This window comes from Mytilus edulis, chromosome 6 (genome assembly GCF_963676685.1).
Source record: "Mytilus edulis chromosome 6, xbMytEdul2.2, whole genome shotgun sequence".
NCBI lineage: Eukaryota > Metazoa > Mollusca > Bivalvia > Mytilida > Mytilidae > Mytilus > Mytilus edulis.
The window spans coordinates 46,733,897-46,878,075 of NC_092349.1; the positions used below are offsets into that span (position 1 = coordinate 46,733,897).

The 144,179-nt window shown below is 32.1% G+C and overlaps 7 protein-coding genes across 8 annotated transcripts in view; 3 read left to right on the plus strand and 4 right to left on the minus strand.

Moving 5' to 3' along the window:
- The window catches only part of LOC139527775 (myosin-2 heavy chain-like), a 5,022-nt gene extending 1,933 nt beyond the window's left edge, over window positions 1-3,089 (minus strand). The window contains exons 1-3 of one of the 2 annotated variants that reach the window (XM_071323442.1): window positions 2,989-3,089; window positions 2,006-2,112; window positions 1-440 (exon numbers count right to left, since the gene is read on the minus strand). The exon at window positions 1-440 is cut by the window's left edge and continues 1,933 nt beyond it. In XM_071323442.1, coding sequence (XP_071179543.1) covers window positions 1-440; window positions 2,006-2,094 — 529 coding nt within the window. In that variant the 5' untranslated portion in view covers window positions 2,095-2,112; window positions 2,989-3,089. Of the gene's footprint in view, window positions 441-2,005; window positions 2,116-2,988 lie in introns of those variants that run through there. The other variant, XM_071323441.1, reaches the window with a different exon arrangement.
- A 14,789-nt stretch (window positions 3,090-17,878) lies between these two features.
- Window positions 17,879-19,465, minus strand: LOC139526424 (toll-like receptor 3). The gene has a single exon (XM_071321572.1). It carries the CDS (start codon window positions 19,463-19,465, stop codon window positions 17,879-17,881), a length of 1,587 nt encoding a protein of 528 aa, XP_071177673.1.
- A 5,418-nt stretch (window positions 19,466-24,883) lies between these two features.
- Window positions 24,884-27,678, plus strand: LOC139527780 (uncharacterized). The gene is made up of 2 exons (XM_071323452.1): window positions 24,884-25,864; window positions 26,598-27,678. The coding sequence occupies exons 1-2, from the start codon at window positions 24,886-24,888 to the stop codon at window positions 27,395-27,397; spliced, it is 1,779 nt and encodes a 592-aa protein (XP_071179553.1). The 5' UTR covers window positions 24,884-24,885; the 3' UTR covers window positions 27,398-27,678.
- Window positions 27,679-30,877: 3,199 nt separating this feature from the next.
- Window positions 30,878-34,395, plus strand: LOC139527786 (uncharacterized). The gene is made up of 3 exons (XM_071323460.1): window positions 30,878-30,957; window positions 31,337-31,822; window positions 33,928-34,395. The coding sequence occupies exons 1-3, from the start codon at window positions 30,909-30,911 to the stop codon at window positions 34,239-34,241; spliced, it is 849 nt and encodes a 282-aa protein (XP_071179561.1). The 5' UTR covers window positions 30,878-30,908; the 3' UTR covers window positions 34,242-34,395.
- A 14,485-nt stretch (window positions 34,396-48,880) lies between these two features.
- Window positions 48,881-49,264, minus strand: LOC139526425 (ankyrin repeat domain-containing protein 23-like). The gene has a single exon (XM_071321573.1). The coding sequence runs from the start codon at window positions 49,262-49,264 to the stop codon at window positions 48,881-48,883; it is 384 nt and encodes a 127-aa protein (XP_071177674.1).
- A 61-nt stretch (window positions 49,265-49,325) lies between these two features.
- Window positions 49,326-67,885, minus strand: LOC139527782 (uncharacterized). The gene is made up of 5 exons (XM_071323454.1): window positions 67,682-67,885; window positions 60,991-61,350; window positions 60,062-60,291; window positions 57,734-57,965; window positions 49,326-51,044 (listed from the first exon to the last, which is right to left on the minus strand). The coding sequence occupies exons 2-5, from the start codon at window positions 61,205-61,207 to the stop codon at window positions 50,092-50,094; spliced, it is 1,632 nt and encodes a 543-aa protein (XP_071179555.1). The 5' UTR covers window positions 61,208-61,350; window positions 67,682-67,885; the 3' UTR covers window positions 49,326-50,091.
- A 9,094-nt stretch (window positions 67,886-76,979) lies between these two features.
- LOC139527773 (nibrin-like) lies at window positions 76,980-107,060 on the plus strand. Its single transcript, XM_071323439.1, has 17 exons — window positions 76,980-77,161; window positions 83,397-83,530; window positions 85,875-86,011; window positions 88,189-88,348; window positions 88,917-89,020; window positions 90,135-90,252; window positions 91,003-91,193; window positions 92,300-92,391; window positions 93,012-93,096; window positions 96,747-96,813; window positions 97,495-97,604; window positions 99,066-99,960; window positions 101,270-101,323; window positions 102,406-102,588; window positions 103,791-103,904; window positions 104,889-104,938; window positions 106,866-107,060. Exons 1-17 carry the CDS (start codon window positions 77,131-77,133, stop codon window positions 106,894-106,896), a joined length of 2,556 nt encoding a protein of 851 aa, XP_071179540.1. The 5' UTR covers window positions 76,980-77,130; the 3' UTR covers window positions 106,897-107,060.
- Window positions 107,061-144,179: the final 37,119 nt, after the last annotated feature.

The following is a 144,179-nucleotide window of genomic DNA, read 5'->3' on the forward strand; positions in this document are numbered from 1 at the left end:
TGACGTTTGGTATCAGATTGACGATTTTTCTTTTTTCCGAGGATAGTTTGGGTTTAGAAGTATGTTTCTTTGGTTTTTCAAAAATTATGTCAAAACAAGTATTAACTCTCTTTTCATAACCGACTTTATCTGTACAGTCTTCACCATCATAAGAACTTCCGGTTTGGTCTGATGGCAGAACTGTCTTTTCCTCCTTGGCTCTTATTTTTTCATTATTGGTAACATCTATTGCCTCATCATCAGTAACAAGCTCTGAGTGGCGTGCATGCACATGATTTAACTCTCCCTCATGCTTCTTTACCATATGGGATTTCAGATTGAACCAATCTTCTTTTTCTTCTAGCATTAATTCCAATTCGATGATTCTTTCATTCTTTCTTTTAATTTCTTCTTCAATCATATCAATGTCTGACTCAAGATCTTGCTCTTTCTGTGCCGACCTGAAAGAAAATAAAGTAAGTTGTTGTATGTAGTATTTAAATACATCTATACTATTTTAAAATGATAGCTCTGACAAATACTTTAAAATTTTCTTCAATATTGTGTAACCCCTCTGATTATTTTATCAGACTCTATATTGCAATTTTTAAACAGCAATTTCTTTATGTATCAATTTTTGTTGGAAAACATATTTATGGTTAACTAGTCCAAATGTTAATCCCTTTGAATGTAATTTTTATACAACTCTTTTTTTGATTTACTAAATAGTCCATACTTTTTCTACGGAAATTTCAGAGACATCTATTTTTGGTTAAAATCACAAAAAAAAACCAACAAGACTTGAACCCGGGACCTCGGACAATGTAAGCGCATGTATAGGACTACCAAGACAGTGAAAGATGTTTCACAATCATATCTAATGGCTGGGGGTCGAAATAAATCTACTAGATCAAAGGGGTTTTAACGCGAAGCTAAACTCTCAAATCGTAAGGTGATCTCTTTAGGTCTGTGTCGTTAACTCTGTCTAAAAGACGTATATATCTCATCTCTCCTTATGATCTTATATTTGCACACCAGATCGCATGATTGGAAACGTAGAGCAATATTTTCCTATTCTCTACTTTGATATACGGGAAATAGGAACTCCGACGCAGAGGGCCATCGATTTATACATTTGACACAGAGAGCCATCTTTGTATACCCTTTTCATACCATTGACGCAGAAAGCCACCACTTTATACCTCTGACACAGAAAGCAACCGATTTATCCAATTGACACAAAGATCCCCACTTTATCCAATTGACACTTAGAGTCCCACTTTATCCAATTGACACAAAGAGCCCCACTTTATCCAATTGACACAAAGAGCCCCACTTTATCCAATTGACACAAAGAGTCCCACTTTATAACCCTGGCGCAGAAAGCACCACTCTACATTTGACACAGACCGCCATCGCTTAATACCTTTGATCTATAGGGCCACCGATTTAAACCCTTCACACATAGAGCCACCAATTTATACCCCTGACACAAAAAGCCATCTCTTTATACCCTTGATACAGAGAGCAACCGCTTAATACTCCATACACATAGAACCATCGCGTTATACCCCTGACACAGAAAGCAACCGCTTTATCCTGTTGACACAAAGAGTCATCGATTTTTACTCCTGACACAGAGGGCCACCGCTTTATACCCCTGACACAGAAAGACACCACTCTATACATTTGACGCAGAAAGTATCGTTTTATACTCTTGGATGACACAGAGAGCCACACTTTACGCAGAAAACCACCGCTTTGTATCAACAGATATCCAGTTTTATACGTACCTAATCTTCGAGGGCGGTACCAAACAGCAAGCAATAAATGCCCCCAAAATGACTAGTGTAAAACCATTTAAACGAGAAAACCAACGGTATAATCTATACTAGTACAAAAACGTAAAACGAGAAACACTTATGAACCACATCAACAAACGACAACCACTGAACCATATTCCTGACTTAGGACAGGTGCAAAAACAATGTTGTTTGCGTGATAAATAATAAAAGAATATACTTACTGAGAAAACATTGCTTCGTCCTTATATTTTTGGTCCACTTCCATATCGTCAAGGTCCACATCAAACTTGTGGTCTGACATTTCAGACATTTCTTGTACACTATCACACTGATTTTTAAGAAAGAAAAGGGGTTACTTTAAACATGCATAAGAACATGTTGTTAACGAATAAATAAGTATGTTACAAGTCAACAACTAAACATCTGACGCATGTACAAGCAACATATAAGACCATGACCCATGATATTCCAAATAACATTACCATGTGATCTTAAGTTTAGCAAGACGGAAACCAGAAAAAGGGAACAAAACAGAAACATTGCCTTTCTCGCGAGTATTTAGTACGTGAATAATATACCTGGATTTTGTAGGTTTTTTCTATCGTCTTTTTTCTTACTTTTTTTTAATTAATGTTCAGAATTAAGTCATTTGTAGATTTTCCGTCTTATCAGTAGTGGAAGAATATTATCAACTTAGATTCTGGCTGTCACTCCCAAGATTAACATTTTTGCAATATATAGCAACAACTAAGCCATAATTACTTCAATAACATTACTTCCTTTTATTTTACTATGCTCTTATACAGTTCCAACTAATTGCTAGCTTTAATGTAGAATTCGATTAATTTATTGTTGACCTCATTTGTACATTTATCTAAAATAGGCCAATAGATATTCTTTGACATCGATACCAAATATAATGCCTACCTCGTTTATTAAGATTCAAAAATGTTTTGAAAAACAATGACCAAACAGAACAGCTAACAATCTATGTCAGGACTATAATTACTCTAATCGAGCAGACCTTTATCGAATTATATATATAAATGATTTTAAAAGAGCACATTTTGGATGACACAACTTTAATTTTAATACATTCGTGTGATGAGTCAACCGACTCTTTACGGATTACCCATGTAGATGTAGATGTAGATATATATTTTTTTATCTTTTAGTATGAATATAACTTTAATAAGCAACTTACCTGCGTCCTTGATAAAAAGTCTTCTTAAAATCAAATCTCAATATCTTCAAAGCTTGTTCAGTTTTATCATATACGCTAATGTTTGCGGTCGTGAAGTAAAAGCTCCCGATAGCAGAGAAGTATAGGTTTCTTCTGGGCGCTATTGTGACGTTACAAACAAAAAAAATCATAGACGTTACCAATAGATCTGTGCATGTTCTGATGACGTTGTCTGGAAGATGTGCACACACTGAGTTTCGATAATGCGTTGAATGCACGAACGTACGGAAGCGTATTAGCGCCACACATTTTTTTTTTATTTTTCTTCTTATGTTTGCGTTGTAACGCAAACCTTTGCGATATAACGCAAAGGTGTTATAACGCAAACCTTTGCGTTATAACGCAAACATCTTTATTTCAATTATTCATTAAGTTTTGTATATATGTCCGTCTGTCATTCATTTCGGATGTGATTTACTAGTAGATAAAAAAAAAAGAAACATACATACAAGGCCAAATCATTATAATAAATATGCATAGGAATAATGGAATAATTGAAGTGCAATTATACATAAATTAAGACTGATTTGTGCATCAGAAAAGTATATAATTCAACAAGAAAATAGATATAGTAAATAGTCATATTAAAATTGAAAGATAAAAAATAATGTCATACAATTGTGAAACCTCCAAGTCAAATAGACAAAATGATCTTTCTGCTTTAAAATGAATTATTAATAAGGAAACATTTTTTTTAAATCTCAGAATATGATCAAGATTCTTTGATAGAAAGTCATTGAATTTTCATTTCAATATAATGAAGTATTTTTAAGATGCTTGGGTAGCAATTTGGATAGAGAGAACATAATTTTATTAATAAAACATCTTCATTCTATACATTTATTGCCAAAGGGTAGCTTGTTTGAATGTAACCTACTTTACACAGTTCTCAAACGAGAGCTTACTTTGGAAGTATATTTATATTCGGTTATAGCTATATTAGCAGGGTTGATTTTTTTCTTAGGTATAACCTCAATTTACTCAATTTTCTTTGTAATATATATACTAGTAGTAACTTGGATATCGTTTTTGGGGACCTTTATAGTTTGTTGTTTAGTGTGAGCCAATGCTCCGTGTTGAAGACCGTAATTCGGCCTATGATGGTTTACTTTTACGAATAGTGACTTAGATGGAGAGTTTTCTTATTGGCACTCATACCACATCTTCTTATATTATTCTGCTCATTATTAGTCATTGATATGATCTAATTATTCAAGCAGTTTACTTTGCAATTACTACAAAGGTGATCAATTTTATTATATCCAGCCTCCTCCATTAAAAACTACTGTTTCCTTTGAATCTTAAATAAGAAATAAGATAAAACAAATGTTTGCGTTATAACGCAAAGGTTTGCGTTATAACGCAAACATAGGAAGAAAAATAAAAAAAAAAATGTGTGGCGCTAATACGCTTCCGTACGAACGTTTGGTACAATTGGCTTTGTTCACACTTTAGTACACAAATTTGCATATCAGCATTATGATTTTGGAATTTAAAAAAATGATGATAATTTGCTTATATACGATCATAATAAATTAATTCAGATATTATGTTAGATTCGACCAAATTTAATATCAAACCCTTCAACCAGTCGAATCATAGAGGATTAGCATAACTATGACGCAGGGCTGCAAACTGAAAAGTTAACGGACAGTAGCAATATTCATACCAAGAACATTTAATATGTTGGTAGTAACTTAAATCTGCAGTTATTAGCCCGCGTTTTCTTTTTTTATTCTTGATCAAAGTTTTAAAACATCGACATTCCATTTTTTTTAATTTAAAGAGGTAGGGCCAATTTGTCGTGAATTTTTTTCACAGAAGGGCCAATTTCAAAAAAGTACCGACAGAATAGAATTTACTATAAAAACAAAAAATAAAAATGCTTTTTGATCAATATCTCGATTTACATATATTATGATAGGTGTGATATATAGTTAATTTAACACTCAAAAAGGATGAAAGTCCAATATGCAGAATTTAGGGTGTTTTTAGGTGGGAAAAACAAGGAATCCCCCCAGAAGGACATTTCAAACCAAAAGTTATGTTTATTGTGACTGTTGTAGTTCATACTACTTTTCCCCTCAAAAATGAAATTGGTTTGGCCTTATTACATAAAAAACAACTTTTTAATGAAAAAATTGTAACATCGTTAATTGTACTGAATAACAGATATAGCTCCTTTAATAATAAAACATTAAAGTCAAGCGTCGCCGTGGATCCATCCATAGAGCATAGAACTACTATTCTAATAAAGATTTAAGAAAAACGAGCATAGAACTACTAATCAAAGATTGTTTTGAAGATAAGGTTCGAATCTCGCTAAGACTTTTTGCATTTTTTGTGTTGTTATATCAAATTTTAATGTTTCTATCATATTTTTTCGGGTGTTGGCTTAATTCATAAAGTCATTCTGGTTCATTTTGACTATATAGTATACTAGTATATCATTTTATTAAAGAAAAAATAATGTATCGCTTATTGTGTGCATTCCAATGACTGTCCATACTCTTGAATTACTTTCTATTCATGTGTTTACATTTATAACATTTATTACATATATACAAGGAACAACTGCCGTCAAAGTGATGTAGGTGCCTGTACATAACCAATAACACGAGAATTTATCATATAGCAAAGAAGCCCAAATGCTGCGTGTGTAATAAACACATAACTTAATATGAGGCCTTTGTATACAAGTTTCAAAACAACAATTTTTCGAAACCTTTTTTGAACGTGATATAAGTAACAAATGCAGTCAACAGCAATTTTGTCGCAAATTCACTAACTGTGTAGATACTAGACTAAGTACTGACATTTTACCACCGTCCCTGCACCGGTACCTAAGTCATCAGAAAATAAAACAACACCACAGAACAAATCAATTACACTACAAATCGAAAAGCTATTGCATCTGTGTCACAACGAAGGGCCGATTTATTAAAATGCCAGAAAAGGCCACATAACATGTGTTAGTAACACAAGGTGTTCTATGACCAACTGATGTAAGATGTTCTCCGGTTAAAACATATATTATCTTATCTTATAGACGATAAAACCTTAAAAGACCAGGACAAATACAGAAATACATATATTCAAATGTGAAAAACAGCATCTCATTTGAATTTGTTCGATATTATTTGGCTTGTTGACAAGTTACGTGGTATGGTAACTTATGCGCATAAAGGGTGTTAGCAATTAAACAAAGTCAATATAAAAAAGTCAATAGTCTTGGCTTTTTTTTGTGTAGGAATACCAGTTCAAGGTATAAAAAAAATTAATGTGACGAATGTTCATGTACTATAATAAGCATCTATCTGGCGATTTAAAATATGATTTACCTATCTTATCGAATGAAAGGAATTCACGGGAAAATGGCTCTAGCTCTTTCGAAAATTTTATCAGATAATTAGCTCACAACGAACAGCAAGCTTCATGTATAAAATGCTCTAAATTACTAATGTGAAACAACTAACAATTCAAACGGGAAAACCAACGGTCTATTTTATATACTAAACGAGAAACGAGAAACACCAATGAACCAAAACAAACAAAATAAAGCCAGATAAAAAATATATTGGACATAAAAAAAAAGAAAACCACTGAATTATACGCTCCTGACTTTTGACATATAAATACAGAATGTGGCGGTGTTAAACTTATGTTATGCGGTATGGGTTTTGCTCATTTTTGAAGGCCGTACGGTGACCTATAGTTGTTAATGTCTGTGTCATTTTGGGTTCTTGTTAACAGTTGCCTCATTGGCAATCATACCACATCTTCTTTTTTTATATTGTCTAGCCTGGGACAGTGGTAGCATTACAACATAAGAACATACTATAAAATTGAATTGAAAATGGCTTAACTTAATAGATATATATACATACAAAATAAAAATACATCTAATAACCGAGTGGACGTGGACGGGTACTTATGCACATCAACACAACAGAAAAAAGACACTACGCCGACAATATAGCCACTTCCAAATACCAAATAACCAAATTCATATACATATACATATATCTCATTTTGAAGACTTTATGCTAAGGATGATTGCTACTCTTGGTTTTTTTTTTTAATATTTGCCTGATATTCAGAATTTCCATGTACTGCGGTTTATTTTTGTTGTTCACTAATCTCTCCTTTTCTTTTCATAATCTTATTACAGATAGTTTCTACAGTGATACTAGTATTTGAAAATCTGAACAAACATTGTAGCAAACTCATAAGAAAACATGTTGACCGATTTGTACGCACAGATTATGGATAAATGTTATCTATACTCTTCGTTTAAATTAATCATGTTAATATGTATAAAAAAAGTCTTACAGGCATATTTTGTTCTTTGATTCTCATGAGAAGGTCTCTAGCTAGTACCCGTAGTATTGTACACACTCAGCGGACTCATTTCTAAAAGTATTAATTTAAACCAAAACTCCAAGCTTTTAAACATTATTTCTTTGTATTAAAAAAGGTTCCCGAGGCAAGTTTACAGTCCTGTTGGTTTTTTTGTTAGCTTGCTAGTAATTAATTATTCTTAATGAACACTATACACACACATTATATCAACATTAATCCCTTTGGCATTTTTTAACCATAATTCTACAAGTCACTTCATCAGTTTCATGCTCTACCAACTCTGACATATATTTTCAAATCCCCAAAATCAATGCTGAAGTTTGATGTTGTATTCAGCGGCTTTGTTTTAGATGTTCAGATGTAAGTCGGTTCTGTTAGCTTTATACTGTGAGGTTTTAACATTTTGGAGGTAAAGATGATCATAACCACGATATCTTTTGCAGTTTTCACTACAATTGGACTTGGTAAGAATGCAATTATATTGGAAAATCTTTCATTATACTATTTTTCTCAAATATTTATTTCTAATTTTCGTGCGTTCATTTGAAAATATTTACATTACATAGAAGTTCTATCCGGCTCCTTAATTTTGATTGGCCATGCAAGGCATTAAGGACTATAATTAAAAAAAATCTGTCTATGCCAAAATGACATAATAAATGTGGTGAACACGGAGAAATTTTCATAACGGGTTATTTATAAAGTAAAATAAGGAAAATACTGAACTCTGAGGAAAATTCAAAACCGAAAGTCCCTAATCAAATGGCAAAATCAAAATCTCAACACATCAAACGAAAGGACAACAACTGTCACATTCCTGACTTGGTACAGGCATTTTCGTAAGTAGAAAATGGTGGATTAAAACTGGGTTTATAGCTAGCTAAACCTCTCACTTGTATGACAGTCGCATTACATTTCATTATATTGACAGCGATGTTTGAACAAAACAAACAGATATAATAGGAAAAAATGTTAAAAATAGGGATACAGCAGTCATCATTGTGTTATTATCTTAATCACTATATAACAAACAAATGTATAAACAAACATTTACTATGGCACCATAACACAATGACGGGATGCATAAGTACAGAGCCACGTCATATGTAACAAAGAAACAGAAAAGGGCATATAGACAAATCATATTTAATTAAGCAAAAATGAAGATAAGAATACAAAAATTATCTTAGAATAATAACACAATGACGGGATATATAAGTACAGAGTCACGTTATACGTAACAAAGAAACACAGAAAAGCATATAGATAAAGCATATTAGTTCGCGAAATTAAAAGTGTGCACAAAATTGTTTAGGTAATTTCGAATAAAGAGAAACAAATATTTCAATCATTCCTTAAAAACTTATTCAAAGTTCCATTTTTAAGGACACAATCATGTAAAAACGTTGACGCCGTCATGGTCACGTGTCAAAATTGTGTCTTCGATCTGATAGACAAAAGTATTTCACCCAATCAGAAGACGTTTTTCATTTAAAATTAAAATATACAGATATGAAAATAAGGAGATGTGCTATGCTTATCAATAATACAACTATCCACCAAAGTATAAATTAAGTTAATGTAAGCAATTATAGGCAACCGTACGGCCTTTAACAGTAAAACAAAACAACCATACAATATAGTCGGCTATGGAATGCACCGACACGAAAAATATGAAAGAATCCAATTGAGAAAACTAACGGTCTATTTCATAACAAAACAATTGATTAAAAACAAATATGACAGGCATGAACGAAAGACACCACTGAACTACAGGTTCCTGACTTGGGACATTCACATACAGAATGTAGTGGGGTTAAACATGTTTTATGAGCTGAATCCTCCCTTAACCTTGGACAGTGGTTTAACAGCACTACAATAGAACATATTATACAAATCAGTTGAAAAGGGCTTAACTAATATGATAGATTCAAACAGAAAACCACAGACGACCGGACGTGACAGGGTACTTAAAAATCCATGACAACTCAATGAACACACAGTACAGATATAAGATATTTTCAGGAATATTTTCAGAGGCATATTAAATGACAATTAACCACAAGCATTTGAAACAAAATTTATTTCTTTACTAGTATGAGTAATCAGTGATAACTATCTAATTTTCTCTAGAGATCAATTTCATATAAAGAAGCCAGCAGTATTATAACAGTAAAACGATTAGTCGAATATTGTTTTGGTATTCGATACTCGGTTCTACCAAGCGATACTCGAAAACTCGAGTACTGTAAATTAAGAAATTATTGCGAGGTTTTTATTATTGCGAATAATGCGACTGGGTAACAAGAACTCATATGTTGATATTTGAAACAAATAAGTGTACGCAGATTTACCTGAAATCGCAATATAGACCAGCGGATATAAGAATAATTGATAACTTTGTGGTAAAAGCATGAAACTTGGCATAGTGAAAGATTAAGGGGTATAAACAAAATTAAGATATGCATGGAGCCACGAAAAAAAATCCAATATGGCAGCCAAATTCAAAATGGCCGACACAAGGCACTGGGAACACACCATCATACTCTGAATGAAGTCTAGTAATATGCATGAGTTCAATAGATATCACAAATTGTGTTTTCAAAATGGCGACAAAATAACAAATATTTAAATTTGAACTTTTCTTGTGATAATGTGGTATAAAATGATACAAAATAATGAAACATTTATTTGGATACAAATGCAAGCCAACATATCATTTCTTTGTAAGAGGTGGCATAGACTATGAAAAAAAAATGACCGATACAATTCAAAATGGCGTATTTGACAAGGGCTTACGTTTTACAGTTATAGTAAATATATTCGTGACTTCAGAAAATCTTTCAATTCACTATCATCAAAAGTAATTCTGTGCAAAGACTCATGCTTTTTCCATAAAGGGATCAATCATATCAATATATAGGACTTAGCCTCTTGACTATTGGCGGCCATATTGAATTTGGCTGCCATTATGGATTTTTTTTAGATGGCTCCATATCCAAAAACGTTTATAAGCATCAAAACTAACGCAGTGCAAAGTTTCATGCTTTTACCATAAAGTGATCAATTGTGTCAATATATTGGACTTAGCCGCGGGACTAATAATAAATCTTTCATTTTCGTCCTTTCTTAAAAAATCGCAAAAATAAATGCACGCACTAATTTCTGAATTTACAGTATAGTTTGACATCCGTACTTGTTTCAGTTGACTAAATTTGCAGTTTCAGGTGTCAAATGGTGATTATTTTCCTGCCTCCTTCATACTTGTAGCCTCTTGACTGGTTATAGTTTCTAGAATATTTGATTCTAGTAAACCTTTTATTTGTTCTGCCTGACTGGTTCTAACATGTTCGAAACCTAAACTAGTTTTAGATTAATTTCTAGAAAACTGGAACCAGTTTCATACCTTGTTTGGTTCAATCAGTGTAACAAACCAATATAAGAATTTTATTTTTTGTTTTAAAACTATAAAATCGAATTTAATTTTAAACAAACAATAAACCGTCAAAAACTGAGTCCTAAACTGAAGCAAATTTGTCAATAACTTATTTGTGCAAATATTGTTATGGATTTGATGGACTCATTTCCTGTCAATATCTGCATGGTAAACATGTCAAACGCAAATATTGGAAGGTCGTATTAGGTCGTATTATGGAAGGTATAATAGCTGGTCACACTTTATTTATATAAAGCTCAGGTATGAGACTAAATAAGGAAAGAAATATTTTATGTAATATCTTAACTGCAGGTTATCGTGTGGATCAAATGTGGATTAAAACTGAAGACAGTGGACACATTACTGTGGCGACTCCAAATTTTGCCAATTATTACACCAGTTTGGCAACTTTCAAAATCTTTCCTGCCACCAGCAGATCATTTAAATTCCACGTTAAAACATGTTCAGATGCATTTGTTTTACTTTCTGCTGCAATCAATATAGACTCCCATGACGTTTATGACGTATGTATCGGGGGAGGTGTCAATACATTTATTTTTCTACGTATACTTCGAAAGGGTTTTAATGAAGTGGAGATTATCAGTTTGATGCACCTGGCATTTTAAACTGTACACAATATAAGACGTTTGTCCTTGATTGGGGAAAATCAGGTAGAATAACTCTAACGGCAGAAACAGGAATTGTCATGGATTGGACGGACACATCTCCAATACCTATAAATAGTGTAGGGCTCATGACAGGATGGGGATCTGATGGAATGTGGATTGTAGAGTATTTTTGTAAGTCATAAAGTTTAGTTTTCATACATGAAAATGCAAAAAATATTTCAGTAAAATATTGTAAGAGTTGTGGTATAAATCTTTTTATGAATGTTTCAATTATAACCACACTGATTAACATAGAAGAAGAAAAAGAAAGAAAACAATAATTCAGCATGCCAAGACATTCTTAAAAAGGTATAAGCTGTCAAATTCATGTTCAGCTATTTGACCCAAATTCTACAATAGGATTTATAACACACAAGAACGTATATCCAAATTATAATGAGTCAAAAGTAACAAAACAATGCATGAACTCATTATTGTCAGTATCAGCATTTCGTGTGTATTTGAAACTAGATAGATATAAGAAGATGTAGTATGAGTGTCAATTAGAACTCTCCATCGAGGTCGCAATTTGTAAAAGTAAACCATTAAACTTCAAAGTAAGATCTTCAACACGGAGACTTGGCTCACACCGAACAACAAGCTATATTGGGCTCCGAAATGACTAAAGTAAAACCAATCAAACAGGAAAACCAACGATCTAATCTATATCAAAAATGAAAAACGAGTAACACTTATGAACCACATCAACAAACGACAACCACTGAACATCAGTTTAGGACAACTGCAACCATATACAGCGGGTTTTAACTTTATAATTGGTACCAACCTTCACCCTTACAGGCAACAATAGTGTAACATTACAACATAGAATTCTACGACACACTATAAAATATAAATGTTAACTATTTAGTGCACCGCCGACCTCACCTCCGAAGAATGGCTATGGTCATATGACCCGATATAGATATAACCCAAACTACAGAAATAAGCTGAAATTGTTTCATTTTTCAATGTTCATTCTTTTCATTTTAATATCTGAATATGATTAGTACACACGTAACCCACATTTGTTTAAATATCACATGTACATTGAAGATCGCTTGAGTATGGATACAGATAAGGCTGAATGAATGATTTGAAAGCCAATAATACACCAGCGATGTATTTGATCATATATTGACAAAATTAAACCAAACTGACTGCTAATAGTTTTTTCTTCAATATTTCGCTTTTATTAATGTTTGAGATTAAAATAAAATCATTTTTTAAATCTCTTGTTTAAATCGTACCAATGATGGCCATGTAGACACATACATTTATGTAATGCTTCACGTTTCAATATAAAGAATAAGATGATGCGATTTAATTTCAAATGAGACAACTCTCCACCGGAGACCAAAAGACACAGAAGTTAAAAACTATAGGTCACCGTATATGTTCGGCCTTCAACATTTAGAAAAGTCCATATCACATAGTCAGCTAATAGAGGCTCGGAAACGACAATTGTATACAATTCAAACGAGAGAAAAGTAACGGCCTGATTTATGTACAAAATAAGGAATGATAAAACAAATATGATATCAAGCAACACACAACAACCACTGAATTACAGACTCCCGATTTGGGACAGGCACTTGCAGAATACCGCCAAACACCGCCCACTTACAAGGGACAGTGGTGTTATTGTCGAATGAGAATGGCTCAATTACTCATCCGATAGATACAAAGCAGAAAAAAATATTTCACCAAAAAAAATACCAGATCGGTCATGGCAGCGTTTATATACATTCCCACAACAAAAGAGGACACTAAGTACATATCTGAGAGTACTCCCAGCTACTGACAACTTCTTTAAAATCAGTAATAACTAAGAATAAATGATGAATCTAAAACTAAAATATCAATCAGTACACATCTAACCTCCTACGGATTTAGTGAAAAGACCTCATTAACAGCCATAGACAAACTTGACCTTCTTTAATGTCAAGTACATTTTTTATTGGTAGAAATTAAATGTTATACATGTTATATATAGATCTATAGACTAAGCAAATCAAAAGTTGTAACGTATGTACAATAGACCAAACTCTAGACCTGAGTCACACCAAATGACCGAGGTCTTTCCGTCAAATGACTTTTAAAACTAAAGACTAACGACCGACCTATGATATGTCGTTTTAGTGTTCTTAATCATTATTTATACAAAAATCTAGTATATCTAGATAGGATATATATAGTACATTCTATATGTTTTATAAGCTTGATTTCCAAGATAGGTTCATTTTTGCTCCTAGTCATTCGATTTTGTTGGAAAAACCGTCTGGTCATCTGTCGTCTTTATTTGTACCTACACATATTGTTGAACAGTATCTGTTATTTTTAAGGAAGCTGGCTTTTCAAGTTTTGGATATTTTGTCAGATTTTCAGAATCCTCTGGTTTTAACCATTTGAATGCCTTGCAAAAATTTGCCCGGTGACCCCCATTTTTCTTTTTGTAAATCTTTAACATGTATATTAATAAGCCATCTGTAAAAGTCTAAAATTTTAATTACTTTTTAACAGTTTTTGAGAACTTCACTTTGTCAATACTAAAGCTACGAAAAGTCAAGAGAGAATATTTTCCCGCATAAATTTCAATGGCTTATATCTCGAAAACAAGCACGGTGACCTATATATTGTTTTTGCTCTATTGATTCCTTTATTAATCCCCTATCAATATAAACTAGTGTTTTAAAAAGTTAATTACTTTGAAACTGAGAAGCGAACTACCTTAATGTAAGTCAAACTATTATTTTATTATTCTATAAGGTACTTAACATCTTCTTTATAACATGGCAACATTTACAGACGCAAAAAAGTTACTGTGTTCAGAACAAAAAGGATAATATAGTCACAGCTGTGTTTACTCCCTAGTATATCAATGGTGTGTTTATTGACTTATATTTTAAATTTTAATAAAACAATTATTACTATTTACCACATAATGTTCATATTGAATCTTATATTGATGGCGTTCCCTCTTTAAATACAAACTTTGCAAAACCCTAGACTTGGGTTTTTATTAAAACCTTTCTGATACATTTAAAAAAAAAATGATTATGAGCTTTAACTTAGATGTTCAAAACACACAGCCTTCCGATATATGTTTTGAAAGTTTTAAATAAATTAGCCTACTTTTTTCAGCTCAGTTTAATGGCTTTTACTGTAGTGAACCTGGGACATATGGCAATATGATCATCCTATCTTCCATAAAGAAACGCAACATAGTTACATGTGTATTTGCCTGTTCATTTAGAGATGGTTGCCTAGGAGTCAATTTCAATCTCAAAACTGAAGAATGTCAGATCATTGCTGGAGGTCAACAGATCATGAAGGCCTATGTTCCAGAATGGCAGTTTTATATCAAATGCTAACAAGAGAAAATGATGTGCTTACCACGCTTGTGCAGGATTCTGGCACATAAGATGATTCAGGTTTATACATCACTTAGGAGACATATAATACAACATAATGTGTGATTAATCTGTGATAAAGTAACATTAGTTTACTTCTTACTGTGTTTTGTTTTATTGTATGTAATACTAATTTTTGTTCATTGTTCTGACCTTAACTGTTTTATTATATAGTCAACCAATTTTGTTTTTCTTCTACATTGACCGAATTATGAAATTGAGATGATGAATATTAAAAACACTTTTTGTTTCATCCGGTCAAATGTGGTCAAACCTAGAGCCTGGAACCACATCCATAATTGCCTTTCCTTTTTATTAGTATCCTGTTTGATACATAATATTGTAATCTTATCAAGCGCGGTTCGTCTAATTCAGAAACATTTCTATAATTACATTTGATGTTATGTGTCCCGATTTCATTTCCTATTTGCTAATAACATCCCTAAGAGAGGGAATTCAACTATCAACGAAACATTACTTTTGGCCACTGTTGATATTGATGATGATTAGGAGGGGAAGGTGGAGGAGGAGAAGTAGGAGGAAACAAGAGAAAAATGTCTATTTAAAAGATAAATGCTTATTCAGGACCTGAACATATGAACATAAAACCTGCATTGTAATATAAAAACACACTGAGCCCTAATGCTCAACATGCTCGAATTGAGACCGAAAATTGGAAGGTGTCAAAGAGACAACAACCCGACCAGAGAGCAGACAACAGCGGAAGGCCACCAATGGGTCTTCAAAACAGCGAGAAATTTCTGCACCCGGAGGCGTGCTTCAGTTTACCCCTTAAAACAAATATATACTATTTAAGGGAAAATTGACGTCATACAAATCACCAAAATATAAAATTGATCTAAAATTAAAAATCATACAAGACTAACAAAGGCCAGAGGATCCTGACTTGAGACAGGAGCAAACATGCGGCGGGGTTAAAAATTTTGTAAAACAAGTGTTGTGTCATGTGTACTATTGTTTGTCTGTTTGTCTTTTTCGATTTGATTTTTGAGTTTGACTGCATGTCCCTCGTTTTTGTGATATGGCAACCCTCTCCCTAAACTTCTAGCCAAAGAAAAAAACACAACAATACACACAGTAAAAAGAGGGACGAAAGACTCAGTTAAAAATAGGTTAAGGCCGATGTCAGAATAGGTAACAAAAGACACTAAACAAAATGACAATGATACATACATGTATATTAAAAAGGACTAATAGCAGTTACTGACATGCCAGCTCCAGACCTCCATTTAAATGATCGAAGGATCATGTTCTCACCATATGAATATCAAGCACAATACCTCCCGTTAGGGCTTGAGTATCATACCATCATAAAATATGTTAGAAGAACATAACCTGTTTCATGGTTTGAAAATAAATATGATTATTTCCGATGCAAACACCCAATAAGTGAATCAATATTAAAGCCAACATATGCCACCCTTAATGACTTGACAACAGTATCGTAACTATATCCCTTCGTAAAATTAATAAGTCTGTTTAAAGATTTTGTGAGGTCAATGTCGACATTTTTGTGATATGTAGAGAAAATAACCATACACAATTAGATGTGAAATATCTAAACGTATAATATGTTAGCAAGTTGATTTATATTCACGAATGATGTCCAATCATACAATTTAGTAACTGTTATCAAAAACATTGATAAGTCAAGTTGTAGTATCAAACTTACAATTTTGGTAATGTGCTTTGTATGCATGCCTTTTTGTGACGTGGCTCTGTACTTTCAAATCTCGTTATTGTGTTAGTGCTTTGGTAAATTATTGTATTCTTGTTTTTCCATTTTACTAACTCACATTGTGTATATGCATTTTTTGTGCTTCTTTATTACAGATATGTTTATTTTTTATAGTGATTGAGATTATAACACAATGTCGGATGCTGTACCCCGATGTTTGGCATTTTTACCAATTATTTATGTTTTTTTGTTCACACATTGATGTCAATATGATGGAATTTTATGCGAATGCATACAAGCGAGAGGTTTAGCTAGCTATAAAACCAGGTTATATCCAACATTTTCTACATAAGAAAATACCTGAACCAAGTCGGTGATATGATAGTGTTTATAATCCATTAGTTTAATGTGTTTCAGCTTTTGATTTTTTACATTAGATTATGAACTTTCCGTTTTGAATTTTCCTCGGCGTTCAGTATTTTTGTGATTTTACTTTTTATTTTCAAGTGATTATGTTTTAACTGATACATAATCACTAATGTAAAACAATAACATACTATAAACTATTTAACCTTAAATGTAGTTATCAAGATAAAAAAAAAATGATGTCACATGAATTGATATAAACCCTCTTTATTGATGAATTAAAATATATTTATTAATGTGTGTTGATTATAATTATATATCAAACTATTAGCAAAACAACGAATAAAAATTGGTTGAAAGCAGACCGACAGGACTTTAATTCCTTCTACTGTTTTAAAATTTGAAAAAAATTGCTCATCGCGAAAAGTTACTTTAAATTAATCCATACATAGTTATCAAAGGTACATGGATTATAATTTAGTACATTAGACGCGCGTTTCGTCTACATAGACTCGCCATTGACGTTCATATCAAAATATTTATAAAGCCAAACAAGTACAAAGTTAAAGATCATTGAGGAACCAAAATTCCAAGAAGATTTGCCAAATACGGCTAAGGTAATCTATACCTGGGATAAGAAAATCCTTAGTTTTTCGAAAAATTCAAAGTTTTGTAAACAGGAAATTTATAAAAATGACCACATTATTGATATTCATGTCAACACCGGAGTGTTGACTACTGGGTTGAAATGTTCCTTCCGTAAACTGTTTGTGTTCTGACAGGAAACTTCACTTTCGTTTTGCGAATGAAATAAAAGAACATTTTCGTCCAAATCACCAACAAATGCTAGGAGCACTGACACAATCATTTACAAATCACTTTTATTCAGGATTTAGTATTGACAATTCTATCTTTTGTTCCGAAGTACTTTTGTTAAGTTTAACCAGAACTGTTCCTCCTCATATTCTTTTGTTGGAAATTTACTAAATGATGCTGAATTAACAAAAGCTCGCAAACTTGATGACATATTTTTTTCAGACACATCCTCTACCATAAGACTAATTAAAGCCTCAGATTCCATGTTCAGGCATTTTTCCTGTGCTATTCTTGATTCAAACAGACACCAGCTGCTTTTTACCATATCATGAGATATTACAATAATTATTCTTCTGCTTACGTTCATTTTTTCAATTATGTTTTCGACATACACTTTACCAACATCAAAATCTCGATCTCTTATACATAAAGAAATCCCGGACTCATTTTCTACTTTTTTTAAAAGTTTTTTTCGAATCCATTGTAGGTCATCGTCGCAGTAAATAACATATGCTTCAAATTTGTAATCTGTTTCTTCATTTGATATAAGGGAAAATCCTTTCTTTTTCACTCGGTAGAGATATAACCAATATCTTATATGCCATCGCAATCTGTAGATTAAACTGAAGATGATAATAAACACAATACCTGATAATGATAGTGATGTGACAATGGCTGTTAATAATTCATTATCTGTATTGGAACATTCGGAATGAGTTGGTATTGCATCTTTAAGCAATTCGCCGTCGTTTTCAGGAGGCGTTTTACAATGGAAAAATTCTGGATAATTTTCAAAAATATTTTTTTCCGTTTGTATCCAGTTGTGAAACCATAGATTAGAACATGTACATGCAAAGGGATTGTTTCCTAATGACAATGTAGATAACTGTTTGAATACATTTCGAGGAAACAGTGTATTGTTTATAGTTGATAAAGCATTTCCAGTTAGTATTATCGTTCTGACAGATGATTGGTTTCCAAATACGCTATTCCCATTCCATGATGATATTCTATTGTTTTTAAATGAAACACTTGATAAATTAGTCAATTTTAAAAACAAGTTTTCAGGGAGTGTGATAAGTTGACAATTGTTAATTCTTAGTTGTCTTAGAGATTGTAATGGTGATAACATTTTCTCTACAACGTTTATAGAGGGGAATTCATTGCCACTTAAATCAAGATATTCTATTTTAGGGCTATATCTGAAAATTTCGGTTTCATTAAAATGGTACAATATGTTATTTTTGAAAACAAAATGATTGTCAGTAAATATCAACTGTTTCAAAGTAATGCTTTGAAATGCCCTTTCATCTATTCTGTTAAATCGGAATCCTAAATTACTCATGAAAAGGCATTCAAGCGACGGGAGTTTATTAAACGTGTAATTTGATACAACCAAAATAGGATTTGCAGTGAGACGTAAAGTGTTTAATTTATCTAAACACCAGAACAGGTTATCTATGTTAATGATATAATTAGCCTTCAAATTAAGTTTAACAAGTTCAGGGTAAAAACAGGTTGTTTCATTTCCAAAAAAGTCCTTTGTTAGTTGTATACGATTATAATGGAGATCTAGTATTTTTATTTTTTTGAAAAATCCTGGTTGGATAATGGATATAATGCCATATCCAATACGCAACTCTTCAAGCTGCACCAAGTGTTTGCTTAGAAGTGTCATATTTAAGTTTTGAAAATTGCTATCCAATATTTCCAGCATTGTAATATTAAAGCGTGATAACGCAATGTATAAAACGGTCGGTTCATTACTCCATTTCATTCTTTTTAATATAATTTGTTTAAAATCTGAACAATTGATCTGTGCTAATGCATTTGCTACTATCATCGAAGTCAGGTTAGGATTCCTACTGAGATCCAATCTAAGAAGAAAACGAAAATGCATGAAGGCATCAACTGTGATATTTGTTAAGCCGTTCCGTGCGAGAGAAACACTTACAAGTTTCAATCCTTCCAAATTTCGAAACGTTGAAGCTTTAATGATTTGTAGTCGATTTCCAGAAAAGTCAAGTTCTGTTATATAGCTCGGAAACACAGGGACGAACCGCAACAAGGCACCCCGACATGACGCAGATCCATCTTTCTTTGAGCATACACATGATTTGGGACAACTACTGCTTCGTGCAACACAAACATAGACTGTCAGCACAAGAAGTAAAATAATTGAAACCGACATAATTAGCATATTCCTAAAAAAATATATAAAAAGTGTAATTTTAAGGTAGTTTGATTGACGTATTTTTATATCATAGATTATACAAGAGAGTAGATTGCTACACGTACCAAATTTTTGGGCCGGACATATGGAGGTTTTTAGTGTAAAAAAAAGTGCAAAGTATTTTATAACTATCTGTATATTGAGATGACTTTAATAATAAACTGCCAGAACCAGTCCAATCAAATTAGATATTAGAGTGCTATAAATGATGAAAGTGATGAAATCGAATATCTTTTAATGCAGGTGATGAAATGGAATATCATCTAATTTATTTTCAAGACTTAATTATGAAACTTGTGACTATCATCTACTGACAAAATATTCCAGTGTTTTCCTCATATCAGATATGGACTTTCGTCTTATTTACTCATTAATGAGTTTTATGTCAAGATAGTATATTTTTTAGGACCCTCGATTCTGCGTATTACAGACGCATTTACTAACAAAAATATTATTTCTCTACGAGTTGTATCTCAGATATGGACTAGCGCAAACTTTTATCAGTCACTCATTTGTGAATTGTAGGGTAATATTATCTTTTTTTAACGGGAGCCCTTGGTTATTCAAGACGCATCTACGAACAAAATCTCGTGAAATATGACTTATACTTCAACAGAAAGATGTACTTTAACTTTTTTACGGACAAATGAAACACTATATCCCTTCCCTAACTTCGTTTGACAAAAAATGTAAATATCGTAAAGTAAACAAATGTCAAAGTGTTCCTCTAAATAAAGGTTGAGAAATCCTAAACATAATGTTTTCATTTAATTCGTTTTTTTGGTGAAATTTTAAAATTATCAACACACAGTCATAAAAAAAGTAATGTAGCTTTGTATGATATTTAACCATGTGTTCTGCTCTAACCGACGCGAAGGATCTTCTTGAACTTACTACCAGTTATAAGAAATATTGATCATTGTTGAATGCCCAATGGTGACTTGAAGATGGAGAACAACAATAAAAACGTTCCATATTTCAGTTTTATTATCAATATTGTCGTGTGTACATTTAACCAATATTCATTCACATTTTCATTACGTATACGACAGACTAAAAATTGCTACATACTACGTCAACTAAAATTCAGAAAGCTTCAGACAGTACAGCAAATTATTCTCTTCGTAACAACTGACAAATCATTGACAAAATATTTTTTATTTAAATTTGTTTGGATGCAGTAAAACTGCATAGTATTAAAGGGGCACTAGCTACGAGATATATAAAAATCTAAAGTTTGATTTTTTTTCTGTTCAATCAATAATGAAAGTGAAATAGTGAAATAACAATTCGCTTTTTGCAGCCAAAAAGTTTCAATTTTGTCAAATTACGCTAAGAAACACTGATAATTAGTTATTCACTTGCAAGTGAATGAGTCGACCTCTTTAAATCTGTGTTCATGTGAACTTCAATTTAACCCCTAGCTAGAGATTGACAACGCATGCATTGTACGTGTACTGGTTATTTTAAGAAAAAGAATGTCAACAATAAAAGTGAAACTACGGTAAATCATTTGATTACTAATTCGATGCACATAAAATCATTCTTATACGGTTAAAAACAATGAAAAACATCTATTTTTAATCTATAAAATAAAATCAAACAGACTTATAAAAATCCAACTGCACGTGTTGGTTTAATCTATTCATATCTTTATTTATGTTTACATCGCTTCTATGGTAATCTGAGGTCAAATCGATAGTTAATTAGATGGTGTATGGACTAGAATACACACGAAACAAACCTATATATTATCTACCCCATGCTCTGTAAACTGTTTATTTTAGACTTTTGATAGTTTGGATAAATGTTTTACATTGTTATAAATCAAATATGAGTCAAATCGGTGACCATGAATTTGACAGCTAGTGCCCCTTTAACAAACATCAAATGGATATTCGAGAGGTTTGAAAATCACTTTCAATTACTGAAGCATGTATTTATATGTTACCTTTAAAAACTCCCGATATCGTTTGAGTTTTTTCCCCTGAAGGTATCACCAGCCCAGTAGTCAGCACTTCTGTGTTGAAATGACTATTATTGATATGGTCATAACTATAAGCTGTATTTGGTCATCAATGCTCTTCAACTTCTTACATTATTATTATTTTTTTAACTTTTTTATTCGAGCGTCACTGATGAGGGTTTTTTTTTTAAACGAATTGCGCGTCTGACAAAATTTCAATCCTAGTATCTATGATGATTTTGTTGACTTTTTTTTCGATTTTTTGCATTATACTTCCACATAATTATATCACAACTGAGGATAACTTACACAGTCTTTCATTTGATAAATGTTAAATTCGATAAGAAAAACCTCAATATATGTGTTCCAGACCGTATAAGTATTTGGATCGTACGCGTACTGTCCAGACCGTATACGTATACTGGTACGGTCCGACCATACGCGTAGTGTTGGACCGTATGAGTATACGTGTATGGTCCAGTACGAGCTGATCATACATGTTATTGGATCATATGGGTTAAGGTTAAACAAACATTCATCACAATCTTTTTGTTTTTAGTTTAAAAACTTGTAATTATCACAATTAGATAGATAAAAGGAACAAATGACCAATTGAATTATATATTTGTTTAATTGAATATCTGGATCCTATTTTTGTACTCTCGCCCAAGGAGAGACTTGCTACGACACGTAACGTATTATTTTTAACATTTACATGTTTGCATGCAGTTCATACATGTTCCTTTGCATTTGCATGTTTTGCTTTATATTCCAAAGCAATATTTCTCCCACATTATGTTAACTTCCGATATCTTCAGTGATCATATTTCAATTAATGTATTACTGATCGACATGCTAAGAAATTACTGGTAACAGATTGAATTGGTGGAATTTATTCAATAGTTAAAATATAATTTTTTTATTTCAATTACAGTTGAACTCTTTTATTTTAAATTTAGAGTTAAATTATGTTGATCTGTTAAATTAATTTGTATCGGATAAATTGACCAACATCTTAATATAATTTAGACCGTACGCGTGCGGTTCGACCGTATGAGTATTTTAAAAAAAAGTACGCATACGGTCCAAATACTCATACGGTCTGGAACACATGCATTATATGTAATAAGTTATGATGTAAAATTTATTAAATCAAAAATTTTAAAAAAGTAATCATATCTCTCATTTAAAAAGAGATATAAATTATCTTGTACATGACATACTAACCAACACTTTCCTCTTCTAGCGTGAATATTATGAATACCTGAGTGCGAAATTGTTTAAACCATAATTATATGTATTTTCTCATGAGAAAAAAATTAGCTTTTACATATAATGATATGTTCTTATGTCACCTTTGAGCCTTGTACTTCCTATTTCACTTAATGAACTATTTTGAAATATATTAGGCCTAGGTTTTTGATATTTGCTCAATTAGTAAGGAAATATTATAAAAACATATAGAATCATACTGTTTTGGATCATCAAGAGTGTTTAGCTTATTGGAAATTACCTATTCTTTTCATAAAAAAAAAAACCTTTAAAAAAAACTACTGTTCCAAACTAATTTGAGGTCCAATAAGCACTTCCGTTTTGATTTATAAGAACTGTCATTGATTTTGATACGGTCATACTCACAAATCAGCTGTAATATGCTCTTTAAAGAGGGACGAAAGATACAAGAGGGACAGTCAAACTCATAAAACGACAATAAACTGACAACGCCATGGCTAAAAAGAAAAGGACAAACAGACTAACAATAGTTCACATAGCACAACATAGAACACTAAAGAATAAACAACACGAACCCCACCAAAATCTAGGGGGAATCGCGGGTGCTCCGGAAGGGTAAGCAGATCTTGCTCCACATGTGGAACCCGTCGTGTTGCTTATGAGATAAAAAAAAATCCGGTAAATAGTCTAATAAAGTATGTCACATTTATGAAAGGGAAAGGGACTGTCGTTACGACGTAAGGAACATATATCAGATATCGTTTGTGAAACAGTTATTCCATAACGGTCAACCAACTCGTGATGGCGTCCGTAAAATTTACGAAGAGATGATTTTAACTTTGTACTTTACTTGGCTTTTTTTAACATTTTTAATTCGAGCGTTACGGTGAATCTTTTGTAAACGAAACGCGTTTCTGGCGCAAATATTAAATTTCAATCTTAATATCAATGATGAGTTTATTATTAACTTTAAAATTTTCGAAATCCCAACGCTTTCATTTTTACAAGGTAAGATTCACTGGGGTAAAGCTGATGACCGTAACTGCATTCACGGTCATCCCAAGATGTCGGATGAAAAATTAGGTCAGTATTTGTATTGTCTGTTTAAGTGTTTCTATATCATTTTCATTACAAAGCATACACTGGTACGATGTAAATGTATAAAAGAATCACACGGAAATCACATATTACAACCGAGAAATGTGTATGAAACAGGAAATTGGAATTGAAAAAATCGCTAAGATAACCGTAAATCGTCAGTAAAATATTTTCAATTATACGACAAAAAGATGAAACTAACTTTTAATAAAGGTAATAATGATAATAATGATAATGTTTTTTTTTTATTAAGTTGCACAGATATGTTGAAACTCTACTCAGAAATTTTTCGTCCATTTCTTCATATATTTTTTAGAGGGTGGTGTATTTCTTTGACCTTTATTAAGGTGTGTATATTTCTAAACTCGTTCGATATACTCGTGTCTGTATTGTCGTGTTTTTGTTGCAATTTTCGTAATCCTAAGAAGTTTAAAACCGTTACTAAAGCAAATATTTATGTCGGAATATTTGACCGTACCTGTAGAATCTTAATAACCAACGAGATATCACATTCTAACTATTACGGGGTGTTGTGTAAAGACTTTTTATTATAAATACGACAAAGTCGATGGAGCCAAACTTAGCCGTTGAAATGGTGCAGGACCTGCAATGCAAAGGATGCACAGTTTCATGTATAATAATGGATGACGATACCACTACTCTAGCTAGACTTAAACAAAACATTAATTCTGATATTGTTAAAAGGTCAGACAAAAACCACCAAAGAAAAAATATTGTTAGTGACTTATACCGCTTACATGAAAAACACAAAGGTAAATTGTCAACAAGTACTATAAGCTACTTGACAAAAGATTTAGATTATGCGATAGCCCAAAACCAGAATCATGCAGAACAATTAAGCCAGAATATTTATTCCATCATTCCCCATTCTTTTGGTGATCATTCTAAATGTGACTTATCATGGTGTAACTACCATAAAGATCCAGAAAATTACAAACACAAAAGTCTTCCGTATGGCAAAGATTTAAACGGAGAGGAAATGTTTGCTGATCTATCAAAATTGTTTGATTCTTATGCAAAGAACTCACATAAATTAGCTAATTGTGGCAGCTCACAAGGAAACGAATCCTTAAATCAAATTATCGCGTTAAAGGCACCAAAAGCTAAGCATTTTGGGAGTAGTCAATCCCTTCCTTTCCGAGTATGCGTGGGTGTTATTCAGAAAAACGAAGGTCGTTCTTATATACCACAAGTATACGAAGCTCATAAATTGTCACCGGGAAAATTTACAGTAATGCATACGGCAAAAATAGACAAAAAGCGCAAGCATGACAAAGTGAATGCAAGTACCCGGGAGGCAAAGAGAAAAAGACTAGTCAAAAAAGGAAAATTTAACTTAAATCTAAAGGCCAAAGAAATACGAGAAGGCATCACATATGCAACCTCTATATCTGCACCAGCAAATTCGAGAGAGAAAGCTGATGATATTTCACCCATTCCTGATCCTGAACCAGAAGTGACGGAAGATCCTCTGTCTTTGAAAGACGAAACATTTGTTTACTTTGACCTTGAAACTACAGGATTCGGTAAGAAATTAATTGTTTTTGTTGTTGGTTTTCTTTTATTACATAGCCAATATAATCGTTATCTTTTTTCGGCTACAGATTATTTTCTTATTTATGAACAATTTAAACAGACAGATCTTCTTTGATTTAAATCTACACTGAGTAATTGGAAATTTATAAACAAAAAACAAAAACAACAAATAAAAAAAAACACGATCAGGCGACACCAGTATGTAAATGTTATATGTATGCCTAATACATGTATTTATATTTCTTATTGTCATTCAAAAAGGGACAAAAGACAACTTGGAATATAATGTGTTGCGTTTCTATAGGACCTGAGTATATTATTAGAAATCTTTGTAGTATCACAGTATATAAAATGTCTTAGCGTTTTTACCAATACTTAGGAGTTTGAATAATAATATCAAATGTGTTTAACATTATGCATACATAATAAATAGGCTAAATAATTATGAATAAAGAGAGAAATTAACTGGAATACAGAAATTCAGAGGACACTACAAGAAGAAAAAATCCCCTTCACATCCGCAATCGCTACATATAATGTTTAACATGAAACAACAAACTTTTTTCTGCATTGGATTGTATGCGTTTCCGTTTGTGTTGCTAAGTAACATAAACGGTAATCATTGTAGTTTGTTACTGTGTGCATGTATCGTAAGATGAATGATAGGACGGCATTTTTTAAGTATTAATAACAAAGACTTATTTTGAATTGTTTCTTTTTCAGGTACTGATTGTGATATCATTCAATTAGCTGCAGCATATGCCAACCAAAATTATAATCGGTATATGGTACCCAGTCAGCGTATCTCGCCATCTGCCTCTAAAGTAACTGGGTTTTCAAAAAGTGGTTTAATTTTGTATAAAAACGGGGAAATTATGCAGACAGACGAAGAAACTGAAATTTTAAAGCATTTTATTTCTTGGCTTCCGAAAAAATGCATTCTGATTGGTCACAATTCAAAAATTTTTGATTCCAGGATTCTGACTAAGGCTTTACAAAATAATAATATCATGAAAGATTTTGAATTAAAATGCGTTGGATTTATTGACACTTTATCATTGACGAAAGAACTATTACCAGACAGAAAGACAAGTAAGCAGTCATACAAACAGGAATCACTCGTAAAAGATATTGTTGGAATAAGTTATGATGCACACAATGCCATTGGTGATGTGCAATCCCTGCAACAGCTGATCAACACGTTAAAAGTTTCTCCAAGAATGCTAGAAAAACACAGCTTCTCTGTTCGCTACACAGTAAACATGATCAGTAAGCTGCAGCTAACTAAATCTAGACTGGAGTCATTTAACAACATACCACCTACTTTTTGTTCAAAAACAATGCTGAACAAAATTGCCAAATCCGGTTTACGGTTAAACCATCTCATCCTTGCAGGAAATAGAGGAGGTGTTGATGGTATACGCGAATTGCTTACAGAACAGATCGACGGGAAGCCCCGAGTTACCAAAGACAAGAAGATACTGGACTCGATTTCAAAACATATTATGTCATTGCAAAGCTAGAAAAAAAAACCATTGTCTGAACGTTTATATATTAATTTTGTTATTTTGTATTACACGTTTAGTTTCTAGACAAAACACATTACGATTTTATAATATTGGCATCAATTCACAATCATTGAACAAAACAAAAAATAGGAGAAAAGAGTAATGAAGATTTGCATCAAACTTTGATATATTGTGTAGGCTTTATCTATAAATTACGTGTATCCCATTTGCTTTTATAATATTAAACACAGTCACCATCTAATTTCAGGATTGAAAAATAAATCAGTACTGTTGGACTCGAAGTATTTGTCTATTTTTTGTGTTGTGTTCATGTGCCATTTAAACATAATTATCAATATATATATATATATATATATATATGTATTATATGACCTACATCTACGTCGTACGACGATTCATCGGCACATTGATGACTCGATTAGGTAAAAGAAATGTTGTGTTTCTCAGTACAGTTTGACTTTTTCTACAGTTTTTCTGCGGCATTGTGAATTTGTTTTCATCCTTGGTACATTCCGTTTCCCTTACTGATTGCGCAGCAGCAAATATTTCATGTATTTTCGGGTCGAAAATGTATTCAATGAATGTATATCGTCATTCTGTGAATTTCAATGATAGTTTCCGTTTACTTTGTTTAAACTTTTACAGACTCTAAACTACAAGTCCATTGTTTAAAGATTTCCTTTTTATCATTAAATCAGTGCCTTAATTGTTGTTCATTGACATAAACCCCACACTGATAGAAGAATCAAGTTATACATGACTAGGGTCTCATATACTCCGTAAACAAACGAATATCCGTAATAACTAGTGATACTTTTTCAGACAGGATAATTATTTCATAAGCGCTATAGCGCATAATTAGTTTAAAAACACATTATAATCAAAGAGACGCCTTGAGGTAGCGGTCGTTGTCTTTATTTGACAAGATTTTTATGTTGGTGACTATTCTGCTGATGGAGACTTGACGTTGCGTAATCCTCTTCGGCGACGTCATGCAATTTCTATCTTTTCCCGTCAGCAATGCCCTTTCAACGGCTGATATATAAAAAAGGAGTCCGGTAACCATAGGAAAATTATATATCAATAGAAAGGAAAAATCTATCATAAAAACATTTAATTTTTATAGAAAAATCGTAGAAATGGTTTTAACTGCAGATTAAAATAAGCTGGAAATTTCATACTTTTTGCGTAAATTTGACGTTATGTCTATGTACTTCATGGTGTTTTTCTAACAATTTCAAATGACTGTAACTTTGAAAGTAGATCGGTTACCCACTCAAAATTTTCAATTTTTCTGTTTATTTTTAAAAGTTCTACGTGAATACAATTTCTTAAAAAATTCGGTGGACAAGCCATTTACGTACCTGTTACCTTAAGTAAACTTATTAAAAGTTTAATAATGTAATACTGTTTTAAATAAAGGCAACAGTAGTATACCACTTTTCAAAAGTTATAAATTCATTGAGCGATAACAAATCCGTATAACAAACTTAAACCGAGGGAAACACATCATTTATAAGAGGAAAACAACGAAACAATAGAAACACAGGAATGCAACTAAAACAAGTTAGATTATTGAATATTGTCTCCTTCGGTATATCCATTGATTTGTATTGTGGTAATTTAAAACATTACTAAATAAGTGTGGCTGTAAGCACGTTTCAGTTATGAATATTTTTGATTTATGAACTGTCAATACTTACATGTTGGCAACTGCACGAGGGCATGCTTTTTCTCAGATTTTGAAATCAAGTACAAACTACATTAACGATATTTTGCAGAATTTTAACTGACTTTTTGGAGAAAATACTCATACATATAATTTGATTGCTTTTATTCTTGTATATATGATGAATTAAAATCAAATACAAATCATAATAGATGTCCTCCTTCCTTGTGTTTAATCTTATCGCTGTTGTCTATACACATTGCCACAAGGATGATATGGATCAAACGAATAAGACCATCCCGAAATGGAGATTAACATCGGCCTACATCGATTCATCACTCGGGTTAGTAAAGTTTACCGTTTGAAACAACCCAAATTATAATGGAATCAACTCCGAGAAGAAAATGGTTATTTGGACTGGTTTCATAGCTAGCTAAACCTCTCACTTGTATGACAGTGGCATACGTTCCATTATATTAAAAATTATGTGTGAACAAAGCAAACAGAAACCATGGGTAAAAAGGTAAAAAATAAGGGTACATCAGTCAATATTGTGTAACAATTTATCAAAACAAATTATAAAAAAATGATATCATATACTCTAGATTCATTTATTTTCATGGGTACCAATTTTCGTGTGGATTGATGAAAACTTGCATGTTCGTGCATATCTAAATTAGCTGATTTGGCAAATTTTGCATACATTCCTTTAGGAAATGTGTATTTTGTTGGACATTAAAATTCGTAGTACACCTGTACCCACGAAATCCACGAAAATTGGTATCCAACGAATAATAATGAATCCACAGTACAAAGCACATATCGAAACCTGGAAGACTAGAATGATGGATTTCATAATTACCGAGCCACGCCTAAAAATTTACAAAAAAATGGATTAAACAGTAAAGGTTGACAACTTACAATAAACAATAAAAGAAAAATATAACACGTTATCAAAATGAAAAACAACGTCAGTACCTAGAATCATTATCATGTTTTGTTGAGGTTGATACGGAATATTTATCAACAAGGTCTTGGTATCTTCCTATGAACCTTTTTATAAAATGGACTCTGTCCAATTGCATCGTTGTCTCCTGGAACACGAATTTCGACCAGACCGTTGTACTTACCTATCGAAGATACCAATAATAATATACAATTTATAAAGAAATTGTTATGATATACGGATGGTACCGGGATATCCAGTAACCAGAAACAGACTTTAAAAAATATTTCAAATTTTACTTTGATTACTTCAAATGTTACTCTTAATGGATGTTTAATATTCCAACATTTATTTTCATTTTGTCATTTGTGATCATATAAAACCGTTACTCTATAATTCCTATCTCGGAATCTTTATTTATCAAATGGGGACAGTTTTTAGCGATTATATAGTCAAGGTATGTTTAATATGAGTATCGTAATGTAAGAATATTACTTTGATTACAACATGTACAAAACCTGCAGAGAACAATCATTTAAAAACATTACGAAAACATCATTTGAAACTACTTTAGGCGGTTTTGTGCTTTAAATGATGAAACAATGATTTATTTTCTATAAATTTCAACAGACTTAAAGGCATACCTGATATAGATGTCTATTTCTCATGAGAACGTGGTTAGAATATACAATAGTACACATCAAACAGAGTAATTAACAAAAGTATCTATCTAGATTGAAATTCCTCAGGCAACAGTGTTAACTGCCAGATTTCATTTTCTTTTTGATAAAAATTAATTATTCCTAGTGGGTATTGTTTATGCATGAAAAAAAAATTTACGAAATGATTTTCATGCTTTCAACATTATTGTTAAAATTTTGCAAGTGAAAATGATGATAACTGTGATATTTTGTGCTGTTTTCACTACAGTTAGTCTTGGTAAGAAAACAATCGTAGACAAATTATTATGTCTTACTTGTTACATTTAAAAATGTAGATATAAAAATGTTATTAGTATTGTAGTTAAAGGAAGGTTTCAAATGTTCAGGTGCCTGTTCTAAGTTAGGAATCTCTTGATCGAGAGGTTATCACATCATAATAAATTTTTATTATTATAAGAATGTGAATGTAATGTTTCTATAGGTTTTTTCCACAACTTTTATTGTCGATAAATGTTTGTTAAAAAAGCAAAATTTAATACCGACATGTATGAAAATGTGCAGAAATATAGGTATATTTATTTTTAAGTTGATTATTTATACTGATGCAAACTGAGGAATTACTATTATATTTTGATGTTTTAACTATTACATTGTAGGAAACCTTCTTGATCAAGTGTGGATAAAAACAAAGAACAGTGGTTTCGTCAATGCTTCTACACCAAATGTGGATTACATCAGTCTCTCGTTCTTTCAGCTATACCCTGCTAACAACCATCATATGAAATTCTCCGTTAAAGCATGTAGTAATGCCTTTATCTTACTTTCAAGTGATATGTACTTACTTTATTCCTTCTTCGATTATAGAATAGTTATCGGGGCTGGTGATAATTCAAAAATAAATGTCCGTCGAAATTTTGATCTAATTATTAGTAGTTTTGACATAAGTACACCTGGTATACTCAATTGCACAGAGCACAGATCGTTTGAACTCAATTGGGCAATTCCCGGACGAATAACTCTAATGTCCGGTACCAAGATGGTTATGAATTATATGGATCCATCTTCTACTCCTATCTCTATAAAAGACGTAGGGATCACGACTGGGTTGGGATCTGTAGGTCTGTGGAAAGTGGAACATACTTGTAAGTTATATAGTTTTTTGTTTTAAGATCAAAAGCACACAAAATACGTGTTAGCTGACTCTGCAGTATTATTTGTGCTCATTGTTTAAGGTCATACGGCGCACGATTGTTGTAAGTTTTCCTGTTATTCGGTCTTATGTGAAGAGTTGTCTCCGTGGTAATCATACTGCATCTTCTTGTTTTTATATTTGATTGAATGATGCAACTGTTTTGAAAAAGTTCAAATGTCAGGTTTTTTCTTCTCTAGAAACAAACGAAATGCTAATTCTTTTTAGAGAATATTGTAAAGTATGCTATTAATTTGGTATTTTAATTAACTATGCAGGATATTTTACAAATTTATTATTAGTTTACTAGTTATGAATATAAAATGTACATAAGAGAAATGTGTAATTATTAATATACTAGCACAACCATGAACTAAAATTTCGTGTTCATTTCCGAATCAATTTATTGAGAAAATTTGCTAAATTTAATTATTGAACTTCTTTAGCATGTTTAGAGCCTGCTCATGTTTTTTGAAGTGAGAAACACATTTTCTTTAAACGAAAAAAACAAACAAAACATGTATGTATCAAGAGATAATTGCGGAAAAAGCTATTTTCCCTTCCTATATTGATTACAAATCATGGAAATGGCAACACATATCAAACATCCCAACACTTAAATTCTATAAGAAAAATTGAAATCTTAATAATATTATTTTTATTGTTTGAGTTGTGCATCATACAATATAATGGTCAACTGCTTGATTCTCCAACGATCCCAGTTTTGCAGCGATAAGCTGAGCCAGCTCAAAACTGGAGGATCACGTGCTCGAATCTTACAATCTGATGGTGACACAATTATTTCTAATACTATATGAAACTTAACTTTAAATTTCCATAAATATGTTTTTTTCTTCAAAGCTATAGTTTTCTTTGAAAGGCTGAATTGTTTTTACTGTATACATGTGACTTGTAATTCTATCATTCTAATGAATATATTGATTTAGACAGAAACTCTTGTCTGTTATAATGTTTGGACAAAAACTTCTGAAATTTGATATTTAGAATACTAGTGTTATGAGCATACACATGTCGAGGTACATAAATAAAGGCAACAGTAGTATACCAATGTTCAAACTCATAAATCCATGGACAAAAATCAAAATCGGGGTAACAAACTAAAACTGAGGGAAACGCATTAAATATAAGAGGAGAACAACGACACAACACTACAATGTAACACACACAGAAACGAACCAAGCAACAGACACAATCCCACGAGAATAACAAATATAACATCAAAACCAAATACATAACACGTACTTTCTGTTCCTTACCCATTTGAAAACTAGCCTTTTAATAACAAACCTAGACCATTACTTTTTTCACTACAAAACTGTTATCGAAACAATATGTTTATACCTAGTACACGACTTTTTTTTCACATTTTGCGGCACTTTTTCCAACAAGGCATTTGTATAATTCGGTTCGAGTTCTCTATATAATTGAATTTGGATAGTGTCTTTTCAATAAGTTGAGGTATAAAATACCTAAAAGGACAGGAGTTAATCCTTATTTTGAAAATTTACACAAACAGATTTAAACAAACTGGAGCTTGGGTTAAAACTGAAGTCACAAACTGAGAATTACAAGTTTAAGATTGAGATTTTATATTTTATTAAGGTTTTTACAAACGTTTACCCTGATATTTTATGCCGGAAAAAACATCAATGTATAAATCCAATATATATACCAATATTTAAAGAACAAACATTTGAAAACTCAAGATAAGCTAAAAGCTTAAAAAAGCAGATAAAGCTGGCATGAAAATACGGATTTTTTTTGTGTTATTAAAATTTACTGTTACAAAATGATAGAAATTATTATAAATTAAGGAATGTATCTCCCTCATGCAAAGCTCTGATTCCTTACACGGATTTGGCTATACTTTTTGGACCTTTTGGATTATAGCTCTGCATCTTTTATGTAAGCTTTGGATTTCAAATATTTTGGCCACGAGCATCACTGAAGAGACATGTATTGTCGAAATGCGCATCTGGTGCAAGAAAATTGATACCGTTAATTTTATTACTAAGATAGTCAACCTGTCTTTTTCAGCTAGGTTTACTGGCTTTTACTGTGGTGAATCAGGAGCGTATGGTAATATGACTTTATTATCTACCTCAAAGAAACACAGCAGGATTGACTGTGTATCTGTATGTTCAGTTAGAGATGACTGTCTTGGAGTCAATTTCAATCGCAAAACAGAAGAATGTCAGATGATTGCTGGAGGTCAACAGGTTATCAAGATTGTTGTTCAAAAATCACCATGGTATTTGTACACAAAATGCTTACAAGATAAAACGATGTGCGTATCATGTATTGTTTGGGATTCTAGACCACCCGATAATACAGGTATCTTGATTACTTAGTACAATACCAGACCAACACAGTCAGTGACTGTGAGCATTCGTTGAAGTGAACTTATCAGTAACCTTTACTTGTATTTGTGTCTAATCTTCGTAATTACAATTTGTGTGCTTCTTTTGAACGAAATATGTAATACTAGTAAAGCTCTTCTTTATATATCTTTTTATTTTCTTCTATGCTGGTTGAAATGAAAACAAGATGTCGAGTACTATAAAAACAGCCTACTTTAATCTGACTAAAGGTGACTTAAACCACATCATTGCCTGTTTTACATTTCATTATCATCATATTTGATACAACATTGCTACTACGCTATATGTAAAGAATCATGTTTAAGATATCACGCATACACCAAATATGTTGGTTTTGTCAAACACGTCTTTAACAATGAAAGTTCAACCTAATAATGCGTTATTTTCTGTTTTGATTACGACAACCACGACGACGATAATGTTGCTGATGAAGATGATTATAATGACAACTTTTTAAATTCATAGTCAGGACGAGCACGTGTTAAAATATATTGATATCAGCCGTTTTGTACTTAACCCACATATTGAGGCGGATTTTTAGTCTGCTATTTCACAACGTAAGGTTCATCATAACCTTTTTGCTAATATGGCCGTATTAACACCACAAATTTTACTCTGAGTACAGACAAATCTATGCACATGCAAGTGTTTTTAATGGATGACAGGAACTAGATATATAAATTTTATATGCATTTTATGTTTTATAAAAAATATAAACTTTACTAGATTTTGCTACTAAGGTTTTTTTTTCGTTCAACTAAGTTTGGAAAGAGGTTTGAGAATCTCCCCTCATATAATACATGTTGTGATTAGTATTGATTTAAATGGACAATAGATGGACAACAGACATCTGCAGACAATATATAGGTGATTTGAACTGTTTAACTGAGTGGATCGTATCAAATGAAACTCAGGTGTTTGTTTATTTTGCTATCTTCTGCAGACTGGAAAACATTTCAAAAAGTTGTGCTAAATACGCCTCAGGTAATCTATTCCTGGGAATAGAAAATACTTAGTATTTTCAAACAAATCGAAGTTTTGTAACAGGAAATTTATAAAAATTACCATATAATTGATACTCATGTCAACACCGAAGTGCTGACAACTGGGCTGGTGATACATATAACTTTTATATATCTAGTATCTGCCATGCCTTAATATATCCTAGATATATCAGTTTGTCTGTACTCATAGTAAATTTTAAGGTGTAAACACGGCCATATTTTTTAATTCCTTATGATGAACCTTAAGTAAAACATGATGATACTACTCTACACGGGGCTGACCATTTTGTGCTCATATTCCTAAATAACACGGGCCTAACAGTGAGGCACCCAATTAAAAATGTTTAAGTCTTTGGTTTTACTCTGCCTTGTGTAGAAGCCACGACCATCCGTACAGCAGCCGATCATGCTACTTCGAGATAATCGATGTAGTTTTTGTTGAAGTGCATACAGAAATAAGCAAATGTTTTGGAGTCTATTTTTAACCAACATGTCAGTGCCAAGTTTCTGTATTTCTAGAATGAGGATTTTCTTTAAAGTTTTACAATTGATTTTTGTTTGATTAACTTTCGGCGGCCAATATTTCATACACGTTCAGAATGAGAAAAAAAAAATAACAATTACACAAGAGGTCAGTTCTGTAAAGCGGTTCGGCTAAAATGAAAATTGGGGAATTTTTATGCCTCTAGAAAAATAGGATATTTAGTCTTCGATGCATGATTGTTTTTTATTAGTTGTAAGTGGCTTTGAACAAGCTGCCAGTTAACTGCGAGTACTCTCAGATCTGTTCCTAGTGTCTTTTGTTGTTGGAATGTACAAGTACCCGGCCACGTCTACTTTTATTTTTGTCCATCTGATGGGTTAATAGATATAGGAAGATGTGGTGTGAGTGCCAAGCCTTTTTCAACTGATTTTTATAGTTCGTCACATGTTTAACCCCGTCACATTATGTAAGTATGTGCCTGTCCAAAGTCAGGTGCCTGTAACTCAATGGTTGTCGTTTGTTTACGTGTTACCTTTTTAGTTTTTGTACATTTCTTATATAAATAAGGCCGTTAGTTTCTAGTTTCAATTGTTTTACATTGTCATTTCGGGGCCTTTTATGGCGGACTATGCGGTATGGGCTTTGCTCATTGTTGAAGACCGTACGTTTACCTTTATTTGTTAATGTCTGTGTCATTTTGGTCTCTTGTGGATAGTTGTCTCATTGACAGTCATACCACATCTTCTTTTTTATATGTATGATAGGGACAGAACCTTATTAAACTATGACAGCACCTATAATTCGAGTTAATGGGTACAAAGCGAAAAACTAAAACAAATGACCGGTATCCTTTTCTAAGATTTCGTAACACTAACAACACGAAAAAGCAGGAATGAATAATGTGCCCTGGAGAGTTTGGCGTACATAAGTTGTTTTAACAATATTAAACATGTCATGTAAATCCTTATGCACAATAGAAAATGAAACCTTTCACCAAAACGTACAATATGCGTTAAATTCAAGATGAACTTATTTCAGAAATACATAACGGCGAAAAAACTTTTCATTTTGTACGCCTGCCGTGTGTTTCATAAGACATAGATTCATTTGATACTTCATGGTTAAACAAAATTAGTATATGTTGTTTAAACTAGCATACAGTTTCCATATAAAAACAAGTGTATGTGGAATTTCTTGTGAAAGAAAAACCTCTACCCTATTAAGGTAGATCATAAGTAAATGTTTTTTGAGACAGAATTTTCTTATAATTTGACAAAATGAAGATTTTTCTATGCTTTTTTCAAAACTATAATAAAAAGTATGGGTCACCGTGCTATTTTTCAAGCTATGAGTCGTTGAAAATTGCCTAAATTTGGTTAGTTTGTTCATGAAAAACACATAACAGTGCATAAACAAAATTCTATGAGATAGAATTTTGAAATAAATTGTGAGAAGATAGGTTTTTTTGTTTTCTTGCCACAAGTAAAAATAAAAAATTTCCCTATTAGCCCAGTAAACATTTTGTGCTAAAAGAGTTATCTCCCCTTAAATGGCTCATTTGAAAAAAAAATGATTTAAAAAACCAAAAAGGTTGATATTTGTTAAAATATTTTGAATAATACAATAAATTAGCAAGTTTTCTTTATATAAATTAACAGTCTAACCATTAAATTGCAAATCTGATTTCAAATTTGCTGATTTGGGCAAATAACTAGACCGATTTTGTACTGTGATTGTACAATCCAAGATGGCGGTATACCATGATTCTACCTTAAAGTCTTCAGAAATGTACTGCTGTTGAACTAATGTCTTCCTGTACCTACTCTAATGTGTCGATATTCCTCCGCATGCAGTAAGTTTACCCCTATAATTATCGTTGCAAATACGACTACAACACAGCGCAAGAATGAAAACTCGTAATGAAAGAATGGAAAAACACACACTCGAAGGTAAATAGTAACGATTGATTCATAAAAAACAAATTTAAAACACAAAAATAAGAAAGATTAAAAAACTAAAAACTAAAGATTTGACATGTTGAATCAGATAATAGAATATGAAATAGTTATCAAAAGTACCAGGATTATAATTTAGTACGCCAGACGCGCGTTTCGTCTACATAAGACTCATCAGTGACGCTCATATCAAAATAGTTATAAAGCCAAACAATACAAAGTTGAAGAGCATAGAGGATCCAAAATTCTAAAACGTTGTGCTAAATACGGCTAAGGTAATCTATTTCTGGGACAAGAAAATCCTTAGTTTTTCGAAAAATTCAAAGTTTTGTATCAGGAAATTTATAGAAATGATCACATTATTGATATTCATGTCAACACCGAAGTTCTGACTACTGGGCTGGTGATACCCTCGGGAAAACCATGCTTTACTTTGCTGTCACGTTTGGCCAAATCTGACGCCCGTTGTTATGAAACACGGCCTGAACCAGATAATATATTTTATACTGCAATCAGCTATTTTACTATACAGATAAACCTATACGTATAAACGTTAGTGACCTCAACTAACCTATTAACCCCGTCTACTTACCGGAACTACTGTATTTCATCAACAATTTCACGTCACAACCATGACAACGTTTAGCAACAATTGTTAAACTTTTATTCATTTAAGGGCATACGATACAGTTACAGGGGAGGTAATGACGTTGCTAACGTAAAATGTTATTTTTGCGACGTCAAACTATGACATATCGGGAAAAGATGCATTTTTCGACTGATTTTTAATCATTCAAAGTGATTTAATTTGAAAACAAGTGCATGGACCCCTTTTTTTTAAAACGACATTTTGTTTCATTTTGCAGGGAGATTATGTGGATCAAATTTTATAAAACTGTAAATAGTGCAATTTTTTTAATTTTGATAAATATGCAGCAAGAAATTACGTTTTTTCTCAATTCATGACCATTCGATAAATATGAGTTATTTCTGAATAAAAGATATATAAATTTTTAGGATACTTAAAAAAGTCAAAAATTACAAATTATTTAACAAAAAACAATTTGTGTTTATCTTTTAATAGAAAAAAGTTATGGCTTTCTTTCGAAAGGGAAAATACGGCCACAAATCCGAATTGTGAGCAAATATACAAAATTTCGACCTCATTTAACTCAAAACGCAGCACATTAAAGTATATTTTTTATTACATATTTGATAGCCTATATGCAAATTTTCATCAAACTGTAAATACGGGATCAAAACTGTATCGTATGCCCTTAAACTTGTTATGTCTTCAAATTGGTAAACTATATACCATGTTTATTTTAAAAATGTTATTAATTAAGTTCATTTTCCCTTTCTAATTCCTTAAAATGTCAATGTCTTACCGCCTGGACTACGCTTATAGGAAATTACCCCAAAATTGTACCCAAAGAGGGTTTTTTTTTTAACAATATTTGTTACATTTTTTTTTTTTTTATCGATTTCAGTATAAAAACAATATACGTATAGTGTCTAAATATATAGCACATTTAAATCCAACACCAGTTTTTAAACCATGTAGCAAAGTGTTAATTTGATATGCAGAACCATTAAAAACGACAAATTATAACAACGCGTTCATTTTTGTGATTTTACTTTTTACTTCATACTAACTATAATCAGAGCTTCGATCGCATTTGTGAGGCCTTACGATTTGAAATATCAGAGCTGTCGGCATTTGTTAAAAAAATGGCATTAATGTTCACTTTATTCGTACATCCATAGTATTTTCGGTCCGATTAAGTAGTTAACAAAGGTACCAGGATTAAGTTAAGGTTGTAGTGCGATATGTATTTGTTTCTGTTGTGCTATGTAGTACGTACCAGAATCCATGTTTATAGGTTTAAGTCCGTTTCAGTTTATTCATTTTATGTCTTACTACAATAAACGTTTCCCACAACCGTGGTTGATAGATATAAAAAGATGTGGTATGAGTGCTAATGAGACAACTCTTCATCCAAGTCAAAACTTATTAAAGTAAACCATTATAGGTAAAAGTACGGTCTTCAACATTGAGCCTTGTCTCATACCAGCAAGATATAAAGGGCCCCAAAAATAACAAGCGGAGAAAAATGAAATGGGGAAAACCAACGACCTAATCTATATAAAAAACGAGAAACACTTATGAACCACATCAACAAACGACAATTACTGAACATCAAACTTGGGACAGGTGCAATTAATTGCAGCGTGTTTAAACGTTTTAATAGGTACCAACCTCCACTCCTATCTAAAACTATAGTGTAATATCACAACATTGAAAAACACACTATTTAATATGAATTGAAATTGATTAACTAAATCAAAAAACATATTAACGCAAGTAAACATACACTGAACAAATGAATTTGATCTACGATACAATGTTAATACAAAATCAAGAAAATAAGGAGTGAATAATTATAGTAACAGTATTATGCCGCTGTGAAATGTTAAACAATTTCAGGAAAAAACAACAATATCCTTATGTATCTGAATTTAAAATTAAACTTGATAAAGCCTGTGACATTGCCAAAAATGAGTACGTAGACCACAAGGTGAAATGAAAGTTTGGCGCGATAAGCACATTTGAAGCATATCAAAGGAAATTATTTTAACATCCAGTTTTATTATTTTACAAATACTTAGTAGTCAACTGTAAAAGTTCTATAAACTATACACAATTGGAATCGGTCACTGGGTGTATGTTGTTAATACCCATTGGCACGACAAATCAGAAAGGATGTGCATTATAAATCTCGATGTTCATGGCATATGCATTTTAATGATGTTAGAACAAATGGATTTAAAACTCAGATACTGAATCTTGATGAACTGTCTAATTTGGACATACAAGTTAGAGGTTTGGCTAGCTATAAAACAAGGTTAAATGCACCATTTTCTACATAAAAATGCGTTTACCAAGCCAGAAATGTAACAGTTGTTATCCATTTGTTTGATGTGTTTGAGTTTTTGATTTTGCCATTTGATTAATACGGAATTTACGTTTTGAATTTTCCTCGGACTTCGGAACTTTTGTTATTTGACATTTTGGTCAGTAAATTGTTATATATATACTTATCAAAGGTATCAGGATTATAATTTAGTACGCCATACGTCATATTCACACCAGCATTATTTACAGAAATGTATTATATATTAAAGTTTAATCTTATTGATATACCATATAGCGGGTTATTTTCGCTGGTGTAAAATTTCGCGATTTTCATTGAATAAAGTATACGAAATAATATTGACAGTTATTATCATGGCGGATTCAAAACTTTTAACAATACCTTTGCATGTGCATTTTAAAATTGTCTACAGAGATCATATTGGGGGTTAATTAGGTGGCGTCTAGACAAAATGCACACGAAATGCTGACACATATTAATGATATCAACGGTACCAATTTATCTGCATCATATTCGCATTATGACAGATTTTTTCTAAAAATATCTTTTCTTAAAGGTTGCATTTCTGTAAATATTGACAATGCAATTTCCCATAGGAACTCCTTTTACGGCTAAAACTGTACCACTTTTTCTATGAAGTTTTGAAAAAAATCATATCCTAGAATTGAAAGTTCATACGCACTACAATTTTTTCAAAGGTAAAAGTATAGGGCTGTGCAGCATATTTTCAACGTTTATATGCCCTGAACATTTCTGAGTTTAAACTAACACTATTTTTCTTAACTACCCCTACCTCGAATGAAGGGTTACCACAGATCTCAATGTAAACAATATGCACATGTATATTTACTGGTAAAATTCCCAAGTTATGTCTCTATGAGACGGGACATAGAGATCATAACTGGGAACCAGTATGTAAACAAAATTAATTTTCTATGAATATTCTAAATCTCCCCAAAAGAGGCGTGGTTTGAGAAACAGCTGTTTTTACAAAGTGCAACCTATAGGCTCAAAACATTCCCCATTAAAGCTCAACAGAATAAATATATGTTGCCTGATCATGAAACACACCCGTAACCGAAAATAATGTTTTACAGTAATATTTTAAATAGATTAAAATGAAACGTACTTTCTTTGTGGATATCTTTAAGCAACTATTGTGCGTTATGTAATTGCTAACATTTATGATTTATATAGTCAATGCGTAATTCCACTATTCAACTGCATTAGCCTGTTATTGTCCTCATTGAAACTCCTGAAAATTAGATATGTTTATCAAATCTGTATGTTTATGAGAACATACACACTTGTAAATAACCTGAGTCAACACATTACATGGTCACTTATCAAGTCCAAAGTAGATTTTCATAATTAACATGCATATGTATAGGAAATGCATAATAGACATAAAAAAAACTTATTACTTAGAATTTAGCTTATTCTCCTTTGCCTAATTCCATTCGCTTTATATGTAATTTTTCTTTTTTACTTAAATATAAGTGTGACCGTCCATGCGTTGGCTTTATAGTCAATCAATATCGTTAAACACTGCCGTAGTAGTACTCAAACAATGAACCTCCTTATATGGTTTTTATTTATGTGATTTATTATACGTTTTTAGAGTGATTTTTTGAAAACCAGACCAAATCTTTTATGATGATTTGATTATATATGACTATACTTTCGATTATTTGATTATCCATGACTATATTTTTGATTTTATCTATGACTGTATTTTTGATTATTTGATTATCTTATTAAAAAATATTCAAGGATTGTGAGACTTTATTGTCAGAAAAATTGTGATTACATTGTAAATGATTACTTTGACATCCCCATCATAATGATTTTTAGTAATACTACTTCGATTATATACGCGAGATTTAGAAGGCACCAATCATGTTATCGGCATTCATCGTGCCTATTAAAAATTAAACTTTATAAAGTACACAAGGTAAGTTCTCAATATTTCTCGAGATAAGCTCGGTGCAAATCATTAACCTATTTAAAAGACCTAAAAAAACAATTGTTTTGCCATGCACGTTATTACGTGCCAAGAAACTAATTTACTCGAAAGAGCTGGAAGATGTGTTTTTCACCAATAAATGAAATGACAAATACTTATTACAATTGATTTATATTAATCAAACAGTTAGTAATCGAGTTTTAAGTTTGGTTATTAATCAGTTTTTGATAAGGTAGTTTTAATATAGAAATTATACATCATCTACCTGTTTTTACTTGCAGCCTGTGTTACTTATTTCACGATGACGGTTAAAAAGGCAAAATTTATGTAAGTGTCCAATTTCCGAAAATTTAGATAAAAATAAAGTGTTTATGGTACACAAGCAAATAATGAAACTATTGAAAACCGAGAAAAACCTTAATTAAGGATGTTCGCTTGTCATGTTTTGGAATTTTTGTCAGACTTTCGAAATCCTCTGGTTTTATCTATTTGAGTGCCTTGAAAAAAATTGCTAATTGATCACCATTTTTCTTTTAATAAATCTTGTTCATGCACAATTATAAGCCATCTGTAGTCGTATTATATAATCTAAGTTATTTCTAAATAGTTTCTGAGAACTTAAACTTGTCAATGAAAAAGCTATGAAAAATCAAGAGATAACACTTTCCCGCCAAATTTTCAATGGCTAATATCTCGAAAACAAATACATTGACCTATATATTGTTTTTGCTTTGTTGGTTCCCTTATTTATCTCCTAGCAATATATACTAGTGTAATGAAAAGCTTGTTATTTTGAAACTGAGTAGCGGACTTCCCTAAGACGTTGGTTATAATGTATACTGAGATTAAAACAAAACGCTTCTATATGTAGAAAATGAATGACCATAATAAGTTCATGTCAAATTGTATATTAGGTTTTATTTAATTTTTTACACTGTTCTAGTATTATATATAATTTCATCAGTATACATTATATGGCCATATTCAAACATTTATGTATAAAACATGTTTAATGCGTACTTACATTTTTATTTTCCGTTTTTCATTAGTATACAAATAAAAATAGCACAAATTCACAAAATCTAATAGTAAGTTAACAAATTTATCAAACATCTAACATAGGAATTAATTCTCTTTAGGACAAACAAACTAGGATGTAACGCGTAAAATTTAAATGACACACACATATTTTCTACCATCGCATATCAGCAATAAAGAAAACAAAAGCTTTCAATGCCAACCATCAAACAAAAAAAAAACCCCAACATATGATCGGGTAGTAACCTCGTCATATCGAGGAGCGCTTATTACAGTGTATTGTCATAGTTTGGTTAAGTTTGACATGACTGTGTTAAGTGTTTTTAAGAACAAACAATGCCAAAATCTAAACACTCGAATATTTTGTTAAAGGAACTTCTGACTATAAATTCAAGCTGGTAAGTATCTTTGTTTATAGCTAATATGTTAGTTCATCAACATTTGTATCCTATAGTTTATAAATTGACACAAGATAATGCTTGCGTATGTCAAAATTTAAACGTTGTGATTCGTTTCTAATGCACAAAGAAAAGTGGTTTTGCTTACTGTTTGTTACATCAAATATTTCGTTGTGATTTAAAACTAACATCAATTATTTCAAAAACAAAATATCCAGCTAATCTTTAAATAATTACGGAAAATTCGGTGTCATAGCTTGGTAAGTCCTGACACGGTTAATTATGTGATTCTTTTCGTTTATGAAGGAATTGTAACGATCTAAATAATCAGATAATATACAACTACTGAAATACTTATTGATAAAATCGTTTTATTTGGAATACAAAAATTCCTATGAATGCGTTTACAGTGTGGTATTATATTATTAGTACATGCGGCTTGCCTGCCAATGTAATAACTATCCACCCGAGACTCAAATATGTGAGATATGTCGTTGTACGGTCTTCAACAATGAGCAAAAGACATACCATTCGTTATATTAATTAAATAAAATTGAAACTATAACGGCTTCATTCCAATTCGAAATTATAAACTTTCATATTTTCAAATACGGAACTTCATGAGTATTTCTTTTTTAAACAATTCAACTAATAGTTTAAAAACAAAAAATGTTTGAATTTTGTCCATGTCACGAGTTAACATTTTGTTTCATGGATGGTTGAAGACTTATTTTGTCCTTTCAATATCGTTCGGCTAGTTTTGTGGTTGGCTTACTATATCATGGGCATATAATCCCCACTTTATTTATCATAGTCTGGTTCAAAATAAAGCAGCCGATGTTAAGTTTGCTAGAAAAAGATATAAAACAAAAAATACTACGTTTTACATCTGTAAGTAGACGTTTTTAACTATTTTACAAATGATCTCGTTCACGATATCCCGGCAGAGTCATTGGAAGACATACGGAGAAAATATTCTATGTGAAATTGAAGAATTGCTTCCAGTTTTTTGAATTATTTTATCGAAAGCTTGTTTAAAAGAGCAATGACTATTTAAATTATTTCGCCGGAAAATAAAATAACATTACCGAGATCCGAAGAAAATTCAAAACAGAAAGTCCCTAATCAAATGGTAAAATCAAAAGCTCGAACACATCAAACGAATTGGCAACAACTGTCATATTCCTCACTTGGTAGACATTTATTTATGTAGAAATGGTGGATAAAACCTGGTTTTGTATCCAGCTAAACTTCTCATTTGCATTTCAGACGCAACAAAAATCTTTTATTTAGACAACGACGTTTGAACAAAACACATACATAGTCGGTAAAAATGTCACAAATAGGGGTAAAGCAATCAACATTGTGATATAATGCCAATCACTATAAAAACAAGGAAATATGTCAACAAAGAAACCAAAAAGTCATATAGAGTTTAAAGAGAGAATTTTTATCATAGACACATACTATACACCGTTTCAGATTAGCCATATAAATGTGATATTTGTAGTGAACGTTTTTGTGGAGTCTATGCCTTATAGACTCACATGAGAACACACACTGGTGGTAACCCTCATATATGTAAAGTATGTCGCAACTTGGTACACTTTAGAAAAACGTGCAAACACATACCGAGAAAAACCTCATAAATGTTGGAAAATTGATGTACCAAATAATCAACTATAATATTTCATCTAAAAAAATAATACAATTTTTAAGATGGATTCAATAGAATAACGCGTTTGACAACAAATAGCCAAAGTATATACAATTATCTCGTCTTAGGGAGGGATAAATCCTCATCTAAATCAGGCAAACAATTCTCTGAAACTGACATTATGATCAAGATGATTGATTTCTTGATTGACAACATATTTGTTACTTTTTAGAGAACGTGTTTTTCAATAAACAGTTAGCATTACCACGAGAACCAACTATGCCACATTTCTTTCCGACTTGTTCATATGACGCTGATTTTATACAGGATCTTCTTAGGAAGAACGAAAAGAAGTTGGCAGTATCCTTTAAGTATACATTTCGGTATGAAGATAATTATCTCTCCCTAACTAATTCAAAATTGACTTATATCTAGAAATTGACATAGAGGATCAGTTTAAAACAAAACTTGACGACAAAAAAAATTGATTTCAGCTTCCTAACTTTCAACTGTCCCTTGCTATAAATCATTATTCCAGAAGCGCCTGTATACGGAGTATATATCTCCCAATTGCTTCGATAGTCCTGAGCTTGCATTTTGTAAAATGATTTCCTTGAAAGAGGGTTGCAGCTGGCAAGAAAGTTATTTAACCAAGAGTTCCAAGTAATGGATATGAAAAATCACTTCGTAAATTTATGGACGGCATCACGAATTATGATATTAGACATAATTGGAAAGGTATCAAAATAAGGATTCTGTAACGTTACCTGTTCTTAAATATTTTTTTTGAAAATTAAACCCCTTTTTATCTTACAAACCATATCAGATTTTTGTTCACGACCAAGTTAATATTTTTTTTATCTACATTAGGCATCGAAATTTTCTGAAGAAATTTTAATTTTCGATTGATACGAAGTGAATTAAAATTGGTACCGTTAATGTTATTAAACCCATCTTCTCCGGAACATTTTTGAATGATTTGCTTTAATTTAACTCCTCTTTGAAATTAAAACAAATTTTATTGCAATAAGTGTTTTTATTTAAATAAACTTCTAAACATTGAACTTTTATAGACGGTCTAGAAATCTGCAAGAACCTACTTTTTTCTATAAACATAGTAACTGGTTTCCATTGCAACAAAACATTCCAAGTAACTACATTACATATTTTCATAATAAAAAGTACATCTTTAAGTAAAAACAACAATGCTCTTAACTTCAAGTCAATTCATAACAAAAAATTTCTTAGGTGTGGTTTATGAATATTTTGTCAGGGACCTTCTTTTCCCTACGATGCAGGGTAAAACAAAACTTTGCCCCACAACATCCATTTTTGTTCATATAGAACTTCAAAAGCTGATAAAAATTCATTCACAAAAATTCCCGTTGTGTTTTTTTAAATATCTCGATAAAGAGCTCCGTAACCTATCAATATTTTAGCCTACTTTGTTCCTTAACTAATGCTCGTCATACTTAATAATGAATTCTAAATTTTAGACTTTTTCATTTCAACCAAAGAACCGAAGTACATTCTCAACAACTTTAATATTTATACAAAAATTACAAATGCTGCAAGGGATAAAAAAAAAAAACAAACAGAAAATTAAAAACAACAGCGCACCCTTTAGCAGTATATATAGAAACAACTTCATATATTTTAACAGTATTTTTATACAGTAATTTTCTTAAGAGCAGTACAATTTTCAACAAGAACTGTTATTTCAACCCAACATTTGAACTACAACTCAAATAACATCTTTTTCAACAATAAAGTATCTATCATAACAAAGCAATTTTTGAATAACAATATCACATACCAAACCAATAATACATCTCTCAAGTATGATACCCAATCTTTTAACACCAAGATAAAATAACAATAATACGTTTTGTCAAGCATATCTGTTCATCTTTTAACAAAAATAACTCGCACATTTCGCACAAACGATAGTACTGTTTAAACAATATATTTACAAAAAGTAGCAGGTTAACAGTCGTATTAAATATACGATCTCTATAATCATCAGAAAAGTTTTATGCTACAATAGTAAATCAGTTCAAATATTTACAACAATCTCAAAACGATAATTATTGTGTAGCACCTGAGGTCAACCGGTTGTGGGATCGTGTTACTTAGTCTTCAGTTTCTTACTTAATGTTTTTTCTTTATTTGTTGTCAATTCGTCGTTTTTAATGATAACCAAGGTGTTGTCTATGTGTTTATTGAAATTATGAATACTGATTGCCCTCTGCATCATATCTAAGAAGAAGATATCTTCAAAATGTGATAAAAAAATAATTTTGTTTGCATTTTATTGTCCAAATACATGTTTACAACGTTAGTATATTTTTTTTTATCATAACAAAGTTTTCAATTAACGTTGGTTTTTGATGTTATGATTTAAAATCAACATAACAATTTTTCCGATATGGAGTATGTTTTATAAATCACTAAGACTGTATTTTCATCTGTAGATACAAGTCTGAAATATAACTAACTAAACCAGTCAATTAGTACGGTCTGTCCATCGGTCTAACACAAGTTTAACCAATTTTACAATACCGTGTTAAAATATTTTTTACATGCAGGTGACTGACCCAGTAGTCAAGTTCATCACATTTGACTCCTTTGTCTTGAATCATCTTTCGATTTCTTAAGACTCAATGCACATACTGTTATTACAGATGACACATTTATAACACTGTCATATATCTAACAGCATAATTGATATTTTATATGACCATGTCCATCATTACAGGCAATTCATAGAAAGTACCTTTATTGCAGCTGTTGTCTCTTTTAAAAATATATTTTCGGATACGAATATGCTCACTCGCTTTCACACCAGGAAAGGTACGTCCCGTCCTTATTAGATCATTTACAGTCTAGTCCTCTGTCTAGTTACATCTTGAACATTTTTGTTTACTGTGGATTCATTATAATTCGATAGGTACAAATATTCGTGAAATTCGTGGGTATAGTAGAACCAAGAATTTTCATGGTTCAATGAACAATATATTTTTCAAATTAACTTGTATACAGAATTTGTCAAAACCTCGAAAATGGAACTATTCCTCAATCAGTGAAAATTGATACACACGAAAATAAATGAATACATAGTACTAGAATTCACAAGCCTTCATTACAGGTATCTTACCAAGAATATACAGTCTATACAGTTCCCAATGTATCTAACAAAAGATTTTGGATTTCTGTATGATCATTTTCAACAGCCATCATCAAAGGAGACTGTCCTTCAACATCACATTTATTGCAATTTGCTCCTCTGTGTAACAACATTTTTACTATATCTATTCTGCCGTTTTCACAAGCATACAATAAAAGTGACTCGCCAAACACGTAACATGTATTTATATCTTCCCCTTTGTCTAACAACATCTTGACTATTTTTGTATGACCTTGTGTACATGCCATCATTACAGGTGACCGACTCAACCAATTAACACATTTATATGTTGCTCCTCTGTTTAATAACATATTTACGATTTCGGTATGACCATTTTCACATGCCTTCATTAAAGATGTATTCCACATGATGTCATATGTATTTACGTCTGTTCCTCTGTCTAACAAAATCTTTACTATTTCTGTATGACCATGTTAACATGCCTTCATTACAGCTGACTGCCCCCTGACGTCACATTGATTAAATTCTGCTCCTTTGTCTAACAACAACTTCAGTATTTCTATATGACCATGTTCACACGCCTTCATGACAGATGACTGTCCCTGATTATCACAGTGATTAAAATCAGCTCCACTATCTAACAATAACTTGACTATTTCTGTATGACCATTTTCGCATGCAGTTAAAACAGGTGATTGTCCGCTATATGTACAATACCTGTTAACATTAACACCATGATTACAACACCACTTGACAAAAAAATAATCTCCTATAGAACAACAATGTAATAAAGCAGTAGGGTAGTAATCCTCATCCTCATGATCCTTTCTCTCCTTATGAATGCTATCATCATCAGAATCATCAGAACTAAAGCAATCCATGTACCATAGGTCACATTCTGCAAGTCCAACACTAAAATCGTGAAACTCTTGTTTATCATTACATCTTTGGATAAAATCTTTATCAAAACTATGCGCCAGTTGTTTTTGGTAAGATACATCAAGCGTATTCAAATGTGACAGAAATGTCTCTCTGAAATTTGGAAACTTCATATTGATGTTGCTGAATACATCTTGGACTTTTCCTTTTGACCAGTCATCTGACATTCTCTGTATGTAGATCTGATGATATTTTTGTGGTATAACAGTAATAAACTGCTCCATGTCATCCTTTCTTTCTAATACAAATCTTTCTTTGATCACACCACTGTCTGCGTTTAGGATCAGGCAATGTATTATTTTCTTTGCAAAGTAGTAAACCAAAAAGTCAAATATTTTACCATGGATCGTCTTGTAAACGTTTTTTTCTTCTTTATAAATGTATGTGTTAGTGAATCAAGTTCATCCAGAAGAATAGTTTTTGAAGTTCCTCTATTTAATTTACACGCCTCACAAATGTGTTCGATTATAGTTCTGGTTTCTTCATTCACCTTTTCCATCAGCATTTCTTCATTAACATTGTTGTTGAAGAAGACACATAACGCTAAAGCACAGTATTTGCCGTGATACCCTTTCTTGAGTAGCTTGTCAATTTCTGTTTCGTAAACTGAAAATGGATTCTGGAAGAAATCTGTAACTTCAAGTTCAGGATTATCATGATATAGTTTACATAAAAGTGGAAAACAATCATATAAATCATAGTATTGACTGATATCAGATGTTTTTTCTTTGAGGTACAACTTAGCAATTGCTTGCTTTTCAGTTTCAGACAAACAAATGTCCTTAGATAAAATGTTACATACACATGACTTGAATAGTGATAAACATTCAAACTTTTCATCATTGTAAATCTGTAACCGACATGCTACAATTATTTTTGCGAGTTTACTTTCAAGAACCATTTTCAAATGATCAATAATTGGTTCCCAAATATTAATTTCACCCTGGTTAAAAGAATAATTTCCACATAAATCATCAACAATAAACATTGCTTTTTTACTCATGTTATTTGGGTTATAAAATTTTAAAATGTCATCTGGAAATGTCACAGGAAGAATATCGTATTTGTTTTCTGCCATTTGTAAAGCCACGTGTCGGAGTGTTGCTGTCTTTCCGACACCAGAACTAGCAGTAATAGTTACACAACTATTTTCTTGAATACATTTGAGAACCTGTTGAGCAGCTCTTGTTTCTATAAACATCTTATCATCAGTGTCTTTCCAGGCTTTAAGTGTTTCTTTGATTTTTGCTGAAATGTTAATTCAGTGTCAATTAAGCATCTAGTGACATGCATGTAGTACATAGTAACTATAAAAGGCCATATTTGTACGATAATTTCATTAAAACCGTTCAATTGAAACTTGAATTACAAATTAATTAGTTATCATTATAATGATTTCACTGTACTTTTTTATTTATTGTACATGAATCTTTTTGTTGGAATAAAGGAAATCGTTAGGATCTCTTACTTTCATTTATGTTGACTCGGTCTTTTCTGAGTAATTTAAACTTTACCTTAAAAGTTCTTACAGACAAATGAAAAGGAATTTTCCTTTAATTGTATGTGTTGAGCTATCAAGACCGTATGCAATAAAAAAAACACCTCCAAGTTTATAAAGACAGACAGAGGTAATCATGTAAAGGACAGATTGCTAAAACGGGTAAAAGAAAAATATCAAAAATACCGAACTCAAAGGAAAATTCAAAACGGAAAGTCCATTATCGAATCAGATGTTCAACCACATCAAACGGATGGAAAACAACTGTCCTTTTAATGACTTGGAACAGGCATTTCCATATTTAGAACATTGTGGATATAACACGCTTTTATATCGAGCTAAACCTATCAGTTGTATGACTGTCGCATTAAATTCCATTGAACTGAAAACAATGTGTTAAAAAAATGTCAAAAATAGTAGTACATAGTTTAACATTGTGTTTTTATCTTAATCACTATAAAAACAAACAAATATGTCAACAAAGAAAATCAAAGTGGCATTAAACCAAAGAAAATAAGCAAAAATACAAACTAGAGACTCCAAAGAGCCTGAGTCGGTCACAATATATTTTTATTTACAAATGATGCATGAAATAATACAACCGTAATACTTTTGCTTTAGTTTCAGAGATACAAGTCAAAAACTGCCATTCTTAGCCATGTTTGCCATGCTGGTTGGCAGGCAGGGTCATCGGACACACTTTTAAAACTAAATACCCTAATGCTTATTTGTGCACAAATGTGGTTGAATTTGTCTCAGTTGTTTCAGGAGAAAACTTTGGAAAAGATTACAAAAATGTACGATAAATGATAAATTTGACTTTAAATATAACTCCTTGTTGGGTCAATTGACCATTTTGCCCATGTTGACTTATTTGTATACCTTACTTTGCTGAACATTATTGCTGTTTACAAATTATCTCTTTCTATAATTATATTCAAAATAATAACCAAAAGCAACAAAATTTACTTAACCTTACTAATACAGGGACAGCAACCCCACAATGGATTGTCCGATTCGCCTGAAAATTTCAGGACATATAGATCTTGACCTGATTAACAATTTTACACTGTCAGATTTGCTCTAAAGAGATATAAACCAAAATCTAAATTTTACTACTTTGTTCTGTCTTAGCCATGGTGGCCATCTTGGCCATCTTGATTGGTTGGGTGATTGGGCATATTTTTCAAATAGAGACCCAAATGATGATTGCGGCCAAGTTTAGTTTAATATGGCCCAGATTTCAGAGAAGAAGATTTTTTTTTAAAAGTTTACGACGGACGCCAAGTGATGAGAAAAGCTCACTTGGCCCTTTGGGCGATGTGAGCTAACAAACGAACATTGTACAATAACATCATGGCAGAATGTATAAGTAACGAAGCAGGTCGAAAAGATATTATCAAAAATGGACTAAACAGTAAAGGTTAATAGTTAACAAAGACAAATAAAAGACCACAATTAGACGTTATTAAGATTATAGATAACGTCAATAGATAGAATCTATACTTAAAAACCATCATGTATTTTTTGATGAAATTGATACGGAATATTAATCAACTTTCTCTTGGTATCTTCAGATAAACTCTTTTAGAAATGAATATGGGTTGTGACATTACACGAGAAGTAAAGGAAAAACATTTTATTTCAAAATTTAAATCACGATTGAATGCAAACTATGCATTTTCTATTGTGTAATAATGACGCTCCATACTTCTATATATAGACTAAGTGTAATACGATTTATCTCCCTTTATATACTCAACGACAACTATGACGTTACATACCTACCGTTACATAGTTACGTTAATCATGTATAGTTTCACCTGAAGATTGTTATTTAAACATGAAAGTACTAGTGAATTAAAACTATTCATACCGGAAATGTTGAATTTTTAGTAATCTATATATATTTCTATACACAAGAACATTTATTATAGTGATCTTTATATATTTATTGTGTGTGTGCCAACATGGCCGGAGGAGCTACAAAGAAGACTAACGAAACAGAAAGACTTCTTGGGGAGATACTTAATAAGCTAAGTATATCAGTTACAAAGATAGACTTCCATACTTCAATTCTTAAAGATATGGAAAAAAACTCATCTGATTTACGACCAATACAAGAGGCGTTAAATTCAGAAATAAGAAACTTGTCCGATACAATTGCCGTTATACCTCAAACAACTAGGCAAATTCCCGTAGATGAACTACTTTCTACCCCAGAATGGATAAGTAATCTAAATGATGCTAATTTAGAAAAAGAAGCATTCCGTAAAAGAAAGGAAATCTCAAAATTATGGAGCAGAAATTTAAACGACCGAAAACAAAATTTCTGGAATGCTTACAAATGCGAAAAATACGCAGAGGTTTATTCACGATGGATAACCATGGATTCACCCATTTTTCCAAGAAAATTTCTGATTAAAGAAATTGAAGCCGAACCAATCGAAGACACGAAACTTCGTTGGGATTTGGCAATTCAACAATTTCAAACAGAAATTTCAATTATCTTAAATAAACAAACTCGCTACACTGAGAAATACAACGCAATTGATGCTGAAATGGTGGCAGGAATACAAAAGATATCAACGGAAAGAATAGCTGAAAAGCTTAAGGAAATTTGGACACGTGATATTTTCAAAGAAGAGGAAAAATCCCGTAATTTATGGCATAAGAAGCAAGAATTCTTAGAAAATTACATAAAAAATTACGGTAAAGAGCAGTCTTTTGAAGATAATCGTAAACCAAATAAATACAAGAAACGGCAACAACGATCAAAACTTCAAACTGGTCAAAATACCAGAAGACAACCAAGTGGACAAAAGAAGATAACCAATCGCAGACGCTCAAGTTCGACAGCCAGAAAAAATACTGCGACAAACATTTCAAGAAGGCAAAGTCGGTCAGTGTCGACAAAAGGAGAACGAAAATCATATGCGGAAGTTGTTCGCAATGCTTCGTCTCAAAAACGTCGGACAGCGAATCCGCAGTCAGCTGGTAGAGGAAACTACCAACAAAATCGCCGTTCAAGAAATAAATCAGTGAACCGATCCCGTATCAATAAGAATAACGTTCAAAACAACCGGCAAAATTATGTAAATTATGTAAAAACTAATCAGCGCCAGAATCAAGAAAAACGTATTCATTTTTTAGTGTCGGGCCAAATAACTCCCGAGAGGGAGAAAAATCCAGAAGAAACCAGTCTAAAACATGCCTAAAAGTCGATCCAAAAATTATAAATTTGTCCAACAGAGTATTTAATGACAATGAACTGAAATTGCTTAAAAGGGGTTTAAAATTTACACCAACTCCCTCTGTGGATCATGATGAACTTAAAGCAGACATGTTGAAATTTTGTCGAAGATTGAGACTCACTGAATATTTCGCGGATAAAGAAAGTGAGGAGGACGACTCGTTAGTAAGAAACAAATCTACCTTTATTCCAAATACCGGAAGAAACAAGTGTTTAGATGACTATATCGAAAATTTGTCCAACTACCCACTTACACCAATTAAAGTCAACCACAACTTAACTAAAGGCGAAAAGTCAGCACTCCAAAATCTAAGAAACGATAAAAGCATAGTAATTAAGCAGGCCGATAAAGGTGGGGCAATAGTAATAATGGATTCAGACTACTATAGAATTAAAGTTGAAGAACAACTCAATGATTCGACATTTTACTCAGAAATTCCTGATAATATAGATCATCTAGTCAAGAGAAGAATGAATACCGTACTGAACAAATACACAACGGCCACTACGGAAAAAGAGTATGATTACTTGAAAAATTTCGAAAGGAAAACGAGTAACTTTTATGGCCTTCCAAAAATCCATAAATCAAAGGAGATCCAATCGGCTATTAATTCTCAGCAAAACGAATACATAAAAGTGCAAAAACCGACGGATCTTAAACTTAGACCCATCATTGCAGGTCCAGCAAGTCCCACTCACAGACTAAGCAACTTTTTAGACATAATTTTGAAACCATTGTGTAAATATGTACCGAGCTATATAAGAGACGATATAGATTTTCTCTCACACCTGCCAAAAATAGCACCGGTTCACGCTCGTTTAGTAAGCTTCGATGTCACAAGCCTATATACGAACATTCCACACGATTTAGGAATAGAGGCAATACAATATTGGGTTGCAAAACATCGAGATGCAATACCAAATCGATTCACTGTTGACTTTATATACTCGATTCTACTAAACTAATTCTTGAAAACAATTCTTTCTATTTCAATGGCAAGAACTATTTGCAACATCGGGGGACAGCAATGGGAACAAAATTTGCACCAACCTATGCAACATTAGTCATGGGCTTCCTTGAACAAAGACTGTATCAAGAAGTTGAAAATAATTTTGGAGTTGAATTTGCAAGAGAATTCGAATTATCATGGAAAAGATACCTTGATGATTGCTTCATTATCTGGAACAAATCCGACGAAGAACTCCAACTATTTTCGGACATACTAAATAACCTTCATACCTCCATAAAATTTACGAAGGATGAAAATTTTAACCAATTACCGTTTCTAGACATTCTTGTTATTAAAGATGGCACTGAAATTAAAACCGATATTTTTTACAAAGGTACTGATACTCATCAGTATTTAGATTTTAATTCGTGCCACCCATCTCATACCAAAAGGAATATCCCCTATTGTTTAGCAAGAAAAATATGTACAGTAGTCGAGGATGAACATTTGAGAGAAGACCGTCTAGAGGAACTACAATCATTTTTGATCAAGCAAAACTATCCAGAGACTTTAATAGAAAGGGGAATTCAAATGGCAAAACAGATCCCAACCAACCAACTACGCTCCACCTGCGAGGAGCAGAGTAATAACAACGATAAAATACCGTTCGTTATTACACATAATCCCCGGAACTTTAAAATTATTCCCGTTGCAAAGGCAAATTTACCTATTCTTGATCAGGATGAAAAGATGCGCCGTTTAATTAATACAGAAACACTTCTACAAAGTAAACGGCAACCACAAAACCTTAAACGACTATTGACCCGAGCACGATTCGACCAACAAAGAACATTCAGTGTGTCAAAATGTCGAGATAGTCGTTGTGGAGCATGTCCGTATATCCATGTCGGCAAGGGAATGGACATACCTAATTGGTCTATCACTTTTTACCAACGAAGACATTACCTGTAAATCCGAGAACTTAATTTATTGCATTAAATGTAATGGTTGCCAGGAAATTTATATCGGCCAAACAGGGAACAGTGTAACAGAAAGAGTGCGCATTCATAGACAACATATAAGGCAGCCACAATACAGAAAAATCCCCCTAAGCAAACATTTAGACGAATGTGGAGGGGGATTTTTTAAAATATTTCCATTTTATAAAATGAATATGGGTTGTGACATTACACGAGAAGTAAAGGAAAAACATTTTATTTCAAAATTTAAATCACGATTGAATGCAAACTATGCATTTTCTATTGTGTAATAATGACGCTCCATACTTCTATATATAGACTAAGTGTCATACGATTTATCTCCCTTTATATACTCAACGACAACTATGACGTTACATACCTACCGTTACATAGTTACGTTAATCATGTATAGTTTCACCTGAAGATTGTTATTTAAACATGAAAGTACTAGTGAATTAAAACTATTCATACCGGAAATGTTGAATTTTTAGTAATCTATATATATTTCTATACACAAGAACATTTATTATAGTGATCTTTATATATATATATATATATATATATCTATTACAAAATTAAAGAGTATTAAACAGATTGTGACAAATCATAATACGACGATCTATGCCGCGTGTTAAAACAACCTTATTGTTCATAACATTACTATTTCGTGAAAAAGTAAATTTACGACAAATGACCAAATAAATGAGTTAGATATAAATATTAATACACGAGTTCTGATTCCTTGACTGTTGAACTTTGATCTTTAGAATTTACACAACTTACCATTGTTAAAAATTCCACATATTAAACTTACATCCCTTCGTTACCGTTTATCTACATATTTGTGACCAGATCTAAAATGACTTTTGCATACGATAAATAAAACAAATCTTCCTATACACACTTTTCCAATGTCATTGCATTACTTGTAGCTGTTTATCGCTTCCATTAATATTACAAATTTAAAAAAAAATTCGCATGGATGATAATTTGTCTCACAATATATCTATCTGACCTTCTGTGTTTATCTAACATTATAAGGTATTATGAAACTATCTTTCCTTGACAAAATATTGTCCTGACATCCCTGTGTTAACCAGTTATATGTATTAAGTGTACAGACCATTGTTGACCTCTTACATTAGTAAGTACCCACCTGGTAAAGCAGAGACATGTTTCTAGACAAGCCTTCCTAATGATAATAAAATCAAAGTAAGTTTCATAATAACAGTCTTAGTACTTTAACTACAAATTACCTCTAACATTCGGTGGTATTGGATCCTGTTGAGATGCTTTTATTATTTTCATTTCTCTTCTCATAATAGTATGTGAGCGTTTCATTCTTTTAAATGATTTTTTTATATCCTTGATTTCATCATTAGAACGTTTGATGCCCCTTATTATTTCTTGGTTGGTTTGATCTAGGAATTTAGTTTTCAGCTGATCACATTCCTGCTTCATTGGCTGCCCACCTATTCTTTCAATGGCCTGTTAAATACACAGAGAATAATGGCATTTTGTCTTTGATATAACATATGAATCTAATCATCAAGTTCATAGTTAAGTGACGTCATTGCATAATATTTAAGTAGCATGTCTGTGTGAATGATCGACCAAAGTCCGTTTTCAAAGACAAAGAGGCTGTGAAATGTCTATCATATCTTCACATTAAGCATGGTGTTGTTCCTGGGGAAAAAAGCTTCAAATAACATTGTTTTGTGAGTAAATCGCACTACTACAAGTATCTTAGTTGTAAACGAATTAGGAATAGATGAGCACTCAGATAATCCCACATATATAAATGATGAGATTTTTGAGAATCATAAGTCCGTCATGGCATCAATGAACATTAAATTGAACAACAAATCGGAGGACTCACATTGTTTGTAATGGATAATTAAGCTTTACGAAATTCAATTACGGTACATTGTTGTCACATCTACATGTTCAACTAAAAAAATGTCCTTTAGATTGACTACAATTTTGTCTGCAGTGAAAGAGGGTCTTCATAAATATTGTGAAACTGTTTACTTGTGTAGTGGTATTAACCATATGTGGATTAAAATATATACTTTAAAGAACTTCTGGATAATTTTCCTTAAATGAAAAAAATCTTTTTCAATCCGGTATACCAGCATTCCACATTTTAAATTGAAAAGTCTTTTAAATAAAAAGTCCACAATGCTTATCAACATACAAATGGTAGCATACACTTTAAATTTATCAACTTTGGATATCACACGGCATATTTTATTAATAGTGAATAAAAAGTTGAAACATGATACACAGAGGAACAAGTAATCAGTATGCTGGAGTTCATTATTGACAATATATGTGTTGATAGTACCAAAAAGAGAAACAATAATCACGGCTTCTCCTGCCTCATTTTGATCCCTTATACCTTGAATTTGACATACGCAGTCATCTCAGAGTACAAGAAACTATGACAAACGAGACGATTGCAATTTTGAAATTATCAATGTCCACACCCTAGTAGCCATATACCGACTTATCCTGTTTATGGGATATATATTTCCATACTAATTCAGTATTAAAGAGCTGGCAGCTTTGTAAAAATGTCTGAGCATCAAGTGGATGTTTTTAGTAAGTTTTGCCATTACGTGTGTCTTTATTTCGTTAAGATTTTTATGAATTGATATTTTGCAAGTTAATATGTCCATATTTTGTCATATTTTATTAACTTCGAATTTTCATAATTTACATTGGACATTGGTATCAGTGTTCATAGTTTTCACAAGTTACAATACAATATAAAAAAAATGGTTTCCTTGCTATTTCTTTAAAACAAAAGGAAAACAACAAAATACCGAACCCCAAGGCAATCTTAAACAAAAAGTCTCCACCAAACGGAACAATCAACAACTAAGAAGTACATGATAATTTGTGCTGTCAAATAAAGAAACACAAATAATAATTAAAAAAAATCATTTGGTTTAAATTGTGTTACTTTTTCATCCAGTAAACAAAAATGAAAGTTATAAATTCAAAAGTCATAGGATGGCAATAACAACAATAGGGTAAATTTTGAAAACTAAGGCAATGGACTCAAGCGAATATTACGTATTTTTCTCGTTTACAAAATACTTATCAGTGACAATCGAAGCAAAACGTTAAAAATGCCAAATAAAGTACGAAACTGATAAGCAGTGAGAACCCATCATTTAAAAGAAAAATCGGTTCAAATCAAGCATAATTGATGAGTCTCATGCAGACGAAACTCGTTGCTCGCTGACCAATCCATAACCCTAGTATCATAGATGAATTTTCTGCTTGTTTATATGTTGAGATTTTTTCATGAGGAAAGACGATTTACTAGTTCAAACGGTGTTATGTCCTTAATTAACTTCCAAAATATGTCTTAATATGTATCATATGTAAATATCAACAGAAAATATTATTGAAAACAGTCACTTTATTTTCACAAATTAAAAACGTGTAGGAAATATCATTATTATGTGTTTAAAGCACATTAAACCAATAATATTAATATTTTTTGAATTACAGTGCCAAATGATGTTAACTTGGTGATTTAACATCAGCTGAAGGAAACTTAATAAACTTACTCCAGTTATATCAGTCCAGGCTGTGTTGAAGAAAGTATCGTCTAGTTTACCATTATCCGTATGGGACAAATAATTCCTGTAGTGTTTTATTCTTGCTAAATCTGCTGATTGTGTTGTCTCTGCTGCATTAGGTAAACTGTCAAAGCCATAAACGGGAGGGTTCATTGAAGTCAAGTTCCTCAATAATGTTATCATCAGTGTCACATCAAAAGTTTTAGAATCTGGAACATCTAGTAAATACATCAGATAAAATTATAAGCGATACAAAGATAGGACAAAAGTTTATTCATCTCCATTGAAACGAATGATAAATAGGTGAATCATCTAATGAATTATATGTTAATTTAAGACAACAGTAGTTTACCTTTGTTCAAATTCATTGATAAAATCTGGTACATGCCTTAACAGAGATTGAAAAAAATATGACTTGAACTTGCTTTTCAAATGTTGATTATGTTACACCACGGTTGGTAAGTGATGAGGAAAGCATATGTAACTTATATTTTCTTTTATCCTTGGTCTTTGATTGATAAACGTCTCATAAGCAGTAATGCCACATGTTGCCAGTTTCTTAGTGTATTTCTTGCATAAATATTCAAGTATAGCTAGTATAATTAAAGACTTTTGAAGATTCTTAAAAGATTTTAGCAAAAAGTGGAAATTAAACAAATACAAAAAAACCAAACAAAAGCCTTACAAATAGAAAATTCCGAAGGCTTGCGATACCATTGGAATGGAAATGTTCAAATCAGAGACGAATTAAGCCATGACTAATATACGCAATCAATATATTTTTAAATTCATTTTTGTAAATGGGTTCATCTATATACAGAGAGTGATAAGATATATATTTCAAAATTGATATGTCTAGCTTGTGACAGGGATTTTTTCGGAATCTGAGGCAAGAGATTGTTAAATTTGAAACTCACCAGGACGTCTTGGAAACAGGAGGTTCCACTGTGAGTGGTTGATTCGCCGTTTCTTTTGCATGTCACGCAGTTTGTTATACTCTTTATTCAGTGAGACATCTAAACTTGCTGGAGCAAATTCATTATCAAAACACTTCCTCACTGCACGTGGAGCAATTCCAGTTAGTAACAAACTCATTCGAACGTAATATTCTTCATCTTGAGAAATGGATTCCATTCTGACGGATTGAATCAGGATTCAAACTCTGATGATCTTTGATAGTTATATGATAATGGTCACTATTTTGAAATAGATATCAAACTAGACATTTGTAATTCGTATGAAGAGGAAAATAACCATCTTAAAATCTGCTTTGTCTCCTGAAAAAAAATTGATAGTATGCCATTAAAGAAACTTGATTAAACTAGCTAGATTTGTATTACATTTACCATTGGCAAAATTTTTTAGTTAAAAACTATTAAAAGTTAAAAAGGATTTTATAAGATTGAATAAATTGGCCTTTTAAAACTCTATTAAATAAAATTAAAAAAGAAAAGGGGATTACGGGTCGAAATTGTTTGATGATACTTCGGACGCAAGAAATTAATAACGTGTTGTTTTCAATATTTTACATCACTGGGTCGATACCTCTGCTGGTGGACTATCAGTCCCCGAGGGTATCATCAGCTCGGTAGTCAGTATTTCGGTACTGACATGATTTAACAAACTTTACTAAAATTGTCCGTTTATAAATTTATAAATTATTAAGAAACTAAGGTTTCAACTCCCTCAGGCAAAGTTGGCTTTAGATTAATTTGGCTAATTATTTTAGGTATTTTTTGACATTCAGCTCTTCAACGGTTTCGGTACTTATACATCTTCGGATTTCAAATGTTTGGCTTTGAGCGTTCCTGATGAAGGTAAATCCAGAAAAGCGCTTCGGACGCAAGAAATTAATAACGTGTTGTTTTCAATATTTTACATCACTGGGTCGATACCTCTGCTGGTGGACTATCAGTCCCCGAGGGTATCATCAGCTCGGTAGTCAGTATTTCGGTACTGACATGATTTAACAAACTTTACTAAAATTGTCCGTTTATAAATTTATAAATTATTAAGAAACTAAGGTTTCAACTCCCTCAGGCAAAGTTGGCTTTAGATTAATTTGGCTAATTATTTTAGGTATTTTTTGACATTCAGCTCTTCAACGGTTTCGGTACTTATACATCTTCGGATTTCAAATGTTTGGCTTTGAGCGTTCCTGATGAAGGTAAATCCAGAAAAGCGCTTCGGACGCAAGAAATTAATAACGTGTTGTTTTCAATATTTTACATCACTGGGTCGATACCTCTGCTGGTGGACTATCAGTCCCCGAGGGTATCATCAGCTCGGTAGTCAGTATTTCGGTACTGACATGATTTAACAAACTTTACTAAAATTGTCCGTTTATAAATTTATAAATTATTAAGAAACTAAGGTTTCAACTCCCTCAGGCAAAGTTGGCTTTAGATTAATTTGGCTAATTATTTTAGGTATTTTTTGACATTCAGCTCTTCAACGGTTTCGGTACTTATACATCTTCGGATTTCAAATGTTTGGCTTTGAGCGTTCCTGATGAAGGTAAATCCAGAAAAGCGCTTCGGACGCAAGAAATTAATAACGTGTTGTTTTCAATATTTTACATCACTGGGTCGATACCTCTGCTGGTGGACTATCAGTCCCCGAGGGTATCATCAGCTCGGTAGTCAGTATTTCGGTACTGACATGATTTAACAAACTTTACTAAAATTGTCCGTTTATAAATTTATAAATTATTAAGAAACTAAGGTTTCAACTCCCTCAGGCAAAGTTGGCTTTAGATTAATTTGGCTAATTATTTTAGGTATTTTTTGACATTCAGCTCTTCAACGGTTTCGGTACTTATACATCTTCGGATTTCAAATGTTTGGCTTTGAGCGTTCCTGATGAAGGTAAATCCAGAAAAGCGCTTCGGACGCAAGAAATTAATAACGTGTTGTTTTCAATATTTTACATCACTGGGTCGATACCTCTGCTGGTGGACTATCAGTCCCCGAGGGTATCATCAGCTCGGTAGTCAGTATTTCGGTACTGACATGATTTAACAAACTTTACTAAAATTGTCCGTTTATAAATTTATAAATTATTAAGAAACTAAGGTTTCAACTCCCTCAGGCAAAGTTGGCTTTAGATTAATTTGGCTAATTATTTTAGGTATTTTTTGACATTCAGCTCTTCAACGGTTTCGGTACTTATACATCTTCGGATTTCAAATGTTTGGCTTTGAGCGTTCCTGATGAAGGTAAATCCAGCAAAAGCGCTTCGGACGCAAGAAATTAATAACGTGTTGTTTTCGGACGCAAGAAATTAATAACGTGTTGTTTTCAATATTTTACATCACTGGGTCGATACCTCTGCTGGTGGACTATCAGTCCCCGAGGGTATCATCAGCTCGGTAGTCAGTATTTCGGTACTGACATGATTTAACAAACTTTACTAAAATTGTCCGTTTATAAATTTATAAATTATTAAGAAACTAAGGTTTCAACTCCCTCAGGCAAAGTTGGCTTTAGATTAATTTGGCTAATTATTTTAGGTATTTTTTGACATTCAGCTCTTCAACGGTTTCGGTACTTATACATCTTCGGATTTCAAATGTTTGGCTTTGAGCGTTCCTGATGAAGGTAAATCCAGCAAAAGCGCTTCGGACGCAAGAAATTAATAACGTGTTGTTTTCAATATTTTACATCACTGGGTCGATACCTCTGCTGGTGGACTATCAGTCCCCGAGGGTATCATCAGCTCGGTAGTCAGTATTTCGGTACTGACATGATTTAACAAACTTTACTAAAATTGTCCGTTTATAAATTTATAAATTATTAAGAAACTAAGGTTTCAACTCCCTCAGGCAAAGTTGGCTTTAGATTAATTTGGCTAATTATTTTAGGTATTTTTTGACATTCAGCTCTTCAACGGTTTCGGTACTTATACATCTTCGGATTTCAAATGTTTGGCTTTGAGCGTTCCTGATGAAGGTAAATCCAGAAAAGCGCTTCGGACGCAAGAAATTAATAACGTGTTGTTTTCAATATTTTACATCACTGGGTCGATACCTCTGCTGGTGGACTATCAGTCCCCGAGGGTATCATCAGCTCGGTAGTCAGTATTTCGGTACTGACATGATTTAACAAACTTTACTAAAATTGTCCGTTTATAAATTTATAAATTATTAAGAAACTAAGGTTTCAACTCCCTCAGGCAAAGTTGGCTTTAGATTAATTTGGCTAATTATTTTAGGTATTTTTTGACATTCAGCTCTTCAACGGTTTCGGTACTTATACATCTTCGGATTTCAAATGTTTGGCTTTGAGCGTTCCTGATGAAGGTAAATCCAGAAAAGCGCTTCGGACGCAAGAAATTAATAACGTGTTGTTTTCAATATTTTACATCACTGGGTCGATACCTCTGCTGGTGGACTATCAGTCCCCGAGGGTATCATCAGCTCGGTAGTCAGTATTTCGGTACTGACATGATTTAACAAACTTTACTAAAATTGTCCGTTTATAAATTTATAAATTATTAAGAAACTAAGGTTTCAACTCCCTCAGGCAAAGTTGGCTTTAGATTAATTTGGCTAATTATTTTAGGTATTTTTTGACATTCAGCTCTTCAACGGTTTCGGTACTTATACATCTTCTCGGATTTCAAATGTTTGGCTTTGAGCGTTCCTGATGAAGGTAAATCCAGAAAAGCGCTTCGGACGCAAGAAATTAATAACGTGTTGTTTTCAATATTTTACATCACTGGGTCGATACCTCTGCTGGTGGACTATCAGTCCCCGAGGGTATCATCAGCTCGGTAGTCAGTATTTCGGTACTGACATGATTTAACAAACTTTACTAAAATTGTCCGTTTATAAATTTATAAATTATTAAGAAACTAAGGTTTCAACTCCCTCAGGCAAAGTTGGCTTTAGATTAATTTGGCTAATTATTTTAGGTATTTTTTGACATTCAGCTCTTCAACGGTTTCGGTACTTATACATCTTCGGATTTCAAATGTTTGGCTTTGAGCGTTCCTGATGAAGGTAAATCCAGAAAAGCGCTTCGGACGCAAGAAATTAATAACGTGTTGTTTTCAATATTTTACATCACTGGGTCGATACCTCTGCTGGTGGACTATCAGTCCCCGAGGGTATCATCAGCTCGGTAGTCAGTATTTCGGTACTGACATGATTTAACAAACTTTACTAAAATTGTCCGTTTATAAATTTATAAATTATTAAGAAACTAAGGTTTCAACTCCCTCAGGCAAAGTTGGCTTTAGATTAATTTGGCTAATTATTTTAGGTATTTTTTGACATTCAGCTCTTCAACGGTTTCGGTACTTATACATCTTCGGATTTCAAATGTTTGGCTTTGAGCGTTCCTGATGAAGGTAAATCCAGAAAAGCGCTTCGGACGCAAGAAATTAATAACGTGTTGTTTTCAATATTTTACATCACTGGGTCGATACCTCTGCTGGTGGACTATCAGTCCCCGAGGGTATCATCAGCTCGGTAGTCAGTATTTCGGTACTGACATGATTTAACAAACTTTACTAAAATTGTCCGTTTATAAATTTATAAATTATTAAGAAACTAAGGTTTCAACTCCCTCAGGCAAAGTTGGCTTTAGATTAATTTGGCTAATTATTTTAGGTATTTTTTGACATTCAGCTCTTCAACGGTTTCGGTACTTATACATCTTCGGATTTCAAATGTTTGGCTTTGAGCGTTCCTGATGAAGGTAAATCCAGCAAAAGCGCTTCGGACGCAAGAAATTAATAACGTGTTGTTTTCAATATTTTACATCACTGGGTCGATACCTCTGCTGGTGGACTATCAGTCCCCGAGGGTATCATCAGCTCGGTAGTCAGTATTTCGGTACTGACATGATTTAACAAACTTTACTAAAATTGTCCGTTTATAAATTTATAAATTATTAAGAAACTAAGGTTTCAACTCCCTCAGGCAAAGTTGGCTTTAGATTAATTTGGCTAATTATTTTAGGTATTTTTTGACATTCAGCTCTTCAACGGTTTCGGTACTTATACATCTTCGGATTTCAAATGTTTGGCTTTGAGCGTTCCTGATGAAGGTAAATCCAGAAAAGCGCTTCGGACGCAAGAAATTAATAACGTGTTGTTTTCAATATTTTACATCACTGGGTCGATACCTCTGCTGGTGGACTATCAGTCCCCGAGGGTATCATCAGCTCGGTAGTCAGTATTTCGGTGCTGACATGATTTAACAAACTTTACTAAAATTGTCCGTTTATAAATTTATAAATTATTAAGAAACTAAGGTTTCAACTCCCTCAGGCAAAGTTGGCTTTAGATTAATTTGGCTAATTATTTTAGGTATTTTTTGACATTCAGCTCTTCAACGGTTTCGGTACTTATACATCTTCGGATTTCAAATGTTTGGCTTTGAGCGTTCCTGATGAAGGTAAATCCAGAAAAGCGCTTCGGACGCAAGAAATTAATAACGTGTTGTTTTCAATATTTTACATCACTGGGTCGATACCTCTGCTGGTGGACTATCAGTCCCCGAGGGTATCATCAGCTCGGTAGTCAGTATTTCGGTACTGACATGATTTAACAAACTTTACTAAAATTGTCCGTTTATAAATTTATAAATTATTAAGAAACTAAGGTTTCAACTCCCTCAGGCAAAGTTGGCTTTAGATTAATTTGGCTAATTATTTTAGGTATTTTTTGACATTCAGCTCTTCAACGGTTTCGGTACTTATACATCTTCGGATTTCAAATGTTTGGCTTTGAGCGTTCCTGATGAAGGTAAATCCAGAAAAGCGCTTCGGACGCAAGAAATTAATAACGTGTTGTTTTCAACATTTTACATCACTGGGTCGATACCTCTGCTGGTGGACTATCAGTCCCCGAGGGTATCATCAGCTCGGTAGTCAGTATTTCGGTACTGACATGATTTAACAAACTTTACTAAAATTGTCCGTTTATAAATTTATAAATTATTAAGAAACTAAGGTTTCAACTCCCTCAGGCAAAGTTGGCTTTAGATTAATTTGGCTAATTATTTTAGGTATTTTTTGACATTCAGCTCTTCAACGGTTTCGGTACTTATACATCTTCGGATTTCAAATGTTTGGCTTTGAGCGTTCCTGATGAAGGTAAATCCAGAAAAGCGCTTCGGACGCAAGAAATTAATAACGTGTTGTTTTCAATATTTTACATCACTGGGTCGATACCTCTGCTGGTGGACTATCAGTCCCCGAGGGTATCATCAGCTCGGTAGTCAGTATTTCGGTACTGACATGATTTAACAAACTTTACTAAAATTGTCCGTTTATAAATTTATAAATTATTAAGAAACTAAGGTTTCAACTCCCTCAGGCAAAGTTGGCTTTAGATTAATTTGGCTAATTATTTTAGGTATTTTTTGACATTCAGCTCTTCAACGGTTTCGGTACTTATACATCTTCGGATTTCAAATGTTTGGCTTTGAGCGTTCCTGATGAAGGTAAATCCAGAAAAGCGCTTCGGACGCAAGAAATTAATAACGTGTTGTTTTCAATATTTCATGACCTTTGTATAAAATTGGAGATTTCAAAATATCTGACTGAACGTTACAAAAATACATCCTTAGAATGTACAAACTTAAAAAAATATACTTACTTCACATATTCTTTCGATTACAGCAGTCTTTGAACTTCAAACAATGAATAGTAGATACTTTTTGGCAAAGCAACTTTAACTAAATGAATTAACTGATCAAACTACTGTCAAAAACTAATCTCAAATGTTTCGCATGTTAGCAGTGAATTTAGTTCACTGTCATTACACCAGGTTGTCGTACTTTATATAAATGGAAAAAAAACTGTAGATTTTGAACTATATTTGTAAATAATATACGTGTTGATAACGCAATAAAGGATCGTATTGACCCAAGAACTGCCCTTTCAAATTTAAAAAAGATTAAAATACCTTTAAATGAATTGTATGAAAATTAAGATAATACTTTAGAAACCATGTGAGACATGTCGACAAGACGGCTTGTCAAACATATAAAAAGATATATAATATGAGAACAATGAACAAGAACAAAAACAATTATGTTTGATATGTATATGTTGTGTATAATATCGATTTCAGAATTTGATTTTCATATAATAATGTATTCGAAAGGAACGTTTCAGAAACGTGTTTTGGGCTTTTTAACTTTTTTGGATTCGAGCGTCACTGGTGAGTCTTTTGTAGACGAAACGCGCGTCTGGCGTATATACTAATTTTAGTCCTGGTATCTATGATCAGTTAATCTACATAAATGACACTTACATCAATGCAAATGACCTGATTATCATCCTTTTTATGAGTCTGATCAATCGATCCTTGCATTGCAAATTCACATCATTTAACATGTTTGAAGTATATTCCCCAGGACCAACAATTGTTATCTTGCAAAACCTCTTTATCAACAAAGAAGAGTATTGGATTCGCGAGCTTGAAACTGTGACACCCTATTTGTTGTAATCTAAAAAGTTGTTAACTGTACATATACCGAACAAATAGATAAACATCAATTATGTAAACGGTACACAATCAAATAATAAAACTGTACAAACAAGAGGGGAAGAAGAATCAGTTGAATTAAAACGTTTGATACCAATGAAACTGAGTATAGATACAAATTTAAAACACGTATATATAAACATGATAAATGTATAAAATACCCGTCTCATGTTAGATTGTATGATAAGGGTTATTTTTTAGCCTTTTCTGGTGTTGTCTAGTTTTGAGAAGTGATTTAAAACTTGTTATAATCTTATCATATATCTCAATTTATTTAATGATAGAGTTCAGCAAATCTCATTTGTAGGCAAACCATTATGACAATGTACAAATTGCGTGGATCAATTAAATAGGAGGAGCATAAAATTCTTTTATTTCGGGTTGTTTATATACCTCATTGTGTGTTCAAAAGATTCCTCTGTTAGGCAATAAAAATGAATTAAAAATACCGAACCCCAAAGGAAATTATAACAAATGGAAGTTCATAAAAACCGACTCAATTAACCAATCACTCGGCAATATTAAACAACGACTTGAAACGATTCTCATATTCGGCCTTGGTGCAAATATCTTCTGATGTAAGACAGTTAGTATTTATGTAAACGCCCACTTTAAAAAAAAAAACACTATTAGTTGATAAGAAAAAACAACAACAATGAAATTTTCGTGGAATGTACAATGATTTCTTTTCTTCGTTTCTCAAACTTAAAATATTTTTTGATCGAAAGTTCATAATTCCTTAAAAGCTTTGATGCTAATAACTAATATCGTATTTAAGACGAAGTAGTTCTTTCACATGACATTGGTAATTATTTTTTAAATTGAAAACATATGGCGGATTCAAATTACTCGTCTTAGTGCAAATAATTGTTTACAATCCTGTCCGATAATATATATCTACTCTAGTCATCTACAGTAGTTGAAAAGAGAAAAAAACTAATGATTTTTCTTAAATGTATACTGACAAAAACACCAGTGACGTTCCAATCAAGACAGTAAATAGACAGAACAAAAATACGAAGTTTGATAAGGAGCATTATGGAATGTATCACCTTTTTTTTTTAAACTTCTTACGAATAACACATTATTGTCGGTAACTTATGATTCCTTGATAACTACCATCTGAATTATTACCGTATTTGAATACTAGTAATTCCTCTATGTCATACAATATGTTCATAATGACAGGGAAGGGTTTGGTACCCGCTAACATGTTGAATCCCATCACATTTTGTATTTGACTGTCCCAAGTCAGGAGCCTGTTATACAGTGGTTGTCGTTTGTTTATGTGTTACATATATTTGTTTTTCGATCATACTTTTACATAAATAAGGCCGTTATTTTTCTCGTTTGAATTGTTTTACATTGTCTTATCGGGGCCTTTTATAGCTCACTATGCGGTATGGGTTTTGCTCATTGTTGAAGGCCGTATCGTTTGTTGCTGTGTTGTTACATAATTGTTTTTCGTTCATTATACATTAATTAGGCCTTTAGTTGTCTCGTTTGAATTGTTTTACATTTTTGTTTCGGTGCCTTTTATAGCTGATTTTGCAATATGGGAATTTTTCATTGTTGAAGGCCATTGGTTAAACTCCGTATCACTCGGTCTCTTTTGAAGGGTTGTCTCATTGGCAATCAAACCACATCTTATTTTCATATAAGTACAACATATTTGTACAAATACTCAAACACAGAATTATCATTTAATTTACATTAACTTTCATTTCAGCACAGCATTCATGGTACATCTTTTTTTATAGAAAAAATAGTTACGTCTTGATTTTCAATGAATTGAAAAAAATTATTGTAGGGTTAATGTTTATGAGAAGGCAATCTATTTGCCAACAATAGACAAATTTCTTTTATAGTCTGCCATGGTTTCAGCTGCCTTTTAAGGGCTTTTGTGACTTTAGTGTGATAATAAAACCGAACCTTTGTTACTACTAGATCAACATAATAGGACTTAATCAGTCATGACATGGGCTTACATACATGAGGTATAAAACATGTTGAATTTGTACTTTCATTTTATTTTCAGGATTCAATAAGTATACATTAGAATAACAGTCAATATTTACATCGAATATAATTAGAATGAGGCAAAATTGTTTCATTCCGACGCATGTAGTGTTTATGTATTCATTGTCTCAAGAGCTTTTATCAGAAAATAAAAATTAAACAGTAAAACAATGCAAGCAGATTTAGTACCAGTAACAAGATGGCAGACGTATCTGGTAGAATAAAAACAAAATTAAGGCAATGACAATTTGCTAGAATATATTTTTGAAAAACAATCAATGCTGATAAAATTTAAGCTACAACAAACACATTTGCATGCAGACATTCCTATTCCAATCTAATATCAATTTTTAAATTGATTACATATTCTTTTTTTCTTTTTCTTTCTATGGTTGTCAGACGGTGTGTTTCATTTCATTGGTGCAGCCAATCGAAAAGATGTTTTTTTCTCTTAAAGTTGTATTTATTGTTTTAATTTGCAATTACTTAACATACGTTAGATTATACTTTACGTTTAGTGAACGTCGTCGTCGTTTTCATGCGTCTAGCTTGTTTATACGACTTCCTTAATTAAAAACTATGTAGACAATTCATATTCATAATCACAAGCGTAAACAAATGTAGAGATTAAAACGGCAAGCGAAAAATATCTAACAATTTTAAATGAAATCAAAATAATCGGTAAGACATTTTGCGATGGACCACACAATAGTGATATCCCTGGTAGTTTAACAAAAGTAACGGAAATAGTATTTGGCTTAGTTACGTCAAAAACATGTTAAGTTAGCATTTGGCCTAGGATTAAATGAATATGTTGACATCCCTCCTCTAAGAATGTTTTTCTCTCTATCTGTCAAAGAAATATGGTAAGACAAATATATCTCATTTTGAGTTGATACAACTTGTGAATACTTATGTCAGCACTTCTGTAATGACATGAATTATCATTGATCTGGTCATAACTATAAATTAACTGTTGATAAAATTTTGGAAATTTTAAATATTAAGACTTTTATACTTTAGGAAAAGATTACCGTAGCTGTATTTGGCAAACCTTTTAGGAATTTTGGTTCTCAATGCTATATATTCACTTTCGTACTTTATTTCAACTTTTTAACTTTGTTTTTTTTAGAAAACATCGTCACAATGAGTCTTTTGTAGACGCAACTACTGGTATCTATAATGAGTTTATTTAATGGGTCGTCTGTACTAGTCATATTTAGTACCGCCGATTTACCAGCATAATGTAACTATCCGAATTTCACAAAAAAGATATATGTAATAATCGAAATAAATATAAGTACATATGAGAAAGTACAAAACAATATGTCTAAAACTTTTGCAACGTCTTTCCCATGAAACTTCTTACTTTCCAGTGGTCTGCCATTCTCCCAGTTGCAACATAAATTAAAAAAGATCTCAAAAGAAGAATTATGGTCAAAGGTCTCAACATAATGGCATCTTGCACTGAGTATAACTCCAATGATGATAAAGCCACTTATTGTAATAATAGAGAATATCATACACAGCAGAAAACACATTGGACTTGATGATGTCGGTAGGACGTTCGCAACAATAGTAAGAAAAAATGCAAATGTTAGGAGTACCGTTATCGCAAGTCCCATTCTTTCGCCAGATTCTATTGGAAATGTGAATACTAACGGATTTAGTAAACATAGCAAAAGTATAGGTAAAATAATGATGACGATGAAGTATAGAGGTTTCCTCTGTATACATATATCTATGTTGTATGTATACACTCCGTTTTCTTCGACAATGTATGCTTTATGGTTCGCAAGATTCCAATGTGCATTTGGGGTAAAGAATTCCATCAAAAGTTCATCCGAATTAGATATGAGCTTGAAAGCAGATCCAGCACTCCACATAATGAATTTTAGTGTGCATGTTTGAACATCAAATGGGAATTTAGACATATCCGTAGGACAGTTTGATTTTATTATCGCTCCGGGTGCATCTGTCACACTTCCATTCGGACAAATCGATGCGAGAAAAGGGGCGTCTTTTCCAATTGGTTCAAAGTCGTCTACACTATTAAGAACATAAACCCATGGGATCCAAATGTCAGCAGAGGGGATACGTAGAATGTCCGTGTTTCCATAGTCCTTTGGATTCCACGTTAATGATGGGTCTGTCCAATTCATTCTCAAAGCGACTACTATTGTTAACACCTCGTTCACGTCATTAAAATCGTTTATCATTTTTAACCATAGTGATAGTCCTACTTCTAACGGTTTTGTACTGTTTTCGCGTGGAAATAGTTGTTTCTGGTATCCTGTAAGTAGTTTTTCATAAAGTCTTTTTGAATCATCAAATGTTTCAGATCTGTGTTTATTTGTACGAACAGTGAAATAAACATTGTTAAATATAGAACATCCATTGCAATGAATATATTGTTCAGTTTATATGATAAGACTTGTATGATCTTGTATCACATTTACAATAAAGAGATTTGGTATGATTGTCAATGAGACAACTGTCTAACATCGTCCAAATGACCTCGACTAAAGCAACTCAAGGGTGGTTACTATGCTATAGTCTACTTTAACTGGAAAGTGAATGAACAACCTCGGGATAATGTTTTTCTACAGATATCAGATAAGCAAATTACTTAAACATGTTCCTAGTCGATAATAAATATAATGTTGGCGTTGCAATGTTTGTTATTTTGAGTTTTTATGATTAGATCTATAATGTAAAGAATAAAATAATTCGTTTTCTTTTTAAGGAAGATTTTTCAAATAAAATGCCAATAACATTATTAAATTTATGTATAGATTTAATTTTGTGTCTGATGAGATATTTGTCAGTAGATTTAAATAAATTAATATAACCAATTAAAACTAAACTTGATTAATCTACATTGATCTAAAAAGAAATTAAGAGTAAGAAGGCGCAGCGTATGTAGGTTAGGTTAGAACAAGATTAAAACTGACATTGTGGGAATGATTTATAGGACGATGTCTTTTAATATATTGCTTCATATAGCATCATTGTCAATGACATTATTCTATGCAATTACTAAAGAAAGTATAGAAATACCGAAGTATACGTAGGTTTTATCCTTATTCGTGTATTGCAATCTTTTATATTAAAAACAGAATTTATGCATAAATTTTACTTCTATAGAATAACAAGTCGTAGATGATGTTTATACATCGATGGACCTAAAAGGGATACTGATACTGATAGGTTTCATATTTAGTGTTTGATTCGAGAATATTTGTTTAAAGAAGATAAACAGCTCATATGTCGAATCAATAGTTATCAAAGGTACTAGGATTGAATTTTGTAAGCTAGTCGCGCGTTTCGTCTACATAAAACTCATCGGTGTATTTGCACAAAACCAATTGACAAGAATGTCTCTTTTTATTACTAGAAAACATGCAATTGTAAAAAAGCTACACACATTAATTTTGATTATGCTAAGTTTCAATGTCTTTTGAATTCACTATTGTCCAATTTAAGATGTTAAACGATGTAGACGATAATATACAGTGGTGATAAGCACTGTTTAAGACAATTCCTTTGTTGTAGAACATGCAAATATGGCGGTAATTTACCGTTGTTATGTATCAAGCAAGATTTGCTGATCAATGTGATGTTCATTAAACCCATGAAGGACTTATATGATTCGCAAAAATTTCTTCCTTGTCGAATGATATATGTTTTTGTATGTGGGATTATAGGAGTGCTCATTAATTCCAAATGCATTTACAAATTACTCATAGTAGTACATTTACATACAAAACCGATATTTAAAGATTTGTCCGCAGGAACAACAGCATATTTATCGTGCAGAGATAATACACTTCAAAGCTTCTTAATTTGTCTCTGAAAACGAACGTTGGTCGAGCATTCACACAGCTCATATCCAACTAAGTTAGACAACACGTGACTTTTGTGACGTATTCTGGCGGCCATTTTGTATTATATTTCCCCATATAAAATGCATAGATGCTTCAATAAAGTTTAATTTTCTCATAAAACTGACCAGTTTTCTAAGTTTTGCAAATCAATCCTTGATATTCAAACATATTTCTATCAAACAATGTTGTTCCTAACAGTTTAAATTTTGATTAAAGTCCATCATTTTAGACTTGTAAAAACATGCACTTTTCCCGTCATTTCTTCGTTGCCTCCATGCTAAATTACCGATACTCCTACTTGTACAACAAATAAAGAAATTCTGTACATTAAAAACAAATTTTGCAAATCGATTAAGTATATTAAAACATATATCTGGCGAAAAATACTACTTAAAACAGTTTAATTTCAAGTCAAAGTCGGTCAAATATCGATTTAAAAAATGGAATTTTTCGGGATTTTTCAAAATGGCGGATGATGAATATCCCATAATATGGAAATGTTGCATCAAATAAAGGATTTGTATAGTAAGACTTTCCTAGATTATATTAATATTTTCATGCAGAATCTCTGATGTTTCTGTTCTTTTCTTTGGTAATATTTCAAAATGATTGATTTCAAAATTTCTTGATTAAAAAAAATACTTTAAGTGTGACACGGGAACATTTATTTGACAGATATCCAGGATATACTGTTACCAGAAAATAGTTTACAATAAAATTAAAATAATTTTTTTCTCTTCTTTTTTTAAAGGTGTTTTTCTGTATATTTTACCTTTCTTTAGAAATATATTTATACATCCCTTTTAGAACAAAAAATGTTTTCATCCCATGAGAAAAAAAACAATGCCCGAAAATTAATATAGATAAATATTCTATTCTATACCTTTAAAATTTCATTCCTTTACAGAACAGGTGAACTCTGAATTGGGTTGTAATGCTTTTCTACATTGGCTAGAGGTATAGGGGGAGGGTTGAGATCTCATAAACATGTTTAACCCCGCCGCAATTTTGCGCCTGTCCCAAGTCAGGAGCCTCTGGCCTTTGTTAGTCTTGTATGATTTTAATTTTTAGTTTCTAGTGTATAATTCGGAGTTTAGTATGACGTTTATTATCACTGTACTATTATGCATATTTTAGGGGCCAGCTGAAGGACACCTACGGATGCGGGAATTCTCGCTACATTGAAGACCCATTGGTTGCCTTCGGCTGTTGTTTGCTCTATGGTCGGGTGGTTGTCGCTTTGACATATTCACCATTTCCTTTCTCAATTTTATTACATAACAATATAGTGTCAGGTAGACGTGCAAACCAAAAGCAACCAGGTCACATTAAACATCCTGTGTGTACATGTATTACCAGAGTTTAAATTTTGCGATATACAAAAGTTTTCATAAATGTACAAACTTTCTCTCTTAATTTCCCGTTTCAAATCAGAAGAAGTATCTATCATAATAAACTTTAAGAAAATATGAATATTATGAAAATGTCTTTAAAAAAATGATTTTTTGCTTAAAACATTTTAAAAGATTTTCAAATATTTTTATTTTTCCATAATTATTTTAAAGAAATATTATGATACAAATTTTAATTCAAATGGATTTCTATTTTATTTTATAGGAAATTCAACGAGATTTTATTGCATATGATTAATTTTTTTTTTTAATTCAATGTTTTAAGCTAACTCCAGGCATTCAATGAATCGATATAAATTTAGCATTTGTAAAAAATATTTTATTGTTTACATTTCAACAGAGACCTATAAAAGTCATTATATGTTTTCAAGGGGGGGGGGGGTTCGTCCGAACCCCTCGAACCCCCCCCCCCCCCCCCCCTTGGCTACGTGTATGATTGTATACCCTTTAATATCTATCGACAGAGTTATCGGTCCTGAATAGGACTGATATATTCGGGTATGAGTTTTTCAGCTTATGAATTCGAAGTTTTATCAGAGACCTGATTGTGTTCATCCGTGAATTCTGACAATGTATCTAGTTCATCTTCTTTAATATAGATTTTTTTATGATATCTCACGACAGTATAACGATTGAATTTTTTTTTAATGTATATTTTTATTATGTCATTGTATTATGTATAATCAGTTTAAGACACAATAATAAAATAAATTCATTATTATTTTTATTTATATGTAGAATTACATATATATCCTGAATCCAAGATCACACATTCAGTTAAAAAGTTTGGACATGGCACTCTCGGAGCGGCTTTTTACCACAGAACACCACAGAATACCACAGAAAATTGAAATATTTACTTTCATAATCATAACATGCATAAATGTATATTGATGATCTTGTTTATTGTTTTTTCCCCTTATTTTTTAATTTTGTGTGACATGCTATAAAATGACAATAAAAGATATGAATAATTGAATTTTTATTATCAGAGACATATATTGTATTATATGTCTCTGTTTATATTATGTCTTTTTTTGAACGTAATCGTACCAAGTGCCATATATTTGTGGTGCTCCTACACGTAGGAGAATGTGAATAGCAGTAAACATGGCAATATCGACATCATGATGATACTTGTTTCTTTTCCCTATACATAACATAACAGCGGGAAATCATTTACAAAAGAAATATTATACTCCCCAGGAAACACAGATAGTCAGTGAGATACCACATCATGTGGTATTTGATATCTTTGGATAATCCAGGTTTGGGTCTTCTTAGAATACGACACACTTTTATCAAAGTCCGTAGTTTTTTAGTAATGAAAATTCGTATAACGATAATCAGAAAATGCAAGCAATGGAAATCTACACTTAATGATCAATGTTGTAGAGTCCAGGGCTTCCAAAAAATATTTGAGCCAGCCGAACATTTTATATCTCATCCCGATTTTAATCCCTTAAGACTAAGTCACAAAAGGTAATTATGGCAATCAGATGGCCATTCCAGAGGGAGGGTAGGAGGGGTCCTGATCCCGAAATCCCGGGGTTAAAAACACCTGATCCCAAAATCCCGGGCTTAAATACACGAAATCCCGAGGTCCCGAAATTCGAAAAAAAGAATTCCCGGATCCCAAAAGGGTTAATCCCGAAATACCGAGCTTAAAAACACCCGATCCCGGAGTCCTGATAAAGGTCCTATACCCCCTCATTCCAATGATTGACATTAGATTAAAAAAAAAGATTTTAAACTTTACTTTGATATGAATTTGATGTTCGGATGTAAACTATTAAATTGGCAGTGCATCGTACAAAGTGTGCACATCAGCATGCTCATATCTGCCTTAGACTCTTTATTTTTGCAAAATGACAGTCATTGTCAAAAATTTTACTTTCGTTTTTAAAATCACATTTTTCTAAAACCGGATGTTGACTTGACTATATGGTAAAACATGGACCATAAACGGATACGTAAAATCTGTGTACGTTAACAAAGCATGTCTTGAGTGAAAAAGCTTTTCCACGTTATTTCTTCAACAAATTACTTGAAATGAACGTTAGATACAGTAATCAATGATAATTTTAGCATTTTTGAAGAAATGTAGGATGCATAATTTAATTTCCCACCTGTGCACATGCGCACACGTGTTCTAGTTGATACAACGTAGTTCTGATGATTTTTCATTTTAATAAAGTCATATGAAACGAGTGAGTGGTGAAAAATAGTGTTTATCCAATTCTTGAACCAATGCATGTATATATCATAAACTTGGTCCTCTGTGCAAGATTTTATCTATTTTTAAGCAAATACATCGTATAATAGTCATTTTTTTTTCTCTCTGTCTGTTATGATTTAACAAATATGGCTGCTCATTAAATGCGGTGTCAGATCCATGCGATTGCGATCACTGGATTTTTACGAGAAGGGTTACGCTGAGGTCACTATGCATACGGAAAATATGTCGGCGAATTGCTTCAAGGAAGCAAAAGGAAGCAAGCAATTATAAAAATAAGTAAACTTCTTCTAAATGTGGACAAATTAAAGAATGTTCCTCAGAAAAAAGTATATATACCAAGGCTTCCAAAACGGTCATATATTCCGGTCATGACCGAAACTTTCATAAAAAGTCCGGCTGCTCTCAGCCTCAAACGGTCAAATAGAATTGGTTTGCCACTTTTAGTTATTCAAGGCATTTTTCATAAAATGGTCATTTCAATTTTGACCAACTATCGATCATTAAAAATGTCCGTTTGGGGCTTTGGACATGTCCGCTTGGGCAAACTATTTCACAAAGATATTTCGGTCATAATTGGGTTTATTACAACAGATGCAGCAAATTTAAGATTCTTTGAAGTGTCTCAGTTAGTCTAATTCTCTGGATACATAAATGTACGGCTTGGTCTTTAACTTGTGTACATCAATAAAAAGTAGAAAAAACACGTTTTCTTTTATTTAGATAACAACAAGCTGTCAAACAATTATCCCTTCAATAAGTTATATTGAAGCCATAAATCATTCACTGATTACAGGTTTGTTACCTTTGATGAGGTGTCCTTAGCTTGTCTTTATCAATAGAACTAATGATGCATAACAATGTACATAAAGGTGATCATGTAACGAGGTCAAGTATGTAAGGGTGTACGGAACAACATCTTATTTAATTACGCTTTATAGATATTATTTTAAATGAGCATTCAGTTTAACAAAGTTTCCTGACTTTAAAAGTTATTCTTCAAATAAGTATATTTATAAATGAATAAGTATGATATTAGATATATATTATTTATTTGACACTGTACATCGTGTTAAATACTGGGGTACTATAAAGGGGAAAATTAATTGAAATATATAGTAAAAAAAACAAGAAAAGCTTCCCTTGTGTATACCAAGCTGACTTGTCCAATGAATAAGAGGGGCGTTCTCTATTCTTGTTTTCATATTAAAAAAATGTTTTTACAATTAAAATCATAAAGAATAATATCCAATCATGACAATCTCTGACTCTTATAAAGACTTCGTCTGAATATGAACTTTATAAATCTGCCATCATGGGCAAACGTAAACGTGACGATTCCGATCAAAATTTGAAATCTGCTAAAAATGCTAGAAGCTTTAGTCAAAAGTGGTTACAACTGTTTTTATGGTTAATATTTGACAGTATGCTAAATGCCATGTTTTGTGACATTTGTCAAAAACATAAACTGAAAAATAACTTTGTAAAGCCTGGTTCGACAAATTTTCGAAAGTCAGCCGTTTTAAAACATGCTAATAGCAATGACCACGTTCAAGCTCTTAAATTAGAGACAGCTTCAAAAAGTAATCCAATCGTATCAGTATTTGAGAAAGTTCATGAAAAGACTGACAACGCTATGTGCACCTTGTTCCGTAATGCTTACTTTATTGCTAAAGAAAACTTATCAATGGACAAATTTCAGTCATTAAATGATTTAAATAAGTTTAATGGTGCCGTGATCACTTCTAAATTACACCAAGAGAACAATGCCTGTTCCGAATTTATTCAGACAATTTCCGATAGTATAGAGCAAGAGGTGATGTCCGATGTAAAGTTATGTCCCGCCGTGGGAATTATGATCGACAAGTCAACTGATCTGGCTACACAAAAACATTTAATAAATCTTGTACTTATCATACCTCAAAGCTGGTGAACTGAAAATTAGTTATACAAAACTTTTGAACTTGTCTTCTGGTACCGCCGTGTCAATCACTGCACATATAATTGCCTATTTGAAGTCATTTGTTGTAGGCTTGTCTAAAATATTCGGCATGGGGTCTGACGGTGCGTCTGTTATGATAGGAAAGCACGGAGGTGTATCTCAGCTTTTAATAGACACTTCTCCAAAAGGTCAAAAAGTTGAATTTAAAAAGTTATAATAAAAATTAAAGTGTACTATTTCTATTTTGTTCAAACTGCAAATTCTAGCTTTTTTGACCTAGATTAATTTAATTCTTAAATTTGACAGCAATACAACAAAAAACATAATGACCTGGGATTTAGTAAGCTTAGTATACATTTAAGATAGCTGCATAGTTTGATGAAAATCCAAGTTGATTTGAAAAAGTTATTAAAAAAATTAAAGTGTACTATCTCTATTTTGTCCGAATTGCAAATCCTAGCTTTTTTTACCAAGATTACTTTAATTCTTAAATTTTACAGCAATACAACAAAAAACTAAATGAAATGGGATTCAGTAAGCTTGATATATATGTAAGATAGCTGCATAGTTTGATGCAAATCCAAGTTGATTTGAAAAAGTTATTAATAAATTTAAGTGTACTATCTCTATTTTGTCCGAATTGCAAATCCTAGCTTTTTATACCAAGATTACTTTAATTCTTAAATTTTACAGCAATACAACAAAAAACTAAATGAAATGGGATTCAGTAAGCTTGATATATATGTAAGATAGCTGCATAGTTTGATGCAAATCCAAGTTGATTTTAAAAAGTTATTAAAAAAATTAAAGTGTACTATCTCTATTTTGTCCGAATTGCAAATCCTAGCTTTTTATACCAAGATTACTTTAATTCTTAAATTTTACAGCAATACAACAAAAAACTAAATGAAATGGGATTCAGTAAGCTTGATATATATGTAAGATAGCTGCATAGTTTGATGCAAATCCAAGTTGATTTGTAAGAGTTATTAAAATAATTAAAGTGTACTATCTCTATTTTGTCCGAATTGCAAATCCTAGCTTTTTTTTACAAAAATTACTTTAATTCTTAAATTTTACACCAATACAACAAAAAACTAAATGAAATGGGATTCAGTAAGCTTGATATATATCTAAGATATCTGCATAGTTTGATGAAAATCCAAGTTGATTTGAAAAAGTTATAAAAAAAATTAAAGATGCCTATCTGAATTTTTATATAATAATTTTTTTTTTACATATTGTAAAATTAAATTCTTTCATTTCACAGCAATAAATCAAACTACCTAATAAGCTTGAATTTTTTAAGATCAATATTTAATTTAGTTAGATGGGCTGATTTACACCAGTCAAAACTAAATTTGAAGGTCAAGACTAGTCGAGACATGTCGAGACAGGTCGAGCCTTGGTCAAGACCATTTTAGACTACACAAAGATCATCAAGTACTGAATCAGACTAATTAAGTAAAGTCGAGACCTAGTCGAGACCTAGTCGAGTACACTTAAGTACAGTTAAGTACAGTCGAGACAATGTCTAGACTAGTCGAGTAAAATGTGTGCTCGATTTTACTGGTCGAGCACAAAAACTGGTCAATTCAGACTCTGAGGAGTTTGTAGTGAAAGGTAGTCTAACTAGTTGAGTTAGGGATGATCTTCTTTAGCATGTTTAGCTCAATTGGTTAGAGCACTGCCTTTTGATCCGGTGATTGAGGGTTCTAATCCCACTGTACCATCCTTGGAATTTCACATCAGTGACTTCAGTCTTCATCAACTGACCAAACCAAGGACGTATACTAAATGTTAGTTATATATACGTCCTTCATCAAACTTTGTTAAAATTTTGTATTAATTTCATAGAATTAATTTTTTTTGGTATTCCGTTGTCATGGTTGTTGTTATCAGGTCTGTCAGCTCTTAAAACACATTCGCACCCCACACTTTATGACTTTGTCCTCCATTAATTATTGTCTTCCTTAGTCCATTTCTTTGTATTGTTTTTATTTGTATTTATTCAACTACATGTTGAATTATAATTTTTTTTTAGTAGGTTAGACATATAAATTAATATGAAAATATTCATTTGTGAATAAGATTATTTTTGGTGATTGGCTGATTAATTATTAATTGATTTCAGATTTACAGTTCAGGTGGTACCCAACACTTTCACTAAAATTAATTTGGCTCGTTTAATTTTCATAAAATTTTGACTAAGTATTTACTTTGACCCTTTAACAAAAATATAAAAAATTCAAAAAATTTGAACAAAGCGTTTTATCAGAAAAATTACACTGGTTATATAACAGTTTGACAAACACTAATTTTGATCACTGAGAAGCTTTATATTGCCTTCACAAGGCAACGTTATTAAAACGTTTAGCTGATATTACAGAGTTATCTCCCTGTAGTGTTAGGTACCACCTTAATTAGTACATGTATTTACAAAGCAGTTTGATATAATTGTTATGTGTTGGTGTAAAGTAAAAAACAAGTAGTATAATAATCTTGGTTTGAATAATTGAAATGAAGATTTCAAATGAAAACATGGAACATAATAATTTTACAGCTTGTGATAAGTGTGATAGCCATTTGAATATTCTGTCTCCCTTTTACAAATTTTAGAGATGAATAACTTAGTCTTTTTTTATCATGACAAAATTCATTATTCCTTTCCTCAAATTTACAAAAGAAAACTTGTCATGCCGGTTTTAGTCAAATGTCACTTTTTTAAAACAATAAAAAAAAAAACACTTATTTTATTCAGTCTTTACAGCAATACACTAACTAAAGCATGATTATCAAACTTATTCAACACATACTTTTTTAAAACTGGTGAACTCATGTGTTTAATTACTAAACCATTACCAAAATAGCAGCAACAACAAAAATGAACTTGCCGTATGGACAATGATGGAAACTTCATTATCAGGATTGGTTGATTTCTGAGTTTTGGTGTTTTAACCCCTCTTTCAAGCACCACATTTAGGTTATTTCCTGGCGGTCAGCTTTTATTGGTGTAAATAATGAAATAATTCAACAACTCTTCTCCTCAAATTTCAAGGTCCAAAGCATTTTATACATGCATTTTATACATGCACCAAAAGATGGTATTCAGAAAACTATGTGTGCATTTATATTATTGCAGTTGTTGAATTATTTACAAAAAACGTGAGATCAGTTATTGGTTATTGTAATTAAATCAAAAATGAAAAAATAGCAATCAGTGTCTGTACAGTAGTACATATATTAAGTACATTTTCAAAAATATTTACTTCATGCGTATTTGGATAAGAAGAGCAAATAACTTTTACTTTTAATCTTTTTCCAGATGTGAAATACACCCTCCTAACAAAGCATACATACCTGATTGGTAGAAAGAATTGTGACATACTTATCGCTGGAGATGCTGCTGTCAGTAGGAACCATGCACAAATAGAACTTGTACACAAGGAAACAGATATTGTAAGTTGATGGTATTCAAATATAGACTTGTACACAAGTGACAAGAAAACAGATTTTGTAAGTTGATGGTATTCCTATGGTAAGAACTAGAACTTTTTATTTTTAAAAGTCACATGAAAGTAGTATTCAAAATTTGAAAGTATCTATCCTGATTGATATACTGGTACATGTATATATATACAGTCAAACCTGATTAAACCGGACCCTGAATAAACCGGCTTCCTGTCCATTCCGGCCGAAAATGAAAGTCCCATATTTTTCCATTCAAAGTCTTTGTTAAAATACCCTTTGTAAACCGGACCCTGTGTATTACGAATTCCGGTCTAGTTATGAAGTCCCAATACTCTTAATTACATTAATTATTACCTGTCAAAACCGGTTTGTCTAATTAGTTTCAATGATCGATATGCAATCAAAAAATATTTTTTTTATACAATATGGCTTTTCGTGATAATCAATTAGTCAGGTGTCAAACTGTGAACCTACAATCGTACAGTAGTGAGCTGTATTATTTAAAAAACATTATAAACGTGTCAATTAAACGAAAAGACACACCGAATATATCTCGGATTGAACTTACGTTTTAACTTGGATAAACAAATTTAAATCCCAGTGTAAGAAATTCGCATCGTGATTTCGAAATCCTGGGTTCCCTGTTATGAACCCCTAAACAAATGACCTTGATAATGAAAAACAACCGGATGACAACAATCAATGGATATTGTACACTGAACGACAACGTTTCGAAAGGGATGAAGTTACGTTTGATAATATTCTGGCTTTTTAATCGGCCATTCCAACATTTCAAATTATTGATCATGGGAATACAATCCAAACAACGCGAGCATTATGATGCATATGCAAACAATGAAAAACGAAGTGAAAGTATTTTAATTTATCAGATATAATTTACAATCAGAGAGAACTTTTACATGCAAAATGTCGGACGTCACAAGTCATTAACTTCCGGTCAAAACGGAAACCTGAATAAACCGGCTCACTGTCCAAACCAGCCCTTTTTCGTGGTCCCGAAGCCGGCCGGTTTATACAGGTTTTACTGTATATATATATATGTTGAAGGCCGTACCTTGACCTATAATGGTTTACTTTTACAAATTGTTATTTGGATGGAGAGTTGTCTCATTGGCACTCATACCACATCTTCCTATATCTATATATACACAAGTCTAAATTGAAAACTACTTTCAAACATAATGATTGCATTGGATAAAAACCACAATTTTTATATGTGTGCATGTTAAACAAATCTCGTTGTAGAAGGGTCTAAATACAGCACAAACAACAACATTTTCAAAAAAAACAAAAAAGTGAAAAAGTATATTTTAACAAAACGAATTTGACTAACAGGACTAACAACTGATGTTCTTAAACCCTGCTGACTGCCATTGGCGATTGCCAAATAAATTGATCACAAGATGTAACAAAATGGATCTTAATATTAATTTAATACTAAACAGAAAAACTATAAACTTGCAGCAAAGATGTTATACCACAAACATGAGGTGCAAAAATTTGTACACGGTCACCATATCTGAATTTTAACAATAAATGTCTCTTCAGTGATGTTAGGGATCGAAAGGTATTTGGAAGGCCATATAATTTACCCCAATTTAGGATAGACTCTTCAATTTTAAAGAGTCAAAATAGGATGAATGGATCATATAAACCGGGGGGAAATTAATATACAAGCCCAAACAAAAAAATATAAACTAGTCTAAATTGAAAACTACGTTCAAACCTATGATATATATATATATATATTTTCAGCTTTTTTCAGGATATTTTTTTTTAAGCATAGAAATGAAGATGCCATGTACATAAAGAGCTTCCATTTTGAGACCACAGTCAGAATTTAGACAAATATATTTTCATTAGTTGGCATTTGTTGTCCATATTTCTAGTGTTGACTTTACCTTACTTTTTCCAGAAATAGTCTTTTCTTATATAACTTGACAAAATTGAATCAGAACACATTATCATATTAGAAAGTTTGATAACAAATATAATTGATATTGTTTCCAATCAGCAACACTGCTATCATCAAAGACAATGAAAAAAAATATCACTTAAAAATAATTCAAATCCTTGAATGGTCATACAGTTAACCATTTGGGGGGAAAAGTACATTGATGATTACTAACAGAAGTATAATTGCCAATTTATACCATCTTCAAACATTGCAATAACTATTCAGACTTCATAAACAGTGTATGTATACTTATCATCTGAATGAATTAAATTTTCTCAATTGAAATTTTATTAGTTTTACATGTTTTATTTAATATTGTAACTTTGGTTTCAATTCTTAACCTCTATTTTACAGGCAAACCCAGAAAAATTACCAACAGTCAGTTTGACAGACTTATCAAAGTTTGGTACTTCAGTAAATGGAGATAAAATAAAGAATACAGAATTAAAGGATGGTGATTTGGTTACGTTTGGAAATAGTTCTACCTTCACGTAAGTTAATTGGTGAAAAAATGATAGTTTTCATCTCAATATATATATCCAGCATTTAAGATATATATCAGTCAGGGGTGCTACTTAAACAAGTGATTTCAATATCACCTATTTCAGTGATTTTTTATATTCAGTTATCACCTATTTAAGTGATTTTGGTGTTTTCTTTGATCTTCAAATGCTAATTTCATTGATTTTCCATATTTTCACAAACTTTTCTATAATTTTCCTACATAAATCAATTAAAAAAAAGAAGATGTGGTATGATTGCCAATGAGACAACTATCCACAAGAAACCAAAATGACACAGACATTAACAACTATAGGTCACCGTACGGCCTTCAACAATGAGCAAAGCCCATACCGCATAGTCAGCTATAAAAGACCCCGATATGACAATGTATCCCTTTATCTATGGATATCAATTTCACCAGTGCGCTTGGGCAGTAAGTTAGTGCGCTAAAGCTTTTAAAAGTACCCTTGGGAATTGTTCTGTAATCAAATATTCATTAACTACTCTTACTATCAGACAAAGGTCAACAGTATTAGGGGATCTGATTGGTTTTCTTTAGAATTAGAATGATTTATTTTAAGGTTATGTCCTGATCTACAATTTATTCCAGTTTTTGCAAAATCAAATAAACTGTAAAAACTGGCAGGCTTATCAAGCAACTGACAATTTCTGTACATAGTTGTTTTTTTTCTCTGGAATTCTGGTCTTTTTACCAATAAAAAAATCAAGCTTGTGGGAAAAATTTCCTCAAAATAACATAAACACTTATTGAAGTGATTAAATTCTAACTTCTCAAATTACTTGTTTCAGTGATTTTGAAAAGCTGTGTGAAAATTTAAAATATTGCACAGCCAAAATCACTCAAAGAAGTGATTTTGAAATCACTTGTTTAAGTACCACCCCTGACTTTATATATTAAGAATGAATATCAGGAAAGGTGGGGTGTATATAGACATGATAGATATAAGAAGATGTGGTATGAGTGCCTATGAGACAACTCTCCATCCAAGTCACAATTTGTATAACTAAACCATTTCAGGTCAAAGTACGGTCTTCAACAAGTAACTTTTGCTCACACCGAATAGCAAGCTATAAAGGGCCCCAACAATGACTAGTGTAAAACCATTCAAACAAGAAAACCAATGGTCTAATGTATATTAAAAATGAGAAATGAGATACATTTAATGAACCACATCAACAAATGACTACTACTGAACATCAGGTTTCTGACTTAGGACAGGTGCAAACAAATGCAGTGGGTTTAAATGTTTCAATAGGTACCAATCTTCATCCTTATCTGAAACAAAAGTGTAACATCACAACAAAGAAAGACATGTATGTCAATGAAACAACATGACAACTACACAAACAATCAAAGGACACGCTACTTAAGGCAAAACAATTCAATTATTTAAGGTTTTTCTTGCATTGTGAAACCTCACAAGCTTTTGTCATCACTGTGCATCAATCTTCTGGCTGTTTACTTTTTAGGCGAGTTGCAACAAAAAAGTAGAATGTAGTGCACATGGTCCAAGTGTTAGTCTGACATATGTAAAAATTCCAGTTTGAACACAAAACATTTTGAGCCAATATATAGGAATATGTTTATCAGACTTGAAATATAATGACCTATGATAATTTTGGTGTCAAATTAAACAGTTTTTATCATTTCAGCTATTGCTAAGTGCTCAATTTATAATCTTTATTTGATATCAAAAGGACATCTCAAAATCTCCATTGAAAGACCATTGAATTAAAGGCCATTCCAAAATTAGATATTTCCCGAGAATCATACTTACTTTGTTTTAATTAGGATGCATAATTGTGTTTTACCCATTACCCTATATATATACCGTATTGCAGATTTCACTGGGTGTAAATTTTCGCTTATTTTTGGGGATAGAACAAACAAAAATCCACAATTTAAAAGGGCACACATTCAAAGGTATTGATGAAAGTTTTGAATCCGCTAAAATAATAACCGCCTAAATTTGGTATGCCTTATTCAATAAAAATTTTACACCTGTGAAAAAACCCTGCTATACAGTATTATCTGGAAGCAGATAAGTTGTGAATGTATCCTAAAAAGATCATATACTCCATACATCCTAACCAAAAAAGGTTAAAAAAATTTAAGCTTCTATGGTAATTTTGAACATTTCAGACTGGTATATGAGCCGTTCATCATCTCATCGTCATGTTTAGATCCAGCCTCAAAGAAGAAGGTGAGAGAGTGGATCTGTATACTTGGTGGACATATGGTTAACGACTGGAAGAAAGAGTGTACACTGCTGGTCATGAATAATGTCAGTGTTACTATTAAGGTATGGGGAACAATAATAATAGAACGATATCATGTATACCATATTGTATACTGTTAACCAACTAATTTTTCACGAGCGATTTTTTTTCGCGACTTTCTCAAGAAGAAAAATGACGTGAATATTAATCTAAGGAACATTAAAAACTTGGCTCTCCCTTGTCTTTTTGATCAAGTATATTTGAAAATTGCGAAATTAAATCACTGTGAATTGGGCGAGAAAAAGCTGAATGTGAAATAAAGTATCCGCTAAAATAAAATGGTTTACAGTATACAAACTGCAAAATACACTATCCCATTGAAGTTTATTTTATATCATTGTGTCAATGAATATTTACAAGTCTCCAGGGATCATTTTTTAAAAGCTGTGCAGAGTTATTTAACATAAGTGCAGAAATTTATTTTCTTTGGTAAGTTTTTGAAACGAAAGGTTTTGTTCTATTGTAGAAAAAATGGAAAAAACATATTTTGACTTTCAAAAATAGATATTTTAAAACTTAATTGATTTGCCAGGAAAATATATTTCTTTTATATCTGTACATGTGTTTTATATGTGTACATGTGTATTTTAGGTTGTGTGTGCTCTGCTGTCCTTGAAGAATATTGTTACACCTGATTACCTTGAAAAATACATACAATTCCTGAGAGGGGAAAGTGGAAAACCAGATCCTGATCAGTAAGTTGTTCACAGAAATGTAAAAGTAGGAGGAGCTATAGAAAGTTGATACCCCCAACCGCGAAAAAAAGAAGCTTGAGGGGGGGTAGTACAATGCAAGCAAAAAACCACAAGAACTTTCAAACAAGGATGCTATTTGAAACAAAGGAGTTAATTCAAACCATAAAATATATATATAACTAGACTGTTTAAATAGACACTAATAGTGTATTGACTTGATATGTCAACGATATAAGAATGAGGCTTAGAACAGGGAAATGCGAGGCTTTGCCAAATACACTATTATTGTCATCATACTGCAATCTAGTAGAAAAACTTTTTCAATTGGTGCTTATTGTTATTTATTTGATTTAAATATTTGGAAAAATCCCCCATTCAATTAAAACAGCATCTTATCTGGCAAAGAAATATACACAATGAAATGTACATTTAGCCATGACTTGTTTAAACCACTCGATGGTGGAAGAATTCATTTGAGCATGGATTAAATATCAACAATAAGCATTAAACATAATGAGTTATAGGGTTTGAGCAAAAAATATAAATATTTTTTCCAACAACTGTAAAAGAAATAAGTAGGAGTCGTTCCATGCTTCATTGTATACATTGGAAACAAGTATAGGTTTAAAAGGTCATCATGAATTGCTAAATATAGTTTTGGCTCTACTATTTTAAAAAATATTCATGAGGAAAAGTGTTATCTGGTCAGTCACTGTATATAACATAGAAATATACAGTCAACACATTTTGACTGCACAAATAGAACGAGTGCAGTATAAAATAGAAATGGATATGCAGATTATTGCAGCATCTGTTTCAATATGTAAATCTCTAGCCCTCTGAAAAAAATATATGATAGTATTTGTATAATTTGTTCTTAACTTGTTTTCAAAAACATTTATCAATAGAACTTGATACCAAAAGCTTTGAAAGTTTAAAGTATAAAACATTTGTGAGCAAAATATTAAATGGCCTAATAAAAAAAGCATTGACAATTAAATTGAATTAAACTGACATAGTTGTATTTATGCTATATTTATGCCCCATTGAACATAGAAAATGATAGTGCGGATGGGGCATCCATGTCCTATGGACACATTCTTGTTTGTTACAGGTTCTTACCAGTTATCACAGAAACACAAGTTGAAACTCATGAAGTATCATTTAAAGTGGTACCTAAGAGGAGGAATATCTTCCAAGGAATGAAGTTTATATTTCTAAATGAAAAACAGGTAATTCAAGGATATAAATTTCAGGTAAAAAATTAAAAGTTGATATTATCAGTTTTTAACATTCCTGTAAAACTAACATTCTTGGAGATTGCTAAGTTTAATGGAATTTATTTATCAATTCTGACTGTTTACGATCAAGATTGTCTTTGCTTTGAACATAAGCAAGTGGTCAGGACCATAAAGGCAATATAATTTGTGGTTTTACAATTTAAAAGCATTTTTTTTATAATCAATGATGGGGAAAGAATTATTGTTTTGATTAGTTACCTTTGAACTATAAATTAACTACAAGATATATGGCTTTGAAGGCTTTATTTACATCTATAAATGGATTTGTGAATTTCATCATAAATGGACATTTATTTGAAAAAAGAACGTAATTCCTGAAAGGAAAAAAATAAAATAAAATGGCATTTTTTTTTATACTTATTGACTGGGTATGAGTGGAATAGTAAGTTTATTGTCCACACCAGTTGCAAGTATTGCCCTGTGGCATACAATGTACATATACATATGCATCATGTATATTTGTGCTAATTTTTTTTTAACATTAAATGGATTTTTAAAATAGATTAGTCCCTTTATTTTCGCGTTTGAATGATTTTACACTAGTAAAGACTACTAGGAACCCTACTTCATTTTGTACTTTGACCTTTAATGGTTTACTTTTATAAATTGTGTTTTGATGGAGAGTTGTCTCATTGGCAATCACACCACATCTGCTTATATTTATTCATTTTGTTTTCTCAGTTTAAGAAGATGAACCTGGCAGTAGAATTAGGTGGGGGACTTCCTGTGTTATTAGAGGAGAAATGGCAGAAAGATACTATGTTGGTGGAGAAAGGATCAGTTGTCATGCAATGTGAACCTAACCAATGTACACAGATGATGTCACAAGATAGTAACAACTGGGTACTACATGTACAAGCTTTCCTTAGGAAGTAAGTGGCCTTTTCATGTAAGCTTTCATGAATACATAACAACAAATAAGCCCTTTGTGCACAAGCTTTCCTTTAGAGAAAAGTAACCTCACTCTACTGAATGTATACAATTTCTTGTGGAATCAAGTATAGTTTAGTATCGCACATACAAAAAGTTTGGTAGAAATAATTCGCAGTTTGATACTGTATTATCAGGATAAACCCAGTTGTGACTCACTTCTAAAAGAAATTTAGAATAGTTTTGCTTGTTCAGGCTTTTCTCAAGAAGTAGTAAAAAGATACCAAACGACAAAATAAAGAGCAAAAGTAGCTCAAAGAAAGTGTGCAATACCATGCATGTGGTTAATAGCCAAAATTACATAAAGATTCTGTTTTCTCAGGTGGATTGGATCCCCTGACAATGTTTTGTCTGTCATTGTCATAAGTGCCGTTATAAAAAGGATTTTCATGTTTATTGAAAACAATCAAAAGAAGCTTATTGAAAGGGAAGTACAAGCAGCTCTTTTCACCAAAAAATGTGAATAACCTATGAACAGTTCAGTACAAATCATTATCAAACCTAAATATTTGAGAATAGAGTTGCATATTCTCATATCTGTAGAAGTCTACCAGATACATATAGGGTAATGACATTTTTGTTATTGATACTGACTTGATCAGCAAGAATATCAAGTTAGCCCACTGTTAAAAAAAAGAGTCATTATTTCTTTTTATCAGTAATTAGATTTAACTGTATGTTTTTTGGTTTAAAATATCAAGTAGAATACAAAAGTAGGTAATAATACTTTTATGCTTACAAAACATTTGGATAGTTGCTTGGTAGCGTGAATGAAATCAAGTGTATTTCATTGATAAATTAAAGTGGGTGGTTTTGAGCATCTGATGTTGCTGCACTGACACATGACATTATTCAATGCCCTCATTTTCTATTATCAAGTCCTGTCCATGATCTTAAAAGTATTAAGCAGTAAGATTAAGAAGAAAATGTACAAATAGTCATTACAGTATACTAGTGAGAGTCCATTGCAGACAACAAGGCATTAAACGCTAATTAACTGGAAGTGAAGACAACTCAGCTTCATTTGACTTTCTATCTTATCTTTTAGGCACAAGAAGCATATGATACAAGATGCTGAAATAGGATTTGCTGTACTTTATTGTTCTACAGAGAAACACTGTAATCCTAATAAAGATAGTGGTAAGTATTAAAGACTTTTCAAACTGAAAAAATCAGTGGGATGGTCTCCCTTTGTTAATTCATGTATGAGAATCTAGAGAATCTATGTTATAGAGTAAAGTGGTTTTATTTTCACAAAATTCAAATGGACAGTTCATATAAGCAAGATTTTATTTTAATCATGGAATTAGTGAAAATTTCACTTTGAATATTATTCATTTTATTGAAGTGGACTGAAAAGTAACAGTATGCTTTTGCTAACATGAAGGTATTTTAAATATGGATGTTGTTGTCTTGGTTCCAATAGGAATTTGTTTTTTTCCATCACAAACACACCAATAATTCATTTATTGTTTTAACTTCACCAAACACTTAATTATGAATTATATAGAAAATAAAAAAAATACATGTTTTCTACCAGAGTAGTTGGATATCATGAAATAGACTTATAAAAAATTCAAATTTAGCTAAATATGTTAAAACTAGAGAAAAAAACACTTGAAATATATATATACGTCTGAGTTCCAAAGATCCTTTTAGATATAGTATTCAGTTCCTCTTTAACAATTCTGAAAAAAAGCAATATATTTAATTTTTTTATTAGATAATAGATTGAATTGTTTTCCTGTATAATTTCACAGATGATCCAGTTTTGCGTCATGTTCCCTCTCAGTCCGTTTCTAATACAGACGTTTTGGTTGCTAACACAGAAGTTTCACCTGACAGGTAAGATTAAAGGTCATATCAAAGGAAATTTCTTTTGGAACATATTAGAAGCCAGCATTGAATTTCACACCCAAAAACTGCCAAAAATGTGGCTTCAGGTTAGGCAATGTTAACACTATTAATTTCGGCGTTTTGCATTTGCGCCGATTTTTTTATTCATTTGCACCAATTTTTGTACAGGTAAATTACAGGTGAATAGATATAAGAAGATGTGGTATGAGTGCAAATGAGAGAACTCTCCATCCAAGTCATGTAATTTTTATTTTATCATTTTAGACCTCTTCCATTAGCCATTTATATAAATGTAATGAATTGTCAATCATAACATAGATATAGGAAGATGTGGTGTGAGTGCCAATGAGACAACTCTCCATCCAAATAACAATTTATAAAAGTAAACCATTATAAGTCAATGTGTCAAATAAATATTTTAAAATTACTCATAAAAGTAATTTAAACATAAATGAACAACAATTATAACCAGATTTTATCAATGGTATAGTACAGTATATGTACAAAGATAAATAAAGAGCTGCTGAACCAACGCCTCTTATGTTTTGTGCTGGTAGAGTTCCCTTAAGTGGATACCAGATGGTATGCAGGGTTGTCAGATAAAAAAATCAAATACCGCTACATTGACAACAACACTTAAGTAAACTGCATCTTTTATTGTCGACATGTTTCGCCGATTAGGTCGGCTTCACTAGCACAAAACTTAAGAGGCGTTGGTTCAGCAGCTCTTTATTTATCTTTTGATATTCCATCTGAACCCCTGCATCCCCGGATCCGCCTATACCACACAGCGCCGACCCCACGGCCATCTCTATACCGAGCAAGAACAAAGAATTCCAAGAAGCCAACAAACAACTGATACCATCAATTACTGCCAAGAAACCACCAAACAAAAGGAAACTTATATGAAGAACAAACAGAGGACTACATTTCTACAACAGGACGGCGAATATATCAAGATTAATATGTACCATCATTCTGTGCCATCAGAAAATTAAATGTAAAATTATTTTAGTGTGAAACCTTAAAAAGGATCTTTTAAAAGTAAATGGAGATGACACAATACAGCCAAGATAGATTTCCAGTATTATTTAAAACCTGCAGGAAATTAAAGTTAAAAGAAGTAAGATACAAAGAACATAAATCCTTCCCACCACCATTTCCAGTTCAACCAACATTGCCAAGAAATTTTGCGACAGTAAACCACCTTACGGCATTCCCGACGCAATTGGAAGTAGTACCTCCGGCCAAAGGGAACCCAGTCGAAGTGGTAGGGGTATGCCCTATAAGTGTTGTCCAAATTAGGAAGAAACTTTATAAAACTGTACACTGACATTGTACTTACATTCATGTTACACAAATTTAATTTCTATTAAAAAACACATTTTATTTATACACTTACCATTATAATAGTTTACAACCATTTTAAAGTTAAAGACAATTCAAAAAATTATATATTTAGATTAACTCTAAATTTAGTAACTTCAATTGCATTAATATTGTACTATGTTTGATTCATTTTCTGTTTAACATTACATAATGATATAGAGTATCCCATAGCAACGCCAACAATGGACAATTATGACGTCACATACATGATACCATTTTTATACGCCCGTCAAAATTTTGACGGGACGTATTATGGTATAAAAATGTCCGGTGTCCGTCCGTCTGTCCATCTGTCCGTCTGTCCGGCGTAAACATGTCGCACCGTAACTTGAGAACGACTTATCCAAATTTCATGAAACTTAATATAGTTGTTTCTTATGATGGTCAAATGATCTGTATACTTTTTGGTGAAAATAAGATTTAAACTTTTTGAGTTACGGCACTCTATAACTAAAACAGGGGTGTGTTTTTTCACATGTCGCACTGTATCTCAAAAACGATTCTTGATTATGACTTAAAACTTTAAACACTTCTTAGTTATATTAATCTCAATATCTGTATACTTTTTGGTGATGATTCAAAATTTCATTTTTGAGTTATTGAGTATTTTGTAAAAAAGGGGGAGGGTTTTTTTACATGTCGCGCCATATCTCAAAAACTATTTATGATTATTGCTTAAAACTTTATATGTGTCTTTGTTATATTAATCTCAATATCTGTATACTTTTTGGTGATGATTCAAAATATCATTTTTGAGTTATTAGTATTTTGTAAAAAAGGGGGAGGTTTTTTTTTACATGTCGTGCTGTATCTCAAAAATGATTTATGATTATTGCTTAAAACTTTACACACTTCTTTGTTCTATTAATCTAAAGATCTGTATACTTTTTGGTGATTATTCAAAATTTTATTTTTGAGTTATTGAGTATTTTGTAAAACAGAGGAGGGTTTTTTACATGTCGCGCCTTATCTCAAAAATAAGTTATGATTATTGCTTAAAACTTTACACACTTCTTTGATATATTAATCTAAAGATCTGTATACTTTTTGGTTTTGATTCAAAATTTTATTTTGGTAATATTTAGTTTTTGTAAAAAAAAAACAGGGTGGGGGGTTTCACATGTCCCGCCGTGTCTCTAAAACAATATATGGTTATTGCTTAAAACTTTCTAATAAACTATTTATGATTATTGCATAAGACTTCCACATAAGACGTCGGGCGTATCATGCGCTCATGGCGCAGCTGTTTATTTTGTACTTCAGGGGTTCTAATTTTGTATACTTTGTCCTGATGAAGCCGATCTAATCGGCGAAACATGTCGACAATAAAAGATGCAGTTTACTTAAGTGTTGTTGTCAATGTAGCAGTATATGTACAAGTATTAACTTACCTGTAAATCTAATTAGGAGCAAATATAAAATCGGCGCAAATGAAAGAATGAAAATTTTCAAAATCGGCGCAAATGTCATACGCCCATTAATTTGTGATGAGTCAATGAAATTTGGTCTGAACATTGGTACATCTCTTTACCATGGAGATTATTTAGCAAGACCCTGTCAGTCATGGTCTATGACTTTAAAGTGTTTAAATACTTTACATGTCAACATTTGTGATTAGGTCAGTATACAGGGTACAACAAATGATAAATCAATTGTATTTAGTATGCAGTTGTAACAGCACTTCAATTTCTCATTTCCATCAAGGTTATTTGTTGCTGCATCTTCTGTCATGGTTTTCATTGACTCTGATTAATTGATTTATTGATATATAAAAAAGAAGATGTGGTATGATTGCCAATGAGACAACTATCCACAAAAGACCAAAATGACACAGACATTAACAACTATAGGTCACTGTACGGCCTTCAACAATGAGCAAAGCCCATACCGCATAGTGAGCTATAAAATGCCCCGATAAGACAATGTAAAACAATTCAAACAAGAAAACTAACGGTCTTATTTATGTAAAAAAATGAACGAGAAACAAATATGTAACACATAAACAAACGACAACCACTGAATTACATGCTCCTGATGTTTGCTAACTTTGTTTTATTTAGCCTCAGCACACTAAAAGCTCTATTGGCTGCTGGAGGATTGACTTCAAATGTTTTGCATAGTATACATAATGAAGTATTGTCATTTTAATATCAACATTTAAAAATGTTATAAAAGCAAGATGTTGTTTATTTAAAAGTTTTATCTTTGCTTTGACAGGAGTCGTATTAACTATGTTTGATATTTTGCAGGTCACCTACCAGAGTAAGAAAAAAGAAATGTGAAACTGTGTTAGATGAAACCAAATTTGACAAACAGGTTTGCAATAATATAAATAATGATAACTACAGATGTTTTATATTTGTCTTTTTAAAAGTTAGTTACTACAAAATATAAACACAAAGTTTATGAATGAAGGAGATGTTGGGGCATATGTCAGTGAGACCACAACCCAATAATGACCCAAACAACCATTTGACATCTAGGCTGATAACTATCGAAAATCAGTGGTTTAATTTTCTCCGGGCACTCCGGCTTCCTCCACCAAAAAAAACTGGCCGCCACGATATTGCCCAAAAGCGGTGCTTAAAAGTGGCGTTAAAACACAAAAAATCAAATCTAGGCTGATAAAAAAGAAGACAAAGGATGTAATTAAAAAGCATAAATTTAAAAAGTTTGCATCAAAGTGATAAAAAAAATTATAGATTAAAAGCAATGCCAAAACAATTGCTGGCAGTGAAAAACATGATTGCCTCAGAAAACCAACAAATTACTTTAGTTCACAATTTGTTTCCATAACACTCTCCATTAGAAAATTTCAATGTACATAAATTAAATAAAACAACAGCTTTAGATCTTCACTGAAATATATCCATATCAAATCAGCACGAAAGGGATTAAAATGTATCTCATTGTAGAATTATCATGGTTTAACCAATTTTATATATTAAACACAAATAACAAATGACCATCCCCAAAATATGTTTTTTTATATCACAGGATAAGACACCTGCCAAAACGTTAATGGTTAAACAGGAGAGTTCACAAACAAAAAGTACATCACTAGAGCAGACAACAGGCAGTCAAAGGTCACAGAGGTCAAATAAGAGGTACTGTTATCACTTAACTAATGAACTGAACCTATGACACTTTCAGGCCTTGGTAATTGATAATAATGATTTAATCAGTCCTATAAATAAAAATATACCTGTCTAGTCAAAAAAAAATGTTCAGTCCTAATTAAGTAATACACCTTATTGATATTTATTCTATTATGGGTTAGTTATAAAATTAAACAACTTTTTCATCCAGTTGAAGCTATCTGGGACCCTCTTTTAAACAATGCACCATGCATGATACCTTTTAACGAGACCTGTTTAAACCATCGTAAATACTTCAAACAAATAATTTTTATGCCCCACCTATGATAGTAGAGGGGCATTATGTTTTCTGGTCTGTGCGTCCGTTCGTCCGTCCGTCCGTCTGTTCGTTCGTCCGTCCGTCTGTGCCGCTTCAGGTTAAAGTTTTTGGTCAAGGTAGTTTTTGATTAAGCTGAAGTCCAATCAACTTGAAACTTAGTACACATGTTCATTATGATATGATCTTTCTTATTTTAAAGTCAAATTAGACTTTTGACCCCAACTTCACGGTCCACTGAACATAGAAAATGAAAGTGTGAGTTTCAGGTTAAAGTTTTTGGTCAAGGTACATGTAGTTTTTAATGAAGTTGAAGTCCAATCAACATGAAACTTAGTACACATGTTCCCTATGGTATGTTCTTTCTTATTTTAATGCCAAATCAGATTTTTTTCCAATTTTACGGTCCATTGAACATGGAAAATGATAGTGCGAGTGGGGCATTCGTGTACTTTGGACACATTCTTGTTTGACTATAATTTGAGTTTCAAAAAAAGTGGATCTATCAAAGTTTTCTAATGATTGCATTCTAAATTTTTCCTCCCTCAGCTCGTTGACCTTGTCACACTTTATGCTAATCAAAAACTCTTTGAAATCTGCTGCAAAGATTTCAACTGAACTTAATCGGAATAAATGCTCTACAGTGCATTTTGTTACTTATTGAAGCTGCTGTTTCAGTTTTAGGATCAAAATTATTTTTGGGGTTTAATCATACTATATGAAAACATGGACTTTCTGATAAGCAAAGCATTAGACATAGAAATACAGGTCATCCATGCATGTGTTTGTCTCCCTGATCTTGTTAGCACTCTTTTGTAAACAATTCTTGCCAGAATTTTTATGAGGCTTATATTCTAGGTTTATTTCAGGAATGTCTTTAACAAGTTTGATCCATTTTACAAATTTAAAAGATGCAAGGCTTTTATAGTAAGATATCTAAGCTACAGTTTATCTGACATCATTGTTGGTTGCCACAGATTACTATTTAAAATTGCTAGTTTAAAATCCTAATTTGCAGTATTCAAATGATTAAAACTTCCTATGAATAAGGTAAAGAAAAGGGATATCTATATATTTACTAAATTATAACAACATTTACAATTTAATGTTAAGAGTTTTTTTTCAATAAAATATTTCAAATTCTTTTGTAATAGGGGTAGAATTGATGAAGAGGAGGAAATACAGGAAGCAACAACACCTTTAAAAAAGAAAGTTAAACAAGAAATAGTTACTCCTGTGCAAAGTCAAAATGAAAGTAGAAGTCGTAGAATGTCACAAAAGAGATCACCCAGTCCTGTAAGTAGGTCATCACCGCGAAGACAAAGGAATATATCACCTAAGAGTCAAACGACATCACAGAGATCACCTAGTCCAAAATCAAAGAAACCCAAAAAATCGGCGGGAATAGTCAAAAAGGAAATAATTGGGGACTCTGATGATGAGATTGAAAGTAAAGATAAGCATCGTGTCATTGTAGACGATTCTGATGATGAATTTCCAGACTTTGGAAGTAAGAAGAAACCACTTAAACAGAAGTCACCGAAAACTTCATCTGCAAATTTTGATGATGGGTTTCCAGATTTTCATACAAAAACTAAAGGAAAACAACTGAAAGCAGCATCTGAATCAATAAATGTGTCTGACTCTGATGAAGAATTTCATGTTGGTAAACCTAGGTCTAGTCAAAGAAAGTCTGTCAAACATGAAGCATCACCAGCACCCAGATCAAAATCAAAACATATGGGAGATGGTGATGTAGATAATAATGAACAAAACAATACAGGTGCAAATGTGATGAGAACAAGTAAACGTAAAACTTTAGTTGAAGATTCAGATGAAGAAATAGATGTTCCACCTAAAGGAAAAAAGAGACAAGTTATTGAAAATTCTGATGATGAATTTGACAGATTGACAAGTAGAAAGAAGAAACCACAGACTTCCTCTGTTGCTGATGAGGATAATACTGTTATTCCTGTAACCATGGTAACACATGGCACAGGGAAGTTTGTTGTTCCTGAGGATAAAAACTTAAATCGTGAAGAAATAAAGGTGAGAATAGTGAGAAAAAAAAACAGATTCTTTTTTTTTAAGATTAGATCTTTTAACTATAGAATGTTACAGTAAAAATACATCATTCCTTTTGACAAAAAGATATATAAAACACATACAAAACAGTAACAGAAAATAAATGTAGATAAATTGTTATTAAAGTTATTTTAATGGAATGAGCCTCAATAGTTGTTTAAAGAAAAAAAAATTGAGACAGAAAACTATCACAAATAATGTCTGACAGGAATCTGGGTACAAGTTGTAGAGGTTTGTCTTAATTTTGAACTTTCCAAACATTTGATAATTTTTTAGGCAAACATTTTTCTTAAGGTTATACTGCCTAAATGATATGTAAGGAGATTTTAAACTTTTACCTTTAGTAATGAATACCCTAGATTGTGGTTGTCAGTTGGTCTATGTATGTTTTTCTTAAGCTGTGTAGATAAATAAGTTTAATTTAGAGTAATCATGGTATAAAAAAGAGGGGCATAACATGAGCATGCATCCATGATGAATGTGGTAAGAGTACTTTAACTCCAAATACAAATTAAAAGTGCTTTTATTTTCTCTTGAGAATCATGCTCATATTTTGTGTCTATCTGTGAAACTCACAGTGGTTCGAGTTGATATCAAAGACTCTTCTACACATGGTTTGGGTTATGCCAAGTTATATAGGAATGAAGACTTATTTTTTTTACAGTATGAGTAACAGCTATATATAGAGGCTGTTCAATAAATTAATGTACTTGTAAGGAGGAGGGATGAGCAATTGTTGTGCCTGTCTTAAGTCAGGAGCCTCATCTGGCCTTTGAAAGTCTTTTTTTTTTAATGCATGTTATATGTTTTGGAGTTTAATGTAATGGCCATTTGCCCTGAACTAGTACAACTTTTGTTTAAAGGCCAGTTTAAAACCTATTGGTGGCTAGGCTGTATTTTGCTCTTTGGTCGGGTTGTTGTCTCTTTGACACATACACAATTACCATTCTCAATTTTAAATGACTGAAGTGCCATGATCTAACCCTTACCCCTATACAATCACTTGAATGTTAAGTATTGACTATGTGACAAGTTGACAACTATTCTATATTAAAAAAAGGAGATGTAGTGGGATAGCATATATTGGACAACTATACACAAGAACTCAAGTTAAGTGGTACAATTATAGGTAACTGTACTGTTTATAACAAAGAGAAAAACCTATACTGTTTTTTTGATTCACAGGAATAGTATCAAACAAAAAAAGCTGAAAAAATTTGCCTGCAGCTATTGTTTCTTCTTTTATTAATATCATATATTGTTTCTTCTGTAGACTGAAGTCACTGAACCACAGACTGGTTTTATTTCTGCAGCTGAGGAAAATCAGGTAGGGTCAAAAATTTAATATAGATCATGTTAGGTGTATAAATCTAACCCTGTGATAATTTACTTTTGTAATGATTTTAAGCTTTGGGCAAAGTGAGCTTTTCTCATCACTTGGCATCCATCATGGTCGTCTGTCGTAATGAACGCCATACTAACTTTTACAAAAATCTTCTCCACTGAAACTACTGGGCAAAATTGAACCAAACTTGGCCACAATCATCAATAGGGTATATAGTTTAAAAGATATGTCCGATGACCCCACCTGCCAACCAACATGGCTGACATGACTAAAAATAGAACATAGGGGTAAAATTGCAGTTTTTGGCTTATATCACTGAACCAGGAACATTTAGAGCAAATCTGACAGGGTAAAATTGTTCATTAGGTCAAGATTTATCTGCCCTGCAATTTTCAGATAAATAATGGCGGAGGATTCATTAAAATTTATTAACTGTTCTGCTTTAGTCAAATTGATAAAAACCACTTACAAGTGAAGATCTAAGATATTTTGTTTAAAGTTGCATTACCACCAGTTTGAGGACTATTTGGAGGCTGGTCCTCCAAGGTCATAATCCAACATTTGAATTGATTAATAGCAATGTTGCTGTTCTCAGAGAATATTTGACTGACAGGCAAGACATATCTCTGTGTCAACAGTTCATCTTTATTCAAATCCATAAGTTTACATATATGCTTCATAAAGATTTCATAGTTTTGATAGGCAGACAACAATCATGTAATGTTTGTTTTTAGTGAAGTTTTATTTCCTTATAAAATTCAACATTCATGCATGTATATGGCTACATGGCAATTTACAGTAAATGCATAGGAATATATATTAAAAAAAACCAACAATCATTTGATTTTTGAAACTCCTTACTTTTTAACATTAAATTTAACGACATGTATAAGAATTTAATGTATCTTTTATTGATATTTTATAGGGTTGTAAAAGTGCTGACCATGTGCACATTAACATAGTTTTAGGTGCTCTTGTGCCAAATATGCTTGATCAAAACTTTTACTCAGCAGTAAAAATACAAAACGTGGCTTTAAATTCTTAAGTTATATTTGCTTTTTCAGAATAGCAAACCAACTGACTATGTCAAGGAGGAAGACTTACCTTCCAGGTGTATCAATATTCAGTTTGTTGACTTGGTTGCTAGGAAACCAAATAAACCCAAAAAACAATCTAGTGAAGGGGTACCAGAGGGTTATGTAAAATGGAAAGGAAAACTAGTCAGAAGTTACAAAAAGTTCAGAAAGGTACTTTTACCCTCATGTGGATTCATTATTATTCTTTGTATACCAATTTTGGTGGGTACACATGGTACAGGTGAACAACGAAATTAAATGTTCAAAGAATAACAAATATTCTGTAGGCGTGTTTGCAGACTTCGGCAGAACCACAATCATATTAACAAACATGCAAGTTTTCATTTATCCACGAAAATTGGTACCCACCAAAATAAATGAATTCACAGTATATAGCTATATAGAGTTCCAGGGAAACATTGAATAGATCAAGGTGGAATCTCAGAGAAAAATATTTTTTTTAATTCAAAATATGATTAATTTATTGTGCAAAATTGAAATGAAAGAACATTCAAATAATTTTATAACTGATGAATTGTTGGTGTTTAATGCCACTTCCAGCAATCTTGGATATATGATAATAGCTAGTTTTTATGGATTTTATGGATAAGGAAATTGGAGTGCCTGCAGAGAGCCACCGTCCTTCAGCAGAAACAACTTGCAATCCTAGTGAATTGCAACCAGTGTCTATAAACACAATTGTCATAAATAATGTTTGAGCTCCCAAGCTAAGACTGTAAAAGTGATGATGTGAAAATAAGGAGATTCAGTATGATTGCCAACGAGACAACTATTCACCAAAGTTTGAATGAAGTTGATATAATGCAGTTATAGGCAACCATTAGGCCTTCAACAATGAGAAAAAACCATACCATATAGTTGGCTATAAAAAGATCAAGACATAGAAAAACAAATATGACAAACATGAAACAACAAACAAAACTGACCTACAGGCTCCTGGGATAAGCACATAAAGAATGTGGTTAGGTTAAATGTGTTTGTGAGCACTTAACCCTCTCCCTAACCTTGGAGAGTGGTGTAGCAGTACTAGTTATCAATGTTGATGAACTACTTAGACCTCTCTGCAAGTGCAACCACTTCAAATATTGATAAATAAATGTACAATTATAAATTTGATTATTGCATGTCCTATTCCTTGTATGATAATGTTTTATGTTGTATCAAGTTCCATTTGGTTTGTTAGCTACTTCTTAAAAATAACTCCTGCTTTATATTTAGTGATCATGTTTGATTTTTATGTTACAGGTTTAATTTTATCAGATAAACTTAACATTATCAATAAACCATGAAAATGAGATCAAGGTCATTGTGAGGAGAATTTGTCACTTGATAAAAAATTATTTTCATTATAGACAGAAAATGCAGGAGCAAATAGTTTACCAAGGATTATTGGAGGAAGTGATCTAATAGCTCATACTGCAACAAATAGAAAGGACTTAGATGATTGGTTTAAAGAGACCATTCAGGTAAGAGAGTTCTTTTTCATGGCGGTCAGTTTTTATTGGTGGAGGAAGCAGGAGCGCCTGTGGAGAACAATCGACCTTATACCTAAAAAAAAAATATAATTTGAAAAGTTGAATAAAAGCCATTGATGATAAGAGCAGATAAATTTAATCTATTACATTGATTGCAGTGATAGACATTCTACTAAATATTGATATTCTTACACAGCATTGATATATATATGTTACATGTATCCAGTTATTTTACACATTTGACTTCTAATAATAATATGCATTTTTGGCCCATAGAAACGGTGATCTTTTGATATTTTTGTTTAATTGACTAGTATTCACCACTTTTATAAAATCTAAAAAAATAAGGGCTTCACATATTTTATGGATACCTTTCTTTTGTTAGACCTGTATGTTGCACTCTAGATGTCTATCATTGAGGTATACCTACCATATGATCTTCTTTTATTCAAAGCAAACATTGGCGCCAGAAAACATGTTTATCCCTGACACACTCTATATGTGCCTGTGCTTCAGGAGCCTGTTATTAAGTGGTTGTCAATTTTTGGATTTATATCATACATGTATTTGTTTTTATACCCTTGCCACAGTGGAGTTTGAACTTAAGATTTACTCATTTTAATTTTATGAAACTCATACACAATGCTAGAAACCAAAACTTGCAGACAGAGTATGATTTGGACAGTACGTTATTGAATGATATAGATAGAGTTATGCCTCTTTATTGTCTTGGATTATTGCTATTTTTTCAAAAAGAAGCATTCAATTCTTAATTATAAATTACTATGAAGTAAGGATTTTGCTCATTTTTGAAGGCTGTGAATGACCTACAGTTGTTTATTCTAGTATATTTGTTCTCCCGAGGAGAGTTGTCACATGGGCAATTGCACCATATCTTCTTATTTGTATATATATATGAACAAGAAATATTTTATTTCCATAACATGGATTAATAACATATTGTATTCATTGCAGGCTGAGAGTCAAACGAATGAATCAGAGAAGAAAGCTCAAGATTTGTTTAAGTAAGTTACAGAGTTATCTCCCTGTAGTGTTAGGTACCATCTTAAGTAAGCAAACAATTTAAGATATCTTTTAAATAACTTAAGGATGTTGACTTTTTGCAAGATGTTTGGAATCCTGTGGTTTTTGTCAAAGTCGCAGAAAGCTCAACATAGAAATAGTGATTGTCAATTATACATGCCCAACTGGTAGGTTGGTTCATATTGTTATTTCGAAATTTTTCAAATTTCAAATTTTGGAAAGTTTCAAGAAAAAATCTTCAATTGCACAATATTGTTTGATAGATTTTTAAGATCCTTTTACACATTTATTTTGTATCAGAAACCTATATTATGTAATGAATTTGTTCACAATCCAAATGCACAGTATCAAGTTTGAATATTGTGTCCAAATTTGCCCAAACTTTTCAGTGTTTGACAGTGAAGCATTTTATTGTGTTTTGGTATGTTTTTCTTAAACTATAAGCAATAGGTCACATATATTGGTGGTTTGTCTTATTCCAGACATAAATTACCTTAGCCGTGTTAGGCACAACTTTTGGGAATTTTGGGTCCTTAATGCTCTTCAACTTTGTACTTTGTTTGGCTTTATAACTATTTTGATCTGAGCGTCACTGATGAGTCTTGGGTAGATGAAACATGCGTCTTGCATATTAAAATATGAGTCTGAAACCCTTTTCACAAAAAATCTCAAGTGTATAATTTATCTTAAGTCTAAAATATTCCTTAACAGTTCAACTAAATTTTTTTTCTTAAGATTAATTATACACATAAGATTTTTTGTGAAAAGGGCTACTGGTACATTAAGATTTTTTTTGAAAAGGGCTACTGGTACCTTTGAGAACTATTTACACCACTAGGTCAATGCCACTGCTTGTGGACGTTTCTATTTGAGGGTATCACCTAACCAGTAGTCAGCACTTTGAATTCACTTGATTATCAATTATATGGTCATTTTTATAAATTTCCTGTTTACTAAAGTATGAATTTTTTTGAAAAACTAAATATTTTTTTATTCCAGGCATAGATAACCTTATATAATTAGCTGTATTTAGGACAAATTTTAGGAATTTAGGGTCCTCAATGCTATTCAACTTTGTACTTTTATGGCTTTATAACTATTTTGATCTAAGCGTCACTGATGAGTCTTGTGTAGACGAAACTCGTGTCTGGCGTATTATAATCCTGGTACCTTTGATCACTATTGTAGTAAAGCTTTATATTTCGGACTATCAACATAAAATAAATGATCAGTAAAGAAGGCAAGACATTTCTACAAGTGCACTCTTGTAGCCATGTATTGTCATTTAAAATTTTGCCCACTAACCCTTTCTTTTCTTTTCATAATTTGACTACATACCCTTTTTGAAAATCTTAGGAAATCCTTGTTATTTTTTCATTGTTTTTGAAAGAAAAAAAACCATGTGTTTTAAAAAATGCATGAAAAATCTAAAGAAAATCATTTCCCACCAAATTATCAATGGCTTATATCACGAAAACCAGGACAGGGACCATGGTTCTTGTATATTGCATATCTTTGTGTTAAATATTTTCTTTTAGTCATTTAAAATTTGTTTGTGTCGGCTGCTTCTTTGTCTATCACATGTCATATATATATAGATATAAGCAGATGTGGTATGAGTGCCAATGAGACAACTCTCCATCCAAGTCACAATTATAAAAGTAAACCATTACAGGTCTTCAACACGGAGCCTAGGCTCACACCAAACAGCAAGCTACAAAGGACCCCAAGAATTATTATTGTAAAACCATTCATATTATGTTACTTTTTCAAACAGGTTTTAATTTTTTTTTTAATTAAGATTTAAAAGGTGCATTAGTTTTAACCTGTTTTTAGAAGCAACTATTCACAAAAGGGATAGATTGGTCTCTCTTCTGCAAACTAAATTGTTCTTTCTTTCTATTTTAGTTGGGAGCCAAATAAAAAGAAATCAAGATGAAAGATGCAGTTTTTCCTATAAAAATAATGGAGAAGGATAGTGATGGAGTAAAAATCTTGCTCAACAGTAATTGTAATGAAGTATCATGAACAACCAAACTTTTAGTTCTGTGAAAAAAATGTAATGTTATTACATATGCAGTGTGATAAAATAAATTTTTAGTTTATAACCAGATGCACGAAACTATAATTATTTGGCTCTGATAAATTTTCCAAATTTTGATGTGCCTGTCCAAAGCAAGGAACCTGTAGTTCTTGCTTGTTGCTGATGTCTGTCATATCTGTTTTCATTACTGTAAATTCAGAAATTATTGCGATGTTTTTATTATTTGCATAAAATGTGACAGGGTTATAATTGCAATAATGTAGATTCGCATTTTGAAATTTTTTCATATGAATTAAACAGGATTTTTCTCATTATCGCAAAAATTAAAAAAAAAGAATTTTAGTCTTAAATGACAAAATTGCAATAATAAATGCACACAATAGTTTCTGAATTTACAGTAACTGTTAGTAGTGTAAATGAAGTCATTAATTTTCTCTTTCAACTGTTTCACATATTGTCATATCCGGGTGATTGTAGCTTACCATATGGTATTGGATGTGTTAATTGCTGAGGTTTGTATGCTGAACTGTAACATCTTTGCCTTGTGAATAGTTGAGTCATTTGCAATCGTACCACATCATCTTATTTTGAGTTTTTTGTCACTGTATATCGTTAGTATTTTTCACAAAGACCTTCACTTTTATTTTCATCATCTTGAAATATAAGCCAAAGATATCAAAGTGACATTCAAGCTCATTAGAAAAAAAAACCCAAAAACTCACAACCCCATGGTTAGAAAAGAAAAGAACCAAAAGACAGAAAAAAGGAATGTAACATAGAAAACTAAAGACTCACTGAGCAACGTGAACCCCATCAAAAACAGGAGATATTATTAGTTTTCTGTACAGGTAAGCAGTTCCTGCTCCACATGTGGCAACTGTCATGTTGCTCATGCAAGAACAAAGACAGTGTTAAGTCTAATTCAGATCTAGGAAAAAGAGGAGGGGAATGGGGTTTACACAATTGGAACATATCCCTCTTCCTCTGCACAGATATTCTATAAGTAAACAGTAACTTTTGTATCATTTTCATATTCAATGAGTAAGACTGGTTTGTGGAAATGTTATGTCCTTCGCTCCAAATAAAAAAAAGTGATGATTTTTACCCTTAATATTTTATTTGAAACAGTTGTCAGCAATGCTTTACTTTCTATTAGTTGTAAGCTTGGTACAAATAAAATTTATATTTCGAGACAATGTATGTTTACTCTATACCTATGTACCTATAGGTTTTAAATGATATCAACAAGTTATTCCTATTGTTTAAATGTTTTCTTGAATTTTATTTCAAACAATGACATGCTTGTAATTTAGCACAATATTGATTTTTTGTGAAAAATTGAATCTATTATTCCCAAGTCGTTTTCCATCACTAGCCTCCCAAACATAAAGTAGCACAGGTTTGCTTCTAATTCTACAAAATGTATACATGATGAAAAAAAGTCTCGTGTTATTCTCATGTCTGTACATATGAACTATGAAAAATTTTGGTGTTATCATATAGCGGGTTTAATACTTTCTTAAGGTGTAAATTATTGCGTAATTTGGAGAAAAAACAAAATCGCCAAAATTTCAAGTTTTTAAAATTTCACAAGGGAAGACGATAGTATGAACTTTCAAAGAATGATATAATTTTATAAAAGTGACTAAAAATAATTGAAAACATAAGGAAAAGGGGAAATAAAAGGTACTTGATCGGATAACTATAAAGTCACCAAATTACTCGACTCGCTATATAGCTGTATAAATGGTTGAGAAGGTTATCAAAGTAAGAGTCATTGAGAGAAAGTAGACAACAAGGGTGGGATTTGGGAGGGGGGATGAAAAGAGAGATTTGGGAAAAGGAGCACCCTATGTTACCAGGACCCCCTCACGTAAATAAACGTTAAAAGTTTTAAACTGGAATTTATTTTTTTATTAGATTTTTTACAGTGTTCTATACTTTTTTGGGAAAAATATAAAAAAAATCACCTCTTACCAAAATGTGGATAACTTTATGTTAAGGGATTTACAACTTCAGACATAATAATTGTATACTCTTTTTCGACTAGACCAAATTCTTACGTTTACTTAAAATGCATGAATCACCACCCAACTGTTTTACAAGTAATTTCTTCCCTCTTACAATATGAAGCTATATAGTTAAAGAAATACTATATTTGATATAGTTGCATAGTTTTACTGTCAAGAGATTTACAATGAACTTGTAATAAATTATTAACTTGTACCGATTTGGCCTAGAATAGTAAATTAAGTTAAAATTCTATTCGCACAGATCTATACCCTGGACATAATAAAACAAAATGATATTCATCCTCTAAAACATTCATATTGCAACATATACAAATTCTATTTTCTCTTTTCAGTATTAAGATAACGACCAATTTTAACATTTAATTTAAGTGTACCGCTGCGCAATTTAGTTAATATAGATACATTACAATGAAAATCTAAGTATTTTTCTTTACCAAATACTAGTTTATATTATTTATAAATACAAAGTTTGTTACATTGTTCTAAAGCTTCAGCTTGTAAAAATGTATATTTAATACGTGTTTTTATACAATCAAATCATAATTTACTAGTATCTTGTGAAATTCATACATCATTAAAACCAAGGTTACAAAACACATTTATTATGATAGACGCCAAATTAATTTTACCATTATTTGCATCTTCGTACAAAAGTTTATAAACTTCAAATACACCATGAAGGTAAATAGTATAATCACAAAAATACTTAAGTCCGAGGAAACTCAAAACGGAAAGTCCCTAATGAAATGGCAAAATTACTTGTCATTCAAAGAATCCTTAATTGGTAATTCCTCTGTTTTTAAAGAAGAAATTTTTAAAATAAAACAAGGAACAGGGAACACCTTTATTTGGTAAGGATATCAATTGCACTTTATCGAAAAGGTTGACCAATTGTCATTGATAACATTTATCTTATTTTATAAACTAAAAAAAATGCATAAGACCAGTAGTAAATGCAATGGACTGCAACACCACACTATTCATGTATGTTCTTTTTTGTCCACACCATACATGAATATTTAAATGGAAATTATTCAAACTACTTTTCTAAGAGCTCTCCATGAGTGATTTTCATTACTATGATAACAATAAATGCCAAATTGGAAGCAACAAGTAATATTCATTTGCCAAATTAAGAACTTTTTGAAATGTTTTCCTAGTTGATCCTAATGTATTGATCTGCAGCATTGAAGCACACAGAGAAGGGTTTTTATTTACAACTGTAATGAGTTAACAATTAATTCACAATAAATGCAACTGGTTTGATAAAAAATATAACAAGGTACCACCATGACATTGAACATGCAAACATTTGATTAAATGCAACTAGTTTAATAAAAAATTAAAGCAAGGCCTCCACCATAACATTTGAACATGCAATCATTTTATTACAAAAATATACATTATATATGCATGTAATTATGAAAGTATATCATCAAGTATTGTGGAAAACATTAAAAGCAAAGTTATGCTTGATCGAATCTAAGAGCGATCGCCACGACGTTTTATGATGAGGAGTTTAAGACTGAATGGTCACATTTTCAATAAATATAAAAAAGAAGATGTGGTATGATTGCCAATAAGACAACTCTCCACAAGAAAAAAAATGACACAGAAGTTAACAACTAAAGGTACGGCCTTCAACAATGATGAGCAAAGCCAATACCGCATAGTCAGCTATAAAAGGCCAGAAATGACAATGTAAAACTATTCAAACGAGAAAACCAACAGCCTTATTAATGTTCAATAAATGAACGAAAAACAAATATGTAACACATGAATAAACGACAACCGCTGAATAACAGGCTCCTGAAAAGTTAGTTAGTTTGCAATAATGTGAAACTGATTTTGTATTAGTATTTAGTGCAACTTTCAGCACTGTTGACTATTGTGTGATCATGCATGCAGTTGTATTCTATGAGCTGCCGATAGAGAACCATATTTTCGGCAAACAAACTGAATTCACAATCCTTTTGAATCAATCAAATGCAACTGCCATGAAAGGTCGTCTAATCGACAACCTCGGTATAAACAGCCAGTGATAACTAGACCAATTGGCCATAAATATACAATGTTTTAGAACTTGACAAAGTTGAATAGTTTCAGCTGTACAGTTTGGACATACACTTTAGTATGTTTGCGTCTATGCTCTCAAGCTAATTAAATATAGATTTCGTTAATATTCTTGGTATTTTTCTTTTTGATATAAAAAAAATTATGCTTCTTTCTCTTATTTTGAAATTGATAAATGTAAGAGAATTGACTTTCTTTTCGTCCATAATCAGTTATTCCTATGCATTTAATTATGGAATTCCTCTTTTCGATTACCTGAAAAAAGTAAAAAAAAAAAGGTTGCCTTGTCCATATTCAGGATTTGTATTATAAATTTAACAAAACAAAATTATCAATTATGGTCTATATACGAGGTCAATACGTTAAAATGGACCAGTTCAGATCATATCGACAGAGGATTAAGTCCATATACAAACAGGCCCATATATTACTGATGAGTTATACTGAAATATATCTTTACACGCCTTTTTGATAGCTATCATCTTCAATTATTTTCAAAACACAAACATTTGTTATAAAATATAACAACAGACAAGGAGTCAATTTCTGTCTTATAACTGTATAAATATCGATTGAACAGTCAAACAATACAAGCTAAACACGTTTTTTTTTTGTTCAAACATTTTGAATAAAATCTCCAGTAATTGACAACAGACTTGACGACTGGTTGACCTCCAGAAACGGTCTCACATGTTTTGGTATTGGTATTGAAGTTGACACCAAGACAGTCATTCCTCGCTGAACCTTCCACTGTACAGGTAATACGACTGCGTTGAACAGTGGTAGAAAGTAAGGTCATATTACCATATTTGTCGGACTCACCACAATAATAGCCAGTGAAAAGAGCTGAAAAATCAAATTCAAAGATCAATAACATGGAATAGGATATACAATAAAGGAGAATAGTTTTTCCATCTCTCTCTTCTTTTGCTACACATATCATGTTTTCTTAGGAATAAATGACAGAAATATGTTAATGAGTTTTTAGATTATCATCGATCGTTAAGTTTGATTTAATTTATTTGTATTTTGTTTGTTTGTTTAAACTATCAATACAAAAAAAAATTATTTAACTGTCTAAAATTAGAAACATAATGTGGATTCATTTATTTTCGTGGTTACCAGTTTCGTGGTTTGAAATATAACTTGCATATTCGTAGATATTTAATTTCGTTGTTTTGGCAAAGTCTACATACTTTCCTTTAGAATATGTTTCATTCGTTGAACATTTAAAATCGTGGTTCCCTTGTACCAACCAAATCCAAGAATATTGATATCCAACGAATATTAATGAATCAACAGTATTGGTGTTTTGAAAAATCTTTTAAGATGACCATTAGGTACATGTTGTTTAGTCAAGGGATATTCACGTAAAGGTAAAATTCTTAGATTTATATATTTTCTATAATAAATGAACAAAATTGATCTACAATAACTTCTGATTGTAACAATTTTGTTTTGAGTTATAATGGGGACACGACACAATTTTATTGCAACAGACAATTAATGTTATTAAAATTCATTGATCATGACCAGCTTCAAATAAAATATGAGAATAAAACAGAGAACCTCGAAAGAAAACCGATGAAGAACTTTGAAATAAGCAGCAGAACATCGAATAGATGAATAAAGGCACCATGCAGTAGTCTGCTGTTTAAAAGTGATAAATCAATGAAGCGAAAACAAACCCAGGTCACTAACCAAAAGAAAGAGAACATATCAACTATGAGCGAAAAACATCAGTACAACAGAAACATTGTGTAATCTGAATGGAATTGTTATTCTCTAGAAACCATGTAAAGGTTGTGACGTGTGCTCATCGTATAAAAAAGCGCTCAAAAACCTCGTATAATATAGTAAGCGTTATCATTAATATTAGCAAATGAATTTTAATGATGGAAACATTTTTGATTTGAATGAATTGAATCGAATTTATTATATGAAATATTATTACTTTTAATATTAAAAAACAAAACTTGTTTATTAATATTATAAAAAGACTATTTCATTTATTTTAGTAAATATTTTACTTTAATATTAATAAATATTTTACTTTAATATTAGTTAATATTTTATTTTGATATTAACAAATGATTTCTAAATATTTATAAATAGGGAATACATTCCACAACGGCTTGCTCTTTTCATTTGATCGAACACATCAAAATATCTACATCCATGAAGTTTGCATGACTATCTTTTGATCATTCTGAATTTAAATTTAATTAAATTAAAAACAATCGTAGTATTGATATCATTTTTGATACATTCAAATCAGTTCTGGTATATTGCTTACATGAATGCTCCAAAATCCATAGTCATTCACTTCCCCATACCGTCATGATCCCAAAGCCTTTAATTTGTATTGGTGACGGGTCTGTCCAATTCATGACTGTTCCTCTGTCTGACATTAGAGTGAGCCTTCCTGATTCTTCCCAGTTTACTTCAAATACCTTGAACTCCGAGCAACTTAATAAACCAGATTCCAAATTTTATTACTTGTTGTTGTGCTATTTCGACGGACACGTAGAAATATTTTAGAATTTCCTTTTCCACCGATGCAGATTTGATAAATGTCCGAATACAGATTGTCGGCAGCAGAGAGAAGAACATAGGCGTCATTACAAGCTTTAACATAGAATTTGATATATCTGTTGGTAAGAAATATTTGGAAAGTTGACAGATTGGTGTAATAATCTTCAATATTTGGAGTCTTCAGACCTACATTTCCACTGTTCTGAGTGTAAATCCTTACTTCATCCAAAAGATTACCTGCAGTTGAATTGTGTATTATTTATTATAAAATCAGATTTTTTTTATATCATCAATATAAAATGATATTTTCATTATTCTATAAAACAAATAATTGTATATGTGTAGGACTCGGAACCGCAATGTTACTCCGAACCGCGACGGTCACGCTGAAGTGCAATGGTTAACACGCTAAAGTGCGATGGTGATATTGTGACGCTAACTTGTTGGTACATACGCTAAAGTGCGATGGTCTAACTGTGATGTTCTGTTATACTCATGATACTAGCTCAATGCGATGGTCTGAAGTTCAAACCGATTTAATGTAGCGGTGTAGTGGTGGGCGTAGATTCGAGTACGAGAACATGTTCTAATATTGACTGGTTATTTCTGTCTAAATCATTGCAGAAGATTAAAACCACATGCATGTGAACACAATACAAGTATTTCTAAGTTAATAAAAGATTGCGTGTTTTCTTACAAAGCAGGTTTCATTTCAGGAATAAAACAAAATTAAACCTACTTGATATCATTTAAACATTTTCTAATAATTTAATTTTGAATGTAACGCGTCTTCTGATTGTCTGACGTTGTTTTGTTTATCAGCCCATAGACATAATTTAGTCATGTGACCGTGACATCATCAACGTTTTATCATGGTTTACTCCGGTTTACAATCGCGGATTATTCAGCGTGCACCACATTTTTTATGTTAAGTCTACATAGACAGAACAAATATTACAGTTATTTCTTAAATAATTAACTTTATTTAATTTTTAAGTTGTTCACGCAAAAATATGTGATATATACATGATATATACTTGAAGAAAAGTCAAAATCAAAAATAAGATTGAACCATTTTGTTTGTCTTACAAAACATTTGAGCCATGCATTATTTATGCTTCCGAACACTGATTAGCTCATCTGCCGTCTAAGCTCTGCCTTGTTTCCAAGGTTTGCTGTCTGTCTAAGTTTTACATAATTTTGTAAACTTTACCTCAAATGCTCAAAAGTGTACATGACTTGAATCGTTTGATTTATTTTGTTTCCTTTCCTTTGAAACCTTCAGCTACAAACGCATGAAACCTTCAGCGACAAATTCTATTCTCCCGCCTATGGACCATATGAATTATTTATGTTGTATTTGAAAACGTCACTATGTCCTAACAATGTCCAGCAAAACCATCGCACTTCAGCGAAAGGACCATCGCACTTTTGCGTAGACCATCGCACTTCAGCGTCCCCCTCGCACCTCCGAGTCCTACATATTTAATAGTTAAGGATGTTGCGATTGTAAAATCTAAACGAAACTTTTTTGTGTACGATTCACTTATATGTATTATTCATTTCTTAATTTTGTAAATATTCATTTGTTATGGGGTAACATCGATACTTATTTTGTGTTCAATTAATGAATATGTTGGAATCCTTGCAGTCATCCTTTATCAATAATAGCATTACTACTTTAAAGTGGAATCAACACGATATTGTATCTTATAGATAGTTTATGTTTAGCAGAGACTGAAAACGCAGTCATAATCAATTCGTTTTTACTGTGAATTTAAGGATACTAGAAGTTAAAATGGAGTTTCCTCCATGTAAAATAAAAACCAAGGGTGGCAGAGGAATAGCAATATGATCAATCTTGGTCGTCTTTCGATCTCGACCTGGCGAAAGTACGCTGCCATGCCCAGTTAAAGAAAGAGAGGTTAAATCCGATGCCCGTTTAGAAAGAGTATCAAATTCTAACACTTAAAAAACTCTTGCATCGATTGTTTGATGGTCCGTAGGTGGCCTGCAAGTGGTAATTTCAGTCACTGTCCAATATATCCTCATTTTCCAGAGGCAGTCAAAAATATCCCCGAATTTTTATCCTGACCATTTCAGGAACTTTGTACAGCATGTAATTAAACAATCATGACATCTTGTGTTTGCCTTATAAAAGCGTTTACCAGTATATTAGAGTTTAAGTATCTAAATATGTGTTCTTTCTGCTCTATTTCTTCTTCAATATATTAACTGTGTCTAACTGTTGATCCCATTTGAATTTTAGCTCTTTTTCATTCATAAAAATATAATGCTTGAATATATCTAATTAATACAAACTGGAAAATTATAGCACATGGACAATAAAAAATTTTTTCGAAAAAAGTAAAAAGTTGCTTAATTTCCTTACCTAGTGCAGTAATGGTCAATATAGCTACAAAAAATCCCTTCATAATCATCTTTACCGAAATTTAATTAAAGCACTTCAAACACAATTACTGATAGAATAATTTCTAAGTTACTCAATTTATTTGTCAAACAACTTTATCTTATAAAATGAACATCGTAGTTCGAAACATTACATTTTAAATTCAGTATGAATTTATTGAGAAAGGCAGACCGCACAATTGATTATTTGAATAATTGAAAATACAACTTCGAATTTCAAGCGTCCGATACACTTTTCTGGATTTACCATCATCGCAATCGTCAATGGCAGTCAGCAGGGTTTAAGAACATCAGTAATTCGACCTGTTAGTCAAATGTAGGTTGTTGAAATATACAGTCCCAAGTCAGGAGCCTGCAATTCAGTGGTTGTCGTTTATTAATGTGTTACTTATCTGTTTTTTGATTATTTTTTGTCCAAAATTAAGGCCTTTAGTTTTCTTATTTTTATTGTTTTACATTATCATTTCGGTGCCTTTTATAGCTGAGTATACGGTATGGGCTTTGTTAATCACTGTTGAAGGCCGTATGGCTACCTATAGTTGTTAATTTCTGTGTCATTTGGTCTTTTGTGTAGATTTCTCTCATTGGCAATCATACCATAACTTCTTCTTTATATTTTTCCCTTTTTTTTTCTTTTTTTTTGGAAAATGTTGTTTGTGCTGTATATAGATTTCTCTACCACAAAATTTGTAATGCATGCACACGTATAGAAATTGCGGTTTTTATCCAACGTAATCTTAGGTTTGAACGTTGTATTCAACAAACTTGTTTGTAATTATATTTGTTTGGGCTTGTATTATATTTTCCATCGGATTTATATGATTCGTTCATCCTATTTCAAATGTTCAATTTCAAGAGTCTATTCTAAATTGGAGGTAAATTGTGTGGCCTTTCAAATACCGTTTTATTCCCTAACATCACTGAAGAGGCATTAATTGTCGAAATCCGGATATGGTACACAATTGTTTGAACCTCTCAGATGTTTGTTGTAAACCATCTTTCCCGCAAGGTTATTTTTTTCTGTTTGCAATTTAATAAAAAAAAATTTACGCCATATCCGGATTTCCATATAAATTGATCACAATATGTACCATAATGGATCTGTATATTAATTTGATACAAAATAATAGATACAAATTTATGCTTTGTATTTGGAGATATGCTGCTAAGGGATTTGTGTTCCTATATGGTTTTTGTGTGTCTCTCGTTTACTTTACTTTAAATATAGTTATTTTGTAGATAAACTTCATGAAAACAAACCGTCGGAAATACAGTTCGAAAAGTATGCCAATAAATATTTAAGTATATGTTAACAATAACTAGATATAGCCACTATCAACCTTCAAATACATTGGATACATGAAAATGCTAACCCGAAAAGTTTGTATTATACAAAATCGATCTTCCAATGCACTTTGGTTTATTAATACATTGTAATACAAAAGTTTGACCAAAATTATAACTCCAAAGTTGGAAAATAATATTCTCTAATTTTTATGATTTTACATTTCTCGAACGGGAAACTTTGTTTTTGCCGAATGATAAGGACGTCAAATTTTCTTTGTTTCTTCTTAATTTCCTATTGTAACGTTATGAAAAGAAGGATAAACTTAGATATCGTCTAAAATCAGTAGAGAAAAAAGATTCCACTCGTTTTTTCGATATTTTCTACGTAAAAATTACTGTACCAAGTCAGGAATATGACAGTTTTTATTTATTCGATTGATGTGTTTGAGCTTTTGATTTTACCATTTGATTACGAATTTTCATTTTAAATTTTTATCGAAGTTCGGTATTTTTGTCATAACTATACTATATAAAAAATATTAATTTTCGCGAACGCTTTAAGGTCACGTAAAATACCATTTATACCATCAGTAGGGAGAGTTCAACCAATAATGTGATTACACAGAACCCCGATCAATTTATTGTTTGCTAAAAGTTTTCATCCTTTGCTGTTATGTATCTACTAACAAAATTTCATTTTTCTACAATTCCTATTTTAGAATTAAAAAAAATCACAAACTTTACAAAAAGATGAAAAAGAGAAAAGATCTTTCCTTTGCCAACAAAGGTATCGATGGCGTCAACTTAGGCAATATCCTTCATCATAAATTAGTTCAATAGAAAATACCTCCTTATTTCAAAGACCAGTCTGTACCAATCATTTCTTATACCTATACCAAACCTATTGCAACTAAAATTTTCAATTACAAACACGTTTTGCAGGATCTCGATATTGACGACTTCAAGTCTAAACCTCCCGATTGCACTTGTGCTAGTTCCCAATGCACATATAATCCCACTGGCCACGTTATTACCGGTGACCTCAACATTATTAATAACACTTCTCTACGAAACGTGTTATCGAAAGGTCCGAAATATCGTGAGCCTAAATCCATCAATTGGAAATTCAACTTTAAAACTTTGATGGATTCAGTTGAGGATTATGCCAGGCAATGGACTAAGCGCGAGAAGGAAGACGTAGACACTCTTTCCGAATGGATTAAGGCAGTGAGGTCGTTGATACAAATCAGAATTAAGAAACTGAATGGGTCTATCAATGCCCATGCTACGTCAATCTTTAAAGACCCAAATGTTGCAAAACACCTATCCTACCTCCATGACAAATATGTTGTTGTCCCCGCAGATAAAGCCCCAAACAACATCGTTTTTGTATGTAAAACTCATTACATTAACTGCTTGATAAACGAATTAGGTATTGACAATTCACTTGGAAACTCAACATATACCCTCACGACACTTACCAAAGAGGACATCCTGGATAATCATGGTCTGTTCTGTGTTCCTTTGGAATTTCAACCAAAGATAAGGAACTGGATCTGCCATCACTGTATTGGATACCTAAACTACATAAGTGTCCTTGCACACAACGGTATATTGCTGGGTCTTCCAAGTGATCCACGAAACCTCTTTCTAGATTATTGACATCTATTTTATCAGCAATCAAAGACGGGCTTCAAAGTTATTGTGAAACTGCCTATTCCAGAGGGGGTGTGAATCAGATGTGGATACTTAAAAATTCCAAAGATCTTTTAGAGTACATACAATCTAACTCTCTTTCATCTTGTAACAGTATTAAAACATTTGACTTTTCTACTCTGTACACTAGTATTCCACATTCCAAACTAAAAGACAAATTGAAAGAGTTGGTATTGCTTTGCTTCGTAAAAAAGAATGGCCAACGTAGATACAAGTATCTTGTCTTAGGGAGGGATAAATCCTACTTTGTAAAGGATCACTCTGATTCGAACCAAAAATTCTCTGAAACTGATATTATCAAGATGCTTGATTTCTTGATTGACAACATATTTGTTACGTTCGGAGGACGTGTTTTTCAACAGACTGTCGGCATTCCAATGGGAACAAACTGTGCCCCTCTACTTGCCGACTTTTTTCTTTATTATTATGAGGCCGACTTCATGCAGGAACTTCTTAGGAAGAAAGATAAGAAGTTAGCACTATCATTTAACTCTACTTTTCGCTATATAGATGATGTTCTTTCACTAAATAATTCAAAATTTGGTGACTATGTGGAACGCATCTATCCAATCGAGCTAGAGATAAAGGATACTACAGATACAGTTAAGTCGGCCTCATATCTTGACTTACGTCTAGAAATTGACAATGAGGGTCGGTTGAAAACAAAACTTTACGACAAACGAGATGATTTCAGTTTTCCAATTGTGAACTTTCCATTTCTAAGTAGCAACATTCCAGCAGCACCTGCATACGGGGTATATATCTCCCAATTGATACGATATTTCCGTGCTTGCATTTCCTATCATGATTTTCGTGATAGAGGGTTGCTGCTCACAAGGAAACTATTAAACCAAGAGTTCCAAATGGTGAAGTTGAAATCATCCCTTCGTAAATTTTACGGACGCCATCACGAGTTGGTTAACCGTTATGGAATAACCGTATCATAAATGATATCGGATATGTTCCTTACGTCGTAACTGCAATCCCCTTCCCTTTCCTGAATGTGACCTACCGAATTAGACTATTTACCGGATTTGTTATCACATAAGCAACACGACGGGTGCCGCATGTGGAGCAGGATCTGCTTACCCTTCCGGAGCACCTGAGATCACCCCTAGTTTTTTTAATGGGGTTCGTGTTGTTTATTCTTTAGTTTCTATGTTGTGTCGTGTGTGCTGTTGCTTGTTTGTCTTTTTCATTTTTAGCCATGGCGTTGTCAGTTTGTTTTAGAATTATGAGTTTGACTGTCCCTTTGGTATCTTTCGTCCCTCTTTTACATATAATTATGTTTCTCCGCGTTGAATGTAGATTTACAAGAAAGCTGTAAAGAATATATATTAATCCAAATGCAATCTAATATCAAAAGAAGCGTAAACTGTATATCAGTAAATTAGAAGACACTTACAGATTGTTAAATGAAAGTCAATATAAATGTTGATAGTGAGTAAGGATCTATGTAAAAGATATAAGCCGATAACAGTCCATACTGTAAAGTATTGGACTGCTCAATAATTTTCAGAATGGACTGTAAGAGGCTTATATCTTATTTAAAAACATTGTTAAACACTTCAAAAAGGTGGAAAATGTAAGCAAAATTAATATAAACTTTTGTTAAGATTTATTTCATTAAGTGTGAAAATTGATTAGTGATTTAACTTTCTTTAAAATGTTGGCCCATTAAACAGTAGCTCAATTTAAACAATAGACAAAAACAAAGCAAAGCTGAAGGTAAACTAAATGTATTGACGGAATTGGTCGTGTTTTTTGTTCAGTGATTGGACTATCATTTACCTGTAAGATCCATTATGCTACGTTAACCTGTCCAATATTTTTAAGAAAGAGGAGGGCTATATTGAACTCCGAGGAATCAATCCCTAATCAAATGTCAAAACCAAACGATAAAAGAAACTGAAAATGGAGAATTAACCTGGTTTTATAGCGCTAAACCTCTCATTTGTATGATATTGTGTGATTTTTTAGTTAATCAATGAAACAATTTCTCTAGGAATTTATGTTTATTAAATCTAAATATCTCAAAGCTCAGCACTTATAACCGAAATCCAGGAGACTTATCTTTTATTTCTAAAACTGTTTATTCAAGTTTCAATTTACAATTAAATTGTACAATAGCAAAAAAAAAAAAAAAAGAAAACAAACAAACCGCAAAACTATAAAACTGCGTTCTATCAATTCATAGTAATTAATAATAATGCAAACTATGAAAATTCAACAGAATGAAAGAAAAGTAGTTATTTTTCAAATGGTAAAAAATATTCCAAATGCAATTCCTTATAACGAGGTCTTTCAATTGTAATTTATTATACAGAAATAATAAAACAGAATGAAGGAAAGATAGTAATTTTTCAAACGGTAAAAAATATTCAAAAGGAAATCCTTATAACGAGTTTTATCAAGGGAAATCTATTGTAAGTAGGTAATACAACAGAATGAAGGAAAAATAAAAAAAGACAATATTCAAAATGCAATTCCATATATCGAGTTTTATCAAAGGGAATTATTATGTAATAAGAGCAATAAGCTCTTTTTGCTACGCGTGCTTTCAATTGAACTCGCAAACAAGTAACTTCATAATGGACCTTCAATCAATTTTCTAATTTCACGGTGCTTTCTTAAAAAAAGATGATTACTATAGAGCAACTATACACCAGAGACAAAATTGACGTAGATAGAGATTCATTTAAACAATTTCCTGTGATAATTTCTAGTTCTTTTATGTCAATTGGTTTTCATTAAAGCCTTTTAGTGTAACTTAAAACATATGAATACAGAGAAACACAAGAAAGAAATGGAATCCAGATATTCACGGTTTAGATGCTAAATAAGAAAATAAATCAGATCTTCAAGTTTTATGGAACTTTTTTTATATGAGTTGAGAGCAACTGACAAAGAGTACAATGAATTTATAATAAAACAAGAATGTGTACACGGACGCTTCACTACCACTATCATTAAACATGTTCAGTGGACCGTGAAATTGGGGTCAATACTTTAATTTGGCATTAAAATTAGAAAGATCATATCATATGAAACATGTGTTTCAAGTTGATTGAACTTCAACTTCATCAAAAACAACCTTGACCAAAAACTTTAACCAAAACTTTTACCTGAGCTTCGCACTATCTTTTTTTTGTTCAGTGGACCATGAAATCGGGGAACATGTGTACTCAGTTTTGCGTTGATTCCACTTCAACTTCATCAAAAACTACCTTGACCAATGCAAACACTTTAACCTAAAGAAGGACGAACGGACGCACAGACCAGAAAACATAATGCCCCTTTACTATCGTAGGTGGGCATAAAAAAACCCGTTGGTGTAAAAATATTGTTGAATTTAAGTTTCACGAGTCATGACAATAGAGATGTTTTTACTTTACCAGAAATTGATTTGTAAAAATTACAACACCATAATATTATGACTTTTTTATAATATAGATTGAGGGCACTGACAAAAAGGAAAATGGATTTATCATAATAAAAAAAAATGTTGGTTCAAGAGAGCAATACTATACTTAGACCACATTTATTTTTAATTGTATACCTGTAGTTGTATTTAAATTATGAAAATGATAAGTGTGCTAAACCTCTACATCTCCTTTTACTGATAGTTGGGACAAATTTTGTTAAGGCCTCATTTACATTTCTGTCCTCCTTTGAAGACATAATAAATGTTTTTTTACTTCTTCTTTGAATTTAAATTCTATTAACGAGGCAACTAATTTTAATATTGATGCTTTATGGACTGAAATGTGTTGAAGAAATAGAGATTTTTCAGCTTTTTTCATATGATCTCCCTTAAGAATTAGTAATTGAAGATGTGACAGGAGATAAAAGGATGACGCATAATCTTTTTCACAAGCCCTGTAGTCGGTATTTACAACCACTGGGTCGATGCCACTTATATCCAATTACCACCATTAGGTATCAAATTACCATTAATTTGTATCAAATTACTACATCGGTAATTCGATACATTAAAGCAGTACTTGGATACCAATAAACGGTGATTGCCTATTGGTATCCAATTACCGTTATGAAAGTTGTTGAATACTGCTACGGTAATCCGATATAATCTAACGGTAATTCGATACATCAATACGGTACTTGAATACGAATGAACGGTAAATGACTACCGGTATCAAACAACCGTTATCTAAGTTGGTAAATAACACTACGGTTATTCGATACAATCTTACGGCAATTGCTACAATTTAACGGTAATTTGATTTAACTTGGTGGTAATTGGATACAGGTTTTATTTTACTGCTTGTACACGTATCTAAATTACCGCTAAAAGTCATCGAATACTCCCTAATAAGTTCCCGAATTACGATTAGATGTATTCAATTACCGTTTTTTCGTATCTAATTACCAATGCTATATTTCCTACAAAGTATGCAATGTAATGCAAAATAACAGAAACTGAATAGAAAACATCATCGGAAAGTCGTAAAATGCTTAGTTAATAGAATTAACTGTTTAGGACCGGACGATTTAAAAAAAATAATATCATGTTTTAATTTTTAACAGATATCTGACCAAAAGACAAGTCAACAGGGACCAGTAATGATAGCGTTATCCAAGGAAATATTCACCATGCTTAAAAAAATTATATCAGTTTGCAAAACATTACAAGGTTTCACACCTGATGACATAATAAGCTTTTTCATCTGTTGACCTAAGGCAAATGGAAGTATTACAGAAATGAATAGTTTACATGTAAATGTATCGTTGCAAAGCACGTGTGCGAAAAGCTACAGCAATACATGTCCGGGAAGCATAACCTGAGCCAAGACTCGCGATGGCCAATAACATGACCCACTCACTAAGAACCGCGGACCAATATTATGCATTACATAGCCAAAGAGAAATAGCAATTTCAGTAACAAACTTAATTCACTCGGTAATGGAAAACAGATCTATAGTCAAGGAATCCTTCAAACTTCAGCACACTTGCCAACCAATACGGTTAAAATTCTACAGAATGACAGTCAAGATGAAAACCAAAACAGGTAATATCAAAACCAAAATAGTCAAAATGAAAACCAAAATAGTCGAGATGAAAACAAACAGATTTTTAAAGCTATACACTTACATCTTCGGATTGCAAATGTTTGGCTCTGAGCGTTCCGGATGAAGGTAAATCCAGAAAAGCGCTTCGGACGTAAGAAATTAGTCGTCGTGTTGTTTTCAATTTTTACCAAACCTTGATTACAAAATTTTTACTTTTCTATTCCAAATTCATGTATTTAGTTTTGATGTTATATTTATCATTCTCCTCGAATTTTGTCTAATGCTTAGTTCGTTTCTGTGTGTGTTACATTTTAATGTTGTGTCGTTGTTCTCCTCTTATATTTAATGCGTTTCTTTCAGTTTTAGTTTGTAACCCGGATTTGTGTTTTTCTATCGATTTATGAGTTTCGAACAGCGGTAAACTACTGTTGCCTTTACTTATTAAACAGAAAACCAAAAAAAAAAAAAGTGCGAAAGTGTAGGGTGCAGACAAACTGTGTGAAAAGGAGCCATGTGAATAGGCGCAAACATGTTTTTGGACTAACAGACCTGGATTCATATTGACAACAATGAATAAACAAACAGACATAATAGGTAAAAATGTCAAATATACAGCAGTCAACATTATTTTATAATCTTTTCACTAAATATATGTGTTCTTGTGCCTTCAAATCGAATCTTACATCCGCTTATTTAGAAAATCGATAGCGACGAAGATCCCAAAACTTTTTAGGTTTTTTTTCCTTTCATTTCCACTTTTAGTTGTTTTCAAATAGGATTTTTTTTTCTCCTCAATTTTTCATATATTTTGTTCTAATGAGTAATATTTAATCATCTATAATTTCTATGAGGAATCTTGAATATGGGCATATGGGACACTTGGGAAATAAAAATATAAATCTATTCTATTCTATTCTAGTTTTCCAAAATAATGTGCTGTGTTGAATAATATATGGTTATCACTTTAATATAACTTTATTGTATTAAATTAAAGGCACATCAAATACCAATATATTTAAGTCATGAAATGTCTCTGGAGTTCAAACATGTACATGTGTATTATTGTTATAGGTTTTTTTTTAATTCTTTATTTTGTATTTCGTTATCTCATACAATATTTATGTCCATTTTTCTATCAAAGAAGAATACAATACATGTTTATTCATTTTGACCTGTCAGTGTCCCCCTCCCTATACAAAAAGATAAAATAAAAGACAAAACCCCCCCCCCCCCCCCCAAAAAAAAAATATGATTATATATTTATAACATAGTTAATACATTTCTTTACCACGATTAGATTTTAATCTGGAGTGAAAGCTATTGTAATTGATTAATGTCACAAGGTTCAGGAATGGTTTGTAGACTTTACGATTTGCGCACTGATATGTTTGTCTTGTATCATTCATTACAATATACATGATATAGATAAAGGATATGGATGTGGTATAAGTGCCAATGAGACAACTCTTCATCCATGTCACAATTTATAAAAAAATAATCCATTATAGGTCAAAGTACGGTCTTTAACACGGATCCTACGCTCACATCGAACAGCAAGCCATGAAGGGCCCCCAAAATTACTGGTATAAAACCATTCAAACGAGAAAACCAATGGTATAATCTATATAAAATCAGAAAGACTTATGAACCACACAAACAAACGACAACCACTGAACATCAGATTTCTGACTTAGGACAGGTGCAAACAATTGCAGAGGGATTAAACGTTTTATTTGTAGCAAACCTGCCCTTCTCTACATGTGTTTATTTAATTGTTTGATTTAATGTTTCATTAGTTTCTTTTATAGTTGGAGATTGAAGTTATCCTACAAGTTACAGTTAATTTGATAAAAGTAACATGTTATTAGTAATGTATCAATTATATACATGTACATAGTATCATTTCAATAACATTTTTCTCTTGTTTTTCATTTTCGTCATAGTTTATTTAATTCCTGTCTGAAATATCCTAAAAGCATTACATATTACTGATGGTAAGTTTATAAGTACAAATATGTTATCAAAAGGTCAGTTGACATTACTGTGAAATATGAAATTTTTTGATGATTAAATATTGATAAGAAAAATAAATTTGAACCAGGTAGATAGAATCCATGCTCATGAAATAAATCCAATTTCAAAAGTAAAGATATTGATGAATAGTCTCTGATAAGAGATCATAAGATTATGGGTATCTGATATGTAATAGAATTAAAACACATTTTAATATAACCAAGGTCTGTCATATCTTTGAAGCACCTGTAGTTAGGTAACATGATTTTTCTGTACAAACCTTTGTAGAGTTTGCCTCTACAATATCTAACGAAATTCAGGTACAAAACAGGTGCTATCCGTGACCCAAAGACACATTCTACTTATCAAAATATAACGGTATATATTTTTTGTAATGCTTAAAAACATGGTAGAAACATATATAATAGATATAAGAAGATGTGGTGTGAGTACTAATAAGACAACTCTCCATCCAAATAAAAATTTATAAAAGTAAACCATTATAGGTCAATGTATGGTCTTCAACACGGAGCATTGGCTCACACCGAACAAAAAGCTATAAAGGGTTAAAACATACTAGTGTAAAACCATTCAAACGGGAACAGCAACGGTATAATCTATATAAAAAACGAGAAACGAGAAACACGTATAATTTACATAAACAAACGACAACTACTGTACATCAGATTCCCGACTTGGGACAGGTGCAAACATTTGCAGCGGGATTAAACCTTTTAATGGTACCAAACCTTCTCCCTTTTTTGGAAACAATAGCATAACATCACAACATAGAAACCACACGATAAAATATCAATTGGAAGGCATAACTCAATAAAAAAACGTAAATTAACACACTATGAACGAATAAATTTGATCTGCGATACCTGAATGCAAATGCACAGTTTATAAAATATAAGGGACAAACATTCAAGGCCAAAAAGCTAACAAACAAGTCCAAACAAAGCCATGGCAAGACACCACCGCGAAATATTTAACCCTTCGAAAATAATCACTTTTGAAAATAAGACTCTTAACTCATGTTCATAGACATTTATTAAGATCATAAGTGTCCAGTGTTTAAGCTTATCATAATGAAAACAATATGATTAATAACTGAAAAGTGAAGAAATTTTGATCATATTTTTTAGGGGAATGTCAATTCTAACTGCTTTAAAGCATATCCACGATATATCAGCCTTTTTACCAGATGCAGCTAGTCTTAGTTTAAGTGCCACAGTATCCATCAATAAGAGAAAGATATAGTCAAAGCCAAGGGTAAGAAAACCCTATGTAAAGTTAAAAGAAAGTACTGATAGAACAAATATTTATCTGCAAATAACTTTGAAGGGTTCATCAAATGATGTGTATGAAATATTTGAGAATATATATAAGCCTCTCTGTGACGACTTGTGTAGACAGCACAATTATATGAACAAAATGTATCTAATAAATCAACTACTTTATTCTGAAAACTTGTTTTTGGTCTTACTTAAAGCCTTTGATGATAGGAATTGCTATGTACTATTCACTGTTGAAAAACAATTGTAACATTATTTAATTTGAAATTCAATCATCATTAGTATTTAAAAAAATATGTACATAGTACACGCATGCCGCACTATCATTATCAATGTTCAGTGGACCGTGACATTGGCATTAAATTTAAAAAAAAAAAAAAAAAGTTGACCGATTCTATCAATAAATTATGCAAAGCGAACAAATTTGGTCATATTTTTCAGAAGAATGTCATTTCTAACTGCTTTTAAGCATATCCAGGATATATCAGATTTTCTACCAGATGCAGCTAGACTTAATATTAGTGCAACAGTATCCATCTAGAAGTTAAAGATTTAGTCAAAGCCCTTGGTAAGAATACCCCATGTTTAGTTAAAGAAATCCCGATATAACAAATAGTTATCTGAAAAAATACCCTGAAGGGTTCATCAAATGATGTGTATGAAATGTTTGAGAATATATATAAGCCTCTCTGTGATGACTTGTGTAGACAGCACAATTACATAAACAAAATTTATGTAATAAATCAACTACTTTATTCTGAAAACTGGTTTTTTGGACTTACTTAAAGCCTTTGATGATGGGAATTACTATCTACTATTCACTGTTGCAAACAATTGTAACATTATTTAATTTGAAATGTAAAAAGTAATTTGAAATTGAATCTTCATTAATATTTTAAAAAATTTGTACATAGTACACGTATGCCGCACTCGCACTATCATATCTATGTTTAGTCGACTGTGTCAGTGGCATGAAAATTTGAAAAAAACCGTAGACCCATTCTATCAATAAATAAAGGCAACAGTAGTATACCGCTGTTCAAAACTCATAAATCCATGGACAAAAAACAAAATCGGGGTAACAAACCAAAACCGAGCGAAACGCATTAAATATAAGAGGAGAACAACGACACAACACCGAAACGCAACACACACAGAAACAGACCAATCATCAGACAAAACACCACGAGAATAACAAATGTAACATGAAAACCAAATACATGAATTTGGGATAGACAAGTACCGTGCCACGTCTTATCTCAATATCTCAAAAATAAGAGAAAACACAAACGACTCAACGTTAAAATGCAACACAAAGAGAAACGAACAATATTATAACAATGACCATCTTCCTGACTTGGTACAGGACACTTTTAAAGGGGAATAAAAGTGGTGGGTTGAACCTGGTTTTAAGGCATGCCAAACCTCGCACTTTAATGGCAAAGTTAAATACAACACCGAAACGACAACACAACACCACAGGACCACAACACAAACAAACAGGAGAACATATTAGACACAGAAAAACATGATTAATAGATAACAAAAAGCATCAGGTCCAAAATTCAATACGCCAAAAACGCGCCTTGCCCACACAAGACTCACCAGTGACGCCCAGATATAAAAGATCGAACGTGAAAAAAGTACAAAGTTGTACAGCACTGAAGATCAAAAGTTGAAAAGGTTTCGCAAAACACGGCATTGTTTTTATGCCCGGGATAAGAACATTCTTATGATATAGAACAATTCATGCTATTGCAAACAGTAAATTTTATCAAATGAATATGAAAGAGATATACACAAAGAAACTAAAGTATTAACTAATTACAGAAAACTAAACCTGAATACATAACGCCTAGATATAAAAGATCGAACGTGAAAAAGGTACAAAGTTGTACAGCACTGAAGATTAAAAGTTGAAAAGGTTTTGACAAATACGGCATTGTTTTTATGCACGGGATAAGAACATCCTTATTATATAGAATACTTAATGCTATTGCAAACAGTAAATGTTAACAAATGAATATGAAAGAGATATATATAATGAACTGAAATATTAACTAATTACAGAAAACTAAACCCAAGTTTATCACAAAATAGACACACATCCGAATCAGTCCAAGCGTCAACGTAATTAAAAAAATTGTGACGTCACATACGATGGCGAAAAGGCAGAAACGTTATGCCACATTTGAATTTATGAAATTTAGAAACAGCATGACGTCACATATGAAAAACTATCATTCAAAAATGAGATAGAATTAGGATTGATTTAGAACTAAATACTGATAATTCATTTAAACAAAATGCATATTGCAATACTTATTAATAGCAATTAACTGTAATATATATATGTCCAGTTTGTTATGAATCCAACTTCAAACGTAAATAATCGTACAAAATTTAATATAATTATTAAAGAGGAGGTGGTTAATTTTTCTATACGTCATACCTAAATATATAATAAGAAGACGTCAATACATTTGACAAAATCTGATGAGAATTACAAATATAACATTAAACATGTAAACTAAATACATGAATTTGGGATAAACAAGTACATAAACACGTCTTATAGTAATGCGAATTCACATTCAGCAAAACGGTCACAATCGGGAATAAGTCACGTTTGGTAATAAAAAGATTAGACGACATAATGACAAACCACAATCTACCATGTGGTAAAAATGTCCTTAGCTAGTTTGGTTAAAGAGACATTATATGGATCAACCAATTCGTGATGGTGTCCATAAAATTTACGGAGTGTCAATTTTAATCTGTCCACCTCATAACTTTGTTGGAGCAGTTTCTGCGTAAGGAGCACACTCCTGTATATGAAGTCCGTATAGTGTGAACAAGCACGTGAATAACGTATCAATTGTGATATGTAAACACCATACGAAGGGGCAGAGGGTATGTTACTGCTGAGAAATGGGAAATTGATAATTGGGAAGTTGAAATCGTCCCGTTTATCATAGATTTTTGTGTGAAGTCGTCCATCTACGTCAATATTGAGGAAAAGATCAAGGTATGAAGCAGTCCTTCTAGTATCAGTAGTATCCTTAATTTCAAGTTCACTGGGATATATGAGATGTAAGTATTGGCTGAAGTATGGGTTGTTCAACGATAAAACATCATCAATATATCGAAAAGTAAAATTAAAGAATTTCGCAAGGTGCTTTTTCTTTTTGTCTTTTAGAAGGCTCTGAATAAATTCTGCTTCATACGAATACAAAAACAAATCAGCCAGCAGGGGTGCACAATTAGTACCCATTGGAATACCGACTGTCTGTTGAAATATAAATCCTCCAAACTCAACAAATATATTGTCGATCAAAAAGTCCAGCATTTTAATAATATCATCTTCAGTATATTTTCTGGAAGATTCAGTGTGATTCTTCACAAAATATGAAGTATTGTATCCCAAAACAAGAAATTTGTATCTACGATTCCCATTTTTATAGAAAAAGCTCTGTTTTATGAGTTGGTGAAGTCGATCTTTCAACTGAGCATGGGGAATAGTAGTATATAGCGTAGAAAAATCAAAAGTTTTTATGTTGCTGCAAAATTGCAAAGATTGTGATCGAAGGTTAAGCAGTAGATCTTTCGAATTTTTGAGAATCCACATCTGGTTAACACCACTGGTAGAATATATCTCCTCACAATATTTTTGAAGCCCATCTTTAACTGTAGAAAGAATAGTAGTCAATACTTTAGAAATATGTTTAGTCGAACATTTTGAAGACCCAGCTATGTATCGTTCTTTATATGGAGTTTTGTGTAATTTAGGTATCCAGTATAATGAGGGCAAGTTTTCTTCGTTTTCTTTGATGTTGATACCAAAAGAAAGAAGGACAGATTTATGATTTTGTAAAATTTCATCCTTGGTAAATGATGTTAAAGAATATGTAGGATTACCAGTAGTTTGATCAATTCCAAGCTCTGTAGTGAGACATTGCAAATAATGTTTTTTACATATGAAGACAATATTATTGGAGGCTTTATCTGCCGGAACAACGACATATTTGTCATGCAAAGAGGATAAAGCATCCACAACCTCCGGATTCTTGAAAGGGTTAGAAACTCTTGTACTCATATTACATCTTAGTTTTTGTATGCGCCTCTGAATGCATGATCGAATAGCTTTGATCCATTCAGACAAAGTGTCCAGTTCGGGTTCGTCTGGTTCGCGCTTTATCCATTTTCTTGCATAGTCCTCAACTGCATCCATCAGTAACTTGAAATTCTTTTTCCAGTTGATGGGCTGGGGGATTCTATACTTTGGTCCCTTGGCTAGCAACTCTCTTAGTTGTTTATTGGTAACAATACCAAGGTCACCAGTAATAATATGACCAGCTGGACTATAATTGTATTGAGAAGATGCACATGAGCAATCCGGAGGCTTGGATTTTGTATCTTTGAGGTTAAAATCCTCTAAAACTCTCTTGTGGTTGAAAATCTTTGATGCAATAGACTTGGTGTAAATATAAGAAATAACAGGTGTAGCTTTATTTTTGAAGTAATCAGGTATAGTTTTTTGTACAGATTTTTGATGAAAAATATTGCCAATATTTACAGCATCTAAACCTTTATTGGCGAATTCTACCTTAAATTATGCAAAGCGAAGAAATTTTTGTAATATTTTTCAGGGGAATGTCATTGTCTACTTCTTTTAAGCATATCCAGGATATATCAGCTTTTCTACCAGATGCAGCTAGGCTTAGTTTAAGTGCCACAGTATCCACCAAGAAGAGAAAGATATAGTCAAAGCCGTTGGTCTTTCATGTTTAGTAAAAGAAATTCCTGATAGAACAAATAGACCTCTGGAAAAAACTCTAAAGGGTTCCTCTAATGATGTGTATGAAATGTTTGAGAATATATTTAAGCCTCTCTGTGATGACTTGTGTAGAGAGCACAACTATATGAACACATTGTATATAATAAATCAATTACTTTATAATGAAAACTAGTTTTTGGTCTTACTTAAAGACTTTGATAATAGAAATTGCTATGTTCTATTCACTGTTGCAAAAACAATTGTAACATTATTTAATTTGAAAGGTAAGAAGTAATTTGAAATTGAATCGTCATTAATATTTAAAAGAATGTGTACATAGTACACGTATGCCGCACTCGCACTATTATATCAATGTTCAGTGGACCGTGACATTGGCATTAAATTAAAAAAAAAACGTTGACCGATTCTATTAATAAATTATGCAAAGCGAACAAATTTGGTCATATTTTTCAGAGGAATGTCATTTCTAACTGCTTTTAAGCATATCCAGGATATATCAGCTTTTCTACCAGATGCAGCTAGACTTAGTTTAAGTGCCACAGTATCCATCAAGAAGAGAAAAATATAGTCAAAGCCGTTGGTCTTTCATGTTTAGTAAAAGAAATTCCCGATAGAACAAATAGACATCTGGAAAAAAATCTGAAGGGTTCATCAAATGATGTGCATGAAATGTTTGAGAATATTTAGAAGCCTGTCTATGATGACTCATTTGTAAAGAAAGAAAATTAACCTGCTACTCTTGTTTACATTCCTATTTAATACATGGGTGTGCAATTGCATATTGTAGATTTATTTTAAGATTCTAATTTATACAACTGTGGGTATGGTGCTTTCTAGTGGGCAAGATGAAAAACGTCAAAGCCACTATTTTGACTCCTTTAAGCAAAAAGGTACTCCGAATCTACATTAATATTTTGTACATCTGTTATTGTTATAGGATTCAATTCCCCATCTATTGATTGTATCATTCACACAAAGCCTCCTAGAAATTTGTCTGATTTTGTCCAAGATATAGGACGTGATGGAAAAGAAAGAAAAAAAGTACGATAATGATATAAACTTTTTAAAATTAATACCTTTGATATTTATCTTCGAAGTCTATTTAGGGTTTGTTGTTTTTTCTATCCCTGTTTCCTAGACATGTTAAAGGTTAATCTGTTTAAATACAAAATTTGCAAAGATTTTCGTAAAAAACAAAAATTCCCCTTTATATATAGTAGGGTATGATAATGTATAAATGTTAATCCTAATTTTTCAATAGATAACACAGATTAAAATACACAACCATGTTTTGATCAAATTTAACACATATTTTAATTAGTCAGGAATAATGTGTGTGCTTAATCATTGTTGATGTTGAATAAGTGATTCAGGTTAATGATTTATTGTTTTAAACAGTGTCTATAAGTGAGAAACTCTCAAAAAGTTATTTGGTGCATATAGTTTAATTGGCTGTCGATTAGCAAAAATAAAATTTGACCTATTAAATGTTAAATGTGAGGAGCAGGAAGTATACACAAGGGTCCCAAACTATTCTTCTTCGTCATGTTTTCCATTTTGACAAACAAGAGGATTATGTCAAAAAGTTCTGGAAAAAACCCTATTTTTTCCATTTTGACAAACGGGAGGACTTTTTCAAAAATTGCAGTGGAAAGTATTTTCCCCCATTTTGACAAACGGGATGACTAAGTTCAAGAAATTCTGTGAAACGTAATGTTTTCCATTTTGACAAACGGGAGGACTATGTCAAAAATTTCTGTTAAAAAGTAAGACATAACTACCCATGGTTAATCATATTTCGGTGAACAGTGACACTTTGTTAAGTATTGCAAGTATAAATGTAAAATATTTTCGACATGTTTCATGATTTGTAAATTTTTCATAGCCTCATCTATTTCTTAATTTGATGTTCATTTACAACCTTTTCAGAGAAATTTTATGTCTTTTTTATATTGGATATTTATTATAAACCGTAGAAAAAATATTTTTAATAACTTATAAAACGTTTATGCAGACTACCTGTCTTAAGATACATCCGCAAAGAGTATGGACCTAGCATTCACTGATAGGTATGGTATATCCATATCGTCCAGGAAAAGACTAGTCATTTTGATTTTTTCAGTCTACTGTTGAAACTTTTATTCATTCTAAAAAAATCATGACTTTGTAGAACATGTGAAATGAAATTTGAAAAGCCAATTGGCAAAGTTTTTGTGGAAAACAAAATTGGTGTCTCTTCATAAACAAAAACATTGTCCTAACAGCGATATTGCAAAGGAAAGTAAAAGAAAAAATGTTTTCTACACAATTTTGATTTGTGCACAGAAATGGGAGATTATAATGCATCTATTGATCCAAAATCACTAGAAAAGAAATTAGGTGTTGACCATAAATCTTCAGGCAGAAGTAATATAAATGAGGTTTTATGTCATATTCATTATAATACTTTAAGTAATTTAAAACCAGAAATTTCTCGGCATGTTGAGTGACTAAGTTGCACAAACGTCTATTAAGTTAATAGACAATAACTTCTTGACTAATATGACGTGCTTCTTTAGCTTTGTAAACTAACCCAGGCTCTAAATCAAATAAAATTAGTTTCATCACAATTGTATGCATTTAATTAACTTAAAACACTTGCAAACTCTTAAATGATACACATTTTGTTACTACTACTTTTAGAATGACAACAACGCGTTACAATTCGAAACGTTTATTTTGGCTGTTCTAACTTCAAAACTCCTCCCTCTGAAAAACAGATTTCATCTATCGTCTGCTTGTTTACAAACAAATTAAAATGGAGTATGCACGGACGATACCCTTACAAATAGGACTCAGAGTAGACCATAGAGGACACGATAACAAAATTATTGATCACTACAGACAACAACATTCTGTTGTGCAGTACGAGTATATAATCCAGAGTATGTCATCAGGACCAACTAAAAGAGTCTTCCGGCATGAGATTTGTGATGCATCAGTTACACCAATCACTAATAAGGTTTTAAGTCAGTTCAGTCCCCAATTAATCCCAAAATGCATTGAAACGTCACGAAGCACGTGAATTTCTGCGACGTCATTACAAAAATGGACGCTGAAAAGAAGGGGAGAAGTTCTAATTGGGATTCGTCCGATATTTCTTTGCTATTAAAGGCAGTTAGTAGATTTTTTAAATTTCTAATACGGAGCAAACTTCTGAATACTTCAGGTGTAAAGAAATATCACATTACAGATAAATTTACTGGGGTTGCAGATGATGGGGAAGATGTTAAATACCAAACTTCTCAATATGTTTGAACATATTTATTTAGAAAAGACATGTACAATGTAAATTTTTTACCGAGCGTCTTTTGTACATGAAGGTAAGAAAGTCGCAATTATTTTTTGCCGTTAACCATGACGACGGAAATGTATTCTAATTTAAGAATTAAAACGTCCAGTATATCAAACAATTCTTAAAAAAGAGGAGAAAAAACAACTGGATATAAAAAAAAAAACAAATTAGTAGAACTAGCATAAGCTGAATTACAAAAGATTCAGCCTTTTGAACTAGAGAATTACATTTTAGCAAATAAATTACGACGAACTGTAATTAGTGATGTGACTGCTTCATATTTGGATGTAACCCCAGGAGAATGTCTCATTTACTGATTTTACCTACTTGTACATAGGTATGAGATTTAAATAAGATACCTGGAATTAAGACTTTTCCACCATTCCTTCGGAAGAAAAACCATGAGAAGACTGAATCTACATCTGTTGTGAAAAAAAACCAGTTCTAAAGGTGCTCAACATCTTGCATGATAAATTAGAGATTGGTAAATGTAATTATATTGTTGTGGTTGATGAGGGCAAAAGTAACGACCATTATCTCAAACTTGTCCTGGGTTTTTCGTTTTTCAATACCTTGGAAATAGGCACATTTTGATATTTTTGTTACCAATAGGTATGAAATATGTATTTAGATGCTGTTTTGAAAACAATTTCATCTAATTTAAATCATACTACAACTTACATAATTATAACAGACTGTACTAAAAATGACATACAAGTACACAAAAATTAACTGTAGCACGATAACGGGATGTACAAGTAAAGTGCCGTGTCATGTGTGACAAAGAAACACAACACATATAGACAAAGCACATTAACATATATGATACACAAGAATACAAAAACTTTACCATAAAGCTGTAACACAATTATGGGATGTATAAGTACAGAGCCACGTTAATTTGATATCACAAAAAAGAAACTGATAAGTTCAAGAAATTATGCAGGCAAATCAAAGAACATTAAAACACGCTATAAGATGATAAATACACATAATTTAAAATTCAAGACCATCGTGTATGTTGTTTCTTTTGTTGTTTAAATAAATGTTTCTGAGTTACCATATCTGTTCTTATTAAAGATTTTTGCTATTTAGATGTAAACATTATGAATCAAATTACAAAATCAGATGTTCATGTTCATTTATATAAATATATATTTATGTATATCCTACCCACGAACTGCGAAGTACAAATGATATTTGGAGGATTATCATTGCAATGTTTACCAATATGTTATATTTTTAAAGGCGCGTGTATGTTGTTTCTTTTGTTGTTTAAATAAATGTTTCTGAGTTACCATATCTGTTCTTATTAAAGATTTTTGCTATTTAGATGTAAACATTATGAATCAAATTACAAAATCAGATGTTCATTTATATAAATATATATTTATGTATATCCTACCCACGAACTGCGAAGTACAAATGATAATTAGAGGATTATCATTGCAATGTTTACCAATATGTTATATTTTTAAAGGCATTTTTTTTTAATAGGTTTTGGCGGCGGATAAAGAGGTCAAGGAATTATGCCTGAAATACATGACAGATAGACCTGTCGGACTCTTATCAATGGCCTAAAAAGACTGACTGCAGCTAAGAGAATTTTTCGACCATTATTAAAACAATGCCAAAACCAGTGCTCTCTGAAAAAAGCACCAACATTGGTCAGTTCTATACATTCGTGGAATAAAAACTAGTTAATCCTGCATTGTAATATTAGATGCTTTCAATTAAAACTAAAATAAATGAATTACTTATAGAATAATAGCTTTTTTTTCAACTTTTCCATGCTTGTATTTGTAAAAAATATTTTGCATTTTTTAGAATCAAAGATCAGTGGTAATAATAATGACTACAGATCTCTTCTTTCATTAAAATGTTGTGTCGCAGCATCTCTACATTCAGATTACTATTGTCCGTCTGTGTGTTGTCTACATTTAAACATTATCCCCACTGGTTCTCCTTAAAGAGGGACGAAAGATATCAGATGGACAGTCAAACTCATTATTCGAAAATGGCTAAATTGCGTAGTTAGTTCAACCCAAATTTGCATTCATGAACTCTTTAAAACACCAATTATCTGTTGCAGATGTGCACCATGCATTTTATTTTTCTTACTTTTGATTTTTCTCTTAACTCTGCCCATTCGCTAAATAGAATCAAAGGAGTTTTTTTTTATTTTCATTAGATTCTTCACCTATTAAAGCTATTTGGTACTTAATTTGCAGGAACATTAAATGGAAACCTTTTCACGAAGAAACTTTGGTACAAAATTCAACGTTGTCGTGTCCTTGTTATGAACCCAACTATATTTGGTATTAAGGTTTTATTCACGGGATGTTTAGATTGTTTAGTCCTAAAGCTGTTATATGGTATTGTTTTATTTAATAACTTCACCTATAAAGTGATTGTAATATTTGTTCATTCACACAGGGAACATAATGATAGATTTGAGTGCAATATGTATATTCATAAACGGTGTCCAAACATTTTGTGTATTTTCAAACAAATAACAAACTGGATAATTTTGTGTTGAGGTAGTTCTTTTATTTTGTTCATCTTGACTTGGTACTGTTTTGTAAGCAGCAAATGACACTGGTTTATATGTACAGAAGAATTATCTTATACATTGAATTAACCATAAGGTACAGATATAACCAGATTTTCCACAGTTTTGTAATTTTGGAATCAATTACTTTGGATATTGGACTAAATAAATAGCCCATGATATTGGTGATTGGGTGACTTTTATTTTTCCAGTTATTTTGTAACATAATGTGACCCATGACCAGATTCGTGAACTATGTATTTGATTACGAAATTTTAAGATCTGGCTTCTTTGATCTTCATGTTTTTCTTGGATAAGCCCGTCTTTACAAAAACCGATTATATCAAATATAAATTATTTCGACTTATTATTGACTTGTGATAATACATTAAAGCTCAATACCATTGATGTTGAAAGTCTTCGATGACACAGACATTTCACCATTTTTTAAACTGACATGATGCAGCGTTATTATTCGGGAAATTTCTGCCAGTTGTTTTAAAATGTATATAATTCAAGATTGTTACTGTTTCCGAAGTAAAAGATATATACAGAAGCATTCTACTGTGTTACAAATACACCCTGAACCGAGAATGTGTCCCGCTAAAAGTATTGACGTCATACAACAATTCCTTTTTCATTTTGGCGTCAGGTATTTTGTATTATGACGTCAATATATTATTAAGGGAACCTATGTGATGTCCAGTAATGGCGGACAAATAGAGATACGCTGTATTTAGAGGTTAGACACTTTAACATTATATTTAATGTAATTGTCGTATTGATATTTACGTATAGACACAAAAAAATAAAACAATTTTTACAGAATATTTCGTCGATAAAGTTTTCTATATGCAGGTCAACAGTTGGTAGCAAAATCAGCTTTCTTGCCAATCTTCCAGAACGCATGAAATTACATCTGGATTTTGCGTGTTGAACTGTTTCTATGCTGTTTCTATTTCGTTTACTGGTGTTTCTCTTGTTTGTCTTTCGGTAGTTTTAATGTCGAGGGATTGTCAATTCGTTTTAAATGAATGAGTATTTTGTATCTTTCTCTTCTTATTTTTCTAATAAACAATTTGGCATACCCCAGGCATAGATATCTTTAGCTGAATTTGGCAAAACTTTTAGGAATTTTGGTCTTCAATGCTCTTCAACTTCGTACTTTATTTGGCCTTTTTAACTTTTTTTTTATTCGTTCAAAAGCTCAAACACATCAAACAAATGGATAACTTGACATATTCAAGGCATGTTCGTATGTAGAAAATACTGTTCCTAACCTAGTTTTATATCTAACTGTCTTGCTTAATCTCTCACTTGTATGACAAACGAGTATAATTCCATTATGTTTGGAATGATGAGGAACAAAACTTAGACATAATTGGTAAAATTGTCTAAAATAGGGGAACATAAGTCCATACTGCTATCATCTTATTCACAATGTAAACAAACTAATATGACAAGGAACAAACACAGGAAGGCGTGTTGACAAAAGACATAAGCACAAACCAAAGGACATGCACAACCTTCCATAGCACAATAACGGGATGTATAAGTACCGAGACACATCAAATAAGTGCTACCATAAATAGCAAAAACAATTAAAGCAATAAATTATAAAATTGTGTCATTTGCGTATCTGTAAATCATCTTTTAGACATAGGATGAGGCGTTCTTTGACATTCATGACTCATCATCACTTGTCTATGACACTGTTGACGGCGACTACATTCTGAGTAGCAGCTGCAATTTCGAATACCGAACCATTTAACGATATTTTTCACAACACAACGATTTAACAATGAAAATAACATTCACTTATAAAAAGCTTATGACTCTGATGGATATATTATGAATTGTAAATTTTTAAAACTTATTCAAGTAGCGTTCGTTTATTGTGTCTAAAAGATTTCCGAAATGGGAACTGTTCTAAATATTGCAAAATAACAAATTTATATATAATCACAGTAAATAATGACCTGTTTACGCTTTTATTCTGCAACGTGTACCTTATATCCTTAATAATATCACTCTAATGTTGATTCAATGTTGACTACTAACTTTTGTGTCGCCGTAGTATGATACCTCTAACCGTTATTAGAATATATAGATATATACATCAATGGTAATATTATGGTTGACATATTTGCCTGTAGCTTTACCATTCAATGTGTAGTTATTTAAAACACAATAGACGTGATGATTAATATGTAGTTGCAATGTTCCAGCCAGGATTTTAAACATGGTCCTATAAATCTACATAAGAACATTTTAAATTTATTTGGGAAAGGATACTACGGTTTAAAATAAACGAAAGAAAAAAAATTAAAACATGGAACCCTGTCTTTTGGCCTGTTGCTGTGAGTGCATAATTCTTCTTTTGGCAGTAGTGGCATCTCTTAGTTATGCAAACGCTTATAGTCGTGCTTTGTAAATGTCAAAGAGACAACCTAAACAAAGAGAAGGAAACAGCCACTGAAATAGGGTTGTCCTCCGACTGTCTGTCGAAAACTATCTGAATGAAGCGTCTTATTTTTTTCTTTAAAATTTAATTAAATTAATTGTAAATTAAGGCAACAGTAGTATACCGCTGTTCGAAACTCATAAATCGACGAGTTTAAATGTACCGTTGCAGGATCGGTTATTTTTTCAAAATATACCGTATATGTGAAAAATACTTTTAAACATCTTTAAGCAGATTGAAAGACGCTTAACTGTGTGTCTAATTCATAAAATATAGATGTGATTTTTATGCCCCACCTATGTTTTCTGGTCTGTGGGTCCGTTCGTTCGTTTGTCCCGCTTCAGGTTACAGTTTTTAGTCGAGGTTTTTATGAAGTTGAAGTCCACTCAACTTGAAACTAAGTACACATGTTCCCTATGATATGATCTTTCTAATTTTAATGCCAAATTAAGAGTTTTTATCCCAATTTCATGGTCCACTGATCAGAGAAAATGATAGTGCGAGTGGGGCATCCGTGTACTTGGGACACATTCTTGTTAATTAATGAAACAAAGATCCCGAACTAGAAACATTTGAAAAACAAAAACAAAAAAAACCCTAAAACTTGGTAGGGGGAAAAGGATGATACTTAAATACTTTCAGAAAGTGAACGATTTGAAAAAGCTACGGCAACAACATGCGAATAAACTATATTCCGGAGCACCTGAGATCACCCCTAGTTTTTGGTGGGGTTCGTGTCAGTTTTCTATGATGTGTCATGTGTACTATTGTTTTTCTGTTTGTCTTTTTCATTTTTAGCCATGGCGTTGTCAGTTTGTTTTAGATTAATGAGTTTGACTGTCCCTTTGGTATCTTTCGTCCCCCTTGTAAGACTTTCCAGATACTCTCTTCTGCCAGCAAACATCTGTAGAGACACTTCTTTTGCTTCCTCGGTCTATTGTCTTTTCTTATTGAATAAACTATTGTTAGACCTTCCGGATCCTTTCTTTTGCCAGCAAGTGTCTGTAGGGACACTTATTACGCTTCCACGGTCTATTGTCTGTTCTTAATGAATAAACTAGTGTAATTCTAGTGTCTGCTCTTACTAGCATTTAAAAAAAACTATTGTAAGACCTTCCAGATCCTTTCTTCTGCCAGCAAGTATCTGTAGGGACACTTATTTCGGTTCCATTGTGTAATCTATTCTTTTTGAATTAACTGTTAAGACTTTCCAGATTCTCTCTTCTACCAGCAAGTATCTGTACACTAATTCCGCTTCCACGGTATATTCTTCTCAAGTAACCCCTTGTAAAACATGTGACAGATCCCCATCATATATTACAGAATGTTCTGTTCTTCAAACAGACATTGAACGTAGGTAAGATAAGGAATAGTGGTATTTGGCAATATCAGCAATGCTTGTTGCGGGTTTGTCTGTTTCTGAGCTTACAGCTAATGATTTTAACACAGCATACCCAACTTTTTAAGAGGTATATGTTTCTTTATGTAAAAAAAATCGATAAAACGTGGTTTCTGTAATTTTGTACCTGCCCACCTACCAATGAAGGAGGATCTGAAGTGACAGTTGTTAGTCCCTGTTATTTTTTTTATCCGAGGTCAACAGTAGCGAATGCTGTTCTTCCACACTTGTGTAGCCATGTCCAAAATTACTCTTTTTATGTTTCCACGAAGATTAAACATGGACATGTTAAGAAAGTCCTTTGGAGCTGTAAATAAATTTAGACAGTTCCCATGTATATAGCTTTATCAGTTCTAAAACTGCCGGTTAAACAGATGTATATGTACCTACACTTCGTTTTTAAAAAAATAACAAAACACAAATAATAAACTTTGCTATGTTTATGATTAAAAATAACCTTTCGACAGTAAAATAAATATTAAATGGAAGTGCAGTGAGAAAACATTTAAGAAAAGATAGTTTTTTCTGTGTATCATTTTTATTTAAATAAAGGCAACAGTAGTATACCTCTGTTCAAAACTCGTAAATCCATGGGTAACAAACTAAAACTGAGGGAGAACAACGACATAACATAAAAATGTAACACACACAGAAACGGACCAAGCATCAGAACAACAAATATAACACCAAAACCAAATACAGCGTAATTTGGGATAGAAAAGTACCGTGACACATTTTTAAACATTCTTGAATAAAAAATCAATTTATGAAGTATGTTTGATTAAATTTACATTTAAAAACATCTTTAATATATAAATGATTATGGAGTTTTCATGTTACTATGTTACTGGCATGAAAGAAAAACATCACTGTTCCATATCTTCAAGTGGCGAAATTAGTGGTTTATTAAGATTTTGGTGGTAAAAAATGTAGAAGCGCCGAAGACAGACATTCTTCGTTAGAGCAGGTTTTGTGCAACACCTGTTGTGTACCCATTGATCACAAGTATCACACTTTTGATTAGGCTTTGATGGTTCAGTACTTCCACAGGTATTGTACAAAATCTCATCAGCATCATTGATGGTATAAGAAACACTTGTCCTCAAAATCATTGTCAATTTCAACGTTATTCACTACCTCCTCGTCCGTCATGTCAATTACCACCGGATCGACGTCTTCGTCTCTAATGCTTTCGAGTTTCCTGAGCTTTTCCTCAAACTCACATTCCGTGCTGAAATTTAATCCAACGCGCCGCATCGATATGGGATTAAGCCGTCTCAAAAAGTGTTAATGTCTTATTTTTTCTTGCAGCTAGAATGTCTAGCTACATAGCCTTTTACGCAAGACCACACGATTTCGATGGGATTGAGCTCACAATCGTTATGGGATGTTCGTCAAATCTCATGCCATTAGCTGGTGCAAGTTCATCTATAATATATATAGGAAGAGGTTTATGTTGCTTCACCAAATAAAGCAGATCGGCCATTACCATTTTCTTGTCATACTGAACATTGCTCTTTTCAAGCCATTCCCACCTCTCTGGCTTATAAGTGACTGTGTTACGGAGCGTCATAAACTACAATTACAGATCAAGGAGGCAGTTTAGGGATAAGTGAATCTCTGAACCACTCTTTTAATTTCTCCTTATTCGTCTTGTCATGATAATCAGAGCTGTTGGTTTTCGACTCAAATATAAGACCACACCCGGGAATAAGGCATTGTTGAGAGAAGTTAATATCTAGCATTATCAATCTAGTACCCTTGCCTGAATAGACATTCCGATTCTGGTGGGTACTTTTATAGTTGGGAAATCAAGCCTTTCACCCTTTACCACATGATTTATGTTCAACCAAGTCTCATCCAAAATTAAAAAATTGCTGCCTAAACATGTATCTTCCGGAGAACAATGCCCTCTCTCTCTGACACTTATCTTCAGCTTGACGCATTCTAGTAGAATCTGGGAAAAAACATTTATATACACATTCACAAATGCAAAACATATAAAAGGCTTATCACACTAAAACATACATTGGACCCAGAGTAGGTACTTTGAAATTTCAACTTAAGGTTGTTGTCAATACCATTCTATATTTGTCCCTGTACGAGGATACCTCATTTTAAAAGACTTCTGCAGGTTCCATGTATGATTAAAAGGGATACCACAATAGTGATCAATGCCTGTGGTATTACTTTTAAATTTGCACATATGATTAATA

Excerpts from the sequence above, each read along its gene's own strand:
- LOC139526424 (XM_071321572.1), bottom strand. The coding sequence starts at position 19,465 with ATGACACTTCTAAGCAAACACTTGGTGCAGCTTGAAGAGTTGCGTATT.
- LOC139527780 (XM_071323452.1), top strand. The coding sequence starts at position 24,886 with ATGGAGCCAAACTTAGCCGTTGAAATGGTGCAGGACCTGCAATGCAAA. Across the intron at positions 25,865-26,597 it reads CCTTGAAACTACAGGATTCG|GTACTGATTGTGATATCATT; the intron begins GTAAGAAATTAA and ends TTTCTTTTTCAG.
- LOC139527786 (XM_071323460.1), top strand. The coding sequence starts at position 30,909 with ATGATGATAACTGTGATATTTTGTGCTGTTTTCACTACAGTTAGTCTT. Across the intron at positions 30,958-31,336 it reads TTTCACTACAGTTAGTCTTG|GAAACCTTCTTGATCAAGTG; the intron begins GTAAGAAAACAA and ends ATTACATTGTAG. Across the intron at positions 31,823-33,927 it reads GTGGAAAGTGGAACATACTT|CTAGGTTTACTGGCTTTTAC; the intron begins GTAAGTTATATA and ends TGTCTTTTTCAG.
- LOC139526425 (XM_071321573.1), bottom strand. The coding sequence starts at position 49,264 with ATGTGGAATACATCTTTAATGAAGGCATGTGAAAATGGTCATACCGAA.
- LOC139527782 (XM_071323454.1), bottom strand. The coding sequence starts at position 61,207 with ATGGAATCCATTTCTCAAGATGAAGAATATTACGTTCGAATGAGTTTG. Across the intron at positions 60,292-60,990 it reads CCTGTTTCCAAGACGTCCTG|ATGTTCCAGATTCTAAAACT; the intron begins GTGAGTTTCAAA and ends TGTATTTACTAG. Across the intron at positions 57,966-60,061 it reads CCTGGACTGATATAACTGGA|GCCATTGAAAGAATAGGTGG; the intron begins GTAAGTTTATTA and ends TGTATTTAACAG.
- LOC139527773 (XM_071323439.1), top strand. The coding sequence starts at position 77,131 with ATGTGGTATTTGATATCTTTGGATAATCCAG. Across the intron at positions 90,253-91,002 it reads TATTTCTAAATGAAAAACAG|TTTAAGAAGATGAACCTGGC; the intron begins GTAATTCAAGGA and ends TTGTTTTCTCAG. Across the intron at positions 99,961-101,269 it reads TAAATCGTGAAGAAATAAAG|ACTGAAGTCACTGAACCACA; the intron begins GTGAGAATAGTG and ends TTTCTTCTGTAG.